The sequence below is a fragment of the Schistocerca americana genome, chromosome 11 (assembly GCF_021461395.2).
Source record: "Schistocerca americana isolate TAMUIC-IGC-003095 chromosome 11, iqSchAmer2.1, whole genome shotgun sequence".
NCBI lineage: Eukaryota > Metazoa > Arthropoda > Insecta > Orthoptera > Acrididae > Schistocerca > Schistocerca americana.
In genome coordinates this window covers 34,903,466-35,047,644 of record NC_060129.1, presented here as the reverse complement: position 1 = coordinate 35,047,644, position 144,179 = coordinate 34,903,466, and positions in this window count along the sequence as shown.

The window sequence follows — 144,179 nt, the reverse complement described above, 5'->3', positions numbered from 1 at the left end:
TGAGATACGTTCGGTTGGGGATTTGAAGCCTGCTACAATGGGACGGCCAGGATGGTTCTCTTTGTGGATTTTGGGTAATAGGTAGAAAGTAGGGGTACGTGGCTCAGGTGGAGTGAGTAAGTCTATGGAAGCCGTTGTGAGGTCTTGTGAGGGACCTTGGATTTTTAGGATTTTTTGCAGCTCAGTCTGGATGGAGGGAATGAGATCCTGGGTAACAGCTTTGTAGGTTGAGGTGTCAGAGAGTTGACGCAGTCCTTCTGCCACATACTCCACACAGTCAAGTACGACAGTTGTGGAGCCTTTATCCGCCGGGAGGATGACAATAGAGCGGTCTATTTTCAGCTCCTTAATGGCACGGGATTCAGCTGGGGTGATGTTGAGGGTTGTCGGGATGTTCTTCAAGAAGGACTGGGAGGCAACACTGGATGTGAGGAATTCCTGAAATGTCTACAAGGGATGGTTTTGGGGGAGGGGAGGAGGATCCGTTTGAGAAGGCAGTCGGAACTGTTCTAGACAGGGTTCAACACTGGGTCTAGTACTTGGGGGCTGTGTTTGGGTAGTGAAGTGATATTTCCAGTTGAGGTTCCTGGTGAATGAGAGGAGATCTTTAACCAGGGCAGTGTGGTTGAATTTAGGTGTGGGGCTAAAGGTTAAGCCTTTTGATAGAACAGATGTCTCTGGAGGAGAGAGGGATCTGGATGAGAGGTTTAGGACTGAATTGGGACTGGTGATATGTGGCATTTGACTGTGGTTATAGTTGAGATTTACAGATTTCCCAAGCAATACATTCCTCCCCGTCCAACAACAATGTTCCTACCCCCAGACCACACAGAAGCATCGCCCTTGTCACCCAATTTTATCCTGGCCTCGAAAACATCAACAAATTACTCCACCAGGGATATGACTTTCTCAAGTCAACCCCTGAAATGAGATCATCCCTTGACAAAATTCTCCCCACACCACCCACAGTTGCCTTTCGTCGCCCCCCCTAACCTCCGTAACATCCTTGTTAAACCCTACAATATTCCCAGACTACCTTCTCTACCCAGCGGTTCCTACCCCTGTAACCGACCCCGCTGCAAAACCTGCTCCATGCATCCCCCCACAACCACCTACTCCAGCCCCGCTACTGGTAAAACGTACACAATTCAAGGCAGGGCTATGTGTGAAACTACACATGTCATTTATCAACTGACATGCCTGCACTGCACAGCCTTTTACATAGGCATGACAACAACCAAACTGGCTGAGCGCATGAACGGACACAGACGAACTGTCCGCCTAGGAGATGCCCAATACCCAGTAGCGGAGCATTGCCTCCAGCATAATTCTAGGGACCTAGGAACCTGCTACACCGTATGTGCCATTTGGCTTCTTCCACCCAACACCAGTCCCTCTGAACTGCGGAGATGGGAACTTGCACTCCAACACATCCTTTCATCCCGCCATCCCCCTGGACTGAACCTACGTTAAACAACCTCACTCCCATTCACTCTTCAGTCTTCTCCTCTTTCCCTTTCCTCTTTAGCCATTCACGCATCTTTTCATCCTACATAGTTGTGTTTATCTTTATACTATATACCTCTTTACTTCTGTATGCATCCTCTTTGGTTTGAAGCTGGCACAGTACTTACAGTAGAATATCTTTGGCTTCCCTCTGACAACCATGCCTCCATCCTTGCTACCCTCCCTGTTTACCTTTCCCTGTTGCTTCATAACCTGGGTTGTGAGTAACTGAATCCACTTTCCCTTCTTCCCTTTTTTCCCCTCTCTCCTCCCTGATGAAGGAACAAAGTTCCGAAAGCTAGGAATGTAAATTTTCAGTTCTGTTTTATGTGTATCTATCGGCTGTACTGAGCTGAGGTAAGTACTGGCCAGCCCCTCTATCTCTGTATGTATAAAAGGCAACGTCATTACTGACTCCTCATTGCCCGAAACCGCTAAGGATAATTATCTGAAATTTGAAAAAAGTATGGATCTTATACTGTAGGAATTGTTTAAGAAGGGATTTTTCGATATTCCAACTGTAAAAGGGGTGAAATGGGGGATGAAGAGTTTTCTTTTTGAAATGTCACTATAAGTCCGTTTTGAAGCTAGGCCTACAAGAATTGGTATTTCGTTTCATGGTCAGAAACAAAGAAATGTTTCATCATTTTTGGAAAATTAACCCTGTGGGGGTGAAATAGTATGTGAAACTTTTTTTGAAAGTGTATCATTACTAAGAAACTATTGAAGTATTTTTAAAGCTACATCTATGAACATTGGCATTTTGACTTCTCGGGTACAAATAAAAGAAATATTTGTTTCAGTGTTTTTGGAAATTGAACCTCTATGGGGTGAAAAAGCAGATGATATTTTTTATGGACATATTTTATTATGAAAGAATTTTCAAAGCTAAATCTGTGAATATCTAAATTTGGCTTCTTAGTTGGAAATTTAAAAAAAGTGTTTCGCTGTATTTGGAAATTCAACCACTATAGGGTGAAACGGGATGAAAGTTTTCTGGAAATATTTCACTGTGCAAGTGTTTTTGAAGCTAAATGCACGAAAATTTTTTTTATGTTTCTCTGTTAGAAATAAAAGATATGCAAATCACTCTGTTTGGAAATTCAGCCCCTTAGTCGGTGAAATACGGGGTGGAGGGGGGGGGTGGGGGTGGGGGGGGTGGACATTTATGAAAGTATTTCATTGCAATAGTATTTTTAAAGGTAAATCTTTGAAATTTTGTGTTTGGTTTTTTGGTTAGAGATTAAAAATACATGTTTCACGTTTTTGGAAATTAAGCCCATAAGGGAGTCAAATAAGGTCAGACACATTCACTGATTTATCATTGCTTACCCAAACTGCTAAGGACAGAAACTTGAAGTTTGGAGAGGGTGTGGATTTTACACTGTAGGCATCATTTAAGAAAGGATTGTTTGAAATTCCTCTCCTAAGGGGGTGAAACTGGGGATAAAAGGCTTTTTGAAAATAAGTTGCTGTGAAGGTAATTTTGAAGCTAGAACTGCGAAAAGTGGTATTTGGTTTCTTTCAGGAAATAAAAATATGTGTTTCAGCATTTTTGTAAATTCAACAACTAAGGGGGTATGATAGTGGGTGAAAAGTTTTTGAAAATTAAATAATTACTAAAGAACTGCTAAAGGATTTTTAAGGCTTTATCTGTAACAATTGGTATTTGACTTCTCAGTTAGAAATAATAATAATAGTAATAATAATAATAATGATAATAATAATAATAATAATAATCCCCGTGAAGGCCGGGAAAAGAATAGGCCTCCGGTATGTTCTGCCAGTCGTAAAAGGCGACTAAAAGAACAAACCACTAATAGGGCTAACCCCCCTTTTAGTGTGATTAGTTGGTTCAGGACAGAACTAAAGATGCCTCGGACAAGCGCCGTCATGGTCGGGAACGACGCTTGAACCCTATGCCTGCCCACAATGGTAATGACACTGCTAGCCAACTGGAAAATGATTTAAAACCAAATAGAGGTGTTTTGCAGGATATGCTTCCTGCAACCACCCTAGAAGGAAAACAAAGACAGAGGATGAGATGGTCAGATGAAGTTAATCGACACCTCATGTTCTGTTATTACCAAGCAACAAACCTAGGAACCAACACAACTGGATACAGATCACAAGTATACACACCATTTATTACCACATACCCAGAATTAAATTTTTTAACAGAACAACGACTAGCTGATCAGATTCGTGTAATAATCAAAAATAACGGGATACCCCAGTCAGAATTAGAAAACATCAAACAACAAGTACAACAAATACTGGAACAAAATAATGTGCAATCAGAAGAAGAAGAAAATACAGTAATGGACTCAAACATCCCAGAGCAAACAAACAAAGAACAACACGCATCAATTAAACAATCAGAGGAAAACGAAATCTTAAGACAGCCACCAGAACAAGCACAAATAGAACACGAAGTGACACAGATGTTAGATATAGAAGAAAAATTTCAGCTGACATATATAGAGTACAAAGACACAAATACAGACATTAGACCATTCTCGCATAGACCGCCAAATAACCCACAATTCGAAACAATAATAAAAACTATCAACGCAATCATACACAACAAAATAAATGAAAACACAACTATGGAAGAGTTACAACTACTGGTTTATATAGGAGCACTCACTACACTAAATATACACACTAGGCAGAGATCAGAACCAACCAACACACAGAAGAAACCCACAAAACCAGCATGGCAACACAGCCTACAGATCAAAATATAAAAACTGAGAAAAGACATCGGACAGCTAACACAATTTATAAGAAATGAAATCTCAGAAAAAAAACGAAAAAGGTTAGGTAAAATCTCACAAGAAGCGACAGAGCAATTAGATGAAAAGAAGCAGAAATTACAAGCATTCGCCAAACAACTCAGAAGATACAAAAAAAAGTGAAAATAGAAGGAAACAAAACCAAACATTCAACACAAACCAGAAGAGATTTTACCAGACAGTAGATAACACACACATTAAAATAAACAATCCACAAAACATAACAGACATGGAACACTTCTGGAGCAACATATGGTCAAACCCGGTACAACATAACAGGCATGCACGGTGGATACAAGCAGAAACAGACACATACAAGATGATACCACAAATGCCTGAAGTGATAATTTTGCAACATGAAGTCACCCAAGCAATTAATTCTACTCACAATTGGAAAGCCCCTGGAAATGATAAAATAGCAAATTTCTGGCTAAAGAAGTTCACCTCAACACATTCACATCTAAATAAATTGCTGGCAGCAACAAATCAACAACTCAGCCAATTACTAAAGATAACAGAGGTATTCACCAATGATATAAATATGGCTCTTGGAACAGACAAATATAAGAAAAATAGCATAGTCAAGGGAAAACACACTAAACAAGAAGATTACATATTGGCTAACCACAGTGACTGCATAGAAGCGATGGAAAAAACAGATGCCTATAAATATCTAGGATACAGACAAAAAATAGGAATAGATAATACAAATATTAAAGAAGAACTAAAAGAAAAATATAGACAAAGACTAACAAAAATACTGAAAACAGAATTGACAGCAAGAAACAAGACAAAAGCTATAAATACTTATGCTATACCAATATTGACCTACTTATTTGGAGTAGTGAAATGGAGTAACACAGACCTAGAAGCACTCAATACACTTACATGATCACAATGCCACAAATATAGAATACATCACATACATTCAGCAACAGAAAGATTCACATTAAGCAGAAAGGAAGGAGGAAGGGGATTTATCGACATAAAAAACCTACATTATGGACAGGTAGACAATTTAAGAAAATTCTTTCTAGAACGAGCAGAAACTAGCAAAATACACTAGGCAATCACTCATATAAATACATCGGCTACACCACTGCAATTTCATAACCACTTCTACAACCCTTTAGATCACACAACATCAGCAGATACGAAGAAAGTAAATTGGAAAAAGAAAACACTTCATGGCAAGTACCCATATCATCTAACACAGCCACACATCGATCAAGACGCATCCAACACATGGCTAAGAAAAGGCAATATATACAGTGAGACAGAAGGATTCATGATTGCAATACAGGATCAAACAATAAACACCAGGTATTACAGCAAGCATATTATTAAAGATCCCAATACCACAACAAATAAATGCAGACTTTGTAAACTACAAATAGAAACAGTAGATCACATCACAAGCGGATGTACAATACTAGCAAATACAGAATACCCCAGAAGACATGACAATGTCACAAAAGTAATACATGAACAGCTTGCCTTACAACATAAACTTATAAAACAACACGTTCCTACATACAAGTATGCACCAGAAAATGTACTGGAGAATGATGAATACAAATTATACTGGAACAGAACCATTATAACAGATAAAACAACGCCACATAACAAACCTGACATCGTACTCACCAATAAAAAGAAGAAATTAACACAACTAATCGAAATATCCATACCCAATACAACAAATATACAAAAGAAAACAGGAGAAAAAATTGAAAAATACATCCAACTGGCTGAGGAAGTCAAAGACATGTGGCATCAGGATAAAGTTGACATCATACCAATTATACTATCAACTACAGGAGTCATACCACACAATATCCACCAGTACATCAATGCAATACAGCTACATCCAAACATATATATACAACTACTGAAATTCGTAATTATTGATACATGTTCAATTACCCGAAAGTTCCTAAATGCAAAGTAACATATACCGTACAGTTAAAAGGAAGTGACGCTTGATCAAGGTGTGCGTCACTCCATTTTCAACCAGACTTAACGTCTGAGAAAGTAAAGATAATAATAATACTAATAATAATAATAATATAGGTTTCAGTGTTTCTGGAAATTCAGCGTCTAAGAGAGTACAATGGGGGCAACAATTTTTAAGAAAATATTTCATTACATTCAAAAAAATATTAAAGCCAAATTTACGAAAATTGGTATTTCACTTTTTGGTTAGATATAAAGAAATATTTGTTAGGGAATGAAAGTTGCAATAGAAATATCTCCTGAAGAATGCCAAAGGCATGGTTAATGAAAACTTTGGACTCTAGCTACCAGAATTGCTTTTTGGGCAGAAGTACATTCAGAAAAGGCCACGCTTATGAGGCCTTAATTAGTGTGAAAAGTGTAAAAGCTGTTGCAATTTGTGAACAACATAAAAATTTGATCTCTGCAGGCCATACAGTCTACACGAGTGAAGCAGTGGGCACTAAGCTAGTTAATATCATATAGCACAGCATTATTGTGCACTCACAAAATGAAAGTAATGTGGTAGAGGTGTTGTACCATATTTATACTGAGGATTTATTCTTCTCTGAATTTGTTGATTTCATGGGATTTCTGAACTGTGAGGGTGGCCTTGAAAATAGTTCTACATATACAGCATTTTATCTTGCCTGCGGGCATCCTTTGTTTCCATGAAAAAATTGGAAGTGTGGAGTCATTATGAGGCTACACCAAATCATTTGACATAGAAGCAATCAGTTTTTTCACAAACTAGTTTTTATTATACCCTTTTTGTTGTATAGTCTATAATTTAATTCAAAATATTGTCAAAATTTAATATTAACACCACTTCAGGGAGAAGATGGGTTCAACAAATTTTGAATCCAGAATGAGTGGTGTATATCTGACACACATTAATGGAAAAGGAAATGTTGAAAATTTAGGTTTTGGTGTTTTTAGTTGTTTCTACACAAGGAGAAGAAGGCAGGCTGGGACTGGGGAAAGGAACAGGAAAGGAATGATGTACAGATGCAGGAGTTAGCACAAAGTTTCACAATTTTCGACAGAACCGCCATTGGAGGATGTACATTTCATGAAACTGAAAAATGGAGAGTCCAAGTTGCGATATCAGCAGTTATGAGAAGGACAGATTGCTACTCAATGTGTTATCTTTATGGTGAGTAGCACTCTTATCCTTTTCATTAAATTGAGTGTTTCATTTGTAAAACTGAATTACCATTTGCTATGGATGTGATGATGTGAGTGTGATGATCTTGGTTTGTTGCCATGCTACTATATACCGAGTCCTACATGTATTGTATAATGCACTGTTCTATAAAGGATATTATGGGTGGCAAGTTCTGTGTTGCATTTATTTTCTTAGAAAACTTTTGTCATGAATGAACAATCTTTCTGTAGATGTTCCCTGACCAACTAAATAACCAGTAGATTTCTGTTGTTGGTGATGTGTGATATTGCTTGTAATCCTGTTTAGTCATAGTACAAGTTGATAGTGTAGCATCACAGTCCATGGGGGCATGGGGTTTAAACAAATAGTTGTAATGTTTGCATTTACGATGTTAGTGTTTGCCTACATATGTGGAAAGAAATGATATGTAATAATAAATGTGAGCAGTATTTCTGCAGTCACTCTCTTAACTTTTGGCAGCCGTGTAATGTGAATTTTAAGTTCAATGACAACAAGGAATTTCTTGTAATGGTGATAAATGGGTATTTGCTCACAAAATCAATGGAGCATGTTTTAAATCTTGAAATGGTCACCACCAGAGTGCAAGTAATTTACTAGTATGTGGAAAAGATGTGGAGAGAAAATTTTGCTTTATAATTACAGTGAAAGCCATTTGTCCTTTCCTTTTTTGTGCATGTTAAGTAGGATTTCATGAATTGTTATTCATGAAATCCTACTTAGAATATCAATGGCTGGTATTGCAACAGTGACAGCAATATTTCATTTTTCTTTCCTCATTTTTTCAACCTACTAGCAATTTACTTGCATTATGTTTGTGACTATTTCAAGATTTGAAACACACACTATTAGTCTTATAAGCAAATACCTATTGATGACCATTATCAGAAATTTCTTACTGTAGTCACTGAACTAAAAATTCACATTACAGTGGCTGCCAAAAGTTAATAGAGTGTTTGCTGAAACATGGCTTGGGTTTATTATTATGTCTCATTTCTTTTTTCATGTGTAGGCCAAGTCTTAACATTGTAAATGCAAACATTACAACTGTTTGTTTATCCCCTCCACCCATCTGGACTGTGATGCCACACTATCAACTTGTACTACGACTTGACAGGACTACAAGCAGTATTATACATTGGCAACAATAGAGATATATTGGCTATGCAATGAGTCAGGAAACATCTGCAGGAAGATTATTTCCTCCACAACAAAAGTTTTCTAAGAGAATGATTGCAACACAAAACTTGCCGGCTGTCATATACATTACAGAACACTACATTGTACAATACAAGCTGGACTCAGTATATAGTAGTATGCCAACAAAGCATCCACAGTAAATGGTAATTCACTTTTACAACTTAAACACTGATTTTAATGAAAGGTGTAAGAGTGTTACTCACCATAAAGATGACACATTGAGTAGCAATGTATCCTTTTCATTGTTGTTGGTATTCTCACCTGGACTCGCCATTGTTAAATTTAATGAAAATCACACCCTCCAATGTTCTTTTCAGTGAAAAATGTGAATTTCTTCTACTAAGCAGTCCTGAAAGATTTAAAATACAAAAAATTCTGGATAAATTGGAAATTTTGATGTGTGACAAAGAAAGAGCACCACCCATATTTCTCAAAATGAAGAGCACCAATGGATGCACCTAACAGTTAGCCACACTCAAGGAATTTGCATCACTTTGATTTGATGAAGTGTTTAAGTTGTCAAATTATCACCATTAAATGTACATGTTTCATTGCGTGTAGAGTTCTGACATTGCCCCCCAGTCCTACAGGCCTGAGGTGGCAGAACTCCACACCATGGTCTAATTCACAAATGTCAGTTTGTTACCAATTCTCATCACGATTCCTATGCCGGTTCTATGGAGAATGGCACAATCATTTGGTTGCCTCATGAAAAGGAGGTGCGTCAGTGCGCACTACAACCTGAAATCCCATCTTTGAGTGAAGTATTAAATATTGTTCAATCTTTCAAGGTACAAGGGTTGGAACTTAAATGGTGGCAACTATTTATTCACAACCGATACAAAAGAGTTACATGTTAGCACCTGTTACTGTCCTTCAAACAGTCACCAGCATTGCATAGAACCTGTTGCCAGGGATGTGGAAGGCGTAGTAAACCATTAGCAGAGCATGTTCTGCTGATGGTGTGAATGGTGTGGTCTACTGCCTGTCATACTCTGGAACAGTTCTGAAGTGAATGCAACAAAGTGGTTCCTTCATCTTTGGAATCAAATCAAAGTCACAAGTTTTGTGTCAGCTCCCAAACCCAAGGTCCTCAGCGGTACTTTTGGGGCAGCCACCACAAATTGTATAAAGTGTGACTAGTGACCAGGATGTAGCTATGTCTGGTGGCCAAAAAATAATTAATGACAAGAATTGCGCCAGCTAGAATGAAGAGATAACTTATCTTTATTTCTGACGGAATGTGCACCAGCAATACAAGTCCAAGTAATATGCAAGAGTAATCTGTGTACTGAGCCTAGTCGAATACAATAGCAAATACCACACTGCAATGGCTCCGCTATAAACTCCACGAAAGGCTATCAATAGACAATCGACACTATACTGTCCGTCTCGGGGCCAGTGCTCCTCCTTATATGCAAAAGGCAGAGGGCGCTGTGGACCCGAGCTCAGCCATGGCGCGACCTCTTCCGCCGGCAGTAACGCCATGAGATGTTGACGGCTGAGACAGGAAATGTGGCCAGTGATGTCACGGTCAGGACGCGCGTGCACGAGTTGGTTGGTTGGGTCCGTGGATACAACAACAAGGACTTAAGTCCAGGAAGTATGGTGGATCGTACAGTACTTCCCAGTCCCATCGACTGAACAGAACAGCCACAGCTTTTGCCGTATGTTCCCATAGATTGTCTTGCAAAATGATGGGTGGGTTGCCCAGAAAGTGTCGCCGCTTCTTCCACAAAGCTAGTCACAGGAGATGCTTCAAAAACGAACAGTATTGCTGTGCATTGACGGTCTGCCATGGAATAACATAATGCATTACGCTAACACCATCACAGTTGTACACAAGAATCACTATAACTTTCACCATACTGGGCTCTGATGCACTTTCAACTTTCGCTGTGACCTATAATGATACCATTCGCTGGATTGTTGTTTCATTTTTGGCTCATACGATGTGGCCCATGTCTCATCCAGTGTTATGATATGGTGTAAAAAAGCCTCTCCTTCACACTCATAGTGCTCCAAGTGCATCTGAGCTGTGTCTTAATGCATCCATTTCTGCATTTCCATCAAGTCATGTTGAACCCATCATGCTGCAATTTTTCACATGCAAAGGCGTTCCTTCAGGATGCAAAGCACAGTCGTATGTGCTAATCCAGTTTCATGGGCGAGCTCATGAATCGTATGGCACCAATCACTATCCACTAACATTGCAACAGCATGCACTTCTTCTTCAGAGATGCTAGGACGACCTGCCCGATGCATGTCTGCCACAGTTTACCGACCTGCATTGAAGGCTTTTACCCAATGTGCCACTGTTCTGTATGGAAATGCCGATTCCCCACATGCCTCTTGAGGACCTTGATGACACTTTCGTACTGTACAACCTCTGGCACATTCAATCTTGATCCAACTCCATTGTTCCTGTTTCAAAAACATAGTGGCACCGTTACATTAGACTGATCACTCAGAAGTGACTGTGTTTCTCTTGATTGTGCGCATGCCGGTGACGTGGTACAGGCAAGTCCGTTTGGTTGGTGGTAAGGTAGGTATGTCAACAACGTGTGCTATCGGTGACAATAGTAGATTCCATTGCATAGTGATTCCACAGCAGTGTTGCCACTGTTTAAGTTCCAACCTACGTATCTTGTGCTGCTAGTTATCAGATTGAGACTCGGTGTGACATCACTGTGGTGGCTCCTGTTCCTGGTTGTTGGGTGCTGGTCAGTTCTCAGGGAGGATGATGTGACAGCTGTACAAATGCAGCCTCCATGCCACACTGCACAGTGACATGCCAAACGACCACCACCACAGCAATGGCAGCACCTCGTTCTCCTATCTCGCACTTTTTTTTGCAACATGGTAAGGCCATTTTCCTTAAGCACTTGCTGATTTGACAACAAGTGAAGGAAAAAAGGGCATCTAGTGTCTGTGTATGATTCCTAGCCCCCTCCTGTGGAGATGAAGGTGGACGTTAATTGTGTCTCCAGTTACTTGACATTTGGCAACCTAAAATGAGCAGTACATTCCACTTTTGGGCTATTTATGGCTCCCACTATGTATTGTCTGTGATTTGTTCCTCGATTTTTGGTAGTGGATGCTGGTACTGCACATTTGTTTGGTCTAGATGCTTTCAGTACCTTTGATTTTTCCATTTCACATAAGGTGTACCTTGTTTCCGAACATGTTCCGTACTGGCAGTTAGACTCTGTGTGTTCTGAATTCTTGTCTCTCTTCACAAGAACCTTTATTATCAGTGGACACCGACGTGGGAGCGTGTGTTCAAGCTTTTGAAATCTACATTACATTTGGAATCTCTGTTTCGAGAGCCAACTGAATGATGGTGCCAAGGACCATACAATTGACAAAGGAATTGTGATGATAATTGGTAACAAACTGACATTTGTGACCTAGACCGTGGCATGGAGTTGAGGTGCAGTGGCAGAACACAATATGCGCTACGATGACATTTTGGCTATGGACATCTCCATCACAGACTTCTTACACTTCAAGGTGAGGATGGTTCCGAATGTCCGATAGCTAATTTGCCATAAATATTCAACTTCTCTCAGCAGTGCAACTCCTGAGTTGAGAAGGATGCACTTGCACTCTATGCACTCAAAAAGTTTCATATTGTGTTGTATGGGTCTAAGTTCTTCCTCTTCACTGACAACAAGTCCTCGGTTTGATTGTTTAACCCTTCTGCTTTGTTTCCCAACAAAGCAGCACATTGCCTCCAGTGGTGGGTCTCGTTTCTGAGTCACTAAGAGTATGAAATTCATTTTTGGCCTACTGTGCAACAAACTGACACTGATGCGCTGTTTTGCTTCTACGGGGTCTAGATCCTATTTTTTACTAGGGTGAACTCCTTTGTTTTCACTTTCATGTTGAGGTGCAATGTACAGTGAAAGGATGTCCTATTACAGGCTCCTGGATTGCAGATGTTGGCACTGCTGATATGGTATTGCATCAAATTGTTCACCTCATTCAGCACAGCTGGCCAGACAGGCCTCTGGGTACGACTTCTGATTCTTTACGTAACTCTTTTGCCTTATGTCACAACCTTTCAGTGTTTGATGATTGTGTCTTAGTTACAGATGAGTTGTTGTCTACGGTTGTGATTCTAGCTGGCATACAGCAGAATGTGCTTCAGCTCCTACATCGGGGACATTGAGGGTTCTTGGGTACCAGGTTATTGTGTTTTGACGGGGAATCGATGCTGACATTGTACATCTTGATGCTACACAATAGACAGTACTGAGAGTGACACTCCCTTTGTTGTCTGTGCTGCAGAGTATATGAGAATGTGTCCATATCGATTTCATGAGACCCATCCTAAATTTTTCCAGGTTTTTGATTGTCCATGCTTTTTATAAATTTCCATACGTTATTCACTGCCCTCAGACATCAGCCCCAGCTATGATTCAGGCTGTCTCGAAAGTGCTTGACAGGTGATAGTCCACAGTGTGGTATAATGGTGAGATGGGATGTCTTGTCCACACATTTCAATGTACAAATGAAAAAATACCTCATGGTGGCCTCCTACATAGACAAGACCTTGAGATGCTTGTCAAGTTCCTACAGGGATTGGATTCCAACCGAGATGGTCTGTGGTTGCCAGGAATGCACCCTATTGCATCTGCTCATGCCACTCAGCCAAAGCCTGAAGGCACAGCTCTCTCTGTGCTATACTACTGGCTCCACGGACTTGGCTTTGGTGTTTGGCCACAGACCAAAAAGGATTCTGGCCACGGTCCACAGCTGCCGAAGTCACTGCCACTATATTGTGCACACCAGTGGCAGGCTGACGGTGTGGCACCACTACCAGTACTGCTTAACAGTACCTGCTGCCTCTGCTATCAGCATCTGTCCTAGCCTCATAGAGAATCCCTGGTGTAGGGGTGAACCCACCCTCCATGTGGAGGTTGATACCTCCTGCTTTTTCTCCAGGGTCCAGCTGCCCTGATGCCTGCTGCGGGGCCTTTCCACAGTGCTTTACTGCCATTGGTGCCAGCAGGACCAGTGCCTTCAGGCCCTTTGACACTGGTGCCCCCAAATGAGATGCCAGCACCTTCACCGTAGGCACAGTTCCATCGTGTCGAGAACTGGACATTGAGATGCTACCGATACCTGTGTTACCGTTCCTCTCTTATGGGACTTCACAGGGGAGCAGACGCCCCATGTGTCCTCAGCCGTACCATTTCGGCACCTGTACTCACTGATTCCAGCCCTTAATCTCCTTCCATGCCACACTCATCGTTTATGGTGTCTATCACAGAGGCCGTGGATATTTTGAGAGTTGCCCTCATGTCCACATCATTGGAATGCTCTCTCCCCATGGAGGAGGGCTGCTAGAACTCTGGATATGGTACTTGGGCACATGCTGTGGCACCAGGCCCCTGGCATGCTATACTTTGTATATTCCATCAATGGCATCTGCGTGGACTGGCCACCAGAGGCCATCTGCAGTGGACCGTGTGACTTGCGCACATGCTGTGGCATCTGCCGCGTAATATACTGGAGCCTTTCTCTTTATAAGCAAATTGCAGCAGACACTTGTTTTCATATTGAGCTCATACTTGCCGTCAGCAGCTGCTTATATCAGTATGTTGGTTGTTTTCTATGTTTGTGTCTATGTTATAAGCTGTTGTTTACTTCTAGGCAGAAGGATAATGAACTTTAGTTAATGATGTTGTTTGCCTCTTCCAGTATGATACAAGAATAGTAGTAGTAGTAGTAGTAGTAGTAGTAGCAGCAGCAGCAGCAGCAGGCTATGGAATGTCTGTTACACTTTGAGGAAGGCTGTTGCATGGTGTTACTTGTATTGGATATTTGGATGCAAGTCATAATACTGATAAGCAAGTCTGTGTTACTATAACACCAGTTTAAATGTACACCTGTTCCTACACCTGCAAAGACTGGTCTAAAAGTAGTGTCTTTCATGGCATTTTGTGTGTGTGTAAGGTGATCACTGCAAGCAAGTGCCATAAACAGTAGCCACCTGTCCCACACAAACTGACTGCCGCTGCGAAACTTGGCTACCACTGTTCGTAGAGACTACTCTGTTTGTGGGGCACATGCATGGGCATTGTGCAATACCTCCACTGGTGACGGACTGGCCATCACTTGGTAATAGTATGCCCTTAAGCAATATCATCACATTACACCTTGTAAGAGCAATAACTAAAATACAGGGAAAATGACTCTGGGATTTTCATTACTGTAGTGGGCATATTATTGTTTCCTTATTTGAATTGTAGTGATGGAAATATGTTGTTTTGTAATAGTGTCTCATAAATGACTAGTACAGTTAGTAAACTGTGGGCCATAATAAAACATTTTACAAAAACGAAAGAGTGTAATATACTCTGTTTACATTTCCACAGCTGATGCAGCAAATCTCTTAATTTATTATTAGGTACAAATGCTTTGACAAAGTTTCATCATTTTATAATTAATAACTGTGATCAGCTTTAATCAACTTCAGATGTGGAATGTTGATAAAAATTTAACATTATATTGTTTAACACTTTCTGGGTGACAGCTGGACATGATTTGAGCAGTTTGTGTGCCTGCATTTCTGCTTTGCAGAATATGTATGTAAAAAAATATCGAAAACCCAGTCAGCTGGAATTTTATCTCCAATTTATTTTATAGGCTACTGGTTTCAGCGATATGACATGATTGTCAGGCCCCTCTGGGTGGGATTTGCCAATGACAAACACGTATGTGACACCGGAAAATAACCAGTCTTCAAACCAGATTATGCACACGTGACATTAGCATATGATTATGTGTCAAACACAAATTGTTTGTGTAATTCTGATGGAGATTGGCTTTCTGTGGTTTCTCCAACCTATGCAACGCATTCTTAGGTTTATGGATAAAACTGCAACACAAAGCTCTTTTAATGAAATCAAATCACAGATTCCACTTTACAAATGTGTAAACTCTCTGTGTGTCTCTCGTTCCTCCTCCCCCCACCCTCTCTCTCCTCCTGACTCACAAAAGATGTAAACTGGGACTCAACAATAACATTTGAATTAATAGCTCTGTTGATGGTGGGACCAGTACTTCATGATAGGAGTCTCTGAATATCATAAGAATAAACCTGATGTAAACATTACATTATATATACTTCCATACGTGCTAGAATCTCGTGGGATTGCATTTCACATGCAGTGGAAGCCAAGTGAAGTACAATAAGAAGTATATGTTTTATGCTCATTCATTCATTGCCATGTCCGGTCAGCATTTCCAAAAAACCACAGCTGTGATAGCTTTGTCATTTCCTTCCTAAATATCCTGTACTGTGCACAGTTTGCCCAGGAGGAGGCGTGGATCTTCTTCAGCACCGCAGTTTCAAGAGGTGTCTGCGCTCACTGGAAGGGTTCCCCATTTCTTCAGGTTGGTCTTGCATCAGAGGAGGCCCACTCTTAGTTGGTTGAGGGACCTGCATACAGGATATTGTAGGTTTGCACCAGGAGCTAGTTCTTCTTTTGATGATACCACTACAGGCAGTGAGCTCTTCCATGTTGCAAGATGAATTGCCCCTGGTGCTTCCTCCAGTGGCACAGTCCTAGGAATGAAACTCTTGCAAAATTTAAAGCATGATCTTGCTGCCTGATGACCGTACATAGGATGTCGGTGGTCATTTCCTGCTGTGTTCTCTCATTGTCTGCAGCAGCGGCCCTCCAGATGTTGGGTGGGGCTATTCCAACAATCGGATACAATTTAAGCACTGTTGTTGGCTTCAAGCATCCTGAGATGATCCTTGCAGTATCATTGACCGCAATATCGACTTGCTCAGCATGAGCTGAAGCCTTCCACACAGGAGCAGCATACTCGACAGCTGATACACAGAGCACAAGTGCAGAAGCCCTTAGGAGGTGCAGGCAGGTTGGTTCACCAGCTGCTGCCAATCAGCTTCTTAAGTATCCCATTGCGAGCAAAGACTTCTTGTTGCACATTTAGACACTGCTGCCTGTACATTAGAGCCCTTTCCAGTGTGACAGCTAGATAGACTGGTGTTGGGCAATGTTTCAGTTGCTCCTCATAATGTGATGTTTACCTTTTGCTGCACTTTGCTGCTTCATAAGTGGAAGATACTCACTTGAGTTTTACTGGGATTGGGCTTCAGGTAGTTGTCATCATAGTACTTGGAGAGTTCATCCATTGTTAGAGACAGTTTTCCCTCTACTTATTTAAAGGTTATCCACTGAACAGCTACTGCTGGTTTATAATCATAGATGAAGAGCCTAGTACTCGCTGGTAGTGGCTGAGCATTTGTGTAGATATTGTACAGTGCTGGAGCATGCACACTGCCTTGGGGGAGACCTTTAACAGTTTCCTATGGTTCACAGTGTGATATGCAGCTGTTAGATCAACAAAAGCGACTTCAATAATCTCACAACTCTCAAAACCATCCTCGATGTGCTGGGTTAGATTCGAGATTTGACTGCTGCGTGATTTGCCAGCATGAAAGCCTGCTTGTTGTGAGATAGACTTCACTTTGAGGGTGGCACTGATTTGGTTAAGTACCAGCCATTCTAATATCTTGAAGGTGTGTTTTATGATGTATCACTCGCACACTGACTCAACGAGCATTCAACATTGACATATGACAAAGCTTCGTACATTTATTCCAGTACATCTGGGAGCTTAAATTTCATGTTATTTCTCACAAAATAAGCTTTAACTCAATTCTGTTTAGATTGCAGTGGTATGGTGGCAGCTATAATAATGCAGCAGTTGTATGATATGCACAGTGTCATGGAAACTATTGTTTTCCATATTTCTAACAAAGCTTATCACTCTGGCTTGTTGAGATCACATGTGTAATGTAAAATGGTGGATTTAGTCCCAATAAAGAGAATTTGATTTTTCATTTTTGTCCCAAAAATTTATTTTTAGTGTGTTCTTAATTTAAACACTCTTTAATAGCAAGTTTTATGCAAAATATCGATAACTACAGTTTTATATTTGCAATGAAAACTGGAATATGTGTGGTTAGAAACAAGAAGAAAAGAAGGTAAATGATGATTAGATGAGTGTTAAATAGCATACATTTGATGACTTTTATATTTAAATGATCTAGGAGAATTCTATATTTAATTAATCTATGTAATCAAATTGAATTGGGGGGGGCGGGGGGGTCAGTGAAAAGAGAAAGACTAGAGCAAGCTTCAAACCAGTGATCAATACAACATCCAGCAACAATTCTTTAAGGCTAGCGATTCAGCCATGCAGTTCATTCACAAATATGCCTTAACTTCTGTAAATAAAATCCCTCAGAAAACTTCAAAGCCAATTTCCTCTCTGAACTTGTGAAAAGTGTTAAGAACGACCAGTTTTTGGCCACTTTTTAAAGATGTTCTGTTTGTCTAGTTTAGTATGGAGCAGGAAATTGCATGAGCAATTTTCACTGTATATACAAACATCAAAAAAAGTTTTGCATCACCCCGGTTGCCAGAACTCCTGCAGATAGATGTTGACTGTGGATATTGTACTACAGACACAGTCCCTTCACTATTCAGAGATGTCACTAAATCTGCTCAAAGATGTAAACAACTGTGCATGAGCAGCGCCTATTAAATGGAGGGGGTCCGACAGCCCATCAGTTCCAATCATTCCACCAGGAATGACGTACACGACTCATGTTGTTTGTAGTTCAGCCATACCTAGACAGTCAATAACACGGTTCGATCACATCCAAATTGTTACTGTGTGGCAAGAAGGGCTCTCAACAAGGGAAGTGTCCAGGCATCTTGGAATGAACCACAGTGATGTTGATCGAACGTGGAGAAGATACAGAGATAATTGTCAATGACATGCCTCACTCAGGCCACCCAGGGGCTACTCCTGCAGTGGATGACCGCTACCTACGGTTTATGGCTTGGAGGAACCCTGACAGCAACAGCACCATGTTGAATAATGCCTTTTTTGCACCCACAGGATGTCATGTTACGACTAAAACTGTGCGCCATAGGCTGCATGATGCGCAACTTCAAACTCAACGTCCATGGCAAGGTCCATTTTTGCAACCATGACACCATGCATCGCGGTACAGCATGCCGAATGGACCTCTCAGGATTGTCATTACATTCTTTTCACCATTGAGTGTTGCATATGCTTTCAGCGAGACAACTATTGAAGGCCTGTTTTGAGGCAATCCGATCAGGTTGAATGCCTTAGACATACTGTCCAGCAAGGTGGAGGTCCCTGAACTTTTGGGGGGGCATTATGTGTGGCCGACGTACTCCGCTGGTGGTCATGGAAGACGCCATAATGACTGTATGATACGTGAATGCCATCCTCCGACCCACAGTGCAACCATATTAGCAGCTTATTGGCAAGGAATTCATCTTCATGGATGACAATTTACGCCCCTATTGTGCACATCTTGTGAATGACTTCCTTCAGGATAATGACACTGCTTGACTAGAGTGGTCAGCATGTTCTTCAGACATGAACCCTATTGAACAAGACATGGGATTTATGGACAACATGACCCACCAACTACTCTGAGGGATCTATGCCGAATTGCTGTTGAGGAGAGGTACAATATGGACCAACAGTGCCTTGATGAACCTGTGGATAGTATGCAATGACGAATACAGGCATGCATCAATGCAAGAGGACGTGCTACTGGGTGTTAGAGGTACCAATGTGTACAGCAGTCAGGACCACCACCTCTGAAGGTCTCGCTGTATGATGATACAACAAGCAACGTGTGGTTTTCATGAGTAATAAAAAGGGCGGAAATGATGTTTATGTTGATCTCTATTCCAATTTTCTGTGCTGGTTCCATAACTCTCAGAACCAAGGTGATGCAAAACTTTTTTTGATGTGTGTATTAACAGCACAACAATTAGAGTACAACTAGTGTGTACAGAGACTGTGGTGGTATACAATTTTTGCAATAAAAACTACAGAGCTCAGTTGTATTTAAGAAATATGAGGGTGGCGTGCATGCAAATTTCTCAGAATCATTACGAGGTCACCGCTAGCCCAACGAGTTGTTTACATGATATTCATTGTACTGTTGCATGTAAACACATGCCACATCAGTGCTTTTGGAAGAGAGCTGTGGCAGTGATGTGGCTTTGTTGTTGTTTCCACGTAGTGATTTGTGAAGATAGAAAAAAATCAAGATATAAGTAGTGATTAAGTATTTCATAAAGAAAGGTATGAAAGGAAACAACATTCATGCTGTTTGCCAGAATACATGGTGGGGGGCAGGAAGGTGGGTGGGCTCCTTTATATTAAACTGTGGACAAATGAATTTAAATTTTGTCAGGAGAGCTTAGATGATGATCTGCGAAGTGGTCATCCAAGATGTGTCACTACTCCAGAAATCATTCCAAAAGTGCACAAAATGGTCATCGAGGATCGCCGATTGAAAGTGTGTGAAATTGCTCGTCCTTGCCAAATGTCATCTGAAAGGGTGTATCACATTTTAATTGAATAATTAGAAATGAAAAAATTATCTGCAAGATGGGTGCCGCGACTCTTGATGCTGGTTCAAAAATGCATGAGAATGGACATATTGGAAGAATGTTTGGCCTGTTTTAGCAGAAATGAAAAAGATTTCTTGCACCAGTTTGTGACCACAGATGGAACTCTGGTGCACTACTATACCCCAGAGACAAAACAGCAGTCAAAGCAGTGAAAACACGTTGATTCTCCACCAGCAAAGAAAGCAAAGACTATCGCTTCACCGGGAAGGGGAATTCTGTTTGTAGATTATCTACCCACTGGGCAAACAATTACTGGAGAATACTATGCTAACCTCCTGGGCAAACTGCAATAAAAGTTTTGCAAAAAAGGCTAGGTTTAGTAAGGGAAAGTCATCTTCCATCAATACAATGCGCTCCCGCACACGTGCCGTTGCCAGCGCAAAATCACATGAACTGAGGTATGAATTGTTGCCACACCTGCCTTATTCACCTGATATTGCTTCATCAAACTTCCATCTCTTCCCAAAAGTGAAAATTTTTCTTGGAGCACGAAGTTTCACTTCAAATGAAGAACTGATAGCCAGAGTTGACATCTATTTTGCAGGCCTGAGGAAACTCATTTTTGAGAGGGGATCAAGGCACTGGAACATTTTTGGACCAAGTGCATTAATCTACAAGGAGAGTACATTGAAAAATAAAAATAGTTTTGGTGATATAAGTACTTTTTTCTGTTCCGTTCCAAGAACTTTTCAAGCCATTCTTGTATGTTGATGGCAGTTAATACAACAGAAGATTTTGAAGTTTCATTTACAGTAACCTAGCAATAGGATATCTAATACATAAGTAGGACCTGCTTCCAAGAGAGTAAGAACACCAGTGTACATGTTCTATGGCTGCAGACTAATCATCGCGTTTGTATTTGTTTGCATCAAGTTTGGTCGTATGATGAACAAAGTGTAGCACAAAGTAAATATGTACACTGTGGTCCATGTTTTCTTTGCCTTCTCCTATTTTATCTTCATAATTGAGCAAACACTGTAGATACATCATCTATTTGTGTGAATTTGTCAATCCGATTGTTCCTGTTTCAGCAGTTGGCAAAGGAAAAGAAATTGAAATAGTCTGCTGTGTATACTTTTCTAGAATAGAGTATACAGTAGTAAGTCACCACTATCAGTGCAGTATCAGCTGAAGAGTTTCAGAAAAGTACTTTTGTCTTGTATTTTCTAATCCTGCACAAACGTGGAATTTCTCATACTATGACCATTGAAAATTCGAGCTGAACATTTATGTCAGAGCCTCAAATGTAGGCACTGAGCATAGCCCCCCACCCAACATTCTTTTCATAACAGCTAGAAATAATCATGTATACATTAAACAGTGTTGTATGGAGTTTATAAAATGGGAATGTATGGAGATAACTCTGTCCTCAAGAACCTATCAGAATAGAAACTTGATGGCGTGTAGGGTCATACCTTTTGCAGATCTCTGGAAGATTTATTTAAGATATTATTGAAAATGAAGCAGGTATGTATTTCTCTGGTAACAACATCAACGACTTAACATTCAGTTAATTTTGTCTGCCATTAGTTCTGGATTGAGCAGTTACAGAAACTTAAGGGGCCACTCTGAAGATTATAACAATGGGGAGGTCATTATTCAGTGGATTGAAACAAACCACTTACAACTGATTGACAGTGTCAAACTCCCTGTGTCATTTAAAAATCCGAGATGTTGAAGGGATTACAACTTGGAGCATAAAATATGTTGCACATCTATATCAAACAACCAAAACAGGAAAAATATTTTTCAAGTAATGTACATATTCATCTGCAAATGTCAGATTTTCACGCAGGTATAAAATCCAGAAAGCAAACCAGAAGATGTTCCATAGCATAATAGATAAAATAGTACTGAAATAACACCAGCAACAAAGTTCTAAGACAGTCCATTCCAAGAGGCTGTAGGTGCAATTAGCTCAAGGGTTTATCATGAGAAATGGAACACAAGCTATAAAGATATGTATAACTATTTAAAGCTAACCACTTTGTGCATACAGGTAGTACTAGCTAACTGTTAATCAACTCAGTACAGATTGGCAAAACAGCAAGTTGTATTAGAAAGGCAATGGAAGAACTGTAAATTGGAAGAGCAATTGAATCTTTGAGATATCTCAACTGCAACACTTCATACTCTACAGGAGGATGTTCCTACCACTGCCAGCCAAATAGCCAGGCTCTCCTGGAAAACAGCGCACCTAGACTGAAATCCTCCAAATTATACTTCAAAATATATAGGAACAATGAAGAAGAAGAAGAAGAAGAAATACTAATACTTGGAACTCCTTCAGTACAGAAGAGTCAAACAGGGCACTTAACAGGAGCAAAGTGAAGAAGGCTCAAAGACTTATATGATATTCTAGTACAACAAATTAAGTGTTTTGGAGCTAAAATATAACAATGGGTGCTTGAACTCGTAAATTGCTTCATCTTCTACCAACACATTAACATCTAGAAGCAGACATGGGTAATAGCAATCTTAAAACAAAGAAAGCCAGTTAATAATCCTGGAAGCTCCTGACTCCCCCTCACCCCCCCCCCCCCCCCCTTCAGCCCCACTCCCTCTGCTGCCTCACATCTGTAAAATCTATGAGAGAATTCTTCAGGCACAAAAGCACCATGTAACCCTTGAAATTGTGATGAAATCCAACCAACCAACTAATGTGAGTATTCCTGCCCTGACTGCCCCAAGCCTCAAGAGCCCCTTGTTAGCAACTTTTAATCAAACTGATGGTACCTAGCTCTGAACTAAACTAGTCTAACTGGTAAGCTCTTTTTGTGATATTCTTATTTGCCTTTTTTTCTGTTTGCTTTAAGCTTTTCATGCAGAAGTGTTGTATTCCCACAACTTATACTGTTTTTAATTTGTAATAATCCGATATGTTTGATTTCAGTGAAAGAAATTGTCAGAATTTTTGCCATTAGTACATTAATCAGGTTTTTTATATAAAAATATCTGAAAAACATTCATTGACATTTCCATTTTGGCTTCTGTTCCAGATTTACCACACTTTATTAAAAACAGATTTGCTTGTGGATTCCCTAAAGACTGGGAACTGTTAAGAAGAAAGTGGATCATGTTTTTAAAAGCAGGTATGTTAAGCCTCTTTGTGAATCAAGTACTAACCTGTGCTTGAAAGAAACATGATCTCTTTTTGTAATTATTTGATGAAGAAAAGAGAGGTGCTATCTCCAGCAAAGACAGATAACATGTACAGACTTATCATAGCAAAGAAACATGGTTCATCTGTTTCTACCATATTTTACAAATACAATGTATGGTTAAAAGGCTCTGACAGTGGGAGGAGGATGGGGGGGGGGGGGGTGGAGGAGAAGACTTTGTAGTTTCATCTTCATTTTTCTTTGAAAACTAGTTGTATCTTGTAACTAATACAGTCACTTATTCAAACTGAAATTTTATCCTGCATTAGTCTAGGATTCTTTTTGTTTCTTTGTTGTGCTGTATTATTTGTGTTTATGCCTTGCATTATCATGGATGAGTCTGAAAATGAAGGAAGATGCTGAAATCTGGTAATGGCACATTGCCTATTCCTCTCAAATAACACTAAGGGGACTACTATATTTTGTATTTTGGGGGTGGGTGGATGGGTGAGGGGGATATCAACATAAGCTATATCAAAGGACCTCACAATGTTAATCTATTAATTGTAAAATGTAAATATGTTTAAACAGTTCATTTATATACATAAAATTAATGATTAATGATGTACATCCAACCCAAGATACTTCAAACCTCATTGAAAGTAGTGTTCCATCACACACCCAACCTCCTCAGCATTATAGTCCATTCCTGTACCACTCTCAATCCCAATCACATCCCTGTGGGAGGCTCAGGTGCAAGAGCTGCCCAGTCCCTCACCCAGCACTTCCTATTGTAGTCCTGTCACAGGCTTATCATATCCCTTCAGAAGCTGCCTTGCTGTGACAGCAGCCACCATCATATACGAGCTCTGCTGTGATTGTTGCAGAGCTTTTTATATTGTTGTAGTTGCCAACCAGCTGTCCGCCAGGATGAATGGCCACCGCCAAATTGTGGCCGAGAGCAAAGTAGAGCTCTCTGTGGCTCAACACGCAGCTGAGCATAACATGCTTGAGTTTCATGGCTGCTTCACAACCCAAGCTATCTGGATCCTCCCCTCCACCACCAGCTTTTCTGAAGAGCACAGATGGGAGTATCCTTACAACACATTCTCTGCACCTGAAGTTATTCCGACCTAACCCTGTGGCAACATACCGTTCCCACACCCTCCATCTAACAGTTTTCACCTCCTCTATTCTGTCACCTCATCCCTATTCTTGTTTCCCAACCTCTTTGTTTGGCACCCTCTGCCAACACACCCACCCAACTTTCCCATTCCCCACTTCTCTCCCTTTTTGCTCCATGTTTCCACCCAACTCCCTGCCTCACAGCCTCCCAAAGCACTTGCCACTAGCCTAGTCCCCTGCATGGCCTGCCAGACAGGCTTATCTCTCCTCCCACATGTACACTGCTATCTCTTTCACTTCCCTTTCCCTGCCCCCTCCAGACTGCTGCTTCTCTCTTCTACGTGACAGTTGCATTCTGGCAGGAGCTGCCACGGATGGCAGTCAAGATGTGGGCATCAGGTGTGCCTACTTGTGTGAATGTGTGTGTGTGTGTGTGTGTGTGTGTGTGTGTGTGTGTGTGTGAGTGTGTTTACTTTTCAGACAAAGACTGTTGTTGAAAGCTAATGTGTAAATGTCATGTAGTTATGCCTGTTTGCAACTTAACGCATCATCTTTACAGTAAATAGCATTCTGTCCTTTCGTTATATTGTTGATATTCCAGCCTGGAGTTTTCATTGTTTAAAATTAATGCTTTAAATGTAACAGTATACTTGCACTATACTTTCACCTATACCCTTCATCTTTTTCTGATGAAGATGGTGTCTGAAAGCTTATGTGTAAGTGTCTTTTCATTGTACCTGTCTGCAACACAATGTTTCACCTTTACAATAAGTAGCAATCTATCTTTTCCTACATTGTTGATATTCTGACCTGAAGTTTCCTTGTTTGATATATTAAATTTAGTTATGATTACTTTAATTAATTAATATATTTAAAGAATAATTATTTTAAATGATACATTTCTGATGGTTTGTGATTTCAACTGTCCTTCAGTAGCAATATTCTGTTGTCATATCCTCACTTTACCCTTCCTGTTTGTTTCTTTTCTATGGGTCAGAGCACATGGCTCTGGCAGCTGTTTCAAATCCCATACAGTTTGTCATTGCTGTATCTGTTGCCTGACATTTTTGTAATGGTCTCTACAGTTATGAATGCTGTCTTGCGTTGTGTTTGCAGTGATTTTCATAAAAAGTTATTATTTTAATGGAAAATGGAAACCCAACAAGAATCTTCTACCAGTGATGTTCTGGGTGGAAACATCAAAACTACAACTTTTCATGACACTTTCTCAATTTATGAAGAAAAAGGTGTGATCACCAACAATCTTTCTGTCTATGTGAGTCCTGTAGAAATAGCTAGGGGTCAAGCAATTGCAGAGCAGGTTACTGAAATTATGAATGATAATTTCATAGTAAATAACGGAGATATGACATTATACACTGAACCTAACAAACAAGATCATTATGAAGAGGTATGTGGTTGGTCTCTCTCTCTCTCTCTCTCTCTCTCTCTCTCTCTCTCTCTCTCTCTGGTTTGATTCCCACTGTTAAATTTTTTCCCTCTCCTTGCATTGCTATTGCCCATTGTTGTAATGTTCTCTTCATCAGCTGTTCATAGCAGCCCATTGCACCCTGAAACCGTTCGTATGTTTCATAGCTGTTGAATGCAACTATGTTATTTTTAATAACAGGAATTTCCATTTTGGACGAGCATCAGCAAAATCATTGACTTTCTTCATATTGGTCAAGGGCATGACAGTATGAGAGGAATATCCTTTGATATTTTAGGCACCTGTAAGGGACATCCACATGCTACTACTCAAAAAACTTCAGCCAAATCAGTGAACCCTATCCTGCACCTTCTCCTTTGCAAGATTGAGTACAGACACTAGATTCCCTCTGTTGATCAAGAACTGTTCAGTCACTTCTCCTCACCTTGTATGCCAAATATTATTGCTGAAAAGTTCTTTCACAATCAACATTCACATTTCATGTATGAGAACGGTCTACTGCAGTTAGGGTAAGTTAGCAAAGATACAGAACAAACCTTTTAAAAATGATCTGTATCAGAGTTAACACAAGCACTTTTTCAAGACCAGTGATCATTTCTGGAATGCAGTATTTGTTATAGTCTACATTTGACCATAATAGCTTCACTTCATCTTCTCTCCGCTTTTCAAGTTGTCTGTTTTCCACTGCAATGTTCTCTTTGTCTGCAGGATTGTAGTGCCACATCCATTGAAGCATTGCAGACTAGTTTGTAACTAAAAAAATAGACACAAGATAGTACAGAATCACTGTTAATGTGTAGTGCAGGTAGAGTTCAATAACTAATGAAAAAACTTAATACAGTAAGTTTAGAAGTAGACCTACAAAACATGTAATAGAAAATGGTGCAAGTTGACAGCTGAGCCGTAAAACAGTTTAGTTTTCCTATTCAGATCACTTCTTGACTACAGCTGGATGGAGAGCTGAAGACAAACAGAAAGGACCGAGTCCCTGTTTTGTATTTTGCTCCTAAATACATTAAAAATTGTGACATGTTTGAAATTAAAGTTTACAATCGGTGTTTGTTACCAGTTTTGTCATAAAGCAGTGGCACATGGCCATTAAATTAAAAAACCTTTCAAACGCTCGAGGGTGGTCCATCGAGCAATAAGGAGATACACATTGGGAATTACTATAAGATAAGAAAAGACATACCAATGGCTCAGGGAACAGACTTCAGTGGAAGATTAATTTGATAATGCTAACAAAAATGAAATTGAGTTGGACAGGACTTGTAGCCACACAATTTGATTGCAGATGCACTGAGCAAGCTACTTGCCAGACTCTGCTAGACTAAGAACAGAGATGCTAAACTTGTAGATAATGGATAGGTAATGTTAAAAGACTTGCAACAACACCATGGAAGCATATGGCAGAAATGGTGGTGTGTTAAGTCATAAATATCTTAGGATTTTTCACCAAATTGATATTTGGAATTTTATTTTTGAATTCATTTTCTCTCTTTACTCTTGTTTTGGTTCTGTTCAACTTTTATTGTCAACAAGGCTTCGGTATTTGTTTAAATCTAGTGATTTCATGACAATTGACCAAACATCAATAGTGAAACACATTGGGTCTGTGCCACTTCTCACTACTTTGTCACCTCTCAGCACAGTGTTTGGCACATAAATCACTAAAATGTTTTCTAACACTCTCCAATACTGGAAAATAGTGCAATAATGGAAGGAGTAAAGAAACTACACTGCTGAGGTAAGAATATGGAGCTGCCCAGGACAGTGTAGCTGTGCATGTATACGTGTTGCTTTGGGTTGCTTGAACATACTGTATCAGGTGTTGGCTTTGACTTGCGATGTAATGATGTTATGAAGTGCAATGTCATACAAGCATGAAAAGAGAGAGAGAACAGAACATTGGATATATTTATTTAGGAATTCGTTCAGTTTTATTTTTTATAATTTAATTTAGGAATTACAAACATCAAAAAAAGTTTTGCATCACTTCGGTTCCGAGAGTTCTGGAACCTGTACAGAAAATTGGAATAGATATCAAGATAAACATCATTTCTGCCCTTTTTATTGCTTATGAAAACTACACATTGCATGTTATACCACCATACAGCAATTTGTTGTCCTGGAAGATGAATGCCTTACCAATATGCTGCCAATATGGTTGCGCTATCAGTCAGAGGATGCCATTCATGTATCGTACAGTCATTACAGCACCTTCCATGACCACCAGCAGCGTTCACCAGCCCCACATAATGCCACCCAAACTCAGCAGGGAACCTCCACCTTGCTGCACTTGCTGGACAGTGTGTCTAAGGTGTTCAGACTGACTGGGCTGCCTCCAAACACGTCTCCGGTGATTGACTGGTTAAAGGCATATGCAACACTCGTCGGTGAAGAGAAGGTGATGCCAATCCTGAGCGGTCCATTCAGCATGTTGTTGGGCCCATCTGTACTGTTCTGCATGGTGTCGTGGTTGCAATGATGGACTTCGCCATAGATGTTGGGAGTGAATGCTGCACATCATGCAGCCTATTGCACAGTGTTTGAGTCGCAACATGACGTCCTGTGGCTGCCTGAAAAGCATTATTCAACATGGTGGCATTGCTGTCAGGGTTCCTCAGAGCCATAATCATTTGGTAGCAGTCATCCACTGCAGTAATAGCCCTTGGGCAGCCTGAGCGAGGAATGTCATCCACAGTTCCTGTCTCTCTGTATCTCCTCCATGTCCGAACAACATCACTTTGGTTCACTCCAAGACCCCTGGACATTTCCCTTGTTGAGAGCCCTTCCTGGCACAAAGTAACAATGCAAACATGATCAAACTGTTGTATTGACTGTCTAGGCATGGTTGAACTACAGACAGCACGAGCCATGTACCTCCTTCCTGGTGGAATGTCTGGAACTGATCGGCTGTCGGGCCTCCTCCATCTAATAGGCACTGCTCATGCATGGTTGTTTACATCTTTGGGTGGGTTTAGTGACATCTCTGAACAGTCAAAGGGACTGTGTCTGTGCTACAATATCAACAGTCAACGTCAATATTCATGAGTTTGAGGAACTGGGATGATGGCTGTATTTTAACTTATTGAATTTTGTCCAAGTGTTAGCCCCAGAACTATTTATGGTGACCATACAGATAATAATTCCATAGTGTCCCACATTTTCTTTTACCTCTTTGCTGAAATTGGTTTTATTATCTTTGCGTTAGATACAAAAGAAACAACTGATCAGTTTGCCACATAAATCTGTAATATTCTGTGTGATGCGAGCATGTAGTGTTGTTCACATGAACAAATGGTTGTTGAAAGAAAATAAATACTTAATGCCCTCAACTTACTACTTAATCAGTCACACACACACACACACACACACACACACACACACACACACACACACTCACACACTTCATGAAGCCAAGTGATCAATTACGTGCACTGAGATGTGTTACTCCATTTTTAATGATATTGCATTATCCCTTCAAACATTTATGAAACCATTCTTCCCCACCCCCCGCAACAAACATTCTAATGTCCAGTAAATGATAACACCTGAATCATATTGCACATAGGACCTGGAGATGATAGTGCTGGCCAGGATCGACTAGGAAAACTCTGCTGCAAGATACGACATAATTTATTTAACCATGAGCTGCAATGTCAAAGTGCTGTGATGCTCCCAGATTCACCCTCTTCAGGTGTGTGGTCTACTGGCATTTCCATTGATGTTGGAGGGTTGCGGGGGTAAGATGGCTGTTTGATATCCTTGTCTCATGTTGCTGACACTGTTTACCTCACTTGGCAGTGCATAGCTAAGTTAGCATTATGTGACCCTTAGAGAGCAGTGCCATCGTTGCATAAACCACTGAATTCTCATAGGCAGCCACTGCTACTGGTTTAGAAACTCACCCTAATGTGTAATGATTGCTTCTATACCTCCGTGGTTGTGAACTGCTGCCCTCCAAGGCAGAAGTCTGATGATGCATTGGAGCTCAGAGCCTAGGGGTGGCTCATCTGTTGTGTCATTCCGAGTCTACAGGTGCAGACATAAAACTGTGAGTTGGTCTGGTGGAGGTGGCTGCCCAGATTGGTATCGGCTGCTGGCTGGCCTGTAATATGATGGATAATTGCACCGAACTGATGTCGTTGAAGGTGCTGCCAGACTGTGCATAATTGTGTTAGAAAGATAGAGTATTTATGGCAATTAATAACACTCTCATTGTGCCGTTGCCTTGTTCCCCGGCACATACATATCGACATCTCAGTGTCTCAGTGCTGTGGAAATACTATGCAGGCTGGTTTGTTGTTGTGTGGCCTTACACCACAGTGTACAGACAGGCTCACTTGTGAAATTACATGTCACCCCCTCTGTGCTTGACCACTTGCCTTGCATACGGCTATAGTGGAGCTGCTTTTAATTTAGTGATGCACAAAATTTACTGAGGGCATTACAGTATTGTTGTGTTATGTACTGATACTTATAATTATACATAATATAAATGGATAGATAAAAAATCTTGTTACTGCAGGCAGCAGGGGAACACACGTAAGAAAGGTATTATGTAGGCAAGCTTTAGGCAGAGGGCTGAAGGAAAAAGACCTGGTGAGGTTTAGGAAAAGAGATAGAGTTCAGAAAAATCAGCCAGAACCCCAGGTCAGGGAAGACTTACTGGCCGGGATGAGGAGGAAAGACTACAATATATTTTCAAAAAATTATTATTTTCATTATTATAGTTTTACATCCCCCCCATGAACAATAGACCTTGCCGTTGGTGGGGAGGCTTGCGTGCCTCAGCGATACAGATGGCCGTACCTTAGGTGCAACCACAACGGAGGGTTATCTGTTGAGAGGCCAGACAAACGTGTGGTTCCTGAAGAGGGGCAGCAGCCTTTTCAGTAGTTGCAGGGGCAACAGTCTGGATGATTGACTGATCTGGCCTTGTAACAATAACCAAAACGGCCTTGCTGTGCTGGTACTGCGAACGGCTGAAAGCAAGGGGAAACTACAGCCATAATTTTTCACGAGGGCATGCAGCTTTACTGTATGGTTAAATGATGATGGCGTCCTCTTGGGTAAAATGTTCCGGAGGTAAAATAGACCCCCATTCGGATCACCGGGCGGGGACTACTCAAGAGGACGTTGTTGGAGAAAGAAAACTGGCATTCTACAGATCGAAGCGTGGCATGTCAGATCCCTTAATCGAGCAGGTAGGTTAGAAATTTTAAAAAGGGAAATGGATAGGTTAAGGTTAGATATAGTAGGAATTAGTGAAGTTCGCTGGCAGGAGGAACAAGACTTTTAGTCAGGTGAATACAGGGTTATAAATACAAAATCGAATAGAGGTAATGCAGGAGTAGGTTTAATAATGAATAAAAAAATAGGCGTGCGGGTAAGCTGCTACAGACAGCATAGTGAATGCATTATTGTGGCCAAGATAAACACAAAGCCCATACCTACTACAGTAGTACAAGTTTATATGCCAACTAGCTCTGCAGATGATGTAGAAATTTATTAAATGTATGATGAGATAAAAGAAATTATACAGGTTGTGAAGGGAGACGAAAATTTAATAGTCATGGGTGACTGGAATTCAAGAGTAGGAAAAGGGAGAGAAGGAAACATAGTAGGTGAATATGGATTGGGGGGAAGAAATGAAAGAAGAAGCCGCCTGGTGGAATTTTGCACAGAGCATAACATAATCATAGCTAACACTTGGTTCAAGAATCATAAAAGGAGATTGTATACATGGAAGAATCCCGGAGATACTGAAAGGTATCAGATAGATTATATAATGGTAAGACAGAGATTTAGGAACCAGGTTTTAAATTGTAAGACGTTTCCAGGCATAGATGTGGACTCTGACCACAATCTGTTGCTTATGAACTGTAGATTAAAACTGAAGAAACTGCTAAAATGTGGGAATTTAAGGAGATGGGACCTGGATAAACTGAAAGACCCAGAGGTTGCACAGAGTTTCAGGGAGAGCATAAGAGAACAATTGACAGGAATGGGGGGAAGAAATACAGTAGAAGAAGAATGGGTAGCAGTGAGGGATGAAATAGTGAAGGCAGCAGAGGATCAAATAGGTAAAAACACGAGGGCTAGCAGAAACCCTTGGGTAACAAAAGAAATATTGAATTTAATTGATGAAAGGAGAAAATATAAAAATGCAGTAAATAAAGCAGGCAAAAAGGAATACAAACGTCTCAAAAATGAGATCGACAGGAAGTGCAAAATGGCTAAGCAGGGATGGCCAGAGGATAAATGTAAGGATGTAGAGGCTTATCTCACTAGGGGTAAGATAGATACTGCCTACAGGAAAATTAAAGAGACCTTTGGAGAAAAGAGAACCACTTGTCTGAATATCAAGAGCTCAGATGGAAACCCAGTTCTAACCAAAGAAGGGGAAGCAGAAAGATGGAAGGAGTATATAGAGGGTCTATACAAGGGCGATGTACTTGAGGGCAATATTATAGAAATGGAAGAGAATGTAGATGAAGATAAAATGGGAGATACCACACTGCGTGAAGAGTTTGTCAGAGCACTGAAAGACCTGAGACAAAACAAGGCCCCGGGAGTAGACAACATTCCATTAGATCTACTGACGGTCTTGGGAGAGCCAGTGCTGACAAAACTCTATCATCTGGTGAGCAAGATGTATGAGACAGGCGAAGTACCCTCAGACTTCAAGAAGAATATAATAATTCCAATCCCAAAGAAAGCAGGTGTTGACAGATGTGAAAATTACCGAACTATCAGTTTAATAAGTCACAGCTGCAAAATACTAACACGAATTCTTCACAGATGAATGGAAAAACTGGTAGAAGCCGACATCGGGGAAGATCAGTATGGATTCTGTAGAAATATTGGAACACGTGAGGCAATACTGACCTTACGACGTATCTTAGAAGAAAGATTAAGGAAAGGAAAACCTACGTTTCTAGCATTTTTAGACTTAGAGAAAGCTTTTGACAATGTTGACTGGAATACTCTCTTTCAAATTCTAAAGGTGGCAGGGGTAAAATACAGGAAGCAAAAGGCTATATACAATTTGTACAGAAACCAGATGGCAGTTATAAGAGTCGAGGGGCATGAAAGGGAAGCAGTGGTTGGGAAGGGAGTGAGACAGGGTTGTAGCCTCTCCCCAATGTTATTCAATCTGTATATTGAGCAAGCAGTAAAGGAAACAAAAGAAAAGTCTGGAGTAGGTATTAAAATCCATGGAGAAGTAATAAAAACTTTGAGGTTCGCCGATGACAGAGACAGCAAAGGACTTGGAAGAGCAGTTGAATGTAATGGACAATGTCTTGAAAGGAGGATACAAGATGAATATCAACAAAGGCAAAACGAGGATAATGGAATGTAGTCGAATTAAGTCGGGTGATGCTGAGGGAATCAGATTAGGAAATGAGACACTTAAAGTAGTAAAGGAGTTTTGCTATTTGGGGAGCAAAATAACTGATGATGGTCGAAGTAGAGAAAACATAAAATGTAGACTGGCAATGGCAAGGAAACCATTTCTGAAGAAGAGAAATTTGTTAACATCGAGTATAGATTTAAATGTCAGGAAGTCGTTTCTGAAAGTATTTGTATGTAGTGTAGCCATGTATGGAAGTGAAACATGGACGATAAATAGTTTGGACAGGAAGAGAATAGAAGCTTTCGAAATGTGGTGCTACAGAAGAATGCTGGAGATTAGATGGTTAGATCACATAACTAATGAGGTGGTATTGAGTAGAATTGGGGAGAAGAGGAGTTTGTGGCACAACTTGACAAGAAGAAGGGACCGGTTGGTAGGACATGTTCTGAGGCACCAAGGGATCACAAATTTAGCATTGGAGGGTAGCGTGGAGGGTAAAAATCGTAGAGGGAGACCAAGAGATGAATACACTAAGCAGATTCAGAAGGATGTAGGTTGCAGTAGGTACTGGGAGATGAAGAAACTTGGCACAGGATAGTGTAGCTTGGAGAGCTGCATCAAACCAGTCTCAGGACTGAAGACCACAACAACAGCATAGTTTTACATGATATTTTGTTGTATGTATGAGTCTTTACTTGTTTCAATAATTGATTCCGTTTCCTCTGTTTGTTTCTTTGGTTGTTGTTGCTGCATGTGATGCAACTGACTCAGAAAACAATATTTCAAAAGTTCTACATGTTTGTCAGTAAAACCTTGATTTTACTTGCAAAGTAATGAAAAATAGTGGTTATGAAATGTTTTCTGGATTGCGTAAATTTTCACTTTCCCTATAGTAATACCCTGAATGCCCTATTTCTGTTGTAATAGTTATTTCTTGACATACTTTCAAGTTGTAATTTTATTCAGTGAGTTTGCTGTTCTCTCATGTGATGCATGGTTTTATCTTGTTTGATAGCATTATTCACCATTTCACAGTATTTTGTGCACTGGAATTGCTGAATGAGGTGGTGCAAATCACCGTCCAGCCACCCAGATTTTTCTGTTCTGTGTTTTCTGGAGATTGGCTGGTTTTCCCCCAATCGACTCTGTCCTGTATCTCAAATACCCTCATTAATTGAACATTAAACAGTTGGTTGATTGAGTGAAATTCTGCATCTTGCCCTTGACGGTTCTTTGTATAAAACTGTGTTACAACTCACATTTCCTTTTATATTATATACTGATTATGTTAATGAAACAGGTTGTATGTTAATACTATGATTTTACTTATAAATATTTTTAAGTCTATGAATATTGTAAGGGCAGCTATAGGAAAATGAATATTTCTAGAAAAGCTTTCCACCTTTCAGTCATATGACTCGAGTTACAAACTACTCAGCAAGTGTTCTTTCAAGATATTTAACAAGTGTCCAGATTGCAATTGGACCTGTATCTCTAGATATTTTGTTTGTTACCTAAGGATGTGGTTTTACCTTGACTCTTCATTGTCTTAGTATTTTTGCATATTGGTATGACAAAACATTTCTCATTTTTCTCACAGTGTGCCCAACAGATATAAAAAAATCTTTGAAGATGTTTTCGTGTGATAGCATTACCATATATATGATGGAAAGTATTCTGTTTGAATCAGATTGAAAGATTAACATAATCAAAGCATGGCTAAAAGTGTTGTCTCATTCATTGCCCCCTAGTCACTTCAGAGTCCTTCACTCAGCTGTCCAAAGATCAATTATGAGAAAGGATGGTAATTCTTTCAACTCTTCTTCCTTAATGTTTCAGGATGATTGTTAAACAGGCATACCAAATTGTGGATGAATATTGCTGATCACATTATGTAGAATTATGGAACACCATAGGGACTGACGACCTAAGCAATTTGGTCGCATAAGATAAAAATGGAACACCATTTAAATGCTTCCCCATATGCCGAGATCAGACAAAGATTAATTATAGTCTGTTTAGAGCACAGCATGTATGATGGAAAATCAGAAAAAAATATTACAGCCTGTAAATTTTGGTGTTACAAGGGAGTTTATTGAAAATCAGGAGACTAATTGAATAAGGAACTAAGTCCAGCAGTGAGTCAGCAAGAAATATGACTAGTGAAGAACTTTATAACTAGAAAAGAGAAAATGGTTGGGTGCATATTACTTTATGCCTTGTTTATGAAACTTGTTGTTGAAGGGATTGTGTAAATAAAGAGTTGTAGGATGGAAGATTAGGGTGAACAGAAACTGCACAATAACCAAAATACACTGAGGTGACAAAAGACTTAGGAGACCTTCTAATATTGTGCCAGACCTCCTTTTGCCTGGTGTAATGCTGTAGCTCAATGTGGCACAGACTTGAGAAGTCATTGGAAGTCCTCTGCAGAAATGTTGAAGTATTCTGCTGCTATAGCCATCCATAATTGTGAACATTTTGCCGGTGCAGGATTTTGTGCATGAACTGACCTCTCCATTATGTCCCATAAATGTTCAATGGGATTCGTGTTGGGTGCCCTGTGTGGCCAGAATGTTTACTCGAATTGTACAGAATGATTGTGGCCCATTGACATGGTGAATTGTCATCCATAAAAATTCCATTGTTGTTTGAGAACATGAAGTCCATTAATGGCTGCAAATGTTCTCCAAATAGCCGAACATAACCGTTTCCAGCCAATGATCAATTCAGTTGGGCCAGAGGGCCCAGTCCATTCCATGTAAACACAGCCCACACCATTATGGAGCCACTACCAGCTTGCACAGTGCCTCGTTGATGACTCGGGTCCACAACTTCATGGGGTCTGCACCACACTCGAATCCTGCCACCAGTTTGTACCAACTGAAATTGGGCCTCGTCTGATTATGCCACAGTTTTCCAGTCATTTAGGGTCTAACCAGTGTCTTCACAAGCCACATTTTGTGACATTAGCAAAGGCACTCATGTTGGTCATCTGCTGTGAGAGTCCATTAATGCCAAATTTTGCTATACCGTCCTAATGCGTATGTTTATCGTACATCCCACATTCATTTCTGTGGTAATTTCTTGCAGTGTCACTAGTCTGTTGGCACTGACAGCTCTGTTCAAACATCACTGCTCTCAATTGTTAAGTGAAGGCAGTTGGCCAGTGCATTGTGCTCATTGAGAGGTAACGCCTGAAATTCTGTATTCTCAGCACAGTCTCGACACTGTGGATTTCAAAAAATTGAATTATGTAATTATTTCCAAAATGGAGTATCCCGTGTGTCTAGCTCCAACTACCACTCCACATCTAAAGTCTGTTAATTCATCTCCTGTAGCCCTGATCTCATTGGACACCTTTTGACATAAATCATCTGAGTTCAAGTGGCAGCTTCACCAGTGCACTGTCCGTTTACACCTTTTGTACACAACACTACTGCCATCTGTATTTGTGCATATTGCTATCCCATTACTTTTGTCACTTCAGTGTAAAGCCCCTTTGTTCAAAAGCACATACCTGTGAAATCAAAATCTGCCACTCGGTAACACTCGATACTGTGTTACTTATAAAACGCTCAGATCATCGTTGACATGCTTTGACATGCAGTACTTTTGGTAGTTGAGAAGCTGCCGCTGAAGCATGTACCACTCTATGACAGCACCCCTTAATGTGGTCAGTCAGTGTAATTTAAGGAAACCACAGAAAATATAAAATGCTACCAGTCTAAAACATACCAGTCTGTTTATGGGTCATTAAAGGAAGCCTTACTAGCCATCCAAAAATCCTATGCCCTTGTCATGTCTGTCTTTGTTGATGATATCATTATGATCTGATCTGATCTGATCTGATCTGATCTGGGCAAGACACTATATCCTCATTCTTCCACAGCATCCAGACTTTCTCTCCTCTTCTGTTCACACGGTCCTCTTTAACTTGGCGTGCCACTGTACTGGACAACAATCTCCATCTCTCTGATGGCTCTATGAGAACCTCTGTCATTGAGACTACAAACCATCAACAGTACTTTATTCTGTTAGCAGCCATCCTTTACCATAGAACATGACCACATGTTGATATCATACCTGGAGTGACAGGCAATGCGCCCCTATGGTATGCTGGCAGAACCTTCACAGTCACACCATTGCAAACCTAGTCTACAAGTATATCTCCTGTTGCATATCCACATATGGCCCTAATCCTTGAACCACTCCACTGAACCAGTTGCTGTGGAATGCTCCCATTGTCACTCTAGACTAAAACAACTTAACCACATTTTTAGCTCAGCATCTGCCTTCGTTTAATAGTGCTCTGAAATGATGAATATCACCGCTGATTCTGCTTAATGTTTCACTGCAGCTAACAGCAGTGATACCCCTTTAATTTACATATCTTTTAATTGTGACTGTCTGCAACTTAACATGTCATTTTTACGATACGTAGCAATCTATCTTTTCCTATATGTTCAGTAGACAGAGAGGCAGTAGTATCATATCTCAGTGAGGAACTGGAACCTTTCAGCATAGTACAGGGACATGTAGAGGAATTATGACTCAAGTTTAAAAGAATAGTTGACTGTACATTGGAAAGTTATATACCCAGTATAACAGTTCATGATGTAAGAGATCCTCTATGGTATACAGTCACTGTAAAGAATCTTTTAAAGAAACAGACTACTGGATAATATGTGTAAAAGAAGGCATAGGGCTGCAGATAGAAATGCTAAATGAAATATGGAATATACTCATAGGTAAGGGCTTTTAGTATCACAAAAGTTAGCATCCAGTCACTTGCAGACTAGATGAGAACTGAAACTGAGAGTAGTAATGCAAAAGCAAAAATTCTTAACTCTGTTTTCAAATGTTCATTTACAAAAGCAAATGCAGGAGTATTGCACCAATTAAATCTTTATACCACAGAAGAGATGAGTGAAATGGTATTAGTTTCAGTGACATTGAGAAACAGCTGAAATCATTAAATTTGAACAAAGCTCCAGGGCTCGGTTGAGTACCTTTCAAATTCTGCCCAATTTTCATCTGAGGTAGTCCCTCTGTTACTACAACCTATAGTAGTTCTCTCAGACAAAAAACAATACCCAGTAGCTGGAAGAAAGCATAGGTTACACTTGTCTATAAGAAAGTTAGCAGAAGTGATCCACAAAATTACTGTCCAGTATCCTGAACATTGATTTGTAGCAGAAACTTACAACATATTCTGAACCCACGTATAAGAGCTGTTGAACAGAACAACCTCCTCCATGCTAATTAGAATGAATTTAGAAAATATAATCATGTGAAAATCATCACATGCTTTTGTCATGCAACGTTCTAAAAGCCATCAAAGGTACAGTATTTCTTGATTTCCAAAAAGCATTTGATTCAATATCACACGTACATTTCTCGACAAAAGTACTATCGAGTGGTGTACCGGGCAAAATTTGTGACTGGATTGAAAATTTCTTAGTAAGAAGGATGCAGCATGTTATCTTGGATAGAGAACTATTGACATATATAGAACTGAAGTAACTTTGGATGTACCCCAGGGAAGTGTGTTGGGTCCCTTGCTGTCCGTGTTGCATATTTATGACCTTGCAGACAATATTAATAGAAACTTAACTTTTTTCAATGATGCAGTTATCTACAATGAAATACAGTTTGAAGGAAACTGCAAAAATATTCACTGAGGCCATGATAAGATTTCAGAGTGGTGCAATGTTTGACAACTTTCTTCAAATGTTCGGAAATGTAAAATTGTGCACTTCACAAAATAAAAAATAAAAAAGTAATATAGTATAAGATGAAAATAATATCAGTGAATCATAGTTGAAATTGGTAAACTCACACAAATACCCAAGTGTAACACTTCGTAGGACATGAAAGGGAAAATGACATAAGGTCGGTCGTAGGTAAAGCAGGTAGCAAACTTCAGTTTTTTGATAGAATAGTAGGAAAATGCAATTAGTTTACAAAGGAGGTAGATTAAAAATCAATCGTGTGACCCATCTTAGAATATTGCTTGTGTGGGACCCTTACCAATTAGGACTAGTAGGGGATATTGAATGCATACAGAGAAGGGCAGTATGAATGGTCACATGCTTGTTTTAAGAATGGTCACAGGTTTGTTTGATCCACAGAAGAAAGTTATGGAATTTGAAAGAAGTGAACTGGCAGCCTTAGAGTCCTGAGAAAGTCTTCTAACAAAGTTTCTAGAATTGCTATCAATTTTGACTCTTTCAAATATGCTACAAACTCCTACAGATTGCTCCCATAGGTATTGTGATGACAAGATTAAATTTATTGCAGCACACACAGAGGCTTGTGAACAATCATTCTTCCTGTGCTCCATGTGGGAATGGAATAGGAAAAAGCTTATATAGTTCAGTGCTCTTCACAGTGGTCCGCAGAGTGTAGCTGTAGAATATCCCACCCCAACAGTCATATGCTACCCTATCAGAGACAGGGTCATCTGTGAAAGCAGTCATATTGTATACCAAAGGGCGCTGATGACCTCGATGTTGAGCGCCCATGAACCCCAACACACACACACACTTGTATACCAACTCAGCTGTGACTTTGGTACAGATTTTTATGTAAACTTGACACTTGAATAATAACCAATCTAAAATTATAACAAACAGCCAAATTGACTATCCAGTAGCAGAACATGTTGCTGAGCGCAACAGGCTTGACTTCTTGGTTATTGCACAACCTGTGGTGTCTGCTCATGGGTGGGTCTTCTGTTTCTGCATACCTATCTCTTTCCATTGTTGCCTTTTCCTCCCACTGCCTTTTACCCTCACTGCTCCTCTTACCCTCTCCATCCAACAGAACTCCTCACACCATTGGGCTGCTGCCCTAGGGCTATGTAATCAATTGGGTCAACGTAGCTGTGCGTGTTTCAGTCAGTGGGTCTGAGTTTTTCATCAGCTTAGAAGGAGAACATTGAAAGCTAAGAAGAACATTGTCCAAAAACACAACAACATTTCCAGTCTCGTTGTATGTGCATGTTGTCTATTCAGTACCTTACCTATATGGTTAGTGGTTATCTTTATGTAGATTCTGAGAAAGCTTGCTTTCTTTTTCTGCCAGATTTTGTGTTGTGTTAGTTCATTTTAAACTCATTTAACTGACTTAGTTACCAGTTAAGAGCTTTAGTTTCACAGATTTGCTTGTTTATCATTTAATTCTTGTACATAAATATTTATATCACATTGTAAATGATATGATAACTCCAATAATTAATTATTTTATTTCTTTTTGATTGTTTTACATTCATGCCTTAAGTTGACTACTTCATTATAATCACTTCAGTTTTAATTTTTTTTTTTTTTGTTTTTTTTTTTTTTTTGTTTTCTGTCTGATAATCAGGAGAACCACAAGATTTTCAGTGGAAGGGAAATGACAATGCAGCTATTTTAGACAGCTGTTCCTCCTCCCAAAAGCCCCTGGACAATCATCACAAGAAAGTAGTTGTGAGGAATTCAGAAACAAAACTCAAAAGAGGAATTCTGCATTTTCACCCTTACCTGCCAACAATAAGTTCACAGATACAGTTCATGGACTTGGTTCTAATAATGCTATAAATGAAAAATGTGATACTAAAAGTACTGGAAATCAGCCACGTTTAGAAGAAGAAAGAACTAATTGTAATTGTGTAATCCCCAAAAGAAATAAACCAGAATGTAGCAACACAGCTACAACTACAAAGAATCATTTTCTGGCAGCTGAAAGAAGTTTCGATGTCATTAGTGATAGTGAAGACTCAAGTGATGAAGATAATGGCATTGTTGACTTGGACACAAATTGACAAAAGGCAAATATCAATGATAATCAGTATGGAAATAAGAAGCAATCAGTTGTCATGAGAAGAACTAATATGCCTCAGACATTGGTGGGAAGTTTAAGCGGTGGTGGTGGTGGAGGAGGAGGTGGAGGAGCATTGATATTGATATTACATCTGAAAAATTTGATTTTTTAGCATATAATCTTCTTAAAATATTAACCTGGGTTTCAAAATGATTCTGCACACACATTTCAGGTTAGTCTTCTCATCTCTGGGATATCTTGAGTTTAATGTACGTCATTTAGTAGTTCACTAAAAAACCTTTGTTTTCTTCAGCATATATTTCACAGTGCCATGTAAAAGTAACTATGCAGCTATTCTCACTGTTTGGCACACTCTCCCAGAAGATTGTCCATATGATGATCCCTCAGATCTTGTTTTGACTTATTTGCCATGATCATGACTCGGGCAAAATAAGTCCATTGTCTAGTAAGCAGTTTCTTGATAATTTCAGTAGGATGGAGAAAAATTGTGTCACAAAATTTTAACTCTAGATAGCTGATGCCAATAGGAACCAAAATTACTAATGTTGTGTAGGTCGACAATGCATCCTTTTTAAAGTATGGAAACTTGGCACCACATTCTCCAATTGGCTGTGGGATTGCCCTGTTGCTGTTCATCGGTTGACGGGCAGTGCTGTGGTTGTCGGTTCACACATACAAACATCCCTCGCCCCGTCACTGCCACCATGTGATACACACATGTCGAATTGGTCTTGTTGTTTGTCTCCACCTCACATCAGAGGCATTCACACATAAGCTTCGCTTCAGAGCACACAAATATCACCTGTGATTTAGTCATGCAGTAAGAATGGCAGCACAGTATTGATTTGAGGAAGAACGAGATATGAGTTTTGTCTATGGACTAGCCAGTGGTAATGCGCATGAAGCTCGACAGTTGTGTGAGGAACGGTATGCAGCAAGACGCCACCCACATCCCCGGACGTTTACAGCAATTAACCAGCAAACTTAGTGAAACATACTCATTAGTGGGATATCGTGATGATGCTGGAAGACCTTGAACATGATAGGATGCTGCATTTGAAGAGACTGTTCTCAAGCACTTCAAGGAAGCACCTACAAGTCCTCGAGTGGTTGGACACAACTTGGTGGTCACTCATCAGTTAGTCTGGGAGGTTCTGAGTAACTATGGCCAGCATCCATTTAGTTTCCACCCTGTCAAAGACCTAAATCCTGTGGCGGACTATGATCACAGCCTAGGGTTTTTCCGGTGGTTTCTGTGAAGTGTTGCACGAGGTCCTGACTTCCCCGCCATTGTGTTGTTTACCGACGAGTGCACCTTCTGTCAAGATGGCCTTTACAACACTCAAAACATTCATTACTGGGCAAGGGGAAATCCTCATGTCACATGCGCCCAGGGAAACCAGGAACGATTTTCATTTAACATTTAGGTAGTCATTGTGGGCAACCATCTGATTTGGCCGGTCCATCTACCTCCTCAACTTATTGGGGCCAATTGCCTTGATTTTTAGTAAGAAACTCTACCCAGCCTGCTGGAAGACGTTCCCCTGGACATCTGACTACGCATGTGGTTGCAGCATGATGGGGCATCTGCACATAACAGTCGTGCTGTGCGCATATATTTAAATGAACTCTTTGACGGCCAGTTCAATGGCAGAGGTGCTTGTAGGACATGGCCCTGACGACCAGATCTCACGCCATCAGACTTTTTCCTATGGGGATCCTTCAAGGTTCTAGTTCACCCACCTGGACGTGAACCACCTACAAATGAAGATGAATTAATGTATCACATTCAGCTTGCCACCAATCACATCAGGGCAATGCCAGGAATCTTTGAAAGAGTTTGGCAAAACACCGTTCGACATTACCAAACTTGTGTCACTTCAGAGGGTCGCCAGTTTGAGCACCTGCTTTGGTAAACAGTATCCTAGCTACAAAAAAGGCTCTTTTCAGTGCCGACACAATTTGTAAAAGGCTTTCTGTACATGAACTAACAGCTGTTGATGGGTTTGTTCCCAGAACGTCTTATCATGAAACTGCAATGGATGTGTTGGGACCTTGGTGGATTTGTCCCGAGGCCCCCAGAGTGGAAAGCTGGCACAGTACCATCGAGTGTGTGGGATGCCTTGGATACGTTGTGATCTCTGGCAGGCAAAGCATTCACAGTTATGCATTCTCCAGACCACCAGCAACAGGGCAATCCTGCAGTCAATCGAAGTGCGTGGCAGCAAGTTTCCATAGTTTATAAATGGTGTGCTGTTGACCTACACAACATTAGTTCTTTTGGGTTAAAATTTTGTGACACCTTTTTTTCGAAGTGCGTATTACTCCCTAAGAGCTTACTAGTTATTGTAATATACTGGGTGCTATTCTGTCCCACTTAAGCTGAGGGCAATCATAAAGTAAAATATTTTGTAAGTAAATGTAGCTTATTTGACTATAAAAATTCAATTTATTGATAGTAAGAACAGATACCCCAGTGAAGGTTTGAAACTAATCTGCTCCAGTTCTAATGAAGATAATTTCATTCACTACACTCATGTTGCCTCATCCTTCATTGAATACTGATGGACAGAGCCAAGGATACTTCCGTCTCCTCAAATGGTTGTGTACATGGGAGAAACTGCCCTTAATGTAAGTTTCTTAGCGGAAAGTCCAAAGCAGAATACAAATATTTTACTTCAGGTTATGTGTAAAACTAGGCAGCAATTAATCAGTAATAATTGCAAAAGTAGGAGCGATGAGAACTATGCCCTTAATATTGATTTCAATGGTTCATCATGTCTCAGTGAAGATGTGGCACACAGTACCTGGCCTTGCCTTCAAATGCAAGAAGGTTGACAGTTCAGTGGGTGGTAAAAGAGTAAATTGTTTGTCTCCTGCAAATAAATCTCAAATGAAGAATGAATTACTGTGATTTCTAATGGTTCCACATATTTATCAACTGAATGGCTGACTACATTGCTAGCGTTTGAGCATAATTTCACAACTCTCCATAGGGAAAGGATATCAAAGTGCAAAAAGGTGATGGAAGTACTCATAGAATCTCAGTTTGATAAAACTGACAGAAACAGTCATTCCTTGTAATAGACGATGAGGACTAGTTTCAGCTAAACAAGAGGCAAAACAAGCTAAAGCTAAAGGTAAAGAAATAATGATAAACCAACAATAAAGTTGGTTTAGTTTGACATATTTCATTTGAGCAATTCTTGTGGTATAGATAAATTGAACTAATATACCACAAAGAAATGGGATGATACAAATAAGTCTAAAGCGGTCAAACAATAGAAAAATTAATTACACAACTTGATCATTGCCCACCCAATACTAGAGTTAAAATTCATTTCAGCAAAGATACCCTAGCGGTCACAAATTTTATCCCAACTGTCACTCCCTTATTTAACACAGTCACAATTATCACTGCATCAGTGGCTGTCTCTCAGAAAAGCTGATTGGTCAATTTTTGGCACCAAAATAGTGTTTGAATTTAATCAGTTGAAGGGAATTGACGATATTGTGTAAGAAAAAGTGAGAATAAATCTCACATACTACAAGTGACAGTCTCCCGCTTCTTTGGGAAGTGTCATCAGAAACTTGTGGCGTGGTGGCTAGAACTGATTGCTGCAGCCATCAAAGCGTGGAGACGGGCACTTCAATGGTTCAAATGTCATTCTTCCACAGAAAACCTTACTAAGTGTGGGATTGATTTTTAATAAGAAAGGAAAAAAGAAATGTTAGGAACAGCTTAGCGAGAGTTCACACTTCATCTTCACTAGTATGGGCCGAACTTTGCCACATTAACAGTATTCAGCTCTGTAAAATAGTTTTGGGTTTTCTTACCAATGATAAAATTATCACTGGCTCTTGTATCAGAGATGAATACCTTGATTCCTCGCCATTGTGTCTGAATCCTGTAAACTTATGATGGGGTCAGTCACAGCACTTGGGGCTGTGTGAGTGAACTACAAACACAGCCCCCCCCCCTCCCCAACACACACACACACACACACACACACACACACACACACACACACACACACACACACTTTCTGCCTCTCCTCACCAGTTAAGGCTGATCATTACTTATTTTAGGGAATTTTATGCTTTGGCTGCTGCAATTTTACTAAAGATGATGTCAACATAGTTTCCAAGGTAATTTTGTTTTAAAATAATAAATCATATGCTGTGTGTAATACTGTGGTGTATTGTTTCGCCTGTGTACATCACCATTTTGACATTAGAGCATATTAAGATTTTGTCTTACTGAGCAAGTTACCATTTTGAAGATTTATTCATGAATAGGTATTCCACAAAATTATTCAATATAGTTCTGTCTCACTCATAGACTGTGCTTAATTATGACACATGACAAGAATGAATGTGAAGTTCCTCAAAACCAGTGACATATGGTCTGCATAGAAAGTATCTGTTCAAACTAGAACAAGCCAGATTGGGGATTCAGCATCCAGTATGTATGGTCACCACCAGTTGTCATGGATATCTCAGAAGTACAAGCAATTTTCTCAAAGATGAGACATGGAAGTATAATGGATTCTCACAGAGTTAAAAACTTCAGTACATAAACACATGTCCATCAACTCTGTTTATTAAATTTTATTCTAGCAGACACAAGACTTTCCATTGATTATCTATCAACAGTAGAAGAATTTTTCAGAAGCACCGTGGGGCTCTTGTCTTACTATGTATTTCATTCAGTTGTAATATAATGTGGCGAAAATGTTTTTGTGCTGAAGTTTGGAATGTGTATCATTGCTTAACACAAGAAAAACAATGGTCAATATGGCACATCTTATTAAAGATATCCCCCACAAAAAAAAAAAAAAAAATACATATCTTGTGTAATCCAGAGTGCTTTTTCTTGATGCTGCCCTAGGTTCAACTTGATGTTACTGCATTGCCACATGGGAATCGTGTAATGAAGTAAGTAAGTTCAGTACTTCTTGTACACAAAGAATTTTATTTTGTCTGCTAGATGTTGGACGGCAAACATACAAAGTCTGACTACATGCTGTTAATACAAAAATTCTGTCCAAGGCAAACTTAAGACTGACGTAGGACTAACCTCTGGCGGCATACAAATCACCTCTATTTATATGATTTTAAACAATTACTGTTATTGTTACACATTGAAATTTGCATATTTAACAATTAAAATTTTTACATACATCTTCCCAAATCACATAGAAAATTACACAGAATAACGGTGAATAATTTTGTACAAAGACAGGAAGGAATTAAATTTTGTACAAGTAAAATTTTACATTTCTATATAGTCGTTATAACAGTTATAGTAACTAACACCAATTAAAACATGAACATGTTTGATTCTGTCTGAAAGAGCATTGTGTCATGTTTCTGTTTGGAGAATGAACAATTTCTGACTTAAAAAACATAAAAATGGCTGTCTCTCAATGACTTGAAATATCATAAATTTAATTGCTAGTTACTGCATAACTACAATAACAATTTTATTCCTTCCATGTGCCTGTAGTTTGTATTGTGTGCAAATTATGATGGTACCTTAGTTTTTAATCCAACATGTTTCCTTCATTCGATATACTGGTGAGGCCCAACATAAACAATGTCACCACAATAGTTTAAAGTAGTGTAAATTTCAAAGTTGCTTTGGTGAATTCGAATACAGATAACCAGAAATATGTTAGTTCATTCTATGTATTGGTGAGACACAATGTTGTCAAAGTCAAAGCAACATTTTAAATTGGTGCAAATTACTAATATTACAAACGTAATTGTTGGGTTCATATTAATAATATGAATATAATAGAGGGAAACATTCCACATGGGAAAAATATATCCAAAAACAAAGATGATGTAACTTACCAAACAAAAGCGCTGGCAGGTCGATAGACACACAAACATACACACAAAATTCAAGCTTTCACAACCGACAGTTACTTCATCAGGAAAGAGGGAAGGAGAGGGAAATACTAAAGGATGTGGGTTTTAAGGGAGAGGGTAGGGAGTCATTCCTGTCCCGGGAGCGGAAAGACTTACCTTAGGGGGAAAAAGGTCAGGTATACACTTGCGCACACACACACATATCCATCCGCACATACACAGACACAAGCAGACATTTGTAGAGGCAAAGAGTTTGGGCAGATATGTCAGTCGAGGCGGAAGTACAGAGGCAAAGATGTTGATGAGTGACAAGTGATGTACGAGGGGCGGCAACTTGAAATTAGCGGAGGTTGAGGCCAGATGGGTAATGGGAAGAGAGGATATATTGAAGGGCATGTTCCCATCTCCGGAGTTCTGATAGGTTGGTGTTAGTGGGAAGTATCCAGATAACTCAGACGGTGTAACACTGTGCCAAGATGTGCTAGCCGTCCGCCAAGGCATGTTTAGCCACAGGGCGATCCTCATTACCAACAAACACTGTCTGCCTGTGTCCATTCATGCGAATGGACAGTTTGTTGCTGGGCATTCCCACATAGAAATCTTCACAGTGTAGGCAGGTCAGTTGGTAAATCACGTGGGTGCTTTCACATGTGGCTCTGCCTTTGATTGTGTACACCTTCCAGGTTACAGGACAGGAGCAGGTGGTGGTGGGAGGGTGCATGGGACAGGTTTTACACCGGGGGCGATTACAAGGGTAGGAGCCAGAGGGTAGGGAAGGTGGTTTGGGGATTTCATAGGGATGAACTAAGAGGTTACGAAGGTTAGGTGGACGGCGGAAAGACACTCTTGGTGGAGAGGGGAGGATTTCATGAAGGATGGATCTCATTTCAGGGCAGGATTTGAGGAAGTTGTATCCCTGCTGGAGAGCCACATTCAGAGTCTGATCCAGTCCCGGAAAGTATCCTGTCACAAGTGGGGCACTTTTGTGGTTCTTCTGTAGGAGGTTCTGGGTTTGAGGGGATGAAGAAGTGGCTCTGGTTATTTGCTTCTGTAGCAGGTCGGGAGGGTAGTTGCGGGATGCGATAGCTGTTTTCAGGTTGTTGGTGTAATGGTTCAGGGATTCCGGACTGGAGCAGATTCATTTGCCACGAAAACCTAGGCTGTAGGGAAGGGACCGTTTGATGTAGTATGGGTGGCAGCTGTCATAATGGAGGTACTGTTGCTTGTTGGTGGGTTTGATGTGGACGGACGTGTGAAGCTGGCCATTGGACAGATGAAGGTCAACGTCAAGGAAAGTGGCATGGGTTTTCGAGTAGGACCAGGTGAATCTGGTGGAACCAAAGGAGTTGAGGTTGGAGAGGAAATTCTGGAGTTATTCTTCACTATGAGTTCAGATCATGAAGACGTCATCAATAAATCTGTACTAAACTTTGGGTTGGCAGGCCTGGGTAACCAAGAAGGCTTCATCTAAGCGACCCATGAGTAGGTTGGCGTACGAGGGGGCTATCCTGGTACCCATGGCTGTTCCCTTTAATTGTTGGTATGTCTGACCTTCAGAAGTGAAGAAGTTGTGGGTCAGGATGAAGCTGGCTAAGGTAATGAAGAAAGAGGTTTTAGGTAGGGTGGCAGGTGATCGGCGTGAAAGGAAGTGATCCATCGCAGCAAGGCCCTGGACGTACGGAATATTTGTGTGTAAGGAAGTGGCATCAATGGTAACAAGGATGGTTTCCGGGGTAACAGATTGGGTAGGGATTCCAGGCGTTCAAGAAAGTGGTTGGCGTCTTTGATGAAGGATGGGAGATTGCATGTAATGGGTTGAAGGTGTTGATCTATGTAGGCAGAGATACGTTCTGTGGGGGTTTGGTAACCAGCTACAATGGGGCGGCCGGGATGATTGGGTTTGTGAATTTTAGGAAGAAGGTAGAAGGTAGGGGTGCGGGGTGTCGGTGGGGTCAGGAGGTTGATGGAGTCAGGAGGTTGATGGAGTCAGGTGAAAGGTTTTTTAGGGGGCCTAAGGTTCTGAGGATTCCTTGAAGCTGCACCTGGACATCAGGAATGGGATTACCTTGGCAAACTTTGTAAGTGGTGTTGTCTGAAAGCTGACACAGTCCCTCAGCCACATACTCCCGACGATCAAGTACCACGGTCGTGGAACACTTGTCCACCGGAAGAATGACGATGGATCGGTCAGCCTTCAGATCACGGATAGCTTGGGCTTTAGCAGTGGTGATGTTGGGAGTAGGATTAAGGTTTTTTAAAAGAAGGATTGAGAGGCAAGGCTGGAAGCCAGAAATTCCTGGACGGTTTGGTGAGGGTGATTTTGAGGAAGAGGAGGTGGGTCCCGCTGTGACGGAGGACGGAACTGTTCCAGGCAGGGTTCAATTTGGATAGTGTCTTGGGGAGTTGGATCATTAGGAGTAGGATTAGACAGACAATTGTTAGCCTCATTTTCACAATCTGCCACCACTAAACCACTCCTGTTTCACACCTGAGGCATTTTTGACGAGAAACTAAAATGGTTATCACATGGGTGCCAAATAAAATTACTATCTATAAAAATTCAACACTCTAAGATCGCTCTAATATTCCATAATGGAACCTTGTGGTAAGGTGACTGTATCGTTACAGTTCTGTCAAAATTCTAGAAATCCTTCATCTTATCCCATTTAGGTTAAGGATGTATAACATACGGATTTGCAACACCATTGGTTTTTCACTAGATTCTGTCCACAGTAGTGGTACGAGGCTGGCAACGAGCCTTTTGCACAGGTCCCATTGAAGGCCTTCTGGCAGAAGCATGCTACTGCTATTGCAAGTTAAGCATCAGGAACTTCTATTTAACTATGTAATAATGATTGGGTAGGCACCTGGTGATCCATGCCATCTGCCTCTGGCAATCAGAAGTCTAGACTTTAAGTGAAATGTCTCTGGGGTAGTAGAACAACTGGGAAATATTGAGGAATTGTCTTTAGATACCTCCAATCAACTGCGTGCACAGATCCTTTCCTCGAACTACTCCATAGTTCATAGCTAGCTCAAACATACACGTCGACTGCTCTGTGGACCTGAAGGGAACACACACCTTAATGTCTGTAGGTGACTGTTTCTTTTAATCCTTCATGGGCATATTAATTCAGAAATCATGTACACAGATGGCTATAGAACTATTGTAGAGCTGAGTGTGTGTGTGTGTACAGTAGTAATAACAAATTCTGGTCTCTGCCAAGTGCGTTCACTGCTGAGGAGGCAATTGTCACCAAAGCCCTATAACACATTGTAGCCAAAAAGTCCCTGTTGGTCTGTGACTCATAGAGCTGTCTTCAATCTGTTAGCCATCACTATGCAAGGCAATGCCTGTCAGTGTTCAGGATCTACTATTGACCTCCTCCATTGGGTGCTGCCACCACTTTCATGTGCTCACTGTGGCACACTCCTATGCTTGTAAGCAGCTCACAGCTCGTCTTGCTGAGGAAGCAACTGTGAGTGAATTACTAGGCATTAGGATACCTGGTACTGACCTAATACGCCAAGAAATGCATCTAATCATAACAGGAAGAGAGTTTGATTGGTAAAATTATACTACCCCTAGTAAAATCAGAATGAAGAAAGAGAACCACTACTGAACCTTGAGGAAAGAATTTTGCCACTTTATGCAGTCTGTCGATCACACATACAAGGCTCGGTAATGATTTTCTCTTATGGCAAGAGGATCGATCTGGGTACCCCTCCTCACATTGGCCCATATATTGATGAAATACTGACACGGTGAAGCGAGTAGTGGATGAATTCTAAGATTCATTAGAGAAAGCGGATTTTACCCCAGTCTGAAGTTCTGTTAAGCTTTATGTTAGTGTTTATCGCAAATGTGGAGGGAAAGACTCTCACTGTAGTAAGAGCCCTGGAGGTCTGCCATCTGCTTTGCACTCTGCGTTGATATATTCAGTAATTCCTTGCAGCCTTTTAGCCAATCCAGCTCCTTTAGCATCAACAGGCCTTGCCTGCTTTCTTTGTTTTTGAGACCTAATTGATGGCAATGTTTTTCCTACAGTCCTTTTAGTTTCGAGTCAGTGAGTGGAATGGAGGGGAGAGAGTGAGCTTTATCCCCCAGTAGATAACCAACTTGCACTCCCCTCTCCCAAAACACACACACACACACACACACACACACACACACACACACACTCTCTCTCTCTATCATTATTGTTTTTTAAGAAGATATCTTAAACCACCAAAAATCAAGAGGGCATTTTAAATATCTGCGCATTCCTATGTACTTGATGTTACTTTAGTCAAGTAAAGGATTGCAGCAATGCTGTGACATGCTGCTGCCATAGAGCTATTCAAAAACTTTTATCGAGGAAGATTGCCAAATAGCCGTACATATTTGAGAAGTTATTTTATTTTATTTTGAGTTCCAGTGTTAGCATTTCAGTATGCTGTCTTCATGCCCAAAATGCACTTCATATGCTGGGTTAGAAGTTCAGAGGTATCGATATTGTACTGGAGGTGACAGTGTCTGGATATCTTGAATTCATTATTAAAGTTCTTCCTTCGAGTGCATAGGACACAGCTGTGTCTGTATGCACTGTCCAGTGTTACATTATTATCTAAAGGGCTGAGACATAAATGTTGGGTGGTTTTTATCCAGCATGAGTGCGGTGATGAAGAAAAAAGTGAACTTTAAGTATGAGGTGTGCACCTCAGTTTGTGCAATAAATACATGGAATTTTGCATTCAGAATTGGTTGGATAATGTGTCGGAAAGAGGCAGCAGGAGACTGTTGCTGATTCCAAAGACATGTAGAAGCCAAATCTAAAACTGTACTATTTTTGATGGGAAACCTAAATGTTTCTGGATGAAAATAAATACTTACTGTGAATAATTCCCTGTCTGCACACATGTTGAAACCTGTTGGTGGAGGAGAATTTAGAAGGATATTGAACTGATTAAATACGAAGCTTATTTGAAAAAGAAAATATCGTTTGTTGGTCACTCAAATTCATACACCTGTTTGACAGATGGATGCTATTCCCAGTTGCTAACTGAAGCATTCTTATAATTACATATCCACAACACCTTTTCATTAACTTTACGTAAATGACATTGTCTTTGTGTACAAAGATTTGGACGGATGTCATTATATCATTGTAAGCAATTCCTGGGATATTCCAGTATTTCCTGTGGTGATAATGTGCTGACCACGATGTGATTTTTTGTCTTGGCACGCATTACGTTTCTGAACAATTGGATGGTGTCACACTTGCAGAGAATGTCATTATTACATGTCCAACATTTGTGAATACAGTGAAGGTGATATCTTTAAATACAAATTTTCCTCGTTCCTTGTAGAAACCCTGTGTGTCAGCAACGATGTTCACACTTGAAGGTGTCATTGTGAAATGCTGTGGATCTGCGGTACCTGGGGAAATTATCTGATGATTAAATTCAACACACATATCTCTTAGTCCTGATTTCACTTTCATTTTGCTTTGAACGATGTATCTAATTGGAGTGAAACCTTGTTCACATGTCAGAGAGTAGGCCATGAGTGTTAGTACCGCAGTCAAATTGTAAATTATCATATAGGTAGAATTCAGAATTAAGTACACTTTGGCTTTGGTTAGTTTACAATTGTTGAACACACTCGAATGTTTTTTCGGACATCCCATCCCGTCTGGAGAGCCAGTATAATGAATCATTGCAGTTCTAATTGAACTGCTGTAGAACTGAATATTCAAACAGTTCCTATGAACATAAACTTCTTGGTAGTTAAACTTCTGATTTCAATACCCATAAAAAATTCAAGTGTTCTTTATCTGTCACAGGAATATGAGGCATTTCCCCTGTCACAGGAATATGAGGCATTTCCTATACCAATTTATCTGATGAGCTTTTATTCTCTTTAGGCTTAGGCTCTTATATTGAGTTATCTGTTGTACTTCAAACCAGAATTAGTTCTTGCTTAGCGTTCATGATGTGTCTTGTATCCTAAACACTCCCCATAAACATTTTTGGTGGGATCCATACTCTAAAGCAGAGACTTATTCATCTGTGTTTTTACCATCCTGCTCAAGTCCAAAGTTGACACACAAACATATGTTTTGATGGTCGACCTCAATGCCATCCAGTTAGTATCTTATTTCTTGATGTATAAAGGCAAAATATTACATGTAAGCTGGAAGCTGGTATAGGGCCTCCATCTTTCTTCTCAAATTTCCCTTCCAAGTATAGGAAACTGTTGCTTGCAATTGTTAAACCATCGTGTGTGTAGAATGAGAATTCTTATCCCATCATTATTATTAAATGTTGCTGAAGCAAAAGGCTTATGAGAGAAATATTCCTAGCAAATGATTCACAAACTGGAGCCATTATATTGAGTGACATCACTATGTGGTTTCTATCCTATCAGTTTAAGGAACTTGTAATTCTCCCATGTTACAACATTGAGCTTCTGAAATGATGTACTGAAGGTTGTGTGCATCCCTTTTGTACCATGCTGTTTAAATTGAAGTAGTATGGCAGTTGTCTCTTGTGAAAAATCAACTGTGTTCTTGTCCCGGTCAACAGTATTCAAATTGAGATGGTCTGGCGCCTGCCAAGTCACTGGCAGGTGTATCAGTTTGCTTGGCACATCTCGACATTTTTGTATCCTGGGCCTTTGTAGTGAAGATACAGATTCATTGTGATGGTATGCTCAACACTAATCGTGCTAACTGCTTGTACATCCACAGGTTGTTCAGATCCTTAAAATTTATATGAATTCTTGTCCAAAATGTGAATCCTTGAGAAAGCTTATAGTGGCCTTATGGAACCCTCATGGCTAAAGTCTGTTGTCTGTTTTGCCATTTTTATTTTCATTTTACACATATTAACATTTGCATGTAACTTGCACTCTTGTACAGATGAATTTTTTATACATCCATTTAAATCATCAATATCATATGAGCCGGGCATATTTTCACAACTTTACCAACTCCTAGATGTAGTTTATTGTTTGCCTTTTGGATAGTAGGAAATCGGTTGTATGTCTCAAGATTGATCAGTACAATACTCCAGGACCCTTGCCTAGATCTGTTGGTGGAAAGTAATTTCTGCATCTACATCGGTACTCTGCAAATCACATTTAAGTGTCTGCAGAGGGTTTATCAAACCACATTCACAATTCTCTATTATTCCAATCTTGTATAGCGCGTTAAAAGAATGAACACCTATATCTTTACATACAAGCTCTGATTTCCCTTATTTTATTGTGGTGATCATTCCTCCCTATGTAGGTCAGTGTTAACAAAATATTTTCACATTTGGAGGAGAAAGTTGGTGATTGGAATCTTAGAATTCATCCAATACTCGCTTCACCGTGTCAGTATTTCATCAATATATGGGCCAATGTGAGGAGGGGTACCCAGATCGATCCTCTTGCCATAAGAGAAAATCATTACCGAGCCTTGTATGTGTGATCGACAGACTGCATAAAGTGGCAAAATTCTTTCCTCAAGGTTCAGTAGTGGTTTTCTTTCTTCATTCTGATTTCATGAGAAGATTCTATCAAAATGAAAAATGCCTTTCTTTTAATGATGTCCAGCCCAAATCCTGTATCATTTCTGTGACACTCTCTCCCATATTTCATGATAATACAAAACGTACTGCCTTTCTTTGAACTTTTTCGATTTACTCCATCAGTCGTATATGGTAAGGATTCCACACCGTGCAGCAGTATTCTAAAAGAGTATGGACAATTGTAGTGTAGGCAGTCTCCTTAGTAGGTCTGTTACATTTTCTAAGTGTCCTGCCAATAAAATGCAGCCTTTGGTTAACCTTCCCCACAACATTTTCTATGTGTTCCTTCCAATTTAAGTTGTTCATAATTGTAATACCTAGGTATTGAGTTGAATTTGTGGCTATTACATTAGACTGATTTATCGTGTAACCGAAATTTAATGAGTTCCTTTTAGCATTCATGTGGATGTGCTCACACATTTTGTTATTTATGGTCAATTGCCACTTTTCGCTCCATTCAGATATCTTTTCTAAATTGTTTTGCAGTTGGATTTGATCTTCTGATGACTTTATTAGTTGATAAACGACAGCGTTATCTGCAAACAACCGAAGACGGCTACTCAGATTGTCTCCCAAATCCTTTATATAGATAAGGAACAGCAAAGGGCCTGTAACACTAACTTGGGGACTGCCAGAAATCACTTCTGTTTTACTCAATGTTTTTCTGTCAGTTACTACAAACTGTGACCTCTCTGACAGAAAATCACAAATCCAGTCACATTTCTGAGACAATATTCTATAAGCACGCAATTTCACTATGAGCCACTTGTGTGGTACAGTATCAAAAGCCTTCCAGAAATACGGAATCAATCTGAAATCCCTTGTCAATAACATTCAACACTTCATGCGAATAAAGAGCTAGTTGTGTTTCACAGGAACAATGTTTTCTAAACCCATGTTGACTGTGTGTCAATAGCCCATTTTATTCGAGGTAATTCGTGATGTTCAAACACAATATATGTTCCAAAATCCCGCTGCATATCAATGCTAACAATATGGGCCTGTAATTTAGTTGATTACTCCTACTACCTTTCTTGAATATTGATGTGACCTGTGCGACTTTCCAGTCCTTGGGTACGGATCTCCCGTCAAGCAAATGGTTGTATATGACTGTTAAGTATGGAGCTAATGCATCAACATACTCTGAAAAGAACCTAATTGGTATACAGTCTGGACCAGAAGACTAGCTTTTATTAGGTGATTTAAGTTGCTTCACTACTTAGAGGATATTTACTTCTACGTTACTCATGTTGGCAGCTTTTCTTGATTAGAATTCTGGAATATTTACTTCATCTTCTTTTGTGAAGGCATTTAGGAAGGCTGTGTTTAGTAACTCTACTTTGGCAGCACTGTCTTTGATAGTATATCCACTGCTATTGCACAGAGAAGGCATTGATTGTTTCTTGCCACTAGCATACTTCACATGTGACCAGAATCTCTTTAGATTTTCTGCCAGGTTTTGAGACAAAGTTTCATTGTGGAAACTGTTATAAGCATCTCTCATTGAAGTTGCCACTAAAATTTGAGCATCTATAAAATATCACCAATCTTGGGGATTTCATATCTGTTTAAATTTGGCATGTTTGTTTCTGCAACAGTGTTCTAACCCATTTTGTGTACCAAGGAGGATCAGCTCCATTGTTAATTTATTTGTTATAACAATGTTTTCACAGGAACTGTGTCTAATAATACGCAGATATTCGAAAACCTAACTACCGAAGCACTCAGGTGAAACTAAATAATTCGCCCCAACTAGAAACTAGTAATATGTCACAAAATCGGTTTACTTTCCGACGTAAATGAAAATGCAAGAACAGAGGCTATTAGATATTAAATTTACGCTCAGAAACTCAGGGAACTAAACTATTAAAGCACACAGATGATGTAATAAAATTTGCTAATAAAATATGTGCTTAGTAATTATGACCATTCTTTTAAAGTCAGAAGGTATGACATCACATCTAAACGTCAACTGACACATGTACGGTTATCAAGAGGGCCGTAGGCAGGAATATCAAATGAGATATGTATCAGAGTCTTGATGGCATCAAACACTGTAGAACATGTGGTTGTTGGTAAAATTGTGGCACAATTCTTGTGATGGATTTAAATCACTGAATGAGTCAGACTAGTAGATTTTATTCCGTTTTTTACATATGCAGCACATTGAATACGAAATGCCCCTGCAACATGTAGGTTTACAGTCCAGCATTATTTAGATTTCCACTTTGCCCTTGGTGTCATATTCTGCATGAACACCCTATGAAATTTTTTAATGAATTTTAGAAGCCAACACATGTAACTGAAGCCCTGTTCCCCTGATGTCCTGTGACATGTTCTATGAGAACCACATCTGGTTTAGAGCTTCTCTGTAATTCTTCTGTGTAAAAACCTAACAGAAATATCTTCACTTTCACTGCCCTTTAAGATGTAAGTTCATGTGTTTGTTCGTTGCACTTTGGAAACTTTAAATATCTCTGTTGACCAGTTCAGTTGATAAGATTTCTCAAACACCATCTTATATTTTGAAATATGTTCTGAATCAGGGGCATTAAATTTTTGCTTGCATTGATCCACCATTTTAACACATTTGTGTACCATACTAGGGAACCCATCAGTGCTTCACAGTTGCTAAATATGTATGGGAATTGGATTACATCATGATCTCCTCTCCCCCCTTTCTTTGCCCATCTCCTCCTCATCCTCTTCCTCTCTGTCGATGACCTCCTTCTCCTCCCTCTATCCATCATGTCCTCCCCTCTCTCACTCCGTATCCTCCTCCCCTCTCTCTGTCCATCCCCACCTTGCCCCTGTCTACAACAATCCCCCCCTCTGTCTGTCTAATCTTCCTTGACTTTGACCTTGAGCCTTGTTAATTGTTATTGTAAATGAAACCTTGATTGGAAACTGAAGTCACTTAAAATGAATGAGTAAATCGGTTGGGTTTGTTGGTATGCAGGGTATGAGAGAGACTTCTCCAGCTGCTGGATCTGTGAAGATCGTAGCTTCAGTGACAGTAATTCCTATGGTTTTAATCTGTGAATTACAAAGTTTCAGACAATTCAGTTGCATAGTAGTATTCTAATCGTAAGCTGATAGGCCATAAATACAACTTACCTGTGTTCTGCACAAACCAACTGCAAGGAAAGAGAAGAAAAAAAAGCACATTACTGTGTATACAATTTTTGCTTAAAGTTATATATAAGGGAAAAGAATACATATATATATATGAGAGAAAAAGTTTGTCTAATGGTTTAAATACTTTGCTATCATAGATCTGTCCGAACCTTTACTAGAGTTTCGTGTGAATGTTTGAAGGAAATCGTTCAAGAACATTTTGAGATGTTTGTAAACAGTGTTTCCCCTTTATATATACATGTAGCATATGTCTGTCAGAATTTTTATTAGAGTATATATTATGTCCATTCAAACTTTATACTATCATGCAGAAATTGGTCTAAAACTTTTCAAGATGTTTTATAACAATATTAGACAATGACTTGTCTTCATAGAGTAATATAGATTTAGAATCCCATTATCCTAAACATCCTTAATTTTGTTTTTATCAGTGCTATTTAGTACGCTTATATTGCCGAATTATTTGTGGGAGAATATCTAGAACCACAAAGATTAAAACACATACACGTGTGGTTTTTATCGTTCTGTACAAATGTTCCATGGTACTCAGTTTCAGATGGGAGAATGTTGAGTAGTAGTGTATTCCAGTCCTTGAAATACATACTGTAAGATTCACCTTATAATATAATAAAAAATATATGATACAATAATATAAATGTTTAGATGTATGGAAATAATGAGATAAATTCTTAGGCGCTTTGACAAGCACAATAAGCTGGGCTCTGCCTATAAATGGGTTCATATTAGTTGTGCATCGACGAAGTAGTCTTTCTCTTGTTGTAGATTTATGCTTACCAATTAATAATACTATGTCTGATCGCCGTATCCACGTACAAAATCTTGACCGTATCTACGACATTGTAATCGGATCTTCATTGTAACTCCGAAGTACACAGGTGGGCTTCTTGGATTTTTATATATTACAGTACCACTTGGAATAATAACTCATATAATGTTTCAGTTAGTAAAATAATGTTGTATTTGTCCTTTGATGCACATAAAAAATACAGACTTTTTACTTATTCTCACAACCAAAATGGCAGATTACACTCCAAAGTAACATGCGTCTACCTTCATTTATTAACAGAGAGTGAGTCCTTCCTCTTACCGAGAAACAGGAAAAACATCTTTTGTTTTTTTACACTTAGCAATCAAAAATACATGATGGTAGTCACAGGCTCTATGCTGGGCTACCGATTCCCCGCTTCTCTTTGCCTTTGAAGAAATAAAAAAAAAGAAAACAAGAAATGGGAAAGGTATATCACAACCTGCATGGTCGATTTGATTGTTGCCTGGGCAACAATTGATCCCTCTCCACAGCAATTATTCAAACACCCATGCAGCATCCGTTCCACTCTTTACTTTCCCAGGTAGGGCCAGGGAAATTAGGAATATGTATCTATAACCATTAAAATATATTTAAATCCTTTATTTGCTCATGCTTATCGTGTGACATCTATTATTACCGCCAATATTTATAAAAATATTGGGAATCCGATATATTGATATTTAGAAGATTATTGTTATCAATAAAATTATTGATATATCGATGAAAAAAACATTGGCCCATAAAAATATCAGCCGTACATTGCAAATGTACGGCCACGTTTAGAGCTGTATGTTTATGTATGGTATTGATTTATTGTTAGATATTCTGTTCATCAAGAAGCTAGCAGCCTGCTTATCTCTTAGAGTAAGAATTGAGAGGAAAATTACATTCGTGCTTGGCGATAATGACTTTGCTAACAATGGTAACTGCATGTAAGTGGCATGTAAAAGGTGTCCGGTGGGTATATCATTCAGTTTCATCACATATGAGATCTGTCCAAAACACTTCATGTTGACTTCCTTGTTTCTTTTTATTTTTTATTTCTGCGCCCTGTTTTTTCATTTCTGCAAATGTCAGCGACCTAGCAGTAGTAATGTCAAAATTGTGTAGTGAAATTAAACGTTGCAGTTTCTGTTGTTAGCCAATCACAGCAGCATTCACCCTCACAGCTCTTGGCTTACTGCATAGACCAATCTTGTTGTTTAGATTTTTGTTCATCTTTTTCAGAAACTGTCAATAAAATTCTTTAGAGCTGTTACAGCATTGTAAATATGTAAAATTGTCCAAAGTTTCGACCACTGTTGTAAGTGGTCTTCCTCAGGGCTTGCGCTGAGCTGACACCTGTTTTATTTTAACAACGCTGACTCCTATTTTATTTTAACAGTGCCTGAGCTCTTTTATTGACAGTGATAATGGCCACGGAAGTCTACGCCTACATTTTCAGCAGCTGTTTTTGAATAATGCTGGTGCGAAGAAATAGCACACCAGTTGCATTAAAAATTGTTTTTTAACCCAACTGGTGTGCTAGTTCTTCACATTGGAAATCTTGTTATTCCATTCACACTGTCATCCCTGAATGGAACCAGACTACTTTGTGCCACCAAATTGCTTCGCACAGTCAAAGAGAAAGACTGGACGTGATGAAAGCTTAAAAAGTAGTAAGACTGCTTCACGCAGTGAAAGTAATATTATGTCGTACTACAATTACAAAAGAAAAGTTTCAAATATTTACTAAAAATACAAAAAAAGTAATATAAATTAAAAATATCGGAACTTGATATTATTGCCATTTTAATATTTGGTGAAAAAGATTTTGCTGATATTTTATCAACAGCTGTAATATCTTTGAGATCTGCCTGCCATAAATCAGCAAGGCCTAATATCTATGAGATCTGCCTGCCATACATCAGCACGTCCTCACGAGAATGTTTCACACGCTTGTTTGTGGAGTTACTGTTGTCTCCATAACAATTGTTCAACAATGCATCTTTCTTGAGGATCTGAAATGACTGATACGATTTCATTCATGTGAGCTGTATTCCCTGCAGTGGTTGATATTGTGAGCAATCATTTTCATTATATTATTTTCTTGGGATCGTCATAATACATACAGGGTGAGTCACATATGACCCTTTTATAATCTTGGCCATCACATGACATTGGGATCCACTACATGGGTCTACTAATAACTCAGTGCCCAACCATCTGATAACCGAGATGTTGTTGCTGCTGCTGCTACTCATATGAACACCATCAAAGACATCATCCTGATAAAAATGTTTTTTGGCACCTGGAGCAACACTGTTCAGGAAACTGGTAATCTTATTCTCCAAGTAATGGACACAGGTCATCCGAGGACCAGACGTAATCCACAGAGGTCATGATTCTTGAAACTGTTCACCAGTCACCTCGGCAAATTACTCATAATATTGCAAGGCAGTTCCAGATATCTCAAAGACTGCATGATGAAGAATGGCATCAGTGTAATTACACGTTAACCCAACACCAGCATAAGACCATATTCAAAAAATACAGTTTTGTGAATGGCTTTTGCACCATGTGAAAGATAATGAACATTTTGTAAATAACATGGTATGGACAGATGAATGTAGCTGCACTCGTGATGTGTGTTGAAGATCTACAACAGCCATTATTGGTCAGAACACAACCATATGTCTTCATAGAACATGGCTTTGGCATGTTTCGACATAAACCCATGGGTTGGAAGTATGGGAAGAGTGCTTTTGGGCTCTTACCTATTGCCGAATAAGTTTAATATGCCTCTGTATCATATGTTTCTTTGCAATACTTCGCCTAATGCATTAGAAAACGTTCCACATGGTGTTCAGCAACAACTATGGCTTTAGCATGATGGTGCACTACCACACTTTGGAATGAATGTGTGTAACTGTGTAAATGAAGCATTTGTACGGCAGTGGATTGGCCATGGAGGTCCAGTGTTCTGGCCTCAATGTTCCCCGCTCCTTAATCCACTAGATTTTTATTTGTGAGGATACTTAAAGGAACAAGTTTATAGCACTCCACATAGCTCATGTGGATGCTGCTTTGGCAATAGTTGATGCCGGTGTCCTGCATAGGTTTGAGCAAAGTATGATCCAGGAAGTGGCAAAGTATTAGCAAATGCGAGGTGATGGGTTTGATCATCTTATCTAAAGTGGATATAGCTTGTATGTGTATGTACTGGCTGACTGATGTCAAACATACAGAATAGAATTATTGTGCATAGCACAATGTGCAATCTAGTTCAGCCTGTCTATTGTGTTTTTTGCACATCATTGGATACAGACACAGTTAATGTATCAACTATTATTTTCTGTCAGCTTTACTTGTGTTGTGGACGAAACACAGTGGTCATTTGTGTCTGTAGGAAGTTCATCTTATGTCTTAATGTTTAAATAAAGGTAACAGTAACAGAAAGAAGATACCACATTGTGGAGCTGTTAATTTGGTACAGTTTGATGCTTTAACTTGAAAAGAAAAAAGTTTGTCGTGAACGCAACTTCAACTTTGGTGAGTCTGCCTATCTGTTCTCCATGGCTTTGCTCATCTCACTGAACTAATGGGACAGCTCTGGCACTGCACGTGAGTGAAAGGGAATGGGAAAGTGAAAAGAAAAGTGAAGGTGGAAATGAAGAAATTAAAGAGATTGTGTGGGGATTTTCATAAGTACGTGGGCAAAAAAACTTACCTTTGGCGGGACCCATGTTGCAGAGAGGGGCTCTGAAAGTCTGTAAAGAGCATGGGCATACAGAGTTTAAGGCATTCACGACATGCCTGGACGATTTAAAAGCTAGATACAACATTGTATGGGGAAGCTAAGGATGTGCAGTAAATGTAGCAACAGAATGGAATACAATACTGCACAAACTAATGATAAATTATGACCAAAAAGATTTGTCCACTGCCAATGAAAAGGGTTTATTTTATCATGTGCTACCTACAAAATCAGAAGTAATTTGAGAAAAGTACATCAGTGAAAAATGTCCAAGGAATGACTTGCTATACTGCTGCATGGAAACATGTTGGGTGAAATGGAGAAGCCACTGGTGATTGAGAAGGTGGCAAAACCCCCATGTTTCAAAAACACAGGCATCAGTAAGTTTCCAGTCAAATGGCTAAAGAATGAAAAGGCATAGATGGTGTTTGTGTCTTATGGAACAGTGGCTGAGCTTTTTCAGTGCCAAAATTAAAAAAAGGAAATTGCCAAGTTCTCCTTATCCTAGACAATGCATCCAGAAAACTGAAAGTCAAGTTATCAAATGTGTAATTGACTGGTTCCTGCCTGGTTCAACTATCCTCACATGACGAATGGAGTAGAAGGTTAAGTACACATTCAAGTCCCAGTACAGATGATTATTGATGTAGTCGTATTCTTAGTGATGAAGATGCCAAAAGTGCATATCCTCTAGTACAGTCAGTTTCTATACTGGATGCAGTAAATTGGATTTGTTTGGCTGTAAGGGAAATAAAGTCCAAAACTGTCATTAAATGCTTCAACAAAATGGGGCATGGAAGAGATGAACAAGATGCTTCTGTACTCTTCAAAGCTCAAGAAATTTCTGCAGCAAGTGCTGAATTAATTCAAATGCAAAACATGATATGTAGTCTCGATGACTGAATTTGAAGTGATGACTTTCTGTCAACTCGCTCCACTTCTACTTCGGCAATAGGAGTAATAGAAATCCAGAACACAGAAGACAATGAGAAGGGAAGAAAGAAGAAGAATAGGAGCAAAGTAAAGTCCATAGAAAAATTAATGCACCTGAAGAAGCTGTTGCAAGCATAAACAATGTTATGCAATTTTCAGCACATACAAATTCTCTCAAGCTGTTGGAATATCCTGTGGTGTAAAATATTGCTTAAAAAACAATTTTTAACAGGAAAATGTTTATCAAATAAACAAGGGAATGAGACGTGTATGCAGATTGAAAGTTACAGTAAAAATACAGATATGCTGTACCACATGTCAGTATTGTAATGGTCTGGTGTTCTAAGGCACATCAACTGTGTGGAAGTAAAGATATCTAAATAGGTGCATAGTTACAGATTTGTGTGTTTTGTGTGATCCGGAAACTTGTCCAATTTGGAAAATTTTTTTTAGTCCCATGTGATTCCATTTTGAGCAAGTTTTATTGTATTATTATTATTTTCATTTTAATTTTCATTTTCTGTGGCATTTTTTAAAACCAGTTAATAGAACATAAAATTTGGAGCAGTGTAAATAATGTTTTGATATTTAAGAAGAAAATAATAGAAGATAGGACACATTATAGATGACTGGGGATGAATACCTTGGAAACTGTTGCTTTGAGGTGATGACTGCCAGTCACAGTTCTTAACATTAATAGTTAGGAGTAGAAGAGGCACTTTGCATTGGCTATATGGTTGATACTCAAGCAGTGTATCGATTTAGTCCATTATTATTATTATTATTATTATTATTATTATTATTATTATTATTATTATTTCTCTTTCCTGTCTCAGATGTTATCTCTGGTTAAAAATGGAAAGTGACGCGGACCTTGATCAAGCGTGACTTCCTTTTAACTGTACGGTATATGTTACATTGCATTCAGGAACATTCGGGTAATTGAACATGTATCAATAATTACAGATTTCTGTAGTTGTATATATATGTTTGGATGTAGCTGTATTGCATTGATGTACTGGTGGATAATGTGTAGTATGACTCCTGTAGTTGATAGTATAATTGGTATGATGTCAACTTTATCCTGATGCCACATGTCTTTGACTTCCTCAGCCAGTTGGATGTATTTTTCAATTTTTTCTCCTGTTTTCTTCTGTGTATTTGTTGTATTGGGTATGGATATTTCTATTAGTTATGTTAATTTCTTCTTTATATTGGTGAGTATGATGTCAGGTTTGTTATGTGGTGTTATTTTATCTGTTTTAGTGGTTCTGTTCCAGTATAATTTGTATTCCAATACATTTTGTGGTGCATACTTGTATGTGGGAACGTGTTGTTTTATTAGTTTATGTTGTATGGCAAGTTGTTGATGTATTATGTTTGCTACATTGTCATGTCTTCTGGGGTATTCTGTATTTGCTAGTATTTTACATCCGCTTGTGATGTGATCTACTGTTTCTATTTGTTGTTTGCAAAGTCTGCATTTATCTGTTGTGGTATTGGGATCTTTAATAATATCCTTGCTGTAATATCTGGTGTTTATTGTTTGATCCTATATTGCAATCATGAATCCTTCCATCTCACTGTATATGTTTCCTTTTCTTAGCCATGTGTTGGATGTGTCTTGATTGATGTGTGGCTGTGTTAGATGATACGGGTGCTTACCATGTAGTGTCTTCTTTTTCCAATTTACTTTCTTTGTATCTGTTGCTATTATGTGATCTAAAGGGTTGTAGAAGTGGTTATGAAATTGCAATGGTGTAGCCGATGTATTTATGTGAGTGATTGCTTTGTGAATTTTGCTAGTTTCTGCTCATTCCATAAAGAATTTTCTTAAATTGTCTACCTGTCCAGAATGTAGGTTTTTTATGTCGATAAATCACCTTCCTCCTTCCTTTCTGTTTAAAGTGAATCTTTCTGTTTCTGAATGTATGTGATGTATTCTATATTTGTGGCATTGTGATCGTGTAAGTGTATTGAGTGCTTCTAGGTCTGTGTTACTCCATTTCACTACTCCAAAAGAGTAGGTCAATATTGGTATAGCATAGGTATTTATAGCTTTTGTGTTGTTTCTTGCTGTCAATTCTGTTTTCAGTATTTTTGTAGTCTTTGTCTATATTTTTTCTTTTAGTTCTTCTTTAATGTTTGTATTATCTATTCCTATTTTTTGTCTGTATCCTAGATATTTATAGACATCTGTTTTTTCCATCGCTTCTATACAGTCGCTGTGGTTATCCAATATGTAATTTTCTTGTTTAGTGTGTTTTCCCTTGACTATGTTATTTTTCTTACATTTGTCTTTTCCAGAGGCCATATTTATATCATTGGTGAATACTTCTGTTATCTTTAGTAATTGGCTGAGTTGTTGATTTGTTGCTGCCAGCAGTTTTAAATCATCCATGTATAGCAAATGTGTGATTTTGTGTTGGTATGTTCCAGTAATATTGTATCCATAATTTGTATTATTTAGCATGTTGGATAGTGGATTCAGAGCAAGGCAGAACCAGAAAGGACTTAATGAGTCTCCTTGGTATATTCCACACTTAATCTGTATTGGCTGTGTTGTGATATTATTTGAATTTGTTTGGATATTAAGTGTGGTTTTCCAATTTTTCATTACTATGTTTAGGAACTGTATCAATTAAGGATCTACTTTGTATATTTCCAATATTGGTAGTAACCATGAGTGGGGTACACTATCAAAAGCTTTGTAGTGTAGTGACCTTTGTTTAGTTTTAGCTTGATATGTCACCTCTGCATCTATTATCAGTTGCTCTTTACATCCTCGTGCTCCTTTGCAACAGCCTTTTTGTTATTCATTTATAATTCTGTTCTGTGTTGTATGTGTCATTAATTTCTGTTTAATGACTGAAGTTAATATTTTGTATATTGTTGGTAGGCATGTTATGGGGCGATATTTTGCTGGGTTTGCTGTGTCTGCTTGATCTTTAGGTTTCAGATAAGTTATTCCATGTGAAAGTGTATCAGGGAATGTGTATGGGTCTGCAATGTAACTGTTAAATAATTTAGTTAGATGTGAATGTGTTGAGGTGAACTTCTTTAGCCAGAAATTTGCTATTTCATCTTTTCCTGGGGCTTTCCAATTGTGGGTAGAATTAATTGCTCGGGTGACTTCATGTTGCAAAATTATCACTTCAGACATTTGTGGTATCATCTTGTATGTTTCTGTTTTTGCTTGTATCCACCGTGCATGCCTGTTATGTTGTACCATATGTTGCTCCAGAAGTGTTCCATGTCTGCTATGTTTGGTGGGTTGTCTATTTTAATGTGTGTGTTATCTATTGTTTGATAAAATTTCTTTTGGTTTGTGTTGAATGTTTGGTTTTGTTTCCTTCTATTTTCACTTTTTTTGTATCTTCTGAGTCATTTGGCGAATGCTTGTAATTTCTGCTTCTTTTCATCTAATTGCTCTGTCGCTTCTTGTGAGATTTCATCTAATCTTTTTCATTCTTTGCTGATATTTCATTTCTTATAAATTGTGTTAGCTGTCCGATGTCTTTTCTCAGTTTTTCTATTCTGATCTGTAGCCTGTGTTGCCATGCTGGTTTTGTGGGTTTCTTCTGTGTGTTGGTTTGTTCTGATCTCTGCCTAGTGTGTATATTTAGTGTAGTGAGTGCTCCTATATAAACCAGTACTTGTAACTCTTCCATAGTTGTACTTTCATTTATTTTGTTGTGTATGATTGTGTTGATAGTTGTTACTGTTGTTTCGACTTTTGGGTTATTTGATGGTCTATTCAATAATGGTCTAATGTCTGTATTTGTGTCTTTGTATTCTATATATGTTCTATATCTAACATGTGTGTCACTTCATGTTCTATTTGTGCTTGTTCTGGTGGCTGTCTTAAGATTTCGTTTTCCTCTGATTGTTTAATTGATACGGGTGTTCTTTGTTTGTTTGCTCTGGGATGTTTGAGGCCATTACTGTATTTTCTTCTTCTTCTGATTGCACATTATTTTGTTCCAGTATTTGTTGTACTTGTTGTTTGATGTTTTCTAATTCTGACTGGGGTATCCTGTTATTTTTGATTATTACACATATCTGACCAGCTAGTTGTTGTTCTGGGTAACTTGGTAATAAATTTTGTGTATACTTGTGATCTGTATCCAATAGTGTTGGTTCCTAAGTTTGTTGGGATCACAATCATCCTATGGAAGAAGTTAACACAGTCACATTCCTAGGACTTAATGTGGACAACAACTTAAACTGGAGTACACATATTGAGTTCCTATCAAATAAACTAAGCAGCTTTGCATTTGCAATGCAAACACTAGCAAACTCTACTGACATGAATACACGAAAAATAGCATATCATAGTGATTTTGAATCTGTCATTAGGTATGGTATCATTTTCTGGGGAAGTTCAAGTAGTGTATCTTGAATACTGAAACTGCAAAAGAAAATTATAAGATACATGTGGAGTGCATAACAAACAGAATCTTGTCGCCCATTATTTCGGAATCTGTGAATCCTAACAGTTCCCTCCATATACATTTATGAAATTATAATCTTTGTACACAGCAGACAAAAATTATTTGAGGAAAATCATTTTAACCACACATACAACACAAGAAATAAAAATAATTTTATGTTACCCACACACTATTTGAAATTATATGCACAAACTCCACAATATATGGGGATGATAATATATAACAAGCTGATGGGCAAAAATATATTTAATATAAAGCCAGAGAGTCTAAAAATAAGGCTACAGCGGATTCTGTGGGAGAAATGCTACTACTCAATAGAAGAATTCATAGAGGATGACATGATAGTTTGAGCAAGGGGTAATTATTTGTTAGTCTTTTATTGTATGTGTAACAAAATTGTATTATTATTATGATACCATTTGTTAAAATCAGTTGTTGTAAGTAATTGTTAGTTTTTTTTATTGTATGTGTATTTTTATATTGTATTATTGTTATGGTACCATTTGTTAAAATCAGGTGTTGTATGTATGTGGTAAAACTTTACCAAAATCTTGACGTGTCTCCTGTACCTGAATCAAATGATTTAGATTATGTACGTTATGAGACTAATAAACCACAATTCACAATGACAGAACATGAGGTGTCGGTTAACTTCAAATGACCATCTCATCCTCTGTCTTTGTTTTCCTTCTAGAGTGGTTGCAGGAAGCATATCCTGCAAAACACCTCTATTTGGATTTAAATCAGTTTCCGTGTGGCTAGCAGTGTTGTTACCATAGTGGACAGGCATAGGGTTCAAGCGTCGTCCCCGACCATGACAGCGCTTGTCCGAGGCTTCAGTAGTTCTGTCCTGAACCAACTAATCACACTAAAATGGGGTTATCCCTATTAGTGGTTTGTTCTTTTCGTCGCCTTTTATGACTGGCAGAACATACCAAAGGCCTATTCTTTTCCCGGGCCTTATCATCATCATCATCATCATCATCATTATCTTAATTATCTGTTGACATTTTTATTCCATATGTATCTGTTGATCTATAGAGCGTTTTTGTGACAATACACATGCACTTTCTTATACTTCATCTTATAAACAGGTTTAGATTGCAGTATTGGGGCAGATCGCCTTCACTAACTTATTGTATAGTATGGTTATATCAATCATCCAAGGTTGTAGGCGAATTGTTGCTTTCTTCTTCTTCTTCTTCTTCTCCTTATGCAGCTCCCCTATGGAATCTGTCTTGAGGTTGTGTATAGGCTCACCATCAATAAGTTTGTGTTCATATGCAGTTTTCTTATGTAGTTTTGGGGATGTTGTCTTTTAATGTGTTAAGTTAGTCCCATTTCTTGTTTCTAATTATTGTGTATGTATGTGGTTATGTAGTCTTGGTATAATATCTGTCTGATGTTTGTATACTGTCTGCAGGACAAGCTGTATGTTCTGGGGATACTTCTTGCCCAGATGTACAGGTTGGTGTCTGTCTGACTCACGTGGTTTAAATTCATGGGATGAGGTCCACGTCCAGTTAAGAAATGCACAGATACCTCGGCTGGGTTAGGTATGGTCCACTCTTAACTGCTCCCTTATGTCATTGTCTCTTAGGTGTGTGTAGGTACACTGGTAATTGTGATATTCAATAGGTAAATGTAATATTCATCAGGTCTATTCATAGTAACACACTCAGTACTCTTCCTGAGTTGGTTCTGAATGCCCCTAATAGTTTGAGCAAGACACTTCTCCGTCCTTGTCTGTCAGACACCTTGTTAGTATAACTTGAGTCTGTTTGTGTGTTGTACTGGATGAAATAACATTCACTGCTAGAGTTGTGGGTTCCTAGCTTTACTCCAGGAGGGGTTAATGTGATATAACAACACACAAAATTTCAGATAGCTTTATTACAAATTAAATACTTAACTTTGTTTCAATTCATGTCCGCAGGAATGTCTTGAGTATTTATTAATGTCATGGAACATTAATGTATTTCTTGATACAAAACACCATACTGGTCTCTTCTAACAGAGTACAACAGATTATAAACTTCTATGCGGAGTTCTGTTTAATACAGTTATCACACTGTTGGCTCAGTAGAGAGATGACGCTGTTGTCCTTGGTGATGATTGTTGACGGGGTAAACAGGCCTCCGCTCTGCCATAAGTGAGCATGTTGATGCAGTGGTGTATGGAAACTTATAAGCATGTCTACACTACCATCTCACATTCGTCATTGCTTCTGGCAGCGACTATGTTTACTTCTCGTTTCATCGTGAGGTCCCAGCCTTGCCTTGGTACATTGCTCTTTGGATGACACCACACTGTATGCCAATATTCTGGCTGTAAAACTTAGTACTGATTCAAAGGGGCGCAGTGGTATGTTCGTATCACTGGTAGAGGCAGTCTGTACATGGTTGAACTTACCCTTGTCAGTTTGCATAACATTTTTTATGCATTGTTTGATGTAAACTTTGTGTGTTCATGGAAATTTAATTTAACATATATGTGTACTCCTAGATACAATGTCATGGCGCGTTTGATGTTTATGTCCTCAATCTTTACTGAGAGATTCTTTTTCAGTGATCCCTTCAATAGTGAGTAGGTTTTACTTTCTCCTGTCCTGAGTTTATTATTACTACACCATTGTGTGATAGCGTGTAGTGGTTTTCTCTTCTAGTTGGTCTCTGTTTCTTTGCAGAGATTGTGACTAAAATCGTCTGCCAAGCACAACAGCTCCAACTGTCCTACTCTCCCCATCTAGTAACTACAGGAGATGAAGCTACAAATCAGTACATGTGGAAAACCCTTCGTAATTTTTTTTGTGATCCTGCTGCTCTGTCTCTGCAGCAGCCTGAAAGACTACTGTACAGAGACTGTAATACCTCCACTTGTCCTAACATGGCAAATGCTGCAGGCCACCAGAAGTTGTGAAATGCCCTGCAGTGTCCCATTATGGCCACAGCATATTTATTTGTTGTGTTCCTTAAATTTGCAATGCTTTGTTGATGTTGTCACCTATAGATTATCCTGTGTCTGAAACCTAATTGGTGTGGACTCAGGCCCAGGAGAGCTCTAGGTGCTGAACCTTTGCTAGAGTGTTTATCAGATGTGTTTCTCATTATGATTAGGATCAGAAGGATCTCTGTCTGCTGATTTTGTGAGTGTAACTACTTTTGAAGTTTTCCAAACTTCAGGTACCAGACTCAGCCATAGGACGTCATTCAGTAATGTTGTCAGCCATGGGGTGATCCATGTTATTAGTTGTTTGAGCACCTCTGAATGGATACCATCTGGTTCAGACACTTTTCTATTAAGTTCAGAGATTGCTAGCACAAATTTTTCTTTCTCATAAGGATCAGGTATCTGTGGCGGTTTTAATATGTGTTGTCTGTTTTTATCTTTTAGTGTGGCTTGATGATGTGAGTCTGCATTGATGGTGTCGTCAGTGAGCAGTTTATACCTGAGAAATTATGCAGTTTTCTCCATCCCTTGATCTGGCATTTCCAGAACCAAGATGCTTTAATTCTTTAATTTTTTTCTGTTAATATCTTGTATGTCCCCCCCCCCCCCTCCCCAATGTTTTGATATGTTCCTGTTGTTATGAATTGGCCACAATGTTGTCTGCTTGTGTTGAGGAACATCTGTTTATAAAGTTCTTTTGCTTGCCTATATGCATTTAATCTTGTTTGTCTGGTCTGGCTGTTTGTCTTTTATCTTTTATAACTTTCTGATATAGTTTCTGTTTATGTAAAGATTCTTGTTTAAGTCTTGTTAGTTTATCTGTGCATGGTGTGCATGTGTGTTTTGTACCGGATGCTGCTGGTATGGATGTGCTTTGTGCATTTTTTATTGTTTTTGTTAGAATGTGAGTCTTGTTGCCTTATCTCTCTGTTGGTCGGTTTATGTTCTTGTACTGCTTCTGATAATTTGTACCAGTTTGCTTTATGAAATGGTAAGTATCTGGTTTGTGTCGTGTCTGTCCTGTTTGGCCATGTGTTAGAATGAATTGTATTGCATTGTTGTCTCTGCTTTCCAGCCTGATGTCTGTGTGACAGCCACATTGTGGGTGTATTCAATGTTGCTGTGTGTTCTTTCATGTCCTGAGTAGATTGGTGGTTTGTCTTTCTGCATTTATTATGTGAAAGTGTGCTTATTGTATTGTTTCATTGATGATGCAACCCCTATCTTCAGTTCTGTCTAAGTTCCATAGGGCAGACCTGCAGTTGATGTCTGCACTTATGAAAAATTTCCTACCTGTTATGTAGGTGGCTACAACTTTAATTAAATCCTCATAAATCTTTACTCTATGACTACAATGTGCACATGGCAAGGCAATCACCTGTGTATCCCTACCGTGTGTCAATTTGATTGTGACAAGATGTTGACTGCAAAGCTGAGTTATCATAACAGTGTTTATGCGCGTACTGGGTACAATTATCAGTGATTTATGGTCTACGCCACCAGTTGTTATTACAGCATTGGTACGAAGACTTGTAAGTTTGCCATTGCTTGCATGGGATTCGTGTATGCACAGAATTCCCATGTGCTATTCTTGCGCCATCTGGGGAGCTCAGTGCTTACAAGTGTACTTCTCATTGCATTAATCTAAAGGATTCTCATTATGGATGTTTTAACATGGCTACAATATTTACTGTGTGTTTGAATATAGTCAAAATATGTACCTCTGTGCACTCTAACCTGATTCTTATGGAGTTTCTCAAGATCAAAAGGCTCAGATTGGCGCAGGCAGACCTGAAGCATTAAATGAAGCAATGATTCTGCAGAGGTTGGGATATTTACAGTCCTCAGGATGATTTGGTCCATGTGTCCAGCTGGGAAAAACACAGAATCACCCTTTGAGTGTAATAATCTAATTAGCCTTCTCTTTACTGTTTTGAGAATGTCTGTCTTTTCTTTTCTCTTCTACTTAGTTTAAAGTTTAATTCTAAATTATTTTAATCTGGCTTTGATGCCTTCAAATGGGTATTATCATTGTGTAACAACTATGTTCTTTGTTAGTTAAGGTCACTGATTTGTGACAGGAAATTTTAAGTTTGTAATGTACGTATGGAAAAAACTAAATAATGTTTAAAATAATGAAATTTTATAATATATGTACGTTTATAAAGAAAACATTATATATAGGAAGCTGGTTCATGCTTAGAACACTTGTATTGTATAACGTAAAAGATGTAGGGAAGTCCCTCCGCAACAGAAGTGGCTTGGCACGATGTAAGAGGTGGTTTCAGCAGTCAAACTGGGTGGCTCCTTGGTGGTAATTGGAAGCAGTCAGTATCTCGCTGTTGCATGGTACTCATCAAGGGTGCCAAGGGAGGCATTTGGAAGCCGTTTTGCAAGGAATGTTGCCTCGGATGTGGATTTGGCTATTGGATGGTACTCTCGCCAACAGGGAATGGCTCTAATGTGGTAAAAATCTGTCGCCAAGAAAAAATTGTAAAGAGCATTCAAACATCAAGAGCCATGAGTACAGTTAGCCACCACATTGCTTGCCACCACTACTTTGTCACTGCTCCATCGACTTCATGCATACAGATAGGTATCAGAGCATGGACCAGTTAAGTTGTGTGAGTGTTTTCAATAATAATCCAAGTGTTATAAACCTGTGTTTAGAACCATAACTTTTATCCTAATCATGAACCTATGCAGAATCCCCTTCCAAGTGTTCAGAAAACCGAGTATCCCATTTCATACAAACTAGTAATTTATTCCTGTGTATTAAATGTGCAATAATTTATTGCCATACTGTGTAAACATTGCTGTCTAAAATACCTGCTTCACAGGTGATGAAAAAGCACATAAGTTAAACTTATTTGAAACACTATTTAGTCTTGATTACTATTATGAATGATTTTTTAGGTTAATAGAGCTCAGAGTTGAGTAATATTTGATTTGAAGATTGAAAACGTAAACTATTCCAAGTGGGGCTCAGAATTAAATTTAGTTGTATTGAATCGTGGAACTGAAATGATCATAGAGTTTGACTAGTGATACAGTATCAGTTTATGGGTCCCCACCATATTATTCTCATATTATAAAAACAATTACAATATTATGGATATAATAGAGGGAAACATTCCACGTGGGAAAAATATATCTAAAAACAAAGATGATGTGACTTACCAAACGAAAGTGTTGGCAGGTCGATAGACACACAAACATACAAACAAAATTCAAGGTTTTGCAACAAACGGTTGCTTCATCAGGAAAGAGGGAAGGAGAGGGAAAGACGAAAGGATGTGGGTTTTAAGGGAGAGGGTAAGGAGTCATTCCAATCCCGGGAGCGGAAAGACTTACCTTAGGGGGAAAAAAGGACAGGTATACACTCGCACACACACACACACACACACATATATCCATCTGCACATACACAGACACAAGCAGACAAAAATGACAAAGATCCACAGAAGTCCTTATGATGCGAGGATACATCCCCCAGGTTGTACCCGATAATTTCTGGAGAATGTTGTTCCTTGCAGATACAAATGTTCAAATGTGTGTGAACTCCTAAGGGACCAAACGGCTGAGGTCATCAGTCCCTAGACATGCACACTACTTACACTAACTTAACACTAAGGACAACACTCACACCCGTGCCCGAGGAAGGACTCGAACCTCTGGCGGGAGGGACCACGCAATTAGTGACATGGTGCCTCTAACCGCATGGCCACTCCACGTGGCCTTTGCAGATACCTTCTGTTTGGTGTTCAAGCAATGTATTCTGTAGGTAAGTGCTTGATTAAGAGTTACTCCAAGATATTTGGGGGTGAAGCAGTGTTCTAATTGCTTACCTTCCCAGAACACCTGCAATTTCCTTGCTGCATGTCTAAGATGTAATGCACAAATCTGTGTTTTTGCTGCATTTGGCTTCAGCTGATTGTCTTGGTAATAGCCACTTTTAATTTCTAGAGCATGGGAGAGGTTCTCTTCAACATGTTCAAAAGATGTTCGTGGGAATGCTAGAGCGACATCATGAGACAGTTCAACATGTGGATGACACTCAAAAATGCTGTATACTCTGGACCTTCAACTGTATTTGGCTAGAAGGTGTTTTCCCTTCACAGTGCAAGTCCCTTCACAGTGGGAAGACACTTCACAGTGCAAGTCCCTTCACAGTGGGAAGATACTATTGTCATCCCAATCCTTAAACCAGATGAAACCCCATGTCCTTTGACAGCTAGTGTCTGATGAACCTCACCAACTTGCTCAGAAACTGTTGGAGAGGATGGTAACCTGACAAATATGATGGGATCTCAAATCACAAAGCCTTTTGTCTCCTGTAAGTGTAGATTTCTGGACAGGATACAGAATTGGCCATCTGGTTGGTTTCAAAACAGCAATCTGGCGGGCATTTTTCTAAATGCCAACAACTTGTTGCATGAGGCATATGACACTCCTTGGCAACATCACGTTTTACTTAACTTCCATGGAATGAAGTTTTGTGTGTCCTTATTCACTATATCCCACCAGTTGTTTCGAATCAGGATAGGTACATCTCTCAGCTCCCCGTGGCTCTAAGAGAATGGTGACTGTCAGGGATTTGTGCTTTGTATTACACATCTCCTCACTGCCATCAGTTGGCTAGTGACCTCTTTTGGACCAATGGTGACTCTCCGTTTTTGCAATTGGTATTGGTCTTAATCTCATACCAGCTCGAAGGTGCCATCTGTGGACCTCCACTAGGACCTTTCTCATGGCTTCCATTTCTCTCCAGTGAAAATATTATTGATGCATTTCTGTCCTCATAACATGTTCCATCCTGATACAGAACTCTGCTTGGACACCCAGCACTCACACTTTGTTGCACAGTTGCTAATTTTGGGACTCCTCTGTAACAAAAAAGCTGACATGGCTACCCCATATTTGTCATCTGAAGGCCAGCTGCATGAGAAAGTTAATGCCCTCTGCTTCCACCACATCTTGTGGTGTGCAGATCATGCTACTCTTCTCCATGTTTATTGTGCCCTGGTCTTGTCCTGGTTGAACTATAGTTTAAGGCTCAGTGACACCTTCAGCTGTGAAACTATTGGAACGAGTCGATTGCCATGGAGTAGGACCAGGTGTTGGCACATTTCAGACTAGTCTGTAGACAGTCTCCTTCCTGAAATGAAGATTTTTCTGATGGTACCAACTCTTGTGGTATCGACCCTGATATCTACCTTCTGGTGGATTACTAGTTGGAATGTGCCTCAAGTGAAGTCCTCTAACAAGAACTTCTGCTAACCTCATGAGTATACAGTCTCTGTGTTTTCCTGCACCCCTGCCCTCAACCCCTGTCCACTCCACCCCATCCCATCCCATCAGCTATTACTCAGACCATGAATTAGGACCAATCTGTTTCCAAGATCTATTTAGCACCACTGTGGCCCCTCAGTTGTTCAGGTGCATTGGGGAACCAGTGCCATATACACTGACAGCTCTAAAACAAGGGATAGGAAGGTATTTGATTCTACACCTCCTTCCAGTCCACAACAACATTTATTGATGGGAACATGTATTCGTAGCAAGTAGAAGAGAAAGTGTGCTAACTCATAGTTCATCAGTTCTGCCACAAGATGTCAGCTGCTCTGCTTGTGACCCATGGAAGTAAATGTTACCATGGCAATCACAGCATACGAACCTATCCATTCAAGAAATTTTGGTAATGAAATGAAAGGTACAGGGATATAGTTAATTTACCTCGGTAGACATAAGTTGTCTGTTAGTTTAGACAGTTTCCAAGCAGTCTTCAAAGCTTTTGAAAATTTCAGGTCCTTCCAAATTTGTTTAATGCCTGTGAAAAACCAGCTTTTTATATAATGAAGAATCAGCTTATGAATGATGTCCATCACATGATCTTTGCAGCAGCCAACGTTCAGTATTTCAACAATAATGTGATCCAAACTGTTTAAACATTCATAAAAAATATCGCCTCATGAACTGTCCTCATGGAGATTAGGTGCGAAGATTTCTTCCACCCACATAAGAACCATGAAGATGCCTTTCGACTGGTGTGTAAGCAATGTCTTTCCTGTACAAGAGCCATAATCTCTAATAGATGTCAGTAAAATGAGAGGCATGTCACATGAATTCCCATTTAGATGGCACAAACGCTTCAGCCATTTTGTGAATCCTCTTGCTTGATGCACAACATAACCTGCCAGATTACAAATTAAACATTCTTTTGCCGAGGAGTTTTGAAGACTCTCTGACATATGTTGCGGATAGTGTTTAGCCTCTGTCAAGTTATGTGGAATACATAGCATGTTTTTAAATATGTCTTCCAGCTGCAGAACTCTGTCTTTATTATTTTGCTGCAAATCTTAGTTGACCTCCGCACCCAGCTTATGTTTGATGTCAAAGAAAATTCGCATTTGTGTTCACAGTTTCCACTGAAAGATCATGAAACTAGCAGGAATGTAAACACGTTGTAACATGTGCAAGCTCAGGAAGTCTCTTACTGACAGACGATCATTACAACTTGGAGACCTTACGATACTGAAATGATGTTCAAGTGGATCCTGATTAAATTTTACTGTCAGGACATAGCTGAAATCTCTTTTCTATAAGTATTCAGATGTTCCTAATGTACATTCAGTTGTTACTGTTAGAGACTCGAGACATCTTTCAGAACCAAAGCTGTTTCTTCTATCAGCGAGGATGCTTTTCCAGTTTGTTAATGTTTTGTAAGCCTCCGAGTTTAGTACACAGTAAGTGCGTCCCCTAAGTTGTTCCTACATCTAGTGAATGATTCCATTAATTCACTGCCTTTAAATCCTGCCACTTCAGTTGCCCTGAAGAATTTTTTCCTGTTGGCTACTGAGTTATTGAATAACTGCAGAGCTAATATTAAGTTAATTTGTTGAAATGATGACGGATCCGAGTGGGTCGAAATTAACTTGTAGACTTTTAATCTGGTGATTTCCGAGGAATTCTTTTGTTCATAATCTCTTCAATAAAAATTGTACCTTATAATTTCATTGTTGCAAAGTACCTCCAATTTATGACAAAAATTATTCCTTACACATTTTATTACATGAATAGCATCTGAAACTGCCAAAATTATTCTTGTTTCTTCAGCTGGATTTGATACAGAGCAGGTAACTATTTTTTATGTCACTAATTCCTAGACACTGCCAGACCTTTTTATTTGGCTGACTGCCATCAGAACTGAATGCAGTAATTCTTATTCTGGCTTGCTCTTGAATCAATTTCTGTGAGATGAAGTCATCAGTAGTTGCATTGCAAGCAGCATACACAGCAACAAGTTGGATCCAGTTACACAGTAGAGCTACAAATGTAAACAGCAGAACATGATTTTCAAGTTTATTCATATGAGTCTTCGGGAGTATATTCCCCTATATTGATGAACTCATCAACACTGAATAACATGCTATTAAAATGAGCTTCTTCTTAGAGCTTAATTTCATCAAAAATCAGTGCACCCATGTGTTTGTTTTCATCTCATCGTTGCTGAGAATAAGTCTTAATTGTTTCCATAACAGGCATAGTGATTCTGTATGAGCATCTGAAACCCGTTACTAAATTTTGCCGATGGTGTTTTGGAAGGAAGTGGCAACAATCCGTGCTTCAAACAATGTCTATATCCTTTGGGTGACTTAATTTTTAAGAGCACATTGTCCAGAAGAATCTCTGTTATCATCCACATTCCCTTATTGTTTCCCAACAGGCTTTTCCTTATTTGGTGTCTACTATGATTTTCTGTTTCTTGCTTAGTTTAGAATGATCTAAGAGATGTGACTGAACTGTCTTATGCTTTTTGTCTGAGGGGTGCTTTAGCAGCATTTGCTATTCATAATTTAATATGTAATCACACAGCTTCCAATTTCATATACTTTAATGTTCTTTTTAATTAAATTACTGCTGTGTCTGGTACCATTTGGTTCTGCAAACTTCCCCTGATAGAAGAAACACTGAGATCATAAATTCTTATTCAACATTTTTCCTTTGCCACAGCTTCTTTCTTGTGAGTGTTTTACTGGTGATTTTCTGTTGTGCAATACTTTTTATAGATATTTTGGAAAATTGGGAAATAAATGAGGACTGGCTCCTCATTTTAGAGACCACTTTTGTCTTGGAATTTTAACTTATTTACCATTGATGACAAACAAGTCTGCTTTTGTGAGAAGTTCCTCAGTGAAATGTGAATCACACACAAAACCACGGTGAGTCAGATCTCTATCTTTCTGAATTATTGCCCTCACTCATTTGGAAAACTCTGCTACATTTTTTGGAGGTCTAAAAAAGGCTTACCCTTACTTTCTCTGTTGCCTGATCTGCACACTGGAACAATGCACATAGGCATTTTTCGTTCTTCTTCTTATTCTTATTCTTCTTCAAAAATGAGTAACTAAGACTCTTAACACCACTTTACCACCGTAGCCTTCAACTCTGTGATGTGAATTCACAACATTTCAAACAAACTCGCAAAATAAGCATAGACACTACCAACACACACCTTCCAATATGGCAAAATCATGTCAACTTGAGCCTGAAATGACAGTTCTGCTTGTAGTTTACGGGCTTGCCATCTGCCCTACACTACCTGTGTTAACACGCTGGGAGTCAGCACACTTTCTCTTCTGCTTGCTATGATCTAATGTTTTTATGGCAGTTGTGACAGCCATTAATAGAGCCCTACAATGTGTCAAATGGACCACCCTCAACTGCAGTTTAATTTTTTAGTAACTCAGTGAGCAGTCTCCAGGCTGTTGATTGATGATGCTTTTGTCACCCTATGATGTGTGCTATTCACAACTTTCTCTCTTAGACCTTAATGCGTCCTCCCATGGGATAAATCAGCTAATATTGACATGGATGTGGACAGGACATGTGACCTCAGCACATGGGATGAACTGGTGCTCTCAGCACTCTCGTGCACCTATTATTACCTTTATTTGATTCGCAATGCACATCATTACCTTAAAAAAATAGAAGCACATAAAATAGCGGTGTCAACTGTGTTAGTGATTGTCAAAGAAGAGTGGAGAAAATCATAATGAAGGTTCTGGACTCATCAGTGGCTTGAACAGTGAATTGCTGGCAGTGGAACAATACATAATGCTGTCCAACGATCACAGATATTGTATTTGTTAACTTAATTGGATTTCCATCCCATTTTCAGTTTTAAATTGAATACGGTTATGGTATAGTGTCTAGTGTCTCAATGTCACATTGACTACCAGCACTCTTAAATAACATACCTTATCACACGGATTTCAAGTTCAAGACTTGTTTTGTAATTTCATGTAAATGGAAGTCGAGATTTTACCAAATTTGCACACTGTCATTGAAAAAGATATTTACCAACAGGATAAAAACATAAGCCAGTCCATAAACCCATATTTTACAATATGTTTCATAACAGTAAAAACTTCTAGTGTGTAACTTGTTTTTACTTTCTGGCATACTCTGGCTGGCTCATCAAGGTTTCTGGCCACTGGGGAAACAGTCTAGTTGTTGGCCTTTGCAACAAGAATTGCCTCAAATACATTGTTTATAATAAATAACATCAACTTTTGAGATAGTATTTCTACTTTTGAATCACTTAGGAAAGAAAGGAATAGAAGCAAGCGGATGTGAACCTGCTACCTTTCTTTTCTCAGCTCACAGCCCATGGTGCCTTCAGTTGTGTGCAGCTGGTCGACGTGCATGTAACATTTCTGCACTGTGTCTGTCAGTTGGCCTGACTTTGTAATTTGTTAATAACAATATGTTTGCAATGATATTAACAAGTCTGATGTTATGTGTTGATCGATTCAGTTCTTTCAAAGCTCTTAGGAGCTTACTAGTCTTCACTCTAACTAATAAGGTTTTTCTGTGCCCCCCTCCCCATGGGCTCTCAGTTCTTTTGTGATGTCATGCATGGTGCCCCCAGGGCCCATTCTTCCTTCCTGGCCTGCATTTCCTTCATCATGCTCCTCCTCTCTGCTCCCTCCTTCCCCTCTCTTGGCGTATTTATTTATGTTGACCTTACTATTCACCTGTTTCCCCGCATTCCTTGTGATTTTGTTCCTCTTGCCTGTTCTCTTTCATCATTTTTGGCATTTTTGGTCCACCCTTGGTGTTTGACCTCCACTTCTAATTTTTCTGTCTTTAGTGTGAGCCATTTGAGGAAGATCTCTGTCTGTAGTGTCTATGATGTGGATTATTCTCTGTTCCTACCTTCCTCTCTTCCTTCCCCACCATAACCCGTACTGCCTCACTAGGTCACCAGCATGTGTAGCCAGTCCATGTGGTGGGGCTGTTATGTACCCATCTGGCATAGCCCCCTGACAATACAAGAATCACACTACTGATGCATGAGTTGCTACCTCCCCATGTATGCCAAGAAGTGGTTGCTTGTCATCCTGGAGCATCGGAACTCCTAGCGACAGCTGTCCTGCCAGGTGGCCATTGCTGTGGCTGGGTGGTGCCCATGAGGAGAGCCCCTGATCAGACTGGGTCGTGTCAGGTGGATGCTTGGTGTACAAAGCATATCAAGGTGCAGAAATATGGCTGTTCTCCAAAGACCATCACATTTAGTGGTAGAGGATCATTGAATGCTACTTCATATGATCCTGCAGCTTTCCCTTCCCTGGCTGCACTTTGAGAGGAGGGCCAGGCTCACAGTCTTTGGATGAAACACTTTCCCTACTACCTGGTCTGTATTAGGATTCACATTCACCACCATAAAGCTGTTGTTTTTTGTGGAGTCTCACAGTAAGAAGTGGTTGGGCTCCTGTTGATCAAAGCTTGTTCTGCTGCCCAACCTGCAGCTCTTGTGGTTGCCTAAGTCATTTCCAGGTGTCTATTATCCGTCACCAGTCTCTGCTTATGATCCAGGAAGGGACTGTAGGGATCTCACCCTGCAAACTTATGAGTAGTTCTGGGCTAATCTGGAGCAACACAGTGTTCATTTTGTTTGACATGTGGAGAAGTGTCGTAAAGACAGCCACACCAATATTGGCACCTTTATTAGGCTTTGTAGGGGATACCCTCCCAGAGAAAATTAAGGTTGTGTGTTACCCCTGTGATGTGGAACTATACGCCCTGCCACCCATGAGGAGCTTTCAGTGCTTGAGTTTTACGCATATGTCTTCCCACTGTACAGCGGACCTTCTGTGTGGTGACTGTAGCCACCCACTCCCTGAGGGAAGACCCTGTGTTCCGCCACCTGTGTTGTAAATTGTCATGACTGCCACTCACCATGGTCGCCAGGTTGCCCAGTTTTCAAGAAAGAAAGAAAATCCAAGAGGGCAAGTCCCTGGATTGTCTATCTTATTCTGAGGCTCACGAAAAATATGACCAACTCCAGCCAATGTTGATTTCTTCCACTTTTGCCTCTGATACATCCTTCCCCCTCACCACTTCCTTACCCAGTTTCATTCCCCACTCATCCCCACCTCCCCTGTGGTTCCCATGCCCTCTCCTCTGGTCGCCGTTCACCCTCCCTGGCTGAATAAGTGCCCCGTTCTTTGCCACCTGCCAGTGATGCCCCCATCACCCCCTCCCTCGGGACCCTCCCCTGTGTCTCTCTGGCCATAGGCTTGCTACCACAACTCAGCTGTGTGGTGCACCATTTGTGCACCCCAAAGTCGCCCACTCTATTTTGTTTCCAGACCTTGTGGGAGCCTGCTATCCATCTGTGGCCTGCCCTCCTCAACCTCCAAGAGGAGGTCACCCCACCCTCGTATGTGGAGACCACTGACCCGGTGACATGACCTCCCTTCAGCTTCTTTATGTCTAACCTGGTCTCTAACCACACAATAAATATGTGTAACTGCTAAGGATATTACTGTCACCTACCAGAAATACAGCTTATTTTCTCTTGCTTTGCATTGTATCTTTTCCTGTCAAGAAACGCACTTTCTTGATGACCACTCTCCAACTTTTCATGGGTATCGGGCATTCTGTCAAAACCATGCTGACCATGGGATAGCGTCTGGAGAGGTCTGCACTTTGGTTCACACCGATGTCATTAGTGACTGGATCCCCATTTGTACTAACGAAGAAGCAATAGTGGCATGAGTGCAAATGACCCCAGCAATCACCATTTGCAGTGTCTACATCCCTCCAGATACACCACTTCCTTTTGTTGACAGCCTCCCTTGATACAGAAACTCCCACCTCCGTATCTCCTCCTCGTGGTTTTCAGTACACGCCACACCTTTGAAGGAGTGGCATTTCAATGGGTAGGGGTCTTCTGATTGAACAAAATCTTACAGACTTTGATTTTTGTCCTGAATGACAGTTCCCCTACCCACTTCAGTGTCACTCATGGCACCTTTTCTGCTGTCAATCCCACGATCTCCTCCCCTGCTCTGGTGGCTTCCCTGCATTGGTCACCACATGATGGTCTTTGTGACAGTGAACGCTTTCTGGAAATTCTATCATTCCCCTGCTGCTGCCTGGCAGACAGGCCCCCATGTTGGGCATTCCACAGAGCCAACTGGCCTTTATATATATGTCTGCAATGCACTCTGACACCTCTCTGTTGGATTCCATTGATGCGCTTGTGTGAGACACTTCTGCAACTATTCTTCATGCCACTGGCACTGCTATCCCCCTATCTACAGGTCCTTGTCATTGACTGATACCATCATGGATCAAGGAGGTAGTAGTCTCTATCGAGGATAGCCAATAGGCCCTGCAACAATTTAAATGTCACTGTTCACAGACCAACCTTATTGCTTTGAAACGACTTTGCAATACCATCGGCATCCTGTTCCTATCCTGCTACGTTTCTCTGGCAGAAATGCTAAGCTGAAAAACCTCCCTCAGTTTCAACCCTCACCAAGCTGAATTCTACAGTGAAGCCTTCACTGAATGGGTTCTTGCAGGCTCTTACCACTACACATGACACAGCCCTAGGCCTGGATACCATCCACAACCAGATGATCCAACACTTGGATGTTACCCAGAGACAACATTTACTCAGGGTCTGAACTGCATTTGGCTCACTGGTGCCTTCCCCTTGCAATGGTGAGACAGCATAGTTATCCCCATCCTTAAGCCCGGGAAGAACCAAACATCTCTTGACAACTACTGCCCAATTATGCGGACCAACATACTTTTTAACCTGCTGGAGAAGTTGGTTAGCTTCAAATTATGTTGGGTTCTCAAATCTCAGGGCCTTTTATCACTGTATCAGTGTGGCTTCTGGGAAGGATGGTCAACAACTGACCATTTGCTCAGATTGTGAGCAGCAATCCAACAGGCTTATACTATCAGCCAACTGCTTGTCACAGTACCTACATAAGGCATACAACATGGCTTTGTGCCATGACATTTCAGTTACCCTCCATAACTGGGGCTTCCACAGCCCCTTCCAGTTTTTATTTGCGATCCAGAAGAATGATATCTCACAGGGTTCTGTTTTAAGTGTCACACTCTTCCTCATTGCCAGCAATGTGCTTGTAACCTATGTTGGCCATCAGGTTACCCTGGCATTATACATCGACAATTTTTGCAGTTCCCACGTGGTAGCATCTGCTGAATGCCCGCTCCAAGGCACCATCTGACGGGCCTCTGCATAGGCCCTCTCCCATGGCTTCCAGTTTCCTCCCTCCAAAATGCAGGTTATGCATTTTTGCTGTCGACCCACAGTGCACCCTGATCCAAAACTTTATTTAGGAAACCAGCACCTAGATGTTGGAGCACAGTCTCATTTCTTGGGCCTTACTTTCGATAAAAAGCTGACATGGCTACACTATATTCACCACCTGATGATTACCTGCATGTGGAAGTTTAATGCGCTCTGTCTTGTGGTGGACACATTGTGGGTTGCAGTTTGTGCTACTCTTCTCCATGTTTACTGTGCTCTGGTTTTGTCCAGACTAGATTATGCTTGTGTGGATTATGGCTCAGCAGCTCCTTCCACTTTGAAACTACATGACCCTGTTGTTCATCATTATAGGGTGTGTCTGGCTGTCAGTGCCTTTCACAGTAGTCTCGTCGACAGTCTCCTATCACCATTTGATGGTTCCCTGACCATCCTGTATACCCCATCATCTTTGCAAATGAGGGATGTTTCCCAAGATACCCACACTCAGGTGGGACTGCTGGTTGAAATGTGTCTCACTTCCCTCTCCCCCTGCGGCTCTGTGGGTTAGAAAGGCCCGAAGTGTTCCTGTCTGTCATAAGAGGCAACTAGAAGGAGTCTCTCACCTTTTTACCCTATGAGTCCAGGTCCCATTTTATGGTTTGACCTGTCACTTTCAAAATTCTACTGAAATGTGGGCCATATGGGGAAGGACACCTTAAGTGGTGCAAGAGTTATCCATAATGCCCTTAGATTCGATCTCCTGAATCTGTCATCATGGCTTTGCATCTCCACCTGTGATTCAACTATTTGGGCAAGTACGCTTTTTGGGGTATGTCATCTTCTTCTGTTGTCTCCTGTCCTCTTTTTTCCCCCATGACAGTACTGGATTTCTCTGCACTCAGTATCCAGCATGGTACCCAGTCCATTGTGGTTGGGTCATCATGTACCCATTTGGTGGTAGCCCCCTGACAACACAGGGATCACACTGCTGATGACTGAGCTGGAAACTTCCCATGTATGCCAAGGTGTAGATGCCTGTCTTCTTGGGGCATCAGGACTCCCAGCAATGGTCATCATGCCAGTTGGCCTTTGCTGTGGCTGGATGACACTTGCGAGGAGAACCCCTGATCAGAGTGGGTGGCATCAAGGTAAATGACCTGCAGTGAAGCGGACTATGTCATCTCTTGCTGGTGACCGTACAGCACCAGCAGTCTGTAAGAAGGGCAAGATCGAATACAATGCTACACCATCGGAGGAACATAGGGCTACAGAGCGGAGAGAGCCATATTAGCTTCGGTTTTTAGTCTGTAGTAGAACTGATGGGGACTCCTTTCTACCTACGAAGACTCAGTTTTTCATTGAACACCATGAGGATAAGTTTGGAGAAGTGACAGTGCTGTCCAAGATGCAAAACAGTACAGTCTTGTTTCAGACAGCATCCCCAGCCCAATCCTGGGTGTTACTTGCTTGTGACCAGTTGAGTGATATTCCTGTTTCCGTCACTCCCTATAAAAGCCTCAACATGGTCCAGGGGATCATTTTCCATCGCGATCTCCTCTTGCAGTCTGATGATGAGCTCTGAGCCAATTTATAACAGTGAGGTGTTCATTTCATCCGGCGCATTTACAGGGGACCCAAAGACAGGGTTGCTACCGGTGCCTTAATCTTGGACTTTGATGGTGATTCATTGCCTGGAAAGGTCAAGTTGATGCTTTACCATTGTGACCAGCCTCCTCTCCCTATGTGGTGCTATAAGAGCTGGAAGTTCAGGCACATGTCTTCCCACTGCAATTCCAGTGCCACATGTTGAGACTGCGGACATCCACTGCACCCAGATGCTCCATGTGCGCCACCTCCCACTTGCATCAACTGTGGATAGCACCACTCCCGCTGCTCACCAGACTGCCCAGTACTCCAAAAGGAGCAGAGAATCATGGAGTACAAGACCCTGGACCAATTTACTAACACAGAGGCTAAATGTAAATTTGAAAGATTACACCCCCATTCAGTTGACATTAACATGTACTGCAGCTATGTCATGATCGCTGTCCCAAGTGCCAGTGGTTCCTCACTCTGTGCCGTGAACAGTGAGCCCTCCAGGCCACCAGAATACATCTGCCCCCTTGGTGGTAGGGGGCAAATCTTCCTCCGTTGGTCCCAAAGCACCTACTTTGGTAGCAAGGCATCCACAAACACAGGGGACATTGGTCCCCTCCCCCCCTGCCGGAGAAACAACAGCCTCCTCTGGCTCCTCTCGTGCGGAAGGGGTCCCTTGGGGCCCTCTCTCCCAAGGTCACCACTAAAGCCATGGTAGACACTCGCCAGTTGCTCAAGGAGCCAAAAGCTGCTGGACGAAGAGCTTCACGGTCTTCTTCCATGCCTGAAGCTGCTTCAGAGAAATCTTCCCAGCCGGTCCCCAAAGAGAAGCAAGAGAGCAATCAAACTAAGAAGTAGTCTGATAAGAAACAGGACCCTCTGGTGGCCTCAACACCACCACTATCTACCAATTCCGCATCTGAGGATGCAGTGGAGATCTTAGCATCACCTGCAGACCTGGATCTCACTGATGCCTCATCCAGCATAGAAATGGCTACAAATACTCAGTCGGTGGCAACAGATGACCCTGAGGCATAACCTACCTCCTTGCATGCTTCATGCCTTCCCAGCCTCACGATAACGTCATCGTCCGGAGGAATTGTGGCAGTTCTTTCCACCACCTGGCTGAGCTGTGGCAACTCTTAAGTTTTACACCTATTTTCTGCATTGCCCTTAAAGAAACCTGGTTCCCAGAAATGCGGATCCCTTCCCTCCATGGCTATAGGGATATACAAGAACTGTAGTGACTGTAATAGAGTGTCAGGTGGAGTTTGTGTGTATGTTCTTAACTCAGTCTGTAGTGAAACTGTGCCCCTTCAAACCCCTCTTGAAGCTGTGGCTGTCAGAATAAGGATGACTCAGGAAATAACTGTCTGCAGTGTATATTGGCCTCCAGGTGGTGCAGTACCCCTGAACGCATCGGCTGCACTGATTGATCAACTCCCTAAACCTTTCCTACTTTTGGGAGATTTTGATGCTCATAAATCCTTGTGGGGTGGCACTGTGCTTATTGGCTGAGGCAGAGATGTCAAAAATGTACTGTCACAACTCGACCTCTGCCTCACCAATACAGGTGCCACCTGGCGACATCATATCCTTGGCCACATTATACAAGTGGGGTCTCCGAGGCCCGCTCCTGATTCTTATCCAGAATTTCCTGTCACTTCCTACTTTCATATCCAAGTTGGTGACTCCCATAGTTCCCCCCATATCCAGGAGAATGGGGTCCCGCAGGGCTATGTATTGGGTTTATCTCTATTTTTAGTGGCTATTAGCGGTCTAGTACTGGTGTTGCTGAGTGGCACCTACAGGGAGCCATCCACAAGGCACAGTCATGGGCTCCAGCCCACAGCTCCCAGTTCTCGGCGACAAAGTCGTTATGGACTTCTGTCGGCATTGTACCGTTCATCTTGAACCAGAACTTTAACTTACAGATGATTCCCTCACTGTAGTGGAGACGTATCGATTCTTAGGACTGCTTTTTGATGCCCGATGGACTTGGCTTCCTTGCCTTTATCACCTTAAGCAAAAGTGCTGGCAGCACCTGAATGCCCTCCGCTGCGTGAGCAACACCAACTGGGGTGCAGATCACTCTACACTGCTGCAGCTATACAGAGCCCTTGTTCAATCCCACCTTGACTGTGGGCGTCTGGTTTATGGTTCAGCAGTGCCCTCAGCATTGCATTTACTCGACCCAGTGCACCACTCTGGTGTTTGACTAGCGACAGGAGCTTTTAGGACAAGTCCGGTGACATGCATCCTGGTGGAGGCTGGAGCCCCTCCATTGTAGGTCAGGTGTGCACAACTGCTTGCCAGTTACATTGCACACATTATTCCTTCTATCTGAACTACAATCCTTGCCTTTACCACCTGTACTTGAGGTCCATTCACATACACCTCCATGGTGTACACCTAGGCCGCGGCTTCATCTGGACCTTTCACGTGGCCCAAAGGACTCAGTTCACCCCGCATCTCTCTGATGTCACTTCCTCCCAATTCTTGACATTTACTGAGGCCATGAAGTGGTTTACGCTGACGGCTCGATGGCTGATGGTCACATCAGCTTCACGTATGTCCATGGAGGACATATTGAATGGCATTCCCTGCCTGATGGCTGCAGTGTTTTCACTGCACAGCTGGTGGCTATATCTCATACTCTTGAGCATGTCCGTTCATGACCTGGATAGTCATTTCTTCTGTGTACTGACTCCTTGAGCAGCCTACAAGCTATCATCAACCAGTGCTACCCACATGATCCTTTGGTAGCGACCATCCAGGAGTCCATCTATGTCCTGGAGCGGTCCGTTCGTTCAGTGGTGTTTGTGCAGACCCCAGGACACATCCGAATGCAAGGCAATGAACATGCTGACAGGCTGGCCAAACTGGCTACACAGAAACTGCTTATGTAGATCGGCATTCCAATAACTGACCTGTGTTTGTTTTTACACTGCCAGGTTTTTCGGCTTTGGGAGACAGAATGGCATAGTCTCAGTATGCACAACAAACGGCGTGACAGTGAGACTACTAATGTGTGGCAGTCCTCCATGTGGGCCTCTCATGATTCTCTACCGGGTCCACATTGGCCGCGCTTGGGCGACCTGCAGCTATCTCCTGTGCCATGAAGACCCGCCTCAGTGTCGATGCGGTGCCCAGTTGACAGTGGCCCAAATTCTGGTGCACTGCCCCAGTTTGACTGCCCTGTGACGAAATCTTTGATTACCGGACTCGTTGCCACTAATTTTATCTGACAATGCCTCATTGGCCGATTTAGTTTTACGTTTTATTCATGAAGGTGGGTTTTATCATTTGGTCTAAGTTTCAGTGCATGTCCTTTGTCCCTCTGTGTTCTCCTTCCTAGTGCTTTTAGCCTGGAGGTTTTAATGTGTTGCACAGTGGCTGGCTTCTCCTTTTTATTCTTATGGTCAGCCAGCCATGGTAATCTGCTTTGTTGTTTTAATCTCTTCTACCTGTTTCTTGCGTTTCTGTGGTTTTCTTCTCCCCTTTGTGCATTTAAGTGTTTGTTGCCCTTCTGTAGTTCTTGTGGTTTTTCCTTTCTCTCTGTTTTGTGTCGTCAGTCTCACTTGTTTTATTCTCACCCTTGTGGCAATGTGTTATTCAGAACAAGGGACCAATGACCTAGCAGTTTGGTCCCTTTCCTCCTCTTTTAAGCCAACCAACCAACCAATCCTCTGTTGGGATCTCCACTCATTGGAAAATCTCCATCTCCACGCATTGGAAAGTGCCCTGTGTATTCTCCCCCCCCCCCCCCCCCCCCCCCCTGTGGCATGGCTATCAGCTTTACGCATATGATGACCAGCTTTTAACAACACCATACCCTGTTACAGCAAGTCTGCCACTGTTGCTCTGGTGTTTTCAAACCCATTGCACAGTACACACTATTTCTAACATCAAACTGTACATATCACAAATACACTCATTTTTGATAGTATGACTTGGTACTGTTTTTCCTTTGATATGAATATTACATATTTTTTATATGAAGAGTACTTACCACAAACTGTGTATCTAACCATGTCATTGAAGGAAGGTAGAGCTGGCCAGGCATGTGCTATATTCTCTCACGAATATCAGCACATGAGCTACAGTTTCATCATAGTTACTGGCTCACTGTTAATGACATACACAGGTTAAGAACTGTACCTACAAATGTCAATAATTCATATTTAATATGGAAATTGTACCAAAAAGGTGTGCTTTTGGTAGGCAGTCATTGTGCCATAGCATTGAAAAGATACATTTTTATAGATTTCAAGTTATAAAACTTAAAATATCAGCTACAGGAAGCCATTATCTATGAATATTGACTTTCCTGACATTATATTATAACAAATGGTAGCTAAAACGACACATTTTGAGGGGATCTTCTATTTGCTGGTGCTTCAAAACAATTTATATTCGTACAATGTACTCAGTGAGAAATAAAACCCACCAAATATGATATTTAACGCCATTCAGTATGGTGGCTGCTTTTTTTCTGCTTGTGGCATGGAGCAGTAATACATCCCATCAGCCACGTTCATGTCCGTGAGGCAAAAATCTAACACACCAGATTATTTATTTCATGATCTGCAGCATAATGGCACATGGAATACCATGCAGTAACCTCAGCAGCTCCTCATCCACATTCATTTTCACTTCCCTTGAGAGAATGATGGTAGTCCTAGTGCCTGCCCAGTTGCCTTTCACTGGGTCCAAAATCTTGAGAGCATCACAAGGAATGAACTGATCAGACGAAAGGCTAGAGAAGTGATTATTGTCCAACATTTGCTTTGGTGATCCCAGGGTGTGAATTTGTGGGTGCAAATAAGACCTCTCCTTACTCATCATCTGCTGGGCTACTGCCCCCTCTAATAAATTTTACACTTCCATTCCTCCCAGAATGAGTCCACCATCTTATGTTACCTAGTCTTTGACAGTGCCAAATTAAATGATAGTTTTATGTTACACAATGAGCCACCCCCACATCATTTTGTGTGTGCACCCTATTCTCCATTTTAGGGATAGGACTCTAATGAACGGACGATGCTGTTCACCTATGTAACGCTTTTGATAGTAATGAATTGGTAATGGGACACCTGTGGGAGGGACAGCTCCCATCATATGTAGAGCCCTGGGCGACATTTGTGTGGCTCACCCACTGATTGATATGATTATTTCTCTCACTTTGTTTTCCTATTTTTGATACAACTGATATCCATTGCTTCTCACTTTTACTGTTAAATATCTCCTGGCTAGAAGGCATTCTCTATCCCTCAATGTCTTCACCCTGAATTGCTTTGGCAGGAGTTGGTCAGATTTTTCTCTCCACAGATAAGCCCTGGGAGCCCCTAGTTCAATTGCCAAGCTATGTGCTGGCCCGAGCCGTATACCTTCACTTGTCAAATTGTTTCTCAGCTTTATTGCCTTCAGTGCCTCAATTTTACCACTCCTACATACTTCCATACTTCGATCAAATTTCTGGCTGATGTCAGTAACTCCAGAAGAACTGCTTCTTGACTGAGGGATTGATGACCATGCTGTTTAGTCCCTTAAACCCCATCCGACTGACAAAAGAAATGTATTTAAAGAAACTTTCTGTGATGCATCATAATGTTAATAACTTACCTATTCACGCAATGTAGAATGTCAAAAGTTGTATTATGTATGCTGAAGCACTACGGAGACTACAAATTAGCAGCCCATTGCTGAAGGGAAAATATGCAGAAAGGAGGGATTGTTCAACTCTTTTGGAACTATTAGCTTCTGCTTAGATCTATAGTTGGAAGACTTTTCCTGTGAATTGCTACCACAAGAATGTATAAAATTATCAGCACTGATCTAGTAGTGCTTTTTTTCCTTTCATTTTCAAATACATATGTGTGAGAAAATTTTTTAAGTAGAGCCAGTAGTCAAATGAGCACAGTGTAGGGAGCAAGGAATGTGCATGTATGTGTGTGTGTGTGTGTGTGTGTGTGTGTGCGTGTGTGTGTGTGTGTTTGTGTGTGCATGCATGCATGTTTCTCATATAGCTTGAGAAAGGAATTTCATTCCAAAATCTAGCAAACAAACCTCTTGTTTGTGTATCTGTCGACAACGCAGCACTTATGCCTTTCGGTAAATCGTTCCTTTATTCCCAAATAATTCTTTATTATTAACCAGAACTTTCCATGCATTATTATAATTTTAAGTACATTAATACATAATTTACTGACTTTTTTAATTTTGTATTTCTCTCTCTCTCTCTCTCTCTCTCTCTCTCTCTCTCTCTCTCTCTCTCTCTCTCTCTGTTGGCATGCGACTTTTCTGTAGGAAAGTTATTAGAAAGCCAGCCATGAATAGATTTGCTTGAGTGTTTTATGGAGACAAAGGAGAACCCTCACCTCCAGAGTTGACTGTAATGTCAACTCCTTGCTGACAGAGTAAAGTCTGATGCTGTATCTGTGTACCACCTGTCTCAGCCCTATGCAATCTTTTCTTTTCTCTGTTTTAATATTACCATTATTAGTGTGAACAATTTCAACATAATTTAATCTCACTCTTCAATTATAAGAAAAATCTAAGGAAAATAAACATAGAGGTAAAGATAAATACAGCAACACTGGAGGACAAAGGTTGTAAGAAAGGGGTGTACTGCAGAACAGGTAAACTCGTAGTCATAAATTTAATGATGAAATGGAAATTTGCGTAAATGGAAGCTGTATTACAAGAGAAGGAACCCTGCATCCAAAGCATTGTGTCACCTTTTATTTCTTTTCTTCTCAATATGTGCTGAAACTTAGTAAGTGGAATTTTTGTTACAATCTAGATACAGGTGTAGTATGTTTTTGTTATATTTTTTCCAGGTTTGCCTGCACAAATTGCATCTAAGTTCAAATGTGGAATGCCACGGTTTTGGTATAAGGTTTTATATATGTGGATTGTCTACGCTGACAGTATTGAAGGTAATTAATTTTTTAAGCTAATTTTGGCATCTACTGTTTAATTTTACAAAGCTAAATGGCAGAATTAATAGTTAAGACCCATACCTGTGTATTTCACAGACATGATTGAAATTAATAAAATAGAGTGTACAGTTTTTGGATCAGATAACTGTTGGACATTTAGGAGTAGAAGTTAAGGTAAAATGTATGTCCTTTGAAGCGCTTGTTGAAGAAGAAGAAGAAGAAAACATTAAATATGACAGTAGGGAGGAAACAAATGTAACTGGAATAAAATGTGACAGGTTGGATCCATTGTAAGTGAGAGAAATACCAAAGAAATTAATGTTATTAGTTAACAGTTACATGCTCCAGGAGTAACTTTGGATAATATATCATAATGATATTGAATTGAGGTAGTTTACAGGATACTGACTTAATTGATATTTAAATTTGATTGCATGCTGACCATTTACAAATGAATTCACATATAGGATACACTATTTATTTTGATAAAATAAGTGTGTATGTAAAGCTTTTGCACTAAATATGCTACTGGTTTCTACAGGGTGACAATTATTGAACTATATGGAGGGAGAAGAAAGAAAAAAAGTGGGGGAGGGGGTACAAACTGTGGCGTGCACACACTTCATTGAACATGTAAATATCAATTCATATATTCAGATTTATGTTATGACATGTTCGATATGCCTGCCATCATTGGCAATGATGTGGTGCAGACGAATAGCGAAATTCTGCATGCCCCACTGAAGTGTCAGAACAATGCTGTTGATGACCTGAACAGCTGTTTTCAGCTCGGCAATGGTTTTGGGGTTATTGTTATACACCTTGTCTTTAATATAACCCTACAAAAAGGACTTGCATGTGTTCAGATCCAGAGAATATGCGGTCCCCAGAGTGGTCCTCCCAAACATCGAACACTCTCCTGCCTCAGTGGGGTTGAGCTATGTCTTGAATGACCCACATGTTGTGGAAACCATTGTCACTTTGAATACTGGGGATGACATCATCTTCCAAAACCTTCATGAACTGTTCAGTAATCAATGTGCCATCAAGGAATATTGCACTGATTATTCTGTGACAGGAGACTGCGCACCACACAGTCACCCATTGAGGGTGAAGTGTAAAATTGTATTCATAGCTTCAAAATACCTTGATAACAGCAGAGGCATTGTCGCAAATACTAACAGCCTACCCATTGCTGCATCATTGCTCTGTGGCCATCAGTCGACTGCTATGCTTTTAAAACATTCCAAACGTTGAAAAGTTAAATTAAAATATTTTCATATTGTATTAATAACAGCCTCAGACATTTTTAAAATAAGACAGATATTTTAAAATTATGAAAACAGTTCTATTATTTTAACAAATATGTATTATACACAAAAAATTTGTAAATGCAGCAGCACCTGTGACATGGTAATACAGTGTAACATATTGCATACAATTTTTGTTATAAAAGTGATATGTTACTTGGCTGGCGACTATGACTAATTGACAGGATAAGGCTTGCAATAAAACTGATCACAGCCTTCTGTTGCAATTCAGGAATGGTTCTTGCAGGCTCTGGTTAATGAATAAGTTCCCAATTCATCAGGTCCTATATGTATTCCATTGCAGATTTGGTAATCTTACTGGACAGGTCTCTTGTTGTACACTACAAAAAGCATGTTGCACTGCAGTATAGGCATTTGGTACTTAACCCAGAAGAAACACCAAATGTGACCGCAGGTTGTTAACTAATGGTTCCCCCACACCACAAAGCCTGGAATGATAACTGTGTGCCAAAGGTGAATGTACTCTGGCACACGCAGCTCACCAGACCTGTGCAATACACATGTAGGTCAATTTCTCACATATTGACAGAACTTAACTCTCATCGCTGAAGACAACAGAATGACATTGTGCTCTCCACTCAACTCTTTCACAACACCAGAGTAACTGTGCTTGTCGGTGTCATTGTGTCAATGATAGCCTGGTCAGATGCACATGTGATCTTGAAAGGGTCTTATAGTCCTCTTTCCTATCATTTTATTTTATTTCCAGTGCACTTTGCATCCTACAGAACAATTCAGGTGTTCTCATTGCTAAATTTTGTACCAGAGAAGACTGTGCTATGATTCAATCTAGCCATAGCCTATTCTTCGCCGCAAGCATCATATGGCTGTTATGTTGGTTCTTTTCAGACTTGCAATGCATCTATAATGCCATTATAAGACTTCCATGTTTTCATATGTAACTAAACTCATGACTATGATTCCATAATATGTTTATCCCTTGTTCTCCTATTCCAAAACTCTCTGGCATATGTGAGTGAATGAATGCTGGTGTGTTTCATTTTGCTGTATGGTGGTTTAGACTGCTGCAGGGAATCAGCAGTAGTCATACAGAATGGCCAATCCTTGTAGTTTTCAGGTAGGCAAAGAGGTTTCTTCCCCTTGTGTGAGAGTTACTGGTGCTGCGTTGGTGGTAGAAGCCTCATCTCTGGGATTTCCTGGCCGCAGGGTTGTGTGGGAGAAGTTTTAGTGTGGGATGGGTAGTCTGCTTGCAGCTCTCCGAGGGTCTGTAGCTGAGGTCTCTTTGAAGAAGAGTGAGTTCATTTAACCATGTGGCGCTTTGTCTCACAGCGAGAGGGGAGTTTTTATGTAATTCAGTCTCACTGAAGTTGCACTTTGTGCAGCTTATGACCTCGCATTTTGTCTTATAAAGATTGTTTTGTTGAATTGCAGCAAGGAATGCAAGGCTTTTCCAGACTTTCAGTTTGATTCCTAATGACGACTTTGATCCATAAGAAGAACGTAGCACGAAGGTGTTGCATATGTTGACGCGATCTCAAATAGGAAGCATGCCCTCGGTTCAGTGTGAATGCTTGTGTGCCTCCGACTGTGTGTGCATACATTCTAATTTTTTCTGAATTAGTGGATTTTCTTTGTTTCATTACTATATGTCCATTGGAAACCACCCACATGGGTTAATACTAGAGTTTTTTGGCCCTCTGCCATTACCCTTTGCCTATTCAAATGTGTCCTCTGTAAATGTTAATTGTTTGTGGCTGTATAGTTTAATGTTGCTAAAATTTGGCCACAGTACATAGAAATTGTGTCTCTGCAAACCACATGTCCACATGAGTTAACTGTGAGCCCAACTTTCCTGTGGCCCCCTGCCTCTGTCCTAGAGTTTACTTACTGCTCTGATTTTGGAATATTAAAAATGTCCTGTCCAGATTATTCAGTTGTATTTGTGGTTTGTGATTTCATGTTAAGTGTGTAAGCAGGTACGTGTGGCCCTCATTAGGCTGTTTCTCCATATCGAGGTTCAACTTTAAATGCAACCGTGATTTTCAGATTTACTCTTTTATTTAATCATTTCTCACCACATCGGAACAAACCTCGTAGCCTCATTGCATGTTGATTTTGGGGCTGTCCTTGCTGTTCTTTGCGTGAATGTGGGTCTGAATGTGAGTATTAAACTTTTCCCATCCCCCTCTTATTATGACCATGATTCTAAATTAAGAGATTCTGTCGTGAATCGTATAGCATCTCACAAGAAATCGTGCATAGTTACTAGGCAACAGCAGTTATAGATGTCTTATATCAATGTTTTAAGAAACAAACAATTTTATTTCACGTCTTATCCAGTGTACCGATGTTACATCTCCTTTACCTACACCACTTACCTTGTAGTTTCCTTGTTAGCCCACCATAGCATTTCAGTGTGCACAGGTCCAATAACAAGTGTTCCCTTTGTATTTAAAACAAATTCTTTAGAGTAAATCTTGTTTTCATGAATGTTGCTGCAAGCTGCTCTTATTCGCAGTGGTCACACACTTTTTACTTTATTTTAATATTTGATCCATGTGAACAATCCCTGTATCATATTAATAATTACGTCCCACCTTTTTATGAGTGACATTGCAATGAATGTTCTTTTATGAGTTTTTTCCTTATGATTAAATTAACAAATTTTGCAACTCAATCGAACCTCTTGTTTGTCATGTGGCTAGAGTTGGTGGCGACCCAATCTTTTACTTTGATTTTAATGTCAGATAGCATTTCCATTTGTGTGTGGCTCTTTTAGCCTTCTGGATATAGCTCAGGGCTCCACTCATTTCATAAATACCACTTAAATGCACATCACGTACAATCTTAATCATGCTGTGAGCAGATGGTTTCCAATGGTCCTTCACCTGGATTTCACCCCTGGATAATGTTTTCTCAGCCGTCACTGCTCACACAGTTTGCCAATTTTGACTTATGTCTGTATTGTGTGAATATCCTGAACCTGGCCTACAAGTGTGGGAATTTTCCACAGGGTGCTGTTGAAAGCAGCAACCCACTATTAATTATAAAAAAAAACTGTGCCTAACCTGAACAGCAACCTGTCGATCCGTTCATCCAGCCTCCTCCAGTGCCACAGTGTGATTGTGCAAATGGCTGAAGCTGTTCAACAGGTGTGTTACTCATTGCTGGGGTGTGATTGTACACTGGAATGAATGTTTCAGACACTATTCACCTTAATCAGCACAGTTGGTGCCTGCAGAGTCAAAACAGAGGGTACACAGACAGATATCTTGAGCACCATCTGACTGCCAAATTGTGTGTAAAATGAATCACAAATACTATGATCCTTCAGTGTATGCTGATTACTCCCTTCTGCCACTGAACCCAGCTCCTGAGAGTGTTGCATTTTTTTTTTTTTCTGGCAGAGTATGAAGATTATAATCTACGAGGGTCACTCCAAAAGAAATGCACACTATTTTTGTAAAAATACTGTTTTCATTCTGCGTGTGTGAAAATTTTGCGGTGTGTAGATACATCCTTCCCGTTTGTTTTCAAACTTCGTTCAACCTGTTCCCATGAGTGGTGCCATCACAGCATGTCTTCAAGATGGCTGCTACACTTGACGTTCATCAGAAGCAACGTGCAGTCATAGAATTCCTGTGCTGTGAAAACGAGGCAGTGGGAAACATCCAACTGAGATTGAAAAATGTGTATGGAGATGCTGCTGTCGATGACAGTACAGTTAGTCAGTGGGCAAGCAGGTTACGTGATGAAAGTGGGCACGGCAATATTGAGGATTGTCCTCGCAGCGGCAGGCCTCATACTGCATACACTCCAGACAATGTGCAGAGAATTAACGAATTGGTGACTGCTGACAGACGCATCACAGTGAACGAATTGTCATGCTACGTTGGGATAGGGGAAGGAAGTGTTTGCAGAATACTGAAAATGTTGGCGTTAAAAAAGGTTTGTGCCAGGTGGATCCCCAGGATGTTGACAGTGGCTCACAAAGAAACAAGAAAAACGGTATGCAGCGAACCTTTGGAACAGTTCGAGAATTGTGGAGATGAATTTGTTGGAAGAATTGTGACATGTGATGAAACATGGCGCCAACATTTTTCACCAGAGCTGAAGAAGAAATCAATGGAGTGGCATCATGAAAAATCACCCAAGAAAAAAAAATTCGAAACCACGGCTTCTGCTGGAAAAGTTATGGCTATGGTGTTTTTCGATTCTGAAGGACTCTTACTTGTTGACATCATGCCAAGTGGAACCACCATAAATTCTGATGCATATGTGACAACACTGAAGAAACTTCAAGCTCAAGTGAGTCATGTTTGACCACATTGGCAAAAGCAGGATGTTTTGCTGTTGCACAACAATGCATGGCCACATGTCAGTCAAAAAAACCATGGAAGCAATTAAAAAACTCAGATGGACAGCACTGAAACACCTGCCTTGCAGTCCTGACCTGGCTCCATGTGATTATCATCTCTTTGGAAAACTGAAAGACTCTCTTCGTGGAACAAGGTTTGAAGATGATGACTCCCTTGTGCACTCTGCCAAACAGTGGCTCCAACAGGTTGGCCCATAATTTTACCATGCAGGTGTACGGGCGCTGGTTCCAAGATGGCATAAAGCAGCTGAGAGGGATGTAAATTATGTGGAGAAAAGGAAATATTATTCCTAGAGGATGTATCTACGCACTGTAAAACTTTCAAACACAGTAGAATAAAAATGGATTTCATTTGGAGTGACCCTCGTACATATAAATAATATTTTTCTGTAGTTTTTAATTACAGTATCATGAAAGTTCCATTTGATTCTGCTCAGTTCTGTACTCTCACAACCTCCAAATGCCGAAGGAAATTTAGCCGGAATGATTCCTTTGAAAGGGCATGGCCGATTTCCTTCCCCATCCTTCCCTCACCCAAGCTTGCGCTCCGTCTCTAATGACCTCGTTGTCGATGGGACGTTAAACACTAATCTCCTCCTCCTCCTCCTCCTCCTCCGAAGGAAATTTCTTAAAGTACTAATTCTTACACAGAAGATTTTGAGACTCATACCAATTTATTGGCTCACAGCAGCAAAATACCATGTTTCATGTTTCACAACCGTAGATTCCATTACAAAGCCTCAGTCCCTCATTGACTCACGAATGAACAGTTCAAATGTTAAGAGAAATGACTTAAAACATTTGACCATGTTAATATAACTTGTTTCATCTGTTTCTGTTCGTGGTTAAACCATAGTATGTGTGTGCTTATATAGAATGTACTTTGTGTAGGTGAGACTCTTTCATCAGTCATAAACTGTGTGGCAGACAACAGCAAAGAGAAAAATAACAATGTACCAGAGAAACTATGTAATGATCAAGGCTCTAATGCTTTGCCTGTAAGTACACTCTTATTTCATTTTATTCCCCTTGAAACTATGCCAGACTCAGATATTTCTCGTGAAAATTATGGAATCGTATTAGTGTTGAGCACAACAAATGATGTTATTGCTATTAGTTTTGATTATACCTTCTGTTTTTAATTACTTTCATATATATAAAGATGTTCACACACTTGATGATGGTTCGAATATTGGTCATGTAACAGGTTATGAAATGCAGAATGGGTTTTCCACCTTTTTATTAATGTAGTAACCATTAGAGGATGTACGGAAGATCAATGTACTTATCCATTCCAGTGAATGTTTTAACAGCATTTCAAAGTTTAGACTATTACACATTGTCAGTTCCCTGGAATTTTGTTAAAAGTTGTGTGAGCAGAAAGTAGATGGAGTGCCATCAAGAGTGAAATTTTGTTGCACAATTATGAATTCATATGAAAATCATAAACCACCTTTGAAGTATTGCACATCATATTGTGACGAGATATTCTGTAGAGTGACTGGATCATGAACACTATACATGCATTGGATATGACACATTGTGGGAGCAAAACAAAACTGAGTGGCTTACAGAAACTTACTCCACTCAATTCCCAGTTTGCACCCCAACGGATGGAGGATCTTCTCTCCATATTAAACCAGTGTTCTCTTTAGTGAATATTGAAAATCTATTTGGTGAAATCTCCTCCATTAGTACATTAAAAATCTTAATTAAAATGATGAATCCTACCCAGTCATGGGCTTTGGCTCTTGTAAAAAATACTTAGTGATGTACCTGCTAGTGTAATATTCCACAAGAGCCTAAACATTTTACAAGGTATAATTTTTCACCAAAACCTAACACTGCAAAGGAATTATGTGAACACTTGGAGAAGCATGGTATCCATTCAAAGTGTTGAGTATGTCAAGGCCTGCCTGATAACGAGGTTGCCACTGAGCTCTTTTCCTCACTTTTGAGGAGTATTCACTTCCAGGGAAGACCACAAACATGATTTACTGCTGTGATGTGAAGCTGTATTTCCCACCCCCAGTGCGAAGCTGTAACTGCCAATGCTTTTGGACATGTGTCCACCCAGTGCATGTATGAGACTGGTTGGCCACTTCACCAAAAACTGATCATGTCCACTATCAGCTTTCTCTGACGGTTGCAGAAATGACCACTCTTCTCGATCCTTGAAGTGTGGTAACCTAATTACAGAACACAAAATGCAGAAACTGTATGTCAAAGATTGCCTCTCATATTTTGAACCTTGGAAAAAATTGTGTTGTTTACATCCAGTTTCACGGTGGCGAGGTAGTCAGCAGTACTGGGCATTTTTACACTCTTGATGTCAAATTCCGGTAGTTGTGCAAGTAAATTAAACCATGGAGACGTTAGGCTGTCCCCTCTCATCATTCTGGGTGCGCCATCTGCAGGAACCTGAACTCCCCTCACCTGGCTGAAGAAAAGACCAACAACCCAACACCAGCCAAAAAACCATTACTGTGATAATTCAGTGGAAGTGCAATAGATATTACTGTCACCTTGCAATGGTACAAAAATTATTTGGTAATATAATTAAATTTGGGTTATAGAGTTGTACCCTGAAAGACGAACCCAACTTACATTGCTCCTGTGTTGTTATTTTGGTGTCACTTCCGTCGACGATATAAGAGATGTGATTCTTCAGTTTCTCCCAATGTATTTGTTACTCGAACAGTCCATGGGTATACTGCCAGTTCATAGTGTCCAGCAAGCACAATATTTCGGTGATCAGACATGTTGCCATCATCAGTTGTGCTGACGAACTGAGCTCCGATTTAAATCCCCTCCCTCCGCGGGCCGCTCTCTTCACCGTCTGCACCCGCACGCCCACCCACATCTTTGTGACCGCCGGAACACGGGCACGGACAGCGAAGAGAGTGGTCCGCAGGGGGAGGGGATTTAAATTGGCTGCCCACCCTCAGGAGCTCTGTTTGTCAGCACACCTGACGATGGCAACATGTCTGATCTCCGAAATATTGTGCCCGTTTGCACTATGAACTGGCACTATACCTGTGGACTGTTCGAGCAATATAAGTGATGTTTATTTAATTACAGTTCCTGTAATGTCAAGTACAACTGGCTCTCTTATTGTTAGCATTGACAAACTTTAGTGAGTATTTGAAATTTTACTGTGGTAACTTTGGTAGAATTAGCAGCCATGCACTATTTCTGCACATGCACAATTGGTGATTTTTTGCTGTCATGGTCAGTCATGCAGAACTCGTTCATAAAAACCAATCCCAGCTCCATGAGTTCTGCAATGTATTTTGCTGTCACTTCACTCTGTTGAGCATTAGCGAAATACTATTCATAATATTCACACTTTATCTAACACAGTTACTAAATAATAAATTTTTTGTCATGTGCTCCTACAGAAAATACTTAATTTGGATAAGTCACAAAATAAATCGCAAATCAAACTTTTTCATTGAAGCACAACTTTGATTGGGGATTCAATCCTAGGGAGAATACTGCCCTACTTTTTTGTACACAGTAGCACCTCCTACCGTGTATTGTATTGTATTGTGTAGTATTGTATTGTATGTTAACCGGGGGCCTATAAATGATGGAGAGGCTTCGTCCTCGCCGCAGCAGCAGGGGTCCACAACCCCATGACAACTACCGCAGTCCACTTCACCCCTCCGCCGCCCCATACCAAACCACTCTTTCAGGGTTATTGTGCAATTTTGCATGTTTAAAACTTGTATTAATTGTAGGAAACTTTAGATGACTTTACTGACTTGTTTGATTGGAAAGCTACTTGCATGAATGAAATTTTGTTTCTATGTAAACTCAGATGCAAGATGGAAAAGTGAACTGAAATTTTAATATTCTTAACACACTTGTTAGCAGTGCAATACTACTGTTGACTGAAACTGCTCTGAATTGATTTTAACTTCAAATAATTCTTTCCACTAACTTTTATAATTAAATATGAACAATGTAGGAAAAGATAGAGTGCCACTTACCGTAAAGAAGCTGCATCAAGTTGCAGACAGACACAGTTAAAAACACAATTGCATAAAGCTTTCAGCCACAGATTTCACCATTCACATGCTCAAGCAGGCACACTTAATGCACATACGACTGGCAACTTCAGTAACTCGGACCAGAATGCAACTATCACGTGGGATGCAAGCAGCAGTCTGGAGGGGTCAGGGAAGGGGAAGGGGTAGTAGTGTATGGGTGGGAGAGAGACAAACCATGTCTGGTGGAGTGTACAATGACTAGACTGCTAACAGGTGCATCATCAGGAGATTGTTGTGGCAGGAAATTGGGAAAACATGGTCAAAAAAGGAGAGGGGCAGGGAAAGAGAGGCAGATGTGTTGACAGATGGCTGCAAGATAGAAACTATTGGGTGGCGAGTGTGGGGACAGTATGTTACCTTAGGTTCAGGCAAGAATACTTAAGGGGAGCAGAGAAGGTGGTGTAAGGATAACTCCCATCTACACATTTCAGAAGAGCTAGTGGTGGAGGGAAGGATCCAGATGGCTTGGGTAGTGAAGCAGCCATTGAAATCAAACGTGTTATGTTCAGCTGCATGTTGTGCGACTGGGTGGTCTGCTTTACTCTTGCCCACAATGTGATGGTGGCCATTGATCCTGATAGACAGCTGATTGGTAGTCATACCAGTATAAAAGCTGAGCAATGATAGCAGCAAAGCAGGCAAATGATGTGGCTGCTTTCACAGGTGTCCCGGCCCATGGTGAGGTAGGATAAACCTGTGACAGGACTAGAATAGGAAGTCTGAGTAAGTGGATTGGACAGGTTATGCACCTGGGTCTTCCAGAGGTAAGGGGTTGGGATTGGAGTGGCATAGGGATGGACTAGGATGTTGTGGAAGTTGGGTCGGCAATGGAAAGCCCCTTTAGGAGGTGTGGGCAGTATCTCAGGTAGGATGTCCCTCATTTCAGGGAATGATGATAGATAGTCAAAGCCATGGTGAAGGATGTGGTTCAGTTGTTTTGACATAGCCTTCCTCATTGGATATGATGTAATATATTTGAAAAATAGATCTACTGCCACAAATATAGAAACAAAACCTCCTGTTATCTTGGGTAGTGGATCGAAAGTGTTCAAGGCCACAATTTCTAGTACTTACTTGGGTTTTATTGTCTACATTGGCCTTCAACTGGTTCCATTTATCACTTTTGACTTTTAATGATCACATGATTTTACCCTTTGCATAATTCGATGGCCCATGTTGTTGAACAGTAGACACTCCAACTTTTTTTTTTTTTCGGACATTTCTTTGTCCCATTTGACCAAATCTAGGTGAAAATAATCAATTGTCATCTCTATGTGCTGTGAGACAACTCACCATATTCCCAGACAACTTATCTTCTTCTTGTGTTATATCACTTCATAAATTACATAGGAGCCTATGTCCCTAGCATCTACATCATCAAATTTGACTTTAACGTACTTGGGCATCTCATCGGCATTCTGACACTTCCTCTTTTCTTTCCCTCTAAATTTTTTAAATAATTTATTTCGCAGGCTACATCATTATCCCTCACCTTTTGAGATGTTCCACTACACTCTGGCAGTCGTGATGGAGCATCAGGTACAGCATGCTCTGCACCCTCGATGTATCTGATTTCCATGTTGAATTACTGTAAAAACAGAGAACATGAAGCCAGTGCATTATGCAGCAATTGGCAGTACTTCAGGAGAGTCAGGCTCTATGATCAGTGTGGATAATGATTTTGTTCCCCCACAAGAACCCAAGAATATGGCAAGGGCCTCTTTTTCAGACACAGTATAGTTACATTCGTATTTGCTGAGGGTTCGGCTTGCAAATGCAGTTTGCCAATGATTGTTTCATCCCGTGGCTTCTATCATCTGAAAAACTGACACCCACAAGCCACAGTCTAAATGTCCATAGCAAAATAGTATGGTTCACTGGAGTCTGGATACCACAACTTAATATACTCAGCTAAAGTTACTTTCAGCTTCTTAAATGCTGCATGTTTGTCAGCCCATATGAATGCGCCACTTTTATTCAGTAGACTATTCGGGTGTGGACTGTTAGATACATGATTGAGCACATATTTACAATAGAAAGAGCATGATCCAATGACTGCCTTCAGCTTCTTGCAAGTCCTGAGCACTGAAGAATTTCGAACGGCTCTTATTTTCTACGGATCTTTTTCTATACCTTGGGCTGTAACTATATGCCCTAGAAATTTTATCTCTCTTTCTAACAAAATCGTACTTTTGTAATCTCAGGTTCATTTTCCCCTAATTAGAGCTCTGGATACCTGTGGGATGTTCCTAGCAAGTCTTGATCACAATCATTAAGTCATCCATGTATATTACTATTTGTGATCTGAGTTTGTTGCCCAGGATCTTGTCAAGTGCATTTATGAGTACAAAAACTGGTGTTCAGCCTGAATGAAACCACCATAGTCTGATAACATTTCCTAGCAAGGAGGAAAGCTATATACTTTCACAAGTCTGCATTCAACTCCACCTGCCAATACCCTTTCACCATATCAAAACTTGAAATAAATTTCACCCCACTAAATCTTTGTAAAAGATCTTCCATATTCTCAGGGTGTTTTGTCTCTTTCTTGACAGTTTTGTATAACATACGTGCATCTATTACAACACGCATGCTACTATCCTTTTTCCCTACATTTACTAAGGGATTGTTATTAGGGTTGTTGCTCCTTTCTATTATCCTCATTCGAGCATGCAATCATTTCCTTTTGTACTGTGTCCTTTTTAGCTAATGGAATATTATATGGTGACTTGAAAAAAGTTTCAGCCTCAATAACTTCTGTATGATGATCATATCCAACTACCTTTTCTGGCCTGTCAGAAAACACTTCTTTAATGTCCTGTAACACTTGGAATAATTTCTCTCATTGTGTGATAGACAACCTGTCTGCATGATCCACTGCTTGTTGTAAGTTGGGCTCTTTCCCTTCATTGTCTCACATCTTCTGTATTGGGTACCACTAATACCTCCATCGTAAACCAAAATTCTCTTCATCTGTACGCACTGAACAATTCAGCTGGTTCCCTTCTAACACCTTGGTTGATTCAAACAGAATGTCCAACTACCTCCCTTCTGCATGATGTATGATAGCTTTTTGAGCTCAGTTTATCAACCAGTCAATCCCTAGGATGATTTTGGCACTTGATTCCGTTACCGCAAGAAATACGTAACTAAGCCGCTCTCTCTATATCTGAAAATCTAATAATACTTGGTACTTTTTAAGTTTGCTACTCTCTCCTGTGGTGCCTATAACCTTAAGACCTGCCACTGGCATATTTTCAATTTCCAGTTTGTGCCTGGTTATTTCAAGAAAAGCATTTGAAACAGTAGTTATTTGCATTCTTGTATCCAAAAGTACAAACATTTCCTGTCCATGTACTTTAATGGGAATGATGGTTTGCACCCTAGTGTCCTACCTCTGGTCTTCTTCATTTTCCCATAATAAATCCTTTCAACTGCAAGGTCTTGCCATGATACCTGACCCATCTTTATAGTGATAGTATTATCTGGAGGTTTCATTCTCCATTTCAACCATCCTGCTCTGCTTTCTCTCATAGCTCAATGCCTACATATTCTGAGACCGCATCCTCTTCTACAGTGTCATTTTGGTTATGCCCTTCTACCATGGTTTTGGAAATTTCCTCGCTTACTACATCTTCATTGTGTTCCTGATGGATTTTGGTTTTATTTTCTTTAGCTCAAATTGACACTACAAATTTTACTGTTAGAGTGTATATTTCTTACAGTTGTTCATCTTTCTCTATTTACAATTCATCAGAATCATACATATCTTGCTAGTCTTAAAAGATGCTGTCTTACAATACTGATTTTGACCAATTTCTTGTTCTTCTTGCCCCGTCTGTTCTCTGAACAGGTTGCACAGGTTTAAATCAATTCCATCGACTTGTTTGTCAGGAAAAATGACCACTTCATTGCAGCTGCTCAAATCTTCCTTATTTTCCTGCAAATTTTCTAATCTATGTAGGATGTCTCCGATAGTGCTGTCAGTTGTATAAACTCCAACAGTTTCGGATACCTCATCTTTTTTGCTGTCACATCTTTTGTTTTCTTGGTTATGCATGACTGCTATCACTATTACCTATTGAAATTGACATGACACTCTATTATTTGCAGGTTTGGGTCAGAATTAGTCTCTTCTATGGAAGTTGCCGGATTCTTAGCAGGCTGCTTCTCCAGCTGTTGAGCATATGAAGCGAAAGAGGTAATCTCTTAATATTCATGCATGTCAGCATCATCCTTCCCCTTACTGCCTTCCTCTTCCTTCACGATTTATCCTCATCGCAATTCGTTGACTTGTTAAGTAATATCTATGCAGATCTTATTTTTCCAGTTCATTTTGCACCCTGTTACCAGTTAAGTTTCCCCTTCCTGGTGGTAACAACCTCCTCAGCCTTCTCTAACTGTTCCTCTCGTCATATTTGTTTGTGGCTGATTGCCATTAGCTCTTTCAGGGACATTATGGTTCCTGAATCCTCTTCGATTGTGAGTTTTGCACTCTATATTTTTGCTCTCCGATTTTCCAGAAAGTCTTCAAAATTATGATGGTTACATCCTACGTATGGCTTGGAATCATATGGCAACTTCGTCTTGAGTTCTCAAGCTATCTCAGATTCAGACCTTCAGCTTTTTAAATACTCCAAGCTCTTAAACTATGATTCACAATAATCCTTCATGGATCCGCATCCATGTTTTGGCTTTCTGGCGATGATAAACTCTCATCACAATTGGTCTTGTTTCTGGACAGACTAAAACTCTTCCAGAAACTTACTCTCAAAAATTCAGAGAATGGCAAATTCTCCACATCCAAATTCAGTCCCCATCACTTAGCATTTCCTGTTAACAAATTAGTTACTGAATTTATCCTTTCTTTGTCTGACATTGTGGGTAACACATACAGTTTTTGATGAAGTCGGTAGGATGCCAACCTCCCTGTTTTTTCTGAGGGCCAAACTTACCCTCTATACTTAAAATCCCAAAATTCTTTGTTACAAATGGTGTGTAACTACTCAGTGTCTGATTCTGTACCTGCAAATGTACCAATTCCACCTCTGTATGAATTGTTGTGGATTCTTGCTGTTGAATGCAAGAACCCATGTTCTCTAGTATACTCTTCATTGTGTTGCATAATGCTTCCAGTTTGGCTTGTGTTTCATCTGAAATTTCAGTCCTAACTGTGGGTTTTATAACTTGCAGCTGTCCTTCTATAAGAGGTTCTAGCTCTCATTCTACTCTCTAAGTTTCCAAATCAAATCTTTCTTTCATACTAGCAATTTTTGTCTTAATTTTAGTTACATCAACTTCATATTGTTTACCAGTTTGCTTATGTCAGTTATGCATTGGCTTTGTGCAGTGAAAATCATTAAATTTGTGTCAATCTTGCCTGAAAGATTTCAATCCAAATTGGATATCATGGTTCCTATTTTGATATACTCGGTTTTCACTTGAATATCAATTTTGTCTTTCAGTTTAGTCATCTTTGTTTCCTTTTATGTCAATTTTGTATCCAGGCTAGTATTTATTTTACACTCTAACTGCATCATAATAGTGTTCATGTTAGTTTCCAGCTGCTTTGCATTATTTTTGAAACCTGCATCCACATTGTTCATACCAGTGGTAATGCCTGTAGCCATAACATTATTTGAGTCACTAAATCAACACCGATATCCATCTGCATCCCCTCCACTGTCACATATGGTTCAGTTTTAATTTTTACATGACCGAAATCCTGTTCCATTTTTATAATCAGCGTGAATGTTCTTAACAGATTGTCTAATCCACATGTACAGTTACATCCACCAACAACAACAAAAAATTAAATAAATAAAATAAAATAAAAACAAAAATAAAAAAATTAATGTTTTCACTGCTGGTAACACCATTCAAGACCTGTGTTCTAAATTATTGTTCTGTCTTACACTGTCTTCTGCCATCTTGTGATCAAAAGACAATGCCTCATCTGGTACATTAGGACCTGACATCATCTTGTGCCTCTCTCATTTGTGCCAATCTAAAATTTTCACGCAGTGAAGTACAAGCTGCTTAACTGTTCTGAATGTTAGGTTTCCTATTATTATACAGGTTATCGCATGGACTTACCAATTTTGGTATTTATTTTACAATGCCAAAATTACAAAACTGAAGGTTCTGTAAATTACCATTTTACTGCAGTAACGCACAAATTTTAAAAATCCTGTCACACAGTCAACAGGTGCAATGGTATAAAAATTATTTGATAATATAATTAAATTTGGGGTGTAAAGAGTTGAAACCTGAATGACAAACCCAAATCACGTTTCTTGTGCATTGTTATTCTGATGTCACTTCCATCTACAATGTAAGTGATGTTCTATTTCAGTCCCTGAATGTCAAGTACAACTGACTCTCTTCAACCCTAATGTCACCACTCGACTTTATCACTCACAAAATTTAGTGAATGATTCAAATTTTACTGTGGTAACTTTGCTGGAATTGGCAGCCATGTACTGCTTCTACACCAGCGTATTTGGAAATTTTTTGCTGCCATGACTGGTTACGTGGCACTCATTCATATAACTGCTGGCTGCCTGCCTTATTCTGTATTTTCTACAATGCTGTCACTTCACTCAGTTGAGCATTAGTGAGACACTACACACAATGTTCACCTGTTACCAAACACAATTACTAAACACTAAACAATCCTAGGTAGAACACTGCCTTACATTTCATACACAGTCGCACTTTCTACCTTACCCACTTTCCTATCGATTTAGAATCCCAGTTGGCAGCCATAACAGCAGGTAGCCTAAGCAAATTCCTATGAGAGCATTGGTCACTTACCAAGAGTTATTCCGTGTGGAGAACTAACTAATTCAATGGAGGTCGGTCGCCAGCTCTAGAGCAGCAAATTTTGTTCCCTGTTTGAATTAATTTTAACGACTTTAGATGACTTCACTGACTTGTTGTTTGACTGAAAAGTTACCTGCAAGAATGAAATTTTATTTCTCTGTAAACACAGAACTGAAATTTTAATATTCTTAGCACACTTGCTACTAATGGAATAATATTGTTGACTGAAATGAATTGAATTGATTTAGGCTTTAAATAATTCATTGCAAGAACTTTTGTAATTCAGTGACAGATAATTTTAAACAAATTACCTATAAACAGGTGACCACATTGTCTTTGCACTAACAGTGCCGCTCTAAAGGAGCATACATCATCATAATGTAACATTGGATAAGACGACAAGTTTTTTCTTTATACTGTGCTACAAATAAACTTGAATAGTAATACTGATATTCAAATAGCAATGTACTTTAGGAAAGAGGAATGTGGCTTAAGGCAAAATAACTTTACAAGAATTCCAATAACTAGTTCCATATTACTATTAAATTGACCACAAATTGAAATTATCAACTGGTGGTATTCTGCATAGATTTGAAATTATTTTCAAATTATAAAAATTATTAACAAAAGTCTCATATCTTGCCTTCTTTTGTTACAAGTTGAGACGCCATGGTGGCAGGATGATGTCTTCATGTCTCTATACTGGTAGCCATTGTTAATGCACTCCTTTGTGCATTTCTACACCATTACACATTGGACAATTTACCATCAGTTCAGTTGGAGATTCCTGAATTTCGACTATTTACATAACTGAGACAATTTTTACTATGATCCAACCCAGCTATCTTCAGTCTTGACACCACTAACATTTAAATAAGTGCTATAGAGACCATTACACAGAAGGGCTCTCTCTCGCGTTCACACATGTGCATCTACCACAACAACTCTCCAATGTCTGACCACTGACCAATCCCTACTTTTGTTTGTGCTTCTTGCACATGACCCTGCCCATGTGCAAGGCCACTCAACCATAATGCTTGTACCTGTTTACATCCACACTGGATTCAACAGCAACACAAATACAAACAGCCCTATTGATCACTATATCAGGCAGGGCACTTACCTACCTTGAGGTGACCAACTTAATCCAACAACTCCTCTCTCTCCCCCTCCCATTTTTCTCCTGTGTTGGGATTTTTAAGTGCTCGCCCCTCCACCACCACCACCACCACCACCACCACCACCACCACCACCACCACCACCTCTCCCCTCGTAGGGAACAACCATGTTGTCTGGTAGGGGCCTTCTAATTGAATAGCTCTAGTCCAGACTTTTCCCCCAATCTCATGGACTCACTGCAATGGTCACTACACAATGATTTGTATGGTAGTGGCCTTTTTCCAATGTTCCTGATACTTCTTTGTCAGTGTAACAGATCATGTACCATTTTGAGCTCTTCAAATGGTCAACTGGCACTTATATATTTCTGCTACCACTTCATGTTCTCAGTGATGTGTCCTAACTGATCGTCTGCATTCCAGGAACTGTTATTCCCGTTTCTACAGGCCCTTACTGCCACCGGCCAGTGCAGTGGTTGACCAAAGACACTACAGCAACACTTCAGGATCATTTAAGGGCACTGCATGTCTCAAGTGACATCATTCAGAGACCACACTCATCAGTTTGAAGTGACTGCACACAAGCCTAACAGTCTAATTAAGCACAGTAAGGAGGAATGCTGGGAGCACCATATCTGCACCTTGGGAATGTATGTCCTACAGACCAAGCTCCATAGTCTTCTGGGCCACCAAAGATTAACAACTGGTGTCAGTTCTTGCTGAACACCTTGCAACCCATTCTGTATCAGCATCTGTGAGCTCTTCTTACCCAACTACCTTATGACTGCATAATGGGAAAATTGAAGATATACCCCTATTGTTCACCCTCACCACTCTGAATTATATAACAACCTTTCACTGACTCAGAACTTCCCAATTCTAACCAGACAAAACTCCACATCCATCAACATCTACTGGCCAGTTAGCCTCACCAACATGCTCTGCAAATTGGTTGAAAAGATTAAAGCACAACGGTTATGTTGGGTTTTCTGTTGTGGGACCTTTCGCCCCCTGTCAGTTTAGTTTCTGGAAGGGTCAATCCTATAAATTCGAACATTTTAGGTTAGGCTTTACTGTGACTGTTATTGACATTAGATCAAAAAAACATGTTTGTTGCCACCAGTCACCGTTTTATTTATTTCCACAACGCGTTTCGAAGGTTTAAACCTCCATCATCGGGTGGATTTACATTAGTTAGTATGACATTTCTGTGTGTGTTGTGTTACGACTTTTTGGAGGAACTTGTGGCACTGTTTAGTGGAGAAACAAGACACTATTTCAGAACATGGTTTTGGGTTACTTCTGACAAAAATTAAACTGATATCTAACAGTAAACATAAAATAAGTAAAATAGAGTATCTCCAGTGGTCGCAGGTTCCTTTTGCTGTCGTAACACATCACATGTATATTGTCATATTTGTAAACAAATATGGCATCTGGAATCTGCTGGGTGCAAGGTTCATATAGCAGAAGAGAAGACATAATTGCAAAGTACAAAGAATATACATTGTAACAACATTATTACAGAATAGTTATGTAAAGGATTTGGAGGTGTTTGTTTTGAGGTGTTGAATACATGTTTGTGTACTTCAGGTGGCACATAAATCCAATTTTGACAAGTTAAAACAGCTTAATCTTCACACTCATTTATACAGTCAGATGAAATGTTAAAATGGCTTAAACTTCATATTTGTTAATGACAGTCAGGTGAAACGTTACAGACTTTGAGTACAATAATCATATTGGCTACAGCAGTAAAATTATATATAAATGACAATTGAGATTAATATAATGGAAGGAAACATTCCACGTGGGAAAAATTATATATAAAAACAAAGATGAGGTGACTTACCGAACAAAAGCGCTGGCAGGTCGATAGACACACAAACAAACACAAACATACACACAAAATTCAAGCTTTCGCAACAAACTGTTGCCTCATCAGGGAAGAGGGAAGGAGAGGGGAAGACGAAAGGAAGTGGGTTTTAAGGGAGAGGGTAAGGAGTCATTCCAATCCCAGGAGCGGAAAGACTTACCTTAGGGGGAAAAAAGGACAGGTATACACTCGCACACACGCACATATCCATCCACACATACAGACACAAGCAGATATATGTCTGCTTTCCCCCTAAGGTAAGTCTTTCCGCTCCCAGGATTGGAATGACTCCTTACCCTCTCCCTTAAAACCCACTTCCTTTCGTCTTCCCCTCTCCTTCCCTCTTTCCTGATGAGGCAACAGTTTGTTGCGAAAGCTTGAATTTTGTGTGTATGTTTGTGTTTGTTTGTGTGTCTATCGACCTGCCAGCGCTTTTGTTCGGTAAGTCACCTCATCTTTGTTTTTATATATGACAATTGAGATTAATAGACAGATGTGGCAGGCTGGAGGCAGAAGGAGAGGAAGAGGGAGATAAGGTGAGAGAGAGAGAGAGAGAGAGAGAGAGAGAGAGAGAGAGAGAGAGAGAGAGAAGGTGGAAAGAGTGATTGTATGAGAGTAAACTTTACATGGCAAGGGGTCTTATGTTTACGTGCTACATATATTAGCTGCCTAAAGGTTGGGGTAATATATTGGTTAATGCTTTAAAATATGCAGATAGATATACAATTTCTGCCAGTAGTTGATGTACATATAGTTTCAAGCTGACAAGGTGTACAAGCTGTAGGTGTGATGAATTATCTGTAAATGAGGTCAATCTCTTGTACTCTTGGCAGCTGTCAATATTTATGGTAACTATTAAGGTGTGTTTGCATGCGCGCGTGTGTTTGTGTGTGTGTGTGTGGGTGGGTGTGTGTGTGTGTGTGTGTGTGTGTGTGTGTGTGTGTATTTTAATGATGTAGGCAGTTGCTGAAAACAGAGAAGATACTATTTTAAATATTGTCATTTTTGTCATTTAAGATGGATTCAGGTTGTTTTATTTGGTGTGTTTCAAAGATGTCTAGTTTTCTGCTTTTTGGTTGGATGTGTAGGATGCTGATACTTGTGTTGTTAACCTGGTATTTTTTTTCATGCAGGTGGGTGGCTATTGCTGATGTGTGGTATTTTTTTGTTTTTTAGTGCTGCCATGTGTTCCTTGAATTCAATCCCAAATGATCTGCCTGTCTGGCCTATGTAGAAGCAGTCACAGTCCAAACATTCAATTTTGTACACACCTGTATGATGAAGTGGGTTTCATGTGTCGATGTTGTGGAGTAACTTCTGTCCAATGTTGTCTGTTGTAAAGGATATGCTTATGCCTTTTCATTTGAAGACATTGGCAGTCTGATATTAAATGTTCCCTAGAAATGGGATTGTATGGAAGATGTTATTTTCTTTTTGTTTTTTGTGTTGTGATTGCTTTGCCATTATTGAGTGTTTTAAGGTGTCTACTATGGAGCTGTTATAACCATTCTCAAAAGCTGTTTGTTTTATTGTTTTAAATTCTTGATCACATTTCTCTTCAGAGAGTGGTAGTTGGATGGCTCTATTGATCACGTACCGGAATGCTGCCATTGTGTGTGCTGTGGGATGACAAGAGGAGTTGTGGATTGTGGTATGTGTTGTGGATAAATTTCAAACTCATCTCTGTTATTCTTTATTCTAATGGTAAGGTCTAGGAAATTTATACTGTCATCTGTTTGGTGTTCAACTGTGAATTTTGTGTTTTCATGGTAGTTGTTCAAAAAGTGGTTCAACTCACTGATGTCATCTTTAGTGCCTTTGATTAAAATGATGGTATCATCTACATATCTGTAGTAGTAGATGATATTTCCCTGGAGATGGTGATTGGAATTTAGGATTTTGTCTTCTAGGTTACTTATAAATATTTCTGCTAGCAATCTGGAAGGATTTGAACCCATTGCCAGACCATCTGTTTGTTTGTAGATTTTATTGTTAAATTTAAAATAGTTGTGTGAAAGTGTGAATTCAAGCACGTCCATTGGTTCAGAAATGTGAGTTGAAGGGATTTTTTTGTGTTAATGTAGGTTGGCATTGATTATCTGTAGTGTGGGATCTATTGGTATGGATGAATAAAGATTTTGTATGTCAAATGAGGAAAGTGTGGCTCCATCACGTACTTGTATGTTTTTGACATATTGTGTGAATTCTGTTGTGTTTTTAAGTGTTCTCTCATTATTGAATGTGTAAGACCACAAATGACCATTTGATTAGATGGGAAACAGCAGTCCATAAGGCTTTTTTTAATGCCAACACTTCATTGCGGTCTTCTTTTTACCTACGTAATGTGTATGACACCAATTTACTTACTGTCCATAACTGGGGCTTTTGGGACACGATATTGGTTTTTTTGTTGGTTTGTTCATGTCAGGGTTGGTATATCACTCAGCTGCCCACAGATTTAAGAGAACAGTGTCCTTCAGGGCTCCATGCTGAGTGTGACTCTCTTCCTCATTGCTGTCATTAGGCTAGTCACATCTGTGAGACCAGTGGTGTGCACTGTATGTTGATGGTTTTTGCATTTGGTATAATTCCCAATGTGTAGCGTTGGCCAATCACCAGCTCCAAGTGGCTCTGCTTTGAACTTTTCCTGTAGCTTCCAGTTCTCTCCCGAGGGAACATTGTTCGTACACTCAGGTGGTATTACCAGTTGGAATATGCCTGGAGCGAGGCTGTCTGATGGGAATTCCTAACCCTGTAAGAATGTGTATTCCATATTTTCCTGCATCCCTGTTGATGTTGAACCTCATATGCACACATTTTTCCCTCCCTATCAAAAAATCAGTAATAAGAATTTTGTCTGGACGAAAATGCTTTAACATCTTTGGCTAAATGACTACTTTAACTATAAACCATATTGTCATAATTTTGTAGGTAAATATTTTGTTGATAATTATGTTCTCACTTATGTTTATCTATGATGTTATCATGTTGCAAAAGAATGTTTCAAGAGTGCTACAAACTTAAATTCCATTCTGATCCAAATTAATTAACCACATATTATGTTAACCATAAGATTACTGTTTTAGTAAAACAGAAAGTATCTGCAACATGAGTCAGCCCAAAACTTCACAAATTGTTAAGATATTATGTTCTTTTGATCTAGAAAGGGAAGTCTTGTATTGTAAACATATAGCATTTCGGAGCTACAGTAAAGAACACCCAGTTAAAAAATTATTTAGTTCCACCCAGTAAACACTCAAATTATGTAGTCACAAAGAAACCTAAAATTATGCCAGGTGAAGCAGGAAACTATAGGAAAACTAATGAAGCAACAACAATGTAACAGCGAGTGGGAAACATGAACACTCACAGATTGTTTTTATATATTATGAATAATATAAAGTTTTGAATCAAGAAAATGATCCCTGGAAGGAAATCGTATAGAATAACCAAAAAATTGAGCTCAAAATGACATGACAAAATTTAATCAGTGAATCTGTTTAGTGCTAGTTCAATTCCAGCCCCTGCTATCGTGAAAGGAGAAGCATGTCGTTAGCTGACAATCATAATAAAATGTGGACATGCACAAAGTTTTTCACTCCTGTAATAGATTACATGCTGCATAGTACATTAATTAGCAAAATAACATGGAGTTTGATGACAACAAGTCCTAAAATAATAAAAGTAGCTTGAAATGACATTTACACTCTGCACCAACTTGTTAGGATATGAATACAACAAAACGGATGGACTGGCTGTAGTGGAGTAGTGGTTATTAATTCACCATGATACTCTCCCACCTCTTCATTTCTCTTTCATCTCTCAAATAACCAATGATATTTCTACTGGATGAATAGCCTACCACATCACTGTGCCTTCACATTTTGTTTCATTTATCTAGTGCATCAGTTTATCAAATGACTGAATAATCTTGCAGTTTTTTTAAAGTCCTCTTCCTGGTCTCTGTAAATATTTGTAATCATGCAAAGGGTAGGAAATACATTATTTTATGCATGACTGTTACATGCTTGGTGCAAGAGTGCTGATATGCTGAATGTGGAGAAATGTATTTTCTATTTACACACATGTGAAAGGTCTGAACGTGTCTCCCAACTAGAATATCGGTGGGATCTGATGGGATAAGTGAGCAAAAAGTGAATGGAACAAGATGGTAGTAGCAGGCAGAGGACATTTCTAACAGAAATTGGGGCTGTGTATGAGGGCTGGTCACCATTTTTGATTGCTCCAACATTAGTAGTGTCTGTAGCTATTATGTGATAGTTGATTATCATCACCCACAGTGACTAAAAGCTTTTCTCACCTGTATTTTTAATTTATTTTAAAATGTTTTATATATATCATTATTTGTGGTGGTGTAATGTAGGTGACTGATATACATTTGAATTCAGTTGATGTGCATGTTTTGAATTATTTAATTATTTTTACAGGCTGTGAAAAGCAACAGAGTACAAAGTGCAGGTGACAAGAAAAGATATGAAATGAACAATCCAGAGGCAGTACCACCAAAAAGCATAAGAAATGCAGTCAACTCAAAACAAAAGAAAGAATTAGCTGACAGAAATGTAAAGAAAAGTAAAAAATAATGACAGCCATCTCAGACAAAGTTGTGAATAGTGATTCTTTAGATGGCAATAACTGTCTAGATAATAAATTTGAAAACCCAATTCATTTTACAGATTCAGAAAGGAGAGTTCTAAAGAGTAGAAACAAACACATCAATGAACAAAAAGAACATTGTAATGCCATAATATATGAGAACAAGAATGATGGTGTTGGTAAAAATGAAGTTTCTTGTAGTATTCAATCAAGTAATAACATAAATTATGGGAAATTAAAGCTAAATACTACAGTCTCAGTACTAGGCAAAGATAGTAAAGAATCTACCACTGATGAAAATAGTAAGTGCACCACGAAGAAAACTGAAAATATGAAAACAAGTGATATGAGCAATGATTTTACAGGTAAGATGATTGTTTCAGTATCCCAACTTAAAGAATGTAAAACATACACTGGTCTCCAAAATTAAAGCAACAAACTGCTATGTCCCCAACCTGTGTCCAATTCACAATATAATCATACAAACTGTCACACAGATGTCCATATTGTGTTCTGCATATAAGATGGCATTCTGGCCAACTGACAACCATGACAACGGTGATGTCAGGGCACCTATGAAAAAGGGTAGTGTCTGCCAGGTAGCCCAACAGCCACAATAGCTTTTTACACAGTCACAGATGGTGCAGAGAAGATGTTTACCAGACACCCTGCAGTGGTGGGCCATAGAAAGAAGGGAAACAGGACAGCAGCAAACTGATTTTGACCAGTGGTGTAATGTGAATTGTTCTGTCATTTCTCGGATTTGCTGACAGTTTATAGAAACCAAAACTGTATCCTGAAGAACAGGGCAGGGCCGACCATGTTTGATTTCAGGAGAGAGGACTGTTATTTGGCTTTAAGAGCACAATAGTAGTGCCTTAGTAGTGCAAGATCTTGGGACCTCACCTGCAGTTGTTGCAGGGTACTTTGTGCCCACACTTTGTATTGATGGATGTTAATGCTTGACACCCATAGAGACAGCTGGTTGATGTTTTCTTGGAAACAGTATTGCACGCATGGTTGGCCTGCTCACTGTCCCAATTTGAGTCCCATAGAGCACATCTGTGATGCACCATGGAGATGGCTTGCATGACATCAGCATCCACCAACCACTCTCCAAGACTGCGAGCAGCTCTGCAGGAAGAATGGGCATTATTGCCTCAATAGGTGACCGATGATATTCACAGCAAGCCCTATCATTATCAGGCCTGTATTGTTGCCAGAGGTGGTCACACCCCATACTGAGCACACTAACCAGTTGTCTGAATGTGTGTGCAAATCCGTTAAGTTAGGAACAAAGAACAACATTTTTGTCTACAATTACACATGTTGTTTACAGTCTGCATTCTTGAATTGTTTCTACTTTACTATCACCTGCTTACACTGTTTTGTGGCAAAATAATTGCAACCTAGCAAAATTTCCATTTGTTGTTTTAATTTTGGACACCCGTGTAGTTGCACCAACATTTTAATGACAGTGATTAAAACTTTCTCTTTTTCTAGCATCGCATTTGTCTATTTGTAAGAAATTCTCTGCTAGGTTTCTGGACCCTCAGATAAAGTTTAGAGATTAAAGCAAAAGTTGTGAAAGATGTATTAATAGATGCTTGTGCTTCAATGTCTCCAACTGCCATTCATATTCTAACAAATGTTCAGCAGAAACAACGACACTATATGGACTCCAGCCAATAGTTTAAGCTTGGGCATTAAATACTGTACTACAGTGTGCATTCAGGATAATGAGCTTTTTTGTAAAAATTATTTTTGAAAGCAGCATTATTCAGTCTTCTTATATGTGGATCTTTTCTATGGCGTATAGGTCAGTGATCCTCTGTGAGCCTACTGCAATATCTTGCAATGTCTCTCTTGTATAATGTACTCGTCCAAACTCTGAAGGCAGGATGTGACTCATCACTACATACCATGTTTTACAGACTATAAAATACACCTTAATTTTTGAACAGTTTTTAAAGTAACATTTTCAATGTTTTTATTATTGTTTCATCAATATTGCAGATTTTCTCAGAAAACTCCCACATACCCTGAAGTAGATGAAGAAACTGGCCAAAATAGACAAAACTGTATCACAAAATAACAAAAAAATTTGGACATATTTGATGAAAATAGCAGGGTGTTATGTTTAAGATGTTGGTGTGCGTGTGCTTTCATAATAAATGTTTTAGATTTATCGTATGAGTTTTATTGAGACCATTGCAATCCAATCCCTTAAAAAAATTCGTTTCAGTAGTACACTCAAATAGTGATTTTTCCATTTGTCTGTAAGTACATCTTCACCCACATGTCATCTTGCTGTGTCTTTAATTTATGCAACTCTGTGGTCCAAAACACTCTTACTTATGTTAGCATTTATTTGTATGCCCACCTTTGTGAACATCTACGCCTACAATACAACTTGCTTTTTTTAGGCAGTCAGGTGGATTATTCTCTCTTTGATTTATTTGTGCTGAGGAGCAAGGTGGTACAGTGGCCATGTAGGTTCAGATCTCCTGTGATTTCCATAATTCCCTGTCCTTGAAGGAGTCAGAGCTTGTGACCTATCCATTATGATCTTAATGTCAATGGGATGTTAAACCCTAATCCTTGTTCGTTCCGTCCTTCCTTCCTCTTGCACTTATACACTTTCATACAACCATTGTATCAGATGGTTTGATTGATTTCTGGTACTTGCTGTGCCAGGTTTCATCACGAATGATACAATGTGAAGGGTGATCTCTTCTTCTGTGACCTGGCTCATTATAATTTGCCTTATATACAGTTTTTGGTTACAGTAAAAATATGTGACTGTGTTAGTAAATTTTTGTGTATGAACCATTTGGAGATGTATATAAAATTTTCATGTATAATTTGATCTTAAGGCTCTAATTTGGATCAGTTGTACAATCTAACATAAACAATTTGATGTCTTGTTAGAAGATGTTCATGATGATGATGTATTTATGCTTATTGGCCATCACACAGAAAGCTCTGGGGGCCTCATACTTACAAAACAACCACCTGCACTTGTCACAGAATTGATCATCAGTTACCTTTTTGCAAGGTAGTTTCTACTGATCGAGGAGAAATTGACTGTGGAATGCCTGTTAAATATTGATTTTGATGCACTTTCAGACTACTTTTCACAATTTTGAAACTTTAATGATACAGGACAGAAGATGGAAGTGTGTGTCCTAGATCGTACAACTTTTCTGTACAATTTCCTATTTTCTGTCTTTGTTTTCCTGACTAGCAAACTACAATGTTGTGCCCTGATGAATGTACTGCAGTAACTCCTGCCCCTCAAGGTATTAATTTAACCATTTATATCTACCTCAATATGTACGTCTACATCTGTTCTTCATCTGTATTAAGTTTGGCAGAGTTCATAGTGTACCAGTACCATACCCCACCCCTACCACCACTCTATCCCTCCATTGTACATGGAAGAAAGATTTCTGTAGTTGTTGCATTGTAGTAATTATGTGAGATGTATATTGGAGGAAATAGTATTTATCTTGACTCCTCCTGAAATAGGACCTCTCAGAATTTTGTAAGAAAAAATGCTCTGTGGTGCACAGAGTCTGTCTTGTAGCATCTCCCATTCCAGTTTTTGCAGCATTTTTGCAACAAACTCACACCAGCTAAGCAAATGTGTGATGAAGTGTGCAGCTCTGTTTCAAATCTTTTCTATGTGTACCACTAAAACAATTTTGTAATGTGCTGTATTTGACAAACAGTATTCAGGAATTGATTTGCAAGGATTTTGCGGGAGATCTCATTCATAGGTGAATTAAACTTGTTTAGCGTTCTTATAATACACATGAATTCTGCTCTCTCCCGTCCCTGTAACAAGATATGTGTCATGGTCTACCATAAATCACCGAGAAAGCAACTCTGACATGCTCGAAGACTGAGGCTAATCTTAGTAAAAAGAAAACTGTGTATTGGATAATAAAATGTTTTCGTATCAGTTGTAGTTGTTGTTGTTGTGGTTTTCAGTCCTGAGACTGGTTTGATGCAGCTCTCCATACTACTCTATCCTATGCAAGCTTCTTCATCTCCCAGTACATACTGCAGCCTACATCCTTCTGAATCTGTTTAGTGTATTCGTCTCTTGGTCTCCCTCTATGATTTTTACCCTCCATGCTGGCCTCCAATACTAAATTTGTGATGCCTTGATGCCTCAGAACATGTCCTACCAACTGAACCCATCTTCTAGTCAAGTTGTGCCACAAACTCCTCTTCTCCCCAATCATATTCAGTACCTCCTCATTAGATATGTGATCTACCCATCTAATCTTCAGCATTCTTCTGTAGCACCACATTTCGAGAGCTTCTATTCTCTTCTTGTCCAAACTAGTTATCGTCCATGTTTCACTTCCATACATGGCTACACTCCATACATATACTTTCAGAAATGACTCCCTGATATTTAAATCTATACTCGATGTTAACAAATTTCTCTTCTTCAGAAACGCTTTCCTTGCCATTGCCAATCTACATTTTATATCCTCTCTACTTCGACCATCATCAGTTATTTTGCTCCCCAGATAGCAAAAGTCCAGTCCTTTACTACTTTAAGTGTCTCATTTCCTAATCTAATTCCCTCAGCATCACCCGACTTAATTCGACTACATTCCATTATCCTCGTTTTGCTTTTGTTGATGTTCATCTTATATCCTCCTTTCGAGACACTGTCCATTCCATTCAACTGCTCTTCCAAGTCCTTTGCTGTCTCTGACAGAATTACAATGTCATCGGCGAACCTCAACGTTTTTATTTCTTCTCCATGGACTTTAATACCTACTCCGAATTTTTCTTTTGTTTCCTTTACTGCTTGCTTAATATACAGATTGAACAACATCGGGGAGAGGCTACAACCTTGTCTCACTCCCTTCCCAACCACTGCTTCCCTTTCATGTCCCTCGACTCTTATAACTGCCATCTGGTTTCTGTACAAATTATAATTGCCTTTCGCTCCCTGTATTTTACTCCTGCCACCTTCAGAATTTGAAAGAGAGTATTCCAGTCAACATTGTCAAAAGCTTTTTCTAAGTCTACAAATGCTAGAAATGTAGGTTTGCCTTTTCTTAATCTAGCTTCTAAAATAAGTCGTAGGGTCAGTATTGCCTCACGTGTTCCCATATTTCTACGGAATCCAAACTGATCATCCCCAAGGTCGGCGTCTACCAGTTTTTCCATTCGTCTGTAAAGAATTCGCGTTAGTATTTTGCAACTGTGACTTATTAAACTGATAGTTCGGTAATTTTCACATCTGTCAATGCCTGCTTTCTTTGGGATTGGAATTATTATATTATTCGTGAAGTCTGAGGGTATTTTGCCTGTCTCATACATTTTGCTCACCAGATGGTAGAGTTTTGTCAGGACAGGCTCTCCCAAGGCGGTCAGTAGTTCTAATGGAATGTTGTCTACTCCCGGGGCCTAGTTTCGACTCAGGTCTTTCAGTGCTCTGTCAAACTCGTCACGCAATATCGTATCTCCCATTTCGTCTTCATCTACATCCTCTTCCATTTCCATAATGTTATCCTCAAGAACATTGCCCTTGTATAGACCCTCTATATACTCCTTCACAACTTTCTGCTTTCCCTTCTTTGATTAGAACTGGGTTTCCATCTGAGCTCTTGATATTCATACAAGTCGTTCTCTTTTCTCCAAAGGTCTCTCTAATTTTCCTGTAGGCAGTATCTATCTTACCTCTAGTCAGATAAGCCTCTACATCCTTACATTTGTCCTCTAGCCATCCCTGCTTAGCCATTTTGCACTTCCTGTTGATCACATTTTTGAGACATTTGTATTCCTTTTTGCCTGCTTCATTTACTGCATTTTTATATCTTCTCCTTTCATCAATTAAATTCAATATTTCTTCTGTCACCCAAGGATTTCTATTAGCCCTTGTCTTTTTACCTACTTGATCCTCTGCTGCCTTCACTACTTCATCCCTCAAAGCTACCCATTCTTCTTCTACCGTATTTCTTTCCCCCATTCTTGTCACTTTTTCCCTTATGCTCTCCCTGAAACTCTGTGCAACCTCTGGTTTAGCCAATTTATCCAGGTCCCATCTCCTTAAATTCCCACCTTTTTGCAGTTTCTTCAGTTTTAATCTACAGGTCATAACCAATAGATTGTGGTCAGAGTCCACATCTGCCCCTGAAAATGTCTTACAATTTAAAACCTGGTTCCTAAATCTCTGTCTTACCATTATATAATCTATCTGATACCTTTTAGTATCTCCGGGATTCTTCCATGTATACAACCTTCTTTTATGATTCTTGAACCAAGTGTTAGCTACGATTAAGTTATGCTCTGTGCAAAATTCCACCAGGCGGCTTCTTCTTTCATTTCTTAGCCCCAATCCATATTCACCTACTACGTTTCCTTCTCTCCCTTTTCCTACTCTCGAATTCCAGTCACCCATGACTATTAAATTTTCGTCTCCCTTCACTATCTGAATAATTTCTTTTATTTCATCATACATTTCTTCAATTTCTTCGTCATCTGCAGAGCTAGTTGGCATATAGACTTGTACTACTGTTGTAGGCGTGGGCTTCGTGTCTATCTTGGCCACAACAATGCATTCACTGTGCTGTTTGTAGCAGCTTACCCGCATTCCTGTTGTTTTATTCATTATTATACCTACTCCTGCATTTCCCCTATTTGATTTTGTATTTATAACCCTGTATTCACCTGACCTAAAGTCTTGTTCCTCCCGCCACCACACTTCACTAATTCCCACTATATCCAACTTTAACCTATCCATTTCCCTTTTTAAATTTACTAACCTACCAGCCCAATTAAGGGATCTGACATTCCACGCTCCGATCCGTAGAACGCCAGTTTTCTTTCTCCTGATAACGACATCCTCTTGAGTAGTCCCTGCCCGGAGATCTGAATGGGGGACTATTTTACCTCCGTAATATTTTACCCAAGAGGACACCATCATCATTTAACCATACAGTAAAGCTGTATGCCCTTGGGACAAATTACGGCTGTAGTTTCCCCTTGGTTTCAGCCGTTCACAGTACCAGCACAGCAAGGCCGTTTTGGTTAGTGTTACAAGGCCAGATCAGTCAATCATTCAGACTGTTGCCCCTGCAACTACTGAAAAGGCTGCTGCCCCTGTTCAGGAACCATACATTTGTCTGGCCTCTCAACAGATACCCCTCAGCTGTGGTTGTACCTACGGTACGGCTATCTGTATTGCTGAGGCACGCAAGCCTCCCCACCAACGGCAAGGTCTATGGTTCATGGGGGCGTCGTATCAGTTAGTACATCATATATGTTCGACAGATTCCCTTTCAGGCTTTGTTTCTTAAACACTAGCATATATATTTTGCACAATGTGACATTCTCTTTTAGTGCAGTTGTTTTTTGATGTTTATATGTAGTTGTAGTTCTGGTTTATTATATGGAATCAACAGTTATTTCCATCGTGTAGCACATGACCAATGACACAAAATTTAATGAATGACCCATTCAGTGCTCAAGCCAGGCTTTGGGTGCACAGCGGAAATACATGTGCAATCTCCAGTGTGTTTTATGCTGGCGCTGCCCCCTAACTTGAAGAGATTTATAAAAGACTTTCATTCAAGCTGAGTTACTTATGGAAAGAGTTTAACTTGAATTGGAATCATGCATTAAACCAGGAAAGAAATGATTATCAGTCTCTTTCAGGCATACGGGAACACCAAAAACACAACATATTGCCATTGACATTCAAAATAGCTTCCAATTGTCTCAGAATGGATAAATGCAGGTCCTGTATGGTTTTCAAGGGAATTTTATACCATTCTACCAGCAAAATAGTGGCAAGTTGAGGTAACAATGATGGAGGTTGATAGTGATCACACACCCTTTTCACTGAAGTAGACTAGAAAGGCTCATATTGAGATCTGGTGATTGTGGCAGATAGCAGAGAAGGAGCAATTTCTCCTCATGCTCACAAAATCAGTCCTGGATATCACAAGCTTTGTGAACAGAAGGCCCTATTGTCTTCGAGCACATCACCACCATTGGGGAACAAATTCCAGAATCATGGCATGGACCTGATCATCCAATATCGTCTCACAATCCTTGGTATTAATGCGACCTTGCAGAGTACCTGTGGGGCCCATGGAAACCATAATATGGCTGCAAAATTGTCACAGAACTTCTGCCATGTTTCACTCTTGGAATGTAAACAGATCTGTATCACTGATTTTTGGTTTTGGATTTCCAGCTCGCCCTTCGGTTCCCAGCTTATGGAGCTCCCTTTATGTTGTTCCAAGTGTGACATTCAACTCAACAATGGCTTTTTGCAGCTGTCATTATCCTATTTTTCATCACAACCCCGTTTGATGATAGTCCATCGTGATCACTCAACACACACTTTCATCAGCATAGTGACAGCGGATGATGTTTTCCCACTTTCCTGGTTTGTGGTGTAAATCTTCAATACAGTGCCTCCTGTAACACCAAACTCTTTGGCTATCTTGGTTACAGAAGCACCCACCATATAACAACCACTAATTTGCCATGTTCGACTGCACTGAGCTTTTGCATAACGAAAGTACAACTACACAGAACACTGTTCTGACCAAGAGTGGAGATTTGCACAGAGCAGTTCGTGGTCAAACTGCAGGCTTGGCTAGAATCGAAATTTATGTTCAGGCTTGCATTTCATGTAGTATTTCCAGATTTGTGTGCAAGCCCTGTATTTGAAGGTTTTATTCAAAAGCAATGAGGCTGATGGCACTGCTGTTTGTACAGTCTGAATGTCTTCCATAAACTTCCTGTAGAGGCACTCAGAATTGTAGTAATAATTAATTTCATTCTGTCCTGTTGCTTGTGACATTGGTTTGATGTTGCAACAGGTAATACATGAAATTACATTTCACTAACCATACTTATTAGTTGCCTTGCAGAAATGGTTGTTGCTGCAGTATTTTAAACATGAACATAAGAAGCAAATTAAGTGTACAATGAGTGAGAGTTCCTTTGATTTAAACAAATACAAACTGACCTGCCCATTATGATGTACTTCAAACTATGTTGTATAACTAAACATTAGAAGGTCCAGGTTGGAATACCAACAACATTGTAAAAAAGATAGATTGATACCCACTGTAAAGATGGCATGTTGAGTTGCAAACAAGCACAATGAGAGATTGCTACAAAATATTGCTTTCGGCCAAAGTCATCTTCAGAAAAGAAAAACAAAAATTTACACACATTCACACAAGCAAATCCACCTCTCACACACTTGACTGCTATCTCCAACCACTTCAGCCAGAATGGAACTGAGACACATTGAATGGGAGCAACAATCTGAAGCTGGGTGGGGAACAAATAGCAGGGTACTCGTGAGGAAGAGGAATCAACACTGCTTGGTGGAGCATCCAGAAACAACAGGTGCAGAACAGGGCTGCCAGGCACAGCATCAGTAGTCTGGGGGAGGGGGGGGCAGTATTGGTAAGGAGGAAGGAGAAAAGATGAGCATAGAAGCAGAAAAGACCAATGGGTGCACCTCAGAGAGCAGCCCGTAGTGAAGATGAGGGGAGTTTGGTAGAGCGTGTGAGGACAAGAGGTTACTGTAAGTTTAGGCTGGGATGATTTCCAGACTAGAGAATATGTTGTAAGCATAACCCCATCTGTACACTTCAGAAAAGCCAGTGGGGGATGGGAGGATCTAGATGGCCCAGATTGTGAAGGAGACATTGAAATCAAGCGTTTTATGTACAGCTGCATGTTGTTGCCATAGCCACAGTTTCGCAGTGGACAATCATCCTGGTTGACAGCTGATTAATAGTCATACCAATATAGGAAGCTGAGTACCCTCCCAAAACCCCAAACCCCTGGTCTAGTTGAGGTTAATGGATGATGTCTTCACAATCTGGACTCAGGGGCAGGACACCATATCCTCATTGCTCTACAACCTCAACACCCCTCCCATCCATTTCACTTGGTCCTACTCAACTACCTTGCTGGATATTGATCCCCTCCTCACTGATGACTACATCCACACCTCTATCCACATTAAACACCCCAATCATCAGCAGTACCTACATTTTGACAGCTGTCATCACTTCCACAGAAAAAGATCCCTCCCTTACAGCCTGGCCACCTGGGGGATGGTGTACCTGCAGTGATGGGAGCTCCCATACCCAGTATGCTGAAGGTCTCTCAAAGGCCATCACAGACAACCACTTTCCCCGAGACCTAGTCTGCAAACAGATTTCCCAATGCCATATCCCCACAAACCCCAATCCTCCCATCATCCACAAGAACCAGCTACAAAATACTGCTCTTCGTCACCCAATACTACCCCAGACTGAAACAAGTGAACCACATCCTTTGTAAAGGCTTTGATTATCTATCATTGTGCTCCGAAATGAGAGACATCCTGCTCAATATGCTTCCAGCCCCTCCTAAGTGGTGTTTCATGGCTCATCCAACCGTCACAATGTCCTAGTTTATCTATGCTATGCCCAATCCCAACCCCTTACCACTGGGATCATATCCCTATGGATGATCCATATGCAAGACCTGCATGGTCCACCAACACAGCAATTCCTATTCCAGTCCCACTCCATCAGAGACTGAGCCAACTGTGAAAGCAGGCATGTCATATAGCAGCTCTGCTGCAATCATCGCACAGCTTTTTATGTTGGTATGACTACCAACCATCCGTCCACCAGGATGATCGGCACAGCAAAACCATGGCCAAAAGCAAAGTAGACCATTCTCTTATCACAACATGTGGCTGTGCATAGCATACTTGATTCCAATGACTGCTTCACAACCCTAGACACCTGAATCCACCCCTCCACCACAGGCCTTTCTGAACTGCCTTATTGGAAGTTACCCTCACAGCATATTCCCCACTCCCGAATACATCCTGACCTCAGCCTACAGAAAACTACTGTAGCCTCACCCTCCACCCAACTGCTTCATCCCCTCTGTCCTGTCACCACTTCAGAATTCAACCCCCTCGCCCTCACTCTGCACTGTTCCTTGCTGGTGCATCCATCAATCTTTTAACCTTCTCTGCTTCACTCCTTTCCACTCCCCATCACTCCCTCCTTTTCCTCACCCCACAGCCTCCCAATGCTGCATCTGGCAGCCCTGTCCTTCCACCTTCAGTCCCTGCATGCTCCATCGAGCAGCACAATTTCCTATTCTCACAGCCATACCCTTCTACTCCTTCTCTACCTCACTCCAGGTTATTGCTCCTTGATAATTCACCAGATGATACAGGTAGAGTTGCAAACAATTACTCTTTGTGAAAATTATGGTTCCTCTGGTTTTATTTCTGAGTTTTTGTCCACGTTGTGTAGTACTGTTGAGAAGCAAAAAAAAAAAAGGCATAGGGAGAATGTTGTTTCAAAATTCTTTTCCAAACATGTGCATTCTTGGACATAAAAGTGCAATGCATTATTCCTTTGTGTATCAGCTAGGGTTATGATACACAGTATCTTCATACCTGAATTCAGCACGATTACTCTTTTCTCGGAGATGATACAGACACAGGACCTCTGAGACCACAGCCACAGATGAAAGCATTGAAGAAGTAAATGATGTGATAGTATTCAGTTGGGACTTCAAAGTGTGTGGAATAGCTGATGGCATAGGCATGTCGCTACACAACTCACTCACACTTGGCTACTGTCTGCATCCTTTGGGACCTGACTGTGAAATGCCCCTGTGTCTTGAATGCAGAAGTCTGGGGTGTGTGGTTAGCGTAAGAAGAGGCATGCAGCTGGTGGGGGGAGAGATAACGGGACAGGAGAGGGGCGAGGTGTTGTGCTACTCGTGAGAGCATGCAGGTATGTGGCGGGAACAGGATGGGCTGTTGGGTGCAGACTCGGAAGATGTGCTGGGGATCGGGGGAGGAGAGGCCTTACTGCTATTGAATACTACCTTTCCCAATGCTGGAGTGACTCCAAACCTACAACCTCCTTAAAGGAATCTCGAAATTACTGCAACCAGTTGCCTTTTGTTAATGTTCTTTAATTTTTTTTAATTATGCCATTTGAACCGCTTAGTGATTCATCATCAGATGGCACATATATTAATTATCTGCAGCAGTGTGGGAGTCATCTAAAATGATTATCATCAATTGGTTGGATGTTGATGTACACAGTATTCTTGAAAACATACTGAATGTTTCCAGTGACAATAATTGTACTGTACTTTACACGCTTAGCAGCGGTAACACATTCCACGTTTACAAAACACCTAGATCCAACCAACACATACTAATGGTTCTATATAACATCCATCCTGCTGCTGACAATTAATATAACCACCATCTGATGATGACTTGCTAGATGGTTCTAAACCGGTAATGGAGTAATAAAGAAACTGAAGAAGAAAATAAAAGGTGACTGTTGCAATAATTTCAAGAAACATTTATTCATCACAGACACAGTGTTTCTTATCTGTAATGGATAAAAGTTCTGCAACCTCCTTCATGGTCACCATGACCAACTATATCCTCACCCACAATTACTTCTTATTTGAAGGCATCATGTACTATTAAATCCATGGTACAGCAGTGGCACCTACATAGCACCATCCTGTACCACCCTGTTCATGGGCCACCTAGAGAAATCCTTCATAATCACCCAGAATCCCTGACCCCTCATGTAGTTCGGATTTACTGGTGACATCTTTGTAATATGGAAAGGGGATGAGTACACTTTATTCATGTTCCTCCAGATCAACACTTTCTTCCCCATTCACTTCACGTGGTCATCTTCATCCCAACTAACCACCTTCCTCAATGTTGACCTCCAAATTAAGACTGGTTACGCCAGTACCTCTGTTCCTAAAATGTAGACTTTCACGGCAGGAAATAACATGTCCATTATAATTATCCAGGCTGTTATGCCGTGGTCGGTTGATGAATTCTGTGTAGATTCCCAATGTTTCGTCTCCGACTGCGGGAGACATCTTCAAGGGGGTCCGTAGCTCAATGGAAGGTCCAACACACCCACTGGCTCGCTACTGACTGCCGCTAAATTCCATGTCCGCGTGCTCCCACGCCGCAGCGTGACGTCATGTGTTTTGAAAACGTCAGTGCAATTTGCCACTGTCCGTCGCCATCGATCGCCGTTGACATCACCTAGTAGTGTCCGGGTGGTACACATCTTCTTTAACACCAGCATCCATATACCGTTTAATTTCACACCCTCCTCCTTTCGGCTGAAATTATTTGGGAATCTGACGATGAGACATCTGTGCTTGCCAAGGGAGGAAATTTTGCTGTTAGTCCACGTTTTGTGCCCACGGAAGAAATTATAGCCAGTGTAGAAGCAGGAATTCGCAGTGTGGATTCTGTAACAGCTGAAGAAATCCGTATAGAAACAGTAAGAATATTAGCCAATGCAAAACCGGCAAAAAGTAATATAACTGTGGGTGAGAGAAGAGCTTTAAAACTCCTGAATGACGATGATAGTATTTTGGTTCTCCCAGCTGACAAAGGAAGAGCAACGGTGGTTATGGACGTGGCTTACTATCAGAGTAAAATTACTGATCTACTGGATCCGCAATCATATAGGAAGCTGAATAAGGACCCCACTAACAGAGTTCTCAGAACTGTGTCGCGGTTTATAAAAAAAGTCCTCCATTGAAGAGAGTGTACAGAAAGGTCTCTGCAATTCAGTTGCACTACCACTGAGGCTTTATGGATTGCCCAAAATTCATAAAGAAAATGTGCCGTTAAGACCGATACTAAGTGCCATTGGTTCGCCCACCTACTCGTTAGCCAAGTTTTTGACTACATTGCTAAAACCACATGTGGGCCGTTTGGACTCATATAAAGAATTCGACATATTTCATCAGCAGATTGAATGGCATAGTGGTCCAGCTGGAGGACATTGGTCAGCTTCGATGTGGTATCACTGTTTACCATGGTTCCACTTAATGATGTATTGGAACAGCTGGATCGAATTTTTCCTCCCGATACTTCAGAACTGTTTAAGTGTTGTTTGATGTCCACATACTTCAAGTGGAATGAACAGTTTTATGAGCAAACGGATGGCGTGGCTATGGGAAGCCCCCTAAGTCCCGTAATTGCAAACTTCTTTATGGAGAAATTCGAAGAACAGGCCTTAGGTACTGCCAGCAAAAAACCAAATGTATGGTTCTGATATGGGGATGACACGTTTGTGCTGTGGAGACATGGTAGGGAGGAACTAAGCTGGTTCCATGAACATCTGAACAGTATAAACTCAAGAATTCAGTTTACAATGGAGGAGGAGGTAGACGGCAAGTTACATTTCCTTGATGTGCTTGTTTTTAGAAACAAAAATGGTAGTTTGGGCCACTCAGTATACCAAAAAACCTACGCACACGGACCATTATTTGCACCGGGATTCGAACCACCACCCACAACAGAAGCGGGGTGTTATCAAGACGTTAGCGGACAGAGCTAGAAATATTTGGGAACCTGAGTTGCTCGACGCTGAGATGGAACATTTCCACTTTTGTGGCGGTGTTTGTAGTGACAAACAATTCGCTGTCGAAACGGCTTACGAAGTCACTGCCACACTTTTAATAGCGGGCCGACCGGTCCACTGGAACAGTGAACAGAAAGATGAAAACCCCAAACACTCTGATTAAATAAAAGTCGGTACTTATCTTTATTAACGAAGATACAGCAACACCATAGTGAACTCCGTGTCTACAGAAATCTGTCTAGCTCGAGTCGGAGCGGCTAGGTCAGTGTCGGCTGACGACAAACAACAACTCTGCTGCGATGAACACACAACTGACTAGCAAGTACACAATTCGGTGGCGAGTATACAACTGAGCGGCGAATGCAGAACTATCCTAGCGCTCGCGACTCCAACGCTTAAGAAGCCAGAAGCCAGCAGTGGCGCGTGCAGACTTGCGGCGATTTCCTGTATCGCTGGCGCTGCTTATGCGGACGGCGTCCGGACTTTGATGCTGCCAACCTTTTGGCAGCGGGCTTTTGTGGCATTACTGGCTAGGATATAACACTCCTCCCCCCCAAATCGCTGCACCGTCGTTGAATAACGACGTGGCGAGCGTCGACGGCGGGGGAGGGGTCTGGCCGCAGGCGTAGCAGAAGAGACCGGGGCGGTGACTGTTGTCGGTGGCAGTCCCCGGTCCGCACCCCAGCATTGGCCGCGCGGGGCCTCGGGAAACACCGACTGAAAACCGAGGTCAGGGTGCACGCCTGTGACCACGGGCGCAGCTTCTGGTACTGGACGCGACGGGGCGTTGGGACCCACGAAGAGAGGCAGCGTCTCCTGACGCTGCTTCGACGGCTGCTGAGTCGCCGCCGGACAAGGCGCTGCGGTGTCAGACTCCTTGTGGGTGCCCAAGGAAAGCGGCTGCAGGACAGGCTGCACAGCCACCGCTTGGGAAGGCGGCCCAGCTGAGGGGTCGACGTCCATCAGCTCCGAAGGCGGTGGCGACTGAAGAGGGACCGCAGGCGCCGGAGCGACCACCTGGGGCGCTCCCGAATGAAGCTGCGCGGGAGGCATCAATGGGACGGGCCGTCGGCGTGGTAGCGGCGACGGCTGCTGCTGCTGCCCTGGGGGCGGCTGGAACCCGCCGCGGACCAAATCTGTGGACAAAGAACGAGCGGCAGAATCCGGGCGGCCAGCGCGGCGCAACTGGTTCTGATGCCTCCTGTGCATCCCAGTAGCACCTTGAACAGTATAAAAACCGCGACCCTGGACACTTATCACGGTACCACGTTCCCAACGACGGCGACCGTGATAAACTCTGAAAAAAACGGCGTCGTTGCGCTGAAAACGCGTGCGATGCTCAGAAGCGGCGGGTCGATCCGGGGGGGGGGGGGGGTGCAACAACCGTAGTAGGGTGCGATGACGACGGCCGTGGAGAAGCTCCGCAGGCGAAGGGCCGTCGCGTGGCGTGGTCCGGTACGACGACAGGAACGTGATGAGGGCCTGCTGACGAGAGTGCGTAGCACGAAGGCGGTCCATATGATCCTTGAATGTGCATACAAAACGGTCCGCTGCACCATTCGATTGAGGGTGGAACGGCGGAGTAAGAACATGGCGAATGCCATTGGCAGAACAAAAACTTTCAAATTCAGCAGAGGTAAATTGTGGACCATTGTCAGAAACTAAAACTTCTGGAAGACCCTCAATACAAAAAATTGAAGTCAACGCCTGTATAGTTTGTGCAGACGTTGTAGAGTGCATGGGCACAACAAACGGAAAATTACTAAATGCATCTATGACGATGAGCCAACGAGAATTCCAATATGGACCAGCGAAATCAATATGTACTCGCTGCCAGGGACCGGAAGGGCGTGGCCACTCAAAATAGCGTTGAGGCGGAGCAGCTTGGTGTTCGGTACACGTCGAACAATCTGTAGACATCTGCGTAATCTGCTTATCAATGCCGATCCATGTACAATGACGGCGGGCAAGCTGCTTGGTGCGGACCACTCCCCAATGACCTTGATGCAACAAGTCGAGGAACTTGGATTGGAGCACTTGGGGAACCACGACACGAAGCTGGTCATTCTCGGTGCATAACAGCAAAACTCCGTGCGAAACAGACAACAGATGACGTTGCGGATAATAGCGACGAACCACAGGATCCGATATGTCCTTTGCCTTGGGCGGCCAACCACGTTGAACAAAACGTAATAGTGCCACCTGACGATAATCAATCGGAAAATCCCGGAGGGATTGATGCACATCAGCGTCAATCTGATGGCAAGAGTCGTCAGAGGAATCGAAGACATCATCCGCAGCAATCGGCAATCTAGAAAGCGCGTCAGCGTTTGCATGCTGAGCTGTAGGGCGATACAGTATTTCATACTGGTATTGTGATAACAAAAGAGCCCAACGTTGTAGTCTCTGAGCTGTCCGCTGAGGAACTGGTTTAGACGGATGAAACAGTGACGTCAGGGGCTTGTGATCCGTTACTAAATAGAATGGTCTACCATAGAGGTAGTGATGGAATTTTGTGACACCGAACACAATAGCCAACGCTTCCTTGTCCAATTGGCTATAATTACACTGAGCTTTGTTTAGCAATTTAGATGCGAACGCAATAGGACGTTCGGTGTTACCGACTCGGTGAGACAACACAGCACCGAGGCCGAAAGAAGAGGCATCACAAGCTAACACCAGAGGCTTGTTAGGGTCGTAATGGACCAGACAACGATCATTCAATAAAGCCTCTTTAAGCTGCTGAAAGGCTGACTGGCAATCAGCTGACCACACAAACGGAACATTCTTACGGCGGAGACGATGTAACGGTGCAGCAATCTGTGACGCATTAGGTATAAACCTAATATAATACGTCAATTTGCCAAGAACTGCTTGCGATTCATGCTGATTGCGAGGGGCGGGCAAATCACGAATAGCTGCTAAATGTGACTGGGAGGGATGAATGCCTTGAGCATTAATAACATGTCCCAGATACTCCAGCTCCGTAAGGAAAAATGAACATTTATCGACGTTGCAACGTAGGCCTGCCGGAGACAACACTTTAAACAAACACTCCAAATTACGGAAATGTTCAGCAGGCGTCCGACCGGACACAACAATATCGTCTAAATAGTTGCAACACGACGGCACATTAGCCAGAAGTTGTGACAAAAAACGCTGAAAAACAGCTGGAGCTGACGCACAACCAAAAGGCAAACGCTGAAAACGGAACAACCCCAACGACGTGTTTATGACAAAATGCTGTTGTGATTGCTCGTCGAGGGGCAATTGCAAATATGCTTCACGGAGATCAATTTTGGAAAAGAAACGAGCTTCCCCTAACTTATCCATCAGCTCGTCCGGTCTAGGCAAAGGAAAAGAATCAATGACAGTCTGAGGATTAACTGTCGACTTAAAATCAGCACACAAACGTAACTTGCCAGACGGTTTCTTTATAATAACTAAGGGAGAAGCCCACTGGCTCGCTGAAACGGGTTGAATAACACCGTTGTTTTGCCAACGACGAAGTTCATCTTCTACAGGTGCCCGGAGGGCGTGAGGCACTGGACGAGCACGACAAAATCGAGGCTGAGCATTATCTTTTAACGTAATATGAGCGGCAAAGTTCGCAGCACAACCTAGTTCGTCTTTAAATATGTCACTGTATCGTTTACACAAATCGGTTATGCTGTCTTGAGGAACAACAACAGAATTAATTTGCAACACATTGTCGTGGATAGACAGGCCAAACAAGTCAAAACAGTCTAATCCGAAAATGTTTACACTGTCTGTAGCGCGGAGCACTGTGAATGAAACTGTTTTTGTATTGCCACGAAATGTGGCTGGCGCGCTACATACACCTAACACAGGAATGTGTTCGCCACTATAAGTAGCCAAAGAATGTTTTGCCGCTGAAAGTTTAGGGCGGCCGATAGCCGCATACGTAGCACTGTTTATGAGAGTCACAGACGCACCAGTGTCTAATTGAAAATTGAAGGTCTCTCCTGGATGCGTAACTTCACAAATAGTTTATTACACTATCTCTGGATCGGTGCAGTGGAGGCGGAAGACAAAATCAGCGCGTTTAGCGCGTGTTCGCTGCTTACGACAACTCGTGGGTTGGGCGGGTGGAACAACAACTCCCGCTTCACTTGCAGTCTGTACATTACTTTTTACAGCGTTTGAATTACGCCTGGGTCGCATAGCAGAGGGCTGGGTGGGTGGCTTATTGCGAACAAGTTTATTACCCACACGAACCGTGGAAGAGTCTTTAAACGCGCCCTCCTGGGCGGGCTGGCTTTGAAGAACATGAATATCCATGGGCTGGGCAGCACTAGAATTGTTCTTGCGTTTACGCAAACAGACAGTCTGGATGTGTCCTTTCCTTTGACAAAAGTGACAAACCGCGTTTCTTAACGGGCAACGTTCACGAGGATGAGCAAGAACACACTTAGGGCAAGACTTAACTCTATCATTTTGCACACGCGGCTGACGAATGTGTTTAACATGACGCGGCCGGCTAGTGTTTACAGTCCGACTCTGCCAGTGGGGCCGCGGGCGTGACATAACTTTCTTAGCACAGGCAATTTGAGAAATACATGGCTGATCTAACTCACACTCAGCATAGTCATAAGTATCTTGGGCTTCAATGATGTTCATCACAGTCTCTAATGACGGGTCAGGCAACTTTAAGATAGCAGCACGAATACGAGAATCTGCAATGTTTTGAGTAATAGCGTCTCGTAACATGACATCACTGTAGGAAGCTCCACACACACAATTAAATCGGCACTGACGGGTGAGGCCCCGTAAATCTGTTAACCACTGTTTATGAGATTGATGTGGCAGTTTCTTTAATCTGAAGAACTTGAATCTGGCTGCTGCCACATGAACTCGCGACTCGAAATACTCAGCAAGCTTGTTAACAACAACGTCATAGTCTAAAGAAATCATACTGACGTACAGGCTGCAGCAAAATCTAAGGTTTTCCTGCCGTTTGTTAAAAATGTAACGGAAAGAATAGGGAGGATCTTGATGAAGCGGAATATTACCATAATTTACAAGCCCACCAGGAAGATACAGGAATACCTTAAGCCTGCCAAGGAGGCTCGCAAACCACTGGAAAAAGCTGGAGTGTATAGGATCCCATGCAGCTGTGGTGATGTTTATGTGGGTACCACTAAAAGAACTGTTTCTAAACGTTTGGAAGAGCGTAAGGGAAATTGTAGAATAGGAGAAACGAAATGATCAGCTGTTGCGGAGCATGCTTTCCAGCCAGGGAACCACAATATTCGTTTCGAGGAGACGCAAGTACTAGCGGCCACAAGCAGATATTACGAAAGGCTCTACAGGGAGGAAATCGAAATTGCTAAACACCCAAATAATTTCAACCGAAAGGAGGAGGGTGTGAAATTAAATGGTATATGGATGCCGGTGTTAAAGAAGATGTGTAGCACCCATCCACTACTGGGTGATGGCAACAGCGCTCGACGGCGATGGACAGCGGCCAATTGCACTGACGTTTTCAAAACATGTGACGTCACGCCGCGGCATGGGAGCGCGCGGACACGGAATTTAGCGGCAGTCAGTAGAGAGCCAGTGGGTGTGTTGGACCTTCCATTGAGCTACGGACCCCCTTGAAGATGTCTCCCGTAGTCGGAGACGAAACGTTGGGAATCGACATAGAATTCATCAACCGACCACGGCATAACAGCTCGCATAATTATAATGGACAAGTACCTCTGTTCACATCAGACCTACCAACCAGCAATAATACCTCCTCTTTGACAGCTGACACCGATTCCATATCAAGAAGCCCCTTCCATATAGCCAAGCCACATGCAGTTGTCACATCTGTAGTGATGAGCAGTCTCTCTCCAAAAATGTGAAGGCTCTACACAGACTGAAATTACCCTCCTAACCTTCTTCAGAAACAGATTATCCTTGCCTTGTCTCTCCATACACTTACCATTTCTCACATATCCATTGCCTGGCCACAAAGGACCACTCTCTTCGTGACTCAGCACCAGGACTGGAGTAGCTGAACTATGTTCTATCCCAGGGTTCTACTACCTCTCACCCTGAAATGAGGAATCTCTGACCTAATATCTGTGGTTGCTGAACATACTGCCCAGCACAGTGTACTTCCCATTGGTGACAGCTTCACAGCCTGTGCCTTCTGGATCCTTCATACCAACACCAGCTTGTCTGAACTGGGTTAATAGGAAATCTCTCTACAACATATTCGTTATCCTTGTAACCTCACTGTCTTCAACCTTTGCTTGTCAGTGTCCTGCCCTTGCCTATTCCCTATGCTGCTCCTATTCCAGTACTACACATTCCACCAGTGCACGTATAGTCTTTTCCCTTTTCTCTATGTCTCCTCTCTCCTCTGTCCTCTCCCTTTCCCCTCCCCTCCAACACAGCCTCTTGACACTGCACCTAGCAGCCCATCCTGTCTCCACCATGTTCCTACATGTTCTCACCAGCACATCATCGTCTTCCTCCCACTGCTATCCTGATATCCCTCCCACTCCCCACCCTATGTCTCCTCCTTTCCCCCACCATCCTCCCAAGAGTGCTGCATTTGTCAGATGCAGGAAGAGTTTGGAGCTGGACCCCAGCGGTGAGAGACAGTGCCACCTGTGTGTAAGATGTGCTTGCGTGAGAGAGAGAGAGAGAGAGAGAGAGTGTGCGTGTGTGTGTGTGTGTGTGTGTGTGTGTGTGTGTGTGTGTGTGTGTGTGTGTGTGTGTTTGTTTGTTTGTTTGTTTTTGGGTTGGGTTGTTTCAGAAGAAGCACTTGTTGACTGAAAACTAAACTTCATTGTGCCTGTCTGCAAGTCAGCACTTCATCTGTGTGGTGAGTAGCAACATATCCTTTTCATAAATATTATTTTCCATTGTTTGGTAATTAGTAGTGAGGAGACGAGGTACTGGCAGAAGTAAAGCTGTGAGTACCGGGCGTGAGTCATGCTTCGGTAGCTCAGTTGGTAGAGCACTTGCCCGCGAAAGGCAAAGGTCCCGAGTTCGAGTCTCGGTCGGGCACACAGTTTTAATCTGCCAGGAAGTTTCATATCAGCGCACACTCTGCTGCAGAGTGAAAATCTCATTCAGTAGTGAGGTATGTTTTACATGGAAAATTGGCTATAGCTCTGAACCTCATCGAAGTGAAAGGTTATGATAGTTCCGTAGCACAGCAGATCTAGTCAGAAGTTTTTGGAAGGCACATTCAGTCATTTGTCATTTCACTTCCCACATATCACACAGTGTATAATACAGGCAGCACATAGTAAAAACATGCAAAATTCCTGATACCCAAGAAGTAACTATTTGTAATTATCTTGCTGCTTCCTTATTATACCATACAAAGTGTATATTGTGTATATTAAGGCAGTCTTTGGAACACAAGACAACAGTACTTACCATGATACAGCATGGTTTTTTCTCCAGAAATTTTTTAAAGTCTATTTATGACATGAATTTTTAATAACTGTGTCATCTAACATGTGTTGGCTCTCTCTCAGCTTGACTGTTTTGCCTGTATAGTGGAGACTGTATGTCTTCTCACAGTGTTTCTAATCATGTACTGCAGAGCAGATGGCATAAGCAACACCAGTTAGAAGCTCATCGAGAATTTGATTAGTGGCTATAATAGCTGTCTAGTTCTTCATGTAATATCTTAGAACTTTCTCGATTTGGATAATACTAAAGCAGTGGATTTTATCGCCATTTTATCCATTTTCCATAGTCCCTTAGTCACTTCAAAATTCATGGTATTATGGTCTATCTATGCAACTACAGTAAATGAAAGTCACTTTGTTTTTGTGCCATACACGGTTTTCTTCTTTTATTTATGAACTACTCTTTTATTTATGAACTACATATGTGGACAAACAATGCTTGAAACCTTAACACCAAATGATAATTTAATATTATAAAATTTGGTGCTACAAAAGGTGTTACTAATCTGAAAAATAAGAGAAAAAAGTAGTAACATATTGTAACTACTACATAGTACATTTATTTTATGTATAAAGAGAAACATATATCATGGCCACTGGAGAGGCTTCATATGGCAAACACGCATGTGGCAAAAAGAAGCTGCCCTTCGTTTAGGAGCATAGGTGGAACATACCTCCATGAAAATTGTATTTTAATTGTGATACAGAGTAATATCGCTGTAAAGATGCATAAATACCATCCCCGTGTTTCAATAAATATTTCTGATATAAAAGGCAATAGGTTCTGAATTAAGGCCCTTCACCTCCCAACGGAGCATGATCAATATTCATTGTAATCTAAAATATTACAGATAGAAGATAGGGTTATAAAAATTTGTACACCTTTATGAATTCCTCAGCTGAAAATGTCATGAAATTCCTAAGGTGTGTTGCATTTCCAAAGCACAGATAATTAATCTGCTACACTATCAGATTTTATAGTAAAAAATTACTGCTGCAATGGTGGCTGGTGAGATAATTGTGACTGGAGCTGGTTCTGGTGGCACCACAATGAGGTTCTGTGGATATCTTCCACCAGTGCATACACATACTGTGAATATCTTCCACCAGCGCATACACATACTGTGGATATCTTCCACTAGTGCATACACATACTGGAGTTCCTAGCTGAAAATGAGAGGTGTTGGGCTATGGGATGAATTGGGATGGGTATGGAGGTAATGTAATAATGGACTTCACTGTTTCTCCAGAAGTATCTTCTGCTGGGCATTTTGTGCTTATTGGTGTATATTTTTGTGAACTGGTTTGGCTGACTCAGCCACCCATCTTTAAGTATATTTCTAACCGTAAAAACCAGTTCACTTATTGTTGATACAACAATTTTAATAAAGGTATAGTTACTAAAATTAATTATGAAACAAATAGGACACATCATGATGTACATATTGATTACTCAATTTTTATTTCAAATTTGCAACATAAATATTTTGAACAATCTAGAAATATTAAATCCTTAACATATAATTGCTGCTTTGAATTCTTTGCTGACATTTATGCCTAATATAAGGCTGGATATTTTAAGGTCGCATGCTTATTCTGTGATGAAATTTCATATGAAACTTTCTGCCAGACCAAGACTTGAACTCAGGACCTTTGCCTTTTGCAGGCAAGTGCTCCACCATCTGAGCTACCCGAGCATTACTCACGTACTGGCAGAACTAAAGCTGTGAGGACAGGGCGTGGGTCATGCTTGGGTAGCTGAGATGGTAGAACACTTGCCCGCAAAAGGCAAATGTCCCGAATTTGAGTCCGGGTCTGGCACACAGTTTTAGTCTGCCAGGAAGTTTCATATCAGCGCACAGTCCACTGCAGAGTGAAAATCTCATTCTTGAAATTTCATATAAACTGCTAATGTGATAATGTGTATAGAGTGAAAAGAATTGCTTTTTACGTAATTGAGTAATAATATTGTAGAGTGGACTTCACCTTTGTGGTGGCAGGAAGAGCCATTTTTTTATAGGTCAGGATGGCATTCAGCTCTGCACTGTGGGTATGGTTGCAGCGAAGTGGTGATTAGCAAACAAGTTGCTATCTTCTGATAAATCAAGAGCACGAAATTGTCACATGTTTATTGATAAGTTTACGGCAGTTGTGGCCCTGGTGTGCATCAAAGATGCTGACCTCAGTGTGCAGTCCTCAAAGGCACAGCCAATTTACAGTGCAAATAGGCTGTGGTGTGATAGTGGCCTGCTGGTGGCTCTATCCTGGCTGCATGCTGTGACTGTTGCCAGCACTGGCAGACATGCCAGTACAACCAGCACCAGGATGTGTGCATTTGAGCTGAGGTAGTGTGTCACTCTGGACAACCCAGCAGCAGGAGAGCATGCTCACGCAAGGCAGCTAGTCATGTAGGGGTGTGAACCATGGTCCCCTCCAGTATAAGATCTGCAGCTGGTGGCCTTCCGCATGGAAGGCACCAGTTTGATGTTTATGCGGGCTTGTCGCCTCATTGTTTTAAAAGGTCAGTATTTCCTGTCACATGGGGGGAGAGAAGGCTAGTGCTGCCAAGGCTGTGCAAAAACCCTAGTTGGCAATACTCCAGCTTGGCTCTGTGTCCACTGTCAATAATGTTCATTGCAGTTGGCGGTAATGAGACTTAGACGTGAGGTAGCTTTGACTACAGCATGGCCTGGGTAGCAACTCTTTCTCCATCAGCTCTGGCCATTATTGTGAAAGAACCTTTTGGCTGCTTTTTGCTAAAGAATTCTTTAGCTGTTGTTAGCCAAAGAATGCTTCAGTGGCTGCTTCCCTGATGCTTCTTACATCACATTGTGATGAGATCTGACATTATTTGGTAATGCCAAGTAAATGAAGCCATTGTGCAACTACATCATTGTTTGTATTTAAGCATAACACATTAGTCAGCAGTAAGCATAAATGAATAAATAAAATCTTCAGACAATGTGCAAACTTAAAAAAATTGTGGCGCAGTTGTGTGCATGGTGTGGTATCAAATATTCCAATATGTGCCTCACATTCTGTTGCATTACTATGAGGGCCGTTCCAAAGTAATAACCCGCATTTTTTTTTCTCAGAATTTATTTATTGTTAATAGTCAGAATTTGGTGACAATATACTTCAACATGTCGTGTCCATGTCCATTTTTTCTGCGTAGTCTCCATCATGTTCTATGGCTGTACGCCAACATTGTGGAAGAGCGTGTATTCTCTGTTGGTAAAAACTCTTGTCCTGTAGGCTCAGCCATGTTTTCATTGCACGACTGACACTCTTTTCATCTTCAAAGTGTGTTCCCCATAGAGAACCCTAAGCAGCCCAAAGAGATGGAAGTCTGAGGGTGCCAGGTCTGGACTGTAGGGTGGGTGAGGCAATCCTGTCCAACCCAATTTGGTGATGTGTTCCCACAGTCTCAGACTTGTGTAGGGCATGCATTATCGCATTGCAGCAATAATTCTGCAGGATTCTTGTCCAACAGTTCTTGAGTTTATTCAGTCTTCACTTATGCTTCTGAATTGGTGGTTGACCCTCTTGGCATCACATCCACAGAAATGATGTCCCAGTCCCAGAAGACTGTCACTGTGACTTTTCCAGCGGGTGGTGGGGGGTGGGGGAGTGGGGGGGAGGTTGTCTTGAATTTCTTCTTTTGTGGTGGATGAGGTTGATGCCACTCCATGGAATGCCTTTTTGTTTCCAGCGCAAAGTGGTGCACCCAGCTTTCTCCCCTTGTAGTGATCCGTGAGAGAAAGGCCTATCCGTCAGTCTCTTAAATGCACCAACAATTCAGATGAAATGGCTTTTCTTTGACCCTTGTGGTCTACTGTGAGCATTCATGGAACCCATCGTGAACACCTCTTTGAATATACTATATCATTGCAGATATGCTTCCAGGGCTGACCAACAAATGTAGAGCCAATTGTCAAGTTGTGATGCACCAGTCGCCACGAATAATGGCACCTGCACAATTCAGCATATCTGGAGCAGTGGCTGTGACAGGATGTCCCAAGTGTAGCTGATCATAGAGCTCTGTTTCTGTATTTTCTTAGGCTGTAACTTTATTTACACATCACCCAACTATACTCTTATCAACTGCAGCATCGCCATACACTCCTCACAAACATTTATGGATGTTCACCATGGTTTCCTTTTCTTCATACAAGAATTCAATAACAGCATGCTGCTTGTAATGTGAGTCACCATTTTGACACTGTAATATGGCTCTTCCATCTGCCAGAATGGTTCGAAACTTCACAGGTGCACAGAACAAACATCAAATGTGAAGTCCCAACAAAGACATTTGTTTATGTATATTAATGGATTTTTTAAAAAAATGTGGGGCATTACAACCCTCGTGTCAGTCCCATTTTTAGTAAAGAAATATATTTAATGTAAACTATGGCCCTGTGTCCATTGCAGTCGTCTATGGAAGACTTCAGTTGTAAGAATCTTAGTAAGAGCTCATCTGTAGTGGTAGACTGCATGTTGATTTATGAAAAATTAAAACTGTTTATACAGCCACTAACAACTCGGATTTTAAAAATGGTCCTGCAAAGTGCCGATGATGGCACTACCAGGCATGAGTGGGTGTGAGCTATAAATTAAATTTTCCCAGTGGTCTTGATTATTGTGTGCATGTTTAAAGCAAATTGATCCAGTCCTTTCTACGGCTTCCACATATGCAGAACTAGCCAGCTGTTCCATCAGCATCTCTCTCTCTCTCTCTCTCTCTCTCTCTCTCTCTCTCTCTATCTCTATCTCTCTCTCTCTCTCTCTGTATGCCCCCATCCCCCCTTTCTCTTTCTTTATGGTGTTTGATGTTTCTTGTTTGTGATAAATGTTTGTATCTGCATAGTACTTACACCCAGTGCCCTCAAATATTGAATGTCTTATCAGTCCACTTTATTTTGATGTCTTATCACTCCACTTCATTTTGAGCATTCAGCTTTAAGACCACTTCTCAAACACTTCAATTCATTACTTCTCCATTTGTCCCACAGTCCATGATTCACTTCTGTGCAATGCAGTTTACAAGATGCAAATTCTCATAATTTTTCTTTCTCAATTTAACATCTATATTTAATACTAGGAAACTTCTTTTAGTGAGGAAGACTATGTTGTCTGTGCTAATGTTCTTCTTAAGTACTCCATACTTCCAAGGTGGCAGAATTCCTTCCTACTCAGTCTACTGTTCACCCCACTCAGTTTCACAGAAGATAGCGATGCTATCACTGAATTTTGTTATTGAAATCAATTTGCCTTGCATTTTAATCCCACTTCTGTACACTTCTTTAACTTCCTTCATTGTTTCTTCAGTGTACATGTTTGACAATGGAGGAGAAAGACTGCATCTTTGCCTAGTGCCCATTTTGATCAGTGTGCTTGTGTTTAATGTTCTTGCAAAGATGGCAAGTACAATGCAGTAAAGTAATGAGTATGCCCA